The 144,179-nt window shown below is 45.2% G+C and overlaps 2 protein-coding genes and 2 long non-coding RNA genes across 5 annotated transcripts; 2 read left to right on the top strand and 2 right to left on the bottom strand.

Moving 5' to 3' along the window:
- The first annotated feature begins 4,942 nt into the window (after window positions 1–4,942).
- UBE2M (ubiquitin conjugating enzyme E2 M) lies at window positions 4,943–26,238 on the top strand. Its single transcript, XM_073566547.1, has 6 exons — window positions 4,943–5,395; window positions 14,851–14,945; window positions 19,413–19,451; window positions 22,867–22,970; window positions 24,464–24,527; window positions 24,680–26,238. Exons 1-6 carry the CDS (start codon window positions 5,287–5,289, stop codon window positions 24,818–24,820), a joined length of 552 nt encoding a protein of 183 aa, XP_073422648.1. The 5' UTR covers window positions 4,943–5,286; the 3' UTR covers window positions 24,821–26,238.
- An 8,820-nt stretch (window positions 26,239–35,058) lies between these two features.
- Window positions 35,059–48,363, top strand: CHMP2A (charged multivesicular body protein 2A). 2 transcript variants are annotated; one of them, XM_073566545.1, is made up of 6 exons: window positions 35,059–35,333; window positions 36,024–36,206; window positions 36,292–36,471; window positions 36,597–36,727; window positions 37,238–37,299; window positions 46,976–47,448. In XM_073566545.1, the coding sequence occupies exons 2-6, from the start codon at window positions 36,039–36,041 to the stop codon at window positions 47,095–47,097; spliced, it is 663 nt and encodes a 220-aa protein (XP_073422646.1). In that variant the 5' UTR covers window positions 35,059–35,333; window positions 36,024–36,038; the 3' UTR covers window positions 47,098–47,448. The 2 variants fall into 2 exon arrangements, with proteins under 2 accessions (XP_073422646.1, XP_073422647.1); XM_073566546.1 differs by having other exon boundaries at window positions 35,324–35,463; window positions 46,976–48,363.
- On the bottom strand, window positions 37,264–38,650 carry LOC141082574 (uncharacterized). The gene is made up of 3 exons (XR_012230539.1): window positions 38,542–38,650; window positions 37,505–37,839; window positions 37,264–37,399 (listed from the first exon to the last, which is right to left on the bottom strand). It is a non-coding gene; the product is annotated as an uncharacterized lncRNA (long non-coding RNA).
- Window positions 48,364–55,533: 7,170 nt separating the features above from the next.
- LOC141082572 (uncharacterized) lies at window positions 55,534–113,419 on the bottom strand. Its single transcript, XR_012230538.1, has 3 exons — window positions 113,176–113,419; window positions 75,798–75,893; window positions 55,534–56,141 (listed from the first exon to the last, which is right to left on the bottom strand). It is a non-coding gene; the product is annotated as an uncharacterized lncRNA (long non-coding RNA).
- Window positions 113,420–144,179: the final 30,760 nt, after the last annotated feature.

The raw sequence follows: 144,179 nt of genomic DNA, 5'->3' as shown, positions 1-144,179 counted from the left end.
TACATAAAGTGCAGCACAGATTCATCTCAGCTAAAAGTCCAGATCCTTAGATCAGGAACAGGACAGACATTTATAGGACATTTCATAACTCTGACCCCACAGCACTGGTCACTACTGAGCCTGTACATAAAGTGCAGCACAGATTCATCTCAACTAAAAGTCCAGATCCTTAGATCAGGAACAGAACAGACATTTATAGGACATTTCATAACTCCACAGCACTGGTCACTACTGAGCCTGTACATAAAGTGCAGCACAGATTCATCTCAGCTAAAAGTCCAGATCCTTAGATCAGGAACAGGACAGACATTTATAGGACATTTCATAACTCTGACCCCACAGCACTGGTCACTACTGAGCCTGTACATAAAGTGCAGCACAGATTCATCTCCACTAAAAGCCCAGATCCTTAGATCAGGAACAGAACAGACATTTATAGGACATTTCATAACTCCACAGCACTGGTCACTACTGAGCCTGTACATAAAGTGCAGCACAGATTCATCTCAACTAAAAGCCCAGATCCTTAGATCAGGACTAGAACCAATATTTATAGGACATTTCATAACTCCGACCCCACAGCACTGGTCACTACTGAGCCTGTACATAAAGTGCAGCACAGATTCATCTCCACTAAAAGTCCAGATCCTTCGATCAGGAACAGAACAGACATTTATAGGACATTTCATAACTCCACAGCACTGGTCACTACTGAGCCTGTACATAAAGAGCAGCACAGATTCATCTCCACTAAAAGTCCAGATCCTTAGATCAGGAACAGAACAGACATTTATAGGACATTTCATAACTCCGACCCCACAGCACTGGTCACTACTGAGCCTGTACATAAAGAGCAGCACAGATTCATCTCCACTAAAAGCCCAGATCCTTAGATCAGGAACAGAACAGACATTTATAGGACATTTCATAACTCTGACCCCACAGCACTGGTCCCTACTACTGAGCCTGTTCATAAAGTGCAGCACAGATTCATCTCCACTAAAAGCCCAGATCCTTAGATCAGGACTAGAACCAACATTTATAGGACATTTCATAACTCCGACCCCACAGCACTGGTCACTACTGAGCCTGTACATAAAGTGCAGCACAGATTCATCTCCACTAAAAGCCCAGATCCTTAGGTCAGGAACAGAACAGACATTTATAGGACATTTTATAACTCCGACCCCACAGCACTGGTCACTACTAAGCCTGTACATAAAGTGCAGCATAGATTCATCTCCACTAAATGCTCAGATCCTTAGATCAGGAACAGAACAGACATTTATAGGACATTTCATAACTCCGACCCCACAGCACTGGTCACTACTGAGCCTGTACATAAAGTGCAGCATAGATTCATCTCCACTAAAAGCCCAGATCCTTAGATCAGGAACAGAACAGACATTTATAGGACATTTCATAACTCCGACCCCACAGCACTGGTCACTACTGAGCCTGTACATAAAGTGCAGCACAGATTCATCTCCACTAAAAGCCCAGATCCTTAGATCAGGAACAGAACAGACATTTATAGGACATTTCATAACTCCAACCCCACAGCACTGGTCACTACTGAGCCTGTACATAAAGTGCAGCACAGATTCATCTCCACTAAAAGCCCAGATCCTTAGATCAGGAACAGAACAGACATTTATTTGACATTTCATAACTCTGACCCCACAGCACTGGTCACTACTACTGAGCCTGTTCATAAAGTGCAGCACAGATTCATCTCCACTAAAAGCCCAGATCCTTAGATCAGGAACAGAACAGACATTTATAGGAAATTTTATAACTCCGACCCCACAGCACTGGTCACTACTGAGCCTGTACATAAAGTGCAGAATAGATTCATCTCCACTAAATGCTCAGATCCTTAGATCAGGAACAGAACAGACATTTATAGGACATTTCATAACTCCGACTCCAGAGCACTGGTCACTACTGAGCCTGTACATAAAGTGCAGCACAGATTCATCTCCACTAAAAGCCCAGATCCTTAGATCAGGAACAAGACAGACATTTATAGGACATTTCATAACTCCGACCCCACAGCACTGGTCACTACTGAGCCTGTACATAAAGTGCAGCACAGATTCATCTCCACTAAAAGCCCAGATCTTTAGATCAGGAACAAGACAGACATTTATAGGACATTTCATAACTCCAACCCCACAGCATTGGTCACTACTGAACCTGTACATAAAGTGCAGCACAGATTCATCTCCACTAAAAGCCCAGATCCTTAGATCAGGAACAGAACAGACATTTATAGGACATTTCATAACTCCGACCCCACAGCACTGGTCACTACTAAGCCTGTACATAAAGTGCAGCACAGATTCATCTCCACTAAAAGCCCAGATCCTTAGATCAGGAACAGGACAGACATTTATAGGACATTTCATAACCCCACAGCACTGGTCACTACTGAGCCTGTACATAAAGAGCAGCACAGATTCATCTCCACTAAAAGCCCGGATCCTTAGATCAGGAACAGAACAGACATTTATAGGACATTTCATAACCCCACAGCACTGGTCACTACTGAGAATGTACATAAAGTGCAGCACAGATTCATCTCCACTAAAAGCCCAGATCCTTAGATCAGGAACAGAACAGACATTTATAGGACATTTCATAACCCCACAGCACTGGTCACTACTGAGCCTGTACATAAAGTGCAGCACAGATTCATCTCCACTAAAAGCCCAGATCCTTAGATCAGGAACAGAACAGACATTTATAGGACATTTCATAACTCCACAGCACTGGTCACTACTGAGCCTGTACATAAAGTGCTGCACAGATTCATCTCCACTAAAAGCCCAGATGCTTAGATCAGGAACAGAACAGACATGTCAATTCTTTCTGCGGATTCCGCTGCGGTTTGCTATCTCCTCCATTGTGGAGATGAAAAACCGCAGGCCAATCCGCAGGTCTTTTGACCTGCAGATTTACCTGCGGATTTTACAAAATCCACACGGCCAAATCCGCACCCCATTCCGCAGCATGTGCACGTAGCCTAAGAAGTTGCCTAGCAGTCTGAAAATGAAATGGTGGATGCCCACAGAGCACGACGAGACTACAAGAAGATAGCAGAGCGCTTTCAAATTGCCCTTTCTTCAGTTTGAAAAGTAATTAAGAAATGGCAGTTAACAGGGACATTGGAGGTCAAGATAAGGTGTGGAAGATCAAGCAAAATTTCAGAGAGCTGATCTTAGGATTGCTAGAGAGGCAAATCAGAATCCCCACTTGACTGCAAAAGACCTTCAGAAAGATTTAGTAGCCTCTGGAGTTGTGGCACATTGTTCTGCTGTTCTGTCACCTGCACAAATATGGCCTTCATGGAAGAGTAATTAGAAGAAAACCTCTCCTGTGTCCTCAACATAAAATTCAGTGTCATAAGTATGTAAAAGAACATATAAACAAGTTTGATGTATTTTGGTAACAAGTTCTGTGCACTCATGAGGTTAAGGGGAGCCTGTCACCACCCCCAGGGCGTTTTTCAGTTAAAGAGCCACATTCAGCAGCACTAAGGCTGCATTCTGTGAAGGTGGCTCTTCTTTTTCTGACCCCTAGTAACGCTGAAATATCGACTTTTATAAATAGCTCCTCATACCTGTAATGTGTCCCATAGGTATGTTGTGTCCCCCTGTATAAGCCACCTACCATCCGTCCATCATGTCTATCCTGTGTCTCGGCGGTGCCCAACATCCGTCCATCATGATGCTCCTGTGCGCCACCTCCTCCTCTTTTGAATGAGGGCGCCTGCGCTGTGACAAGAGTCCTCGGGCATGCGCAGTGCGTGCTGCCAGAGAACCGACATCAGGCTAATGCGCCTGCGTGTTGTGAAGGCCCCATATCCCGTCCTGCAGTGTGTTATGATGACAGTAGGGCTGGCCTCCCCGTGTGCTGCCGAGCGCTCGGCCCTGACAGTAGGGCTGGCCTCCCCGTGTGCTGGCGAGCGCTCGGCCCTGACAGTAGGGCTGGCTTCCCCGTGTGCTGGCGAGCGCTCGGCCCTGACAGTAGGGATGGCCTCCCCGTGTGCTGCCGAGCGCTCGGCCCTGACAGTAGGGATGGCCTCCCCGTGTGCTGCCGAGCGCTCGGCCCTGACAGTAGGGCTGGCCTCCCTGTGTGCTGCCGAACGCTCGGCCCTGACAGTAGGGCTGGCCTCCCGGTGTGCTGCCGAGCGCTTGGCCCTGACAGTAGGGCTGGCCTCCCCGTGTGCTGGCGAGCGCTCGGCCCTGACAGTAGGGATGGCTTCCCCGTGTGCTGGCGAGCGCTCAGCCCGTACCGCATAGTGCTTTCGGCAGCACAATCACCGTTGACACCGAGCAATGTGTAACCACGGTTTATTCGTTAGCGCGGCCGATCTCGTCACCTGATCATTGTGTAGGGACACGGCTGGGAATGAGCGCTCTCCTTCATCGTCTTTGATCACATACAGCAGGAAATCATCAGGTAGCATCTGCACAGTAATCAGTAATTTGTTCTCTAATAAGGGTGTGAGCAGACGGTGAGGTTTTGCTGCGGTTTCAAAACCGCAGAAAGAATTGACATGTCAATTCTTTCTGCGGATTCCGCTGCGGTTTACCATATCCTCCATTGAGATGAAAAACCACAGGGCAGAACCGCAGGTAAAACCGCAGGTCTTTTGACCTTCAGATTTACCTGCGGATTTTACAAAATCCTCACCCCATTCCGCATCGTGTGCACGTTCCCTAAAGTGTTTGGGCTGACGTTTCCATCAGTATCAGGCGGCCCCTGTCGTCTTCGGTGTGACCTCACTCTGAAATATTGGAAGATAAACTACGCACCGTCTGACCATACGCACACGATGCGTCATTTCCGCGCCTTCGGCGCTTTCCTGCAGGATCGTTTCGGTGACTTTCTCCGAACGTTTCCGGAGTTAGCCGAAGGAGCGAACGAGAGTTTCCGAAAGCCAAGCCTTCTGTTTCCGGAACTTGCCGAGTGCCGGGGCCAGCGTTTCCGAAGCTGCGCAGTAGGAGCAGCAGAGTGAAGCGCCCGCAGAGCACAGTGTTTCCGTTGCCGGGCTCGGGGTAGAGCCGGCCTAGTGTCTGCTGCGCTCCTGACTCCTGACTAGCGCCCTCCTACCTAGCTGACAGCGGTGGAGACATCACCGGCTGCGGCCTGGCTTGTACGTGAGGCGAGGGAGGAAAGGACGGAGGGAGGCCGGGAGCTTCCCCCGGTGCGGGACACAGGGAGAGGCGGAGGTACCGGGTGAGAGACCGAGGGAGGCCCGCGGGAGAATCCAGCACCATGATCAAACTCTTCTCCCTGAAGCAGCAGAAGAAGGAGGAGGAATCAGCCGGCGGCACCAAGGGCAGCAGCAAGAAGGCGTCCGCCGCACAGCTCCGCATCCAGAAAGGTGAGAGGGCCCGAGCGTGTGGCCGGCCTCTGGGGGGCGCTGCCCTGACACTCTGCTACCCGGCCTCTGGGGGGCGCTGCCCTGACACTCTGCTACCCGGCCTCTGGGGGGCGCTGCCCGGACACTCTGCTACCCGGCCTCTGGGGGACGCTGCCCTGACACTCTGCTGCCCGTCCTCTGGGGGACGCTGCCCTGACACTCTGCTGCCCGTCCTCTGGGGGACGCTGCCCTGACACTCTGCTGCCCGTCCTCTGGGGGACGCTGCCCTGACACTCTGCTGCCCGTCCTCTGGGGGACGCTGCCCTGACACTCTGCTGCCCGTCCTCTGGGGGACGCTGCCCTGACACTCTGCTGCCCGTCCTCTGGGGGACGCTGCCCTGACACTCTGGTGTCCGTCCTCTGGGGGACGCTGCCCTGACACTCTGGTGTCCGGCCTCTGGGGGACGCTGCCCTGACACTCTGCTCTCCGGCCTCTGGGGGACGCTGCCCTGACACTCTGCTCTCCGGCCTCTGGGGGACGCTGCCCTGACACTCTGCTCTCCGGCCTCTGGGGGACGCTACCCTGACACTCTGCTCTCCGGCCTCTGGGGGACTCTCCCCTGACACTCTGCTCTCCGGCCTCTGGGGGACTCTCCCCTGACACTCTGCTCTCCGGCCTCTGGGGGACGCTCCCCTGACACTCTGCTCTCCGGCCTCTGGGGGACGCTCACCTGACACTCTGCTCTCCGGCCTCTGGGGGACGCTCCCCTGACACTCTGCTCTCCGGCCTCTGGGGGACGCTCCCCTGACACTCTGCTGCCCGGCCTCTGGGGGACGCTCCCCTGACACTCTGCTGCCCGGCCTCTGGGGGACGCTCCCCTGACACTCTGCTGCCCGGCCTCTGGGGGACGCTCCCCTGACACTCTGCTGCCCGGCCTCTGGGGGACGCTCCCCTGACACTCTGCTGCCCGGCCTCTGGGGGACGCTCCCCTGACACTCTGCTGCCCGGCCTCTGGGGGACGCTCCCCTGACACTCTGCTGCCCGGCCTCTGGGGGACGCTCCCCTGACACTCTGCTGCCCGGCCTCTGGGGGACGCTCCCCTGACACTCTGCTGCCCGGCCTCTGGGGGACGCTCCCCTGACACTCTGCTGCCCGGCCTCTGGGGGACGCTCCCCTGACACTCTGCTGCCCGGCCTCTGGGGGACGCTCCCCTGACACTCTGCTGCCCGGCCTCTGGGGGACGCTCCCCTGACACTCTGCTGCCCGGCCTCTGGGGGACGCTCCCCTGACACTCTGCTGCCCGGCCTCTGGGGGACGCTCCCCTGACACTCTGCTGCCCGGCCTCTGGGGGACGCTCCCCTGACACTCTGCTGCCCGGCCTCTGGGGGACGCTCCCCTGACACTCTGCTGCCCGGCCTCTGGGGGACGCTCCCCTGACACTCTGCTGCCCGGCCTCTGGGGGACGCTCCCCTGACACTCTGCTGCCCGGCCTCTGGGAGACGCTCCCCTGACACTCTGCTGCCCTGACACTCTGCTGCCCGGCCTCTGGGGGGCCGCTGCCCTGACACTCTGCTGCCCGGCCTTTGGGGGGAACACTGCCCTGACACTCTGCTGCCCGGCCTTTGGGGGGAACACTGCCCTGACACTCTGCTGCCCGGCCTTTGGGGGGAACACTGCCCTGACACTCTGCTGCCCGGCCTTTGGGGGGAACACTGCCCTGACACTCTGCTGCCCGGCCTTTGGGGGGAACACTGCCCTGACACTCTGCTGCCCGGCCACTGGGGGGAACACTGCCCTGACACTCTGCTGCCTGGCCACTGAGGGGAACACTGCCCTGACACTCTGCTGCCCGGCCACTGGGGGGAACACTGCCCTGACACTCTGCTGCCCGGCCACTGAGGGGAACACTGCCCTGACACTCTGCTGCCCGGCCTCTGGGGGACGCTGCCCTGACACTCTGCTGCCCTGACACTCTGCTGCCCGGCCTCTGGGGGGCCGCTGCCCTGACACTCTGCTGCCCGGCCTTTGGGGGGAACACTGCCCTGACACTCTGCTGCCCGGCCTTTGGGGGGAACACTGCCCTGACACTCTGCTGCCCGGCCTTTGGGGGGAACACTGCCCTGACACTCTGCTGCCCGGCCACTGGGGGGAACACTGCCCTGACACTCTGCTGCCCGGCCACTGAGGGGAACACTGCCCTGACACTCTGCTGCCCGGCCTTTGGGGGGAACACTGCCCTAACACTCTGCTGCCCGGCCTCTGGGGGGAACACTGCCCTAACACTCTGCTGCCCGGCCTCTGGGGGGAACACTGCCCTGACACTCTGCTGCCCGGCCTCTGGGGGGAACACTGCCCTGACACTCTGCTGCCCGGCCTCTGGGGGGAACACTGCCCTGACACTCTGCTGCCCGGCCTCTGGGGGGAACACTGCCCTGACACTCTGCTGCCCGGCCTCTGGGGGGAACACTGCCCTGACACTCTGCTGCCCGGCCTCTGGGGGGAACACTGCCCTGACACTCTGCTGCCCGGCCTCTGGGGGGAACACTGCCCTGACACTCTGCTGCCCGGCCTCTGGGGGGAACACTGCCCTGACACTCTGCTGCCCGGCCTCTGGGGGGAACACTGCCCTGACACTCTGCTGCCCGGCCTCTGGGGGGAACACTGCCCTGACACTCTGCTGCCCGGCCTCTGGGGGGAACACTGCCCTGACACTCTGCTGCCCGGCCTCTGGGGGGAACACTGCCCTGACACTCTGCTGCCCGGCCTCTGGGGGGAACACTGCCCTGACACTCTGCTGCCCGGCCTCTGGGGGGAACACTGCCCTGACACTCTGCTGCCCGGCCTCTGGGGGGAACACTGCCCTGACACTCTGCTGCCCGGCCTCTGGGGGGAACACTGCCCTGACACTCTGCTGCCCGGCCTCTGGGGGGAACACTGCCCTGACACTCTGCTGCCCGGCCTCTGGGGGGAACACTGCCCTGACACTCTGCTGCCCGGCCTCTGGGGGGAACACTGCCCTGACACTCTGCTGCCCGGCCTCTGGGGGGGAACACTGCCCTGACTCTGCTGCCCGGCCTCTGGGGGGGAACACTGCCCTGACTCTGCTGCCCGGCCTCTGGGGGGAACACTGCCCTGACACTCTGCTGCCCGGCCTCTGGGGGGAACACTGCCCTGACACTCTGCTGCCCGGCCTCTGGGGGGAACACTGCCCTGACACTCTGCTGCCGGTCTCCGTACCCTGTGGGGGTTATGGCCCCTCCAATCTCCACACTTTCTATGCGCAGAGTATAGAGAAGATGTTCTGTGCAATTGCGGCTTCGCCTTTACCTTGTAGCCATAGTGTGACGTCCCATTGGGGTATTTTGCGGTATTGGAGGGGCTCTCATCTGGCTGTCTGGGAGGACTAATGGTCGTCATTGAACTCTTTTACTATATAGTGGATTGTCTACATCAAGGACACTATTAGGTGGGGGGATCACATCTATTAGGGAGAGCATAGTCACTGAGCTCTCTTGTGAACTGAGATGTGGGCAGCGTCCATTCTTGCTTCCATTGATCCGATGTCTCACTTGATAATAATAATAATCTTTATTTATATAGCGCCAACATATTCCGCAGCGCTTTACAGTTGAACAGTTTCAAACACAACAGTCATAAGTAACGTTAACAATACAATAATTAAAGCGAAATATGATATGTTATTATTAGATAACACTTCAATTTTTGTTTCCTTCGGCAGCTGATCATGGAGCTCCTACAAGCAGCTGATAGCAGAAAACAATAGATTCAACTGAATAGTGTCATATGAACACTAGAGAAGTGTTGGCAGGTGACACTAATGGGTATGGCAACTGATTCCCCCCCCCCCCCCCCTCTGAAAAAAAAAATGTAATTAATAAACTCTAATGTCAGACCCCCTAAAAAATAACACTGTGGATAAGGATTCATCCTCGGCATGGCTGGTCCTCTTGTCCCAGGACTTCGGACTCCCTGTTCCTGTGCCCACATCCTGCCCAAAATGATGGGTTTGTCCAACACGTGACATGTACAGGAGATGAACCGGTTCAGGATTGATCTCTGCTTGATCTGCTGCACATCTTCCACCACAAGAAGCCGCCTGTTATTCATAGACTGGTAGTTCACAGTTGACCTGTTGATTTCGGCACCTACAGCCGCCCCGTGCTGCCGGCCCCTCACATTCCTCAGCATGAACAGTCTACACACACAGTAACATCCATTGCAGACTCTAAGCATTTACTGAGAAAAATCACTATACCAAGACCCATATTATTACCATTTGGGCATTTCATCCTAATCCTTGTCTGGGGGGCTTCTCAGTGGTAGTATTCAGTTAAGGAGATTTGCTGTGGTCCGCCAGTGAGATTCCTTGATGTAAGCAGTCCCTCACCTGACTGGGTATGTGTAGTAATGCAGCTAAGCTCCATTGGCATTATCGGGGGCTGAGATACAATCGCACGCACCTACAGACAGGTGTGGGGCTGTTTTTGGAGGACAGTCGTTCTTTTACTTTATTTACAGACCTCCAGTAGTGCCCCCTCCCTGCTGCCGAGTCTCCGTAGTCGGTGCCCCCCTCCCTGCTGCCGAGTCTCCGTAGTCGGTGCCCCCCTCCCTGCTGCCGAGTCTCCGTAGTCGGTGCCCCCCTCCCTGCTGCCGAGTCTCCGTAGTCGGTGCCCCCCTCCCTGCTGCCGAGTCTCCGTAGTCGGTGCCCCCCTCCCTGCTGCCGAGTCTCCGTAGTCGGTGCCCCCCTCCCTGCTGCCGAGTCTCCGTAGTCGGTGCCCCACATTTAGAAATGAACGTTCTGTAGGGTTTCTGGACTTGAAGACGATCACCTTCTAGTCGGGATTACCCTTCTTCATGAGGTTTTTTAGCTGACGTCTGAGTCAGGTGCTCACTAGCAACTTACATGTTGCATCAGTCGCACCCTGTAATGTGATTTTGTGAAAATGGATAACATAATAGGACTTTGCCTTTTGTCAAATAGGGTTTACAGCAAATGCATTTATGATTTATCCACAGGTTATAGAATGGTAGAGTTGGAAGGGACCTCCTGAGTCATCTGGTCCAACCCCCTGCTCAAAGCAGGATTCGCTAAATCATCCCAGACAGATGTCTGTCCAACCTCAGTTTGAAGACTTCAATGGAAGGAGAACTCACCACCTCTCGTAGCAGCCTGTTCCTCTCATTCATCACCCTCACTGTCAAAAAGTTTTTACTAATATCTAATGTGTCTCCTCCCATTCAGTTTCATCCCATTGCTTCTAGTCTTTCCTTGTGCAAATGAGAATAAAGATGATCCTTCTACAGTGTGACAGCCCTTGAGATATTTGTAGACATCTATTAAGTCTCCTCTCAGTCTTCTCTTCTGCAAGCTAAACATTCCCAAATCTTGCAACCTTTCCTCATAAGACAGGGTTTCAAGACCGGTCACCTTTCTGGTCGCTCTTCTCTGAACTTGCTCCAGTTTGTTGATGTCTTTTTTTAAAATGTGGTGCCCAAAACTGGACACAGTATTCCAGATGAGGTCTGACCAAAGAGGAGTAGAGGGCAATAATGACTTCACATGATCTAGACTGTATGCTTCTGTTAATACATCCCAGAATTGCATTTGTCTTTTTTTGCTGCTGCATCAAACTGTTGATCACGGTTAATTGATGTATCATTCATTGGGGTCCAACCACTGTGACTCCACCAAACTGGAGTCTGGAAGCCTTGTGTATGAATCTGTGTCCGACCGGCGGGAACCATGAGAACAGTCCTACCTGGCAGTATCAGCACCTATTCAGGTTCATCAATTCGCACCAGTGCTGTGATACCAGGCCGGCTAATTGACCAGAGAAGCCACAGATTCTGCTGGGCAGCAAAAGGTTCCTAGGGCCCTCGGCCACAGATTAGTGGCATGGCCGCTGAAATGAATCCTATGGATTGATTTGCACATTTGATTTGCACAATCTTTAGTAGCTAAGGGTTCAGCACAGATGAAGGGAACAAGACACGTCTGTGAGGACCCCCAAACTGAGTAACGCTGCCAGTCCTCCGACTCCTCAATTTCTCTGACTCCCTTATACACGGCTCATGTTTAAGTGATACATTTATTGTAGTACAATGGTAACATCAGGTTTTTAATCACCATTGATACAATAATCAAGCTGATAGAAAATAAATATATTTATTGGAATACAATTTTAGAACACAAACAACTTTAATAAATTGTAAATATGCAATACCATATGCAGTTAGTGGGAAAAACAGTTTGCACAAATATTATTCAGTATGTTGTTGAAATCTATGGCACAGGATCCAGGTGAAGTGTCAGTGGATGTGATGCTGATGAATATTTTCAAGATAGTCGATAATATTTTCAAAAGCTTTATTGGCCAGGTTTCAGCTCAATGCATTTCGAAGTCATGCACAGGACCTCTTCATCAGGACAAAACCTGATGTCCTGATGAAGAGGTCCTGTGTATGTGTTCGAAACGCGTTGAGCTGAAACCTGTCCAATAAAGATTTTGAAATATTATCGACTATCTTGAATATATTCATCAGCAGTGCATCCACTGCCACTCTTTCCTTATGGACCTGTGTCTTGCAGCGGCTTATATGTGCTAAGCATGTTGCTTAGGTGCAACTTCATCAGGTGAGCAGATTCCTTTATTCTCTGCAACTTATTGTGTTATCAGCTAAGATCCTATTGCGCTCTGTTCTTCCTAGTTTCCCTGTTGAAATCTGGTCTAATTATTTTAAGTCTAGAGAACAACCTCTCTACCCTAACTTGGGTTGGTGGCAAAGCAATAACCACATGGGTACATCTCTAACAATGTTAGGGTGTAAAGGAATTGCCTCATGCACAGTCAGTTTTGATGAACGGTTGAACTCTTCTACTTCTTTGAGAGTAAGTGAAAAATTTTGTTGAAATCTGATCAATTTGTTTGCTATGGGAGTAGAATCTTGTTCCCTGCAGCAACGCTTTGCCTGCTCCGTGTCATCCAAATACTTTTCAGCATTAAACTCCTCATCTTACGAGGATGAAGAAACTGCAGCAGCAGCAAAGGCAGGACCCGAGTCCTATTGCTCTTGGCCATCCTTTAGGCCACTCATCCCTAACTGCTACCTCAATCAGAGCTTCTTTTCCTTTAGTAAGCTGTTGATCATCCAGCAACATACGATGACGTGGGTCCACATAAAAAGCTGCCAGAAGAACTGTGTTTTCCAATAGCAGAGTCTCTCTCCGTTTCATTGAAGCAGCAATGTCATCTGCAATTAAACCTCCTCTTTGAGACAAGCAAAACAACAAGTTCTTCCACTGCTTTATGAAAATGCCAGGAGTTAAATCCTCAGCTTCTAATTTTTTAGTCACTGTAAATGGGTGATGAAGCAATTCCTTCAATTCAGCCACATGTGTCCATTTACCTTCATGTAGTGTTACCTGAGGGTTGGCCATATCTACAAGAAAGAGTTTCAGCTCAACAATCGCTTAGTCATTAAATAGGTGCAGTTCCACTGAGTGGCTTGATCCACAATTGCCCTTTTTCCAGCATGTCTCTTTAATTTAGAATCAATTTTAGGGTTTCTGGCAGAAATAACCAATTTCCTCACTTTGCCAATCTGAGTTCTAGCACATCCCTCTTGGCAACCCTCTCTTCTTTCCCCACTGCAGCGTGTGCACAACACAGCGCATGTGATGACTATGAGAAAGCTTTGAAGCAACTTCAACAAGATCATCTGTTTGTAAAGAATCATTTTGCTGTTCTTCTGTAGTAATATCTGTTCCTCAGTTACAGGACTGTGGCCTTTCATCTCAAACACACTGAATCTGACGTTTTCTTCTAGCTGCTGTTCACCTTCGTTATTCTCATTCATCAGTGTAATTGTACTTATGTTTGAAGCATTATCAGGTACAATAACGAGAACCTGTTCTTTTTTTGAGTTCATAATCTTGCAGAACTTTTTCCACTAAGGCCTGGAGAAACTGGCAGCTGTGATGAGCTTTAGTATCTTTTACTGCCAGTGTCTTGGTAACAATTTTCTTGTTGCAAACGAATCAAACTTTGAAAACAAAGTAGTTCACTCTGTGACGTGTGCAGGCATCTGTTTTAAGAAATACAAAGCGTCTCTTGAGTCTTTTTAAGACCCTCCTTTTGGTTAAGGGCTTCTTCAATCACTAATTTTCTAATACTTTCTCTTTCCAGACAGTCCCAAATTTGCGGGCCATTTCTCCATTAAGAGCTGTAATAGCTGGGCGTACAAATAATGATAATGGTACACCGTCCTTCACCACAAGCTCTGAGCTGTATTTTAAACATACCTGCTGTCGTTGTTACAGTAACTTTGACACTTACAAAATAACTTGGAACTGATGTTTGAGACGCTCTTTCCTCCTCCTTTGCATGGCGGGAAGTGCTGGGCTCTGGTTTCTTGGTGCTGCTGTGATCTTTCTCAGTCACAGCTTTGAAAACTTTCTGGGTGTAAGCGTTGTAAATATCTTTTTAGATTGGAAGCTCTCGTAGGAACATTTTTATCACTGCCTGAGGATGCACTGATTTTCAGCTCACAACATATGTTTTCATCTCTCATACACTGACACACAATATTTTTATTTTGAGTTAATGTGAAATGTTCAAATGCAGCTGACTTCATAGGAAGCTTCTTAGGCATTTTATAATTATGTAAATTCGCTCTCAAAATAATTTTGTCCTATTAAAAAAAAAGGTATATTGTAATTCCTGAAAAACAAAACAAATAAGGTCTGATAGGTATAAAACTAAAGGAAGAAACAGAACCTCTAAAACATAGTTTTTATTTATAAACTCAAAAAAGCTCTATATGTATCTGAGAGGATCAGATAAAGGTCAGCTAAAATTCACATATCTTGTCTTAATTGCAGATATTTATGATGAGAAATAGTTCTAGGGGAGAGAGCATGATTCTCTGTTTCCCTACCTACCAGCGGAGGTTGGCACACTTTTGGGGAAACGCAGTGGTTCCCTCGCTCCACGTTGGCTCGCCCTAACTGACCCTGATGGGGACCCTTCAACAAACCACCACCAACACCCTTAAAAGTGTTAATGTGCAATACAAATTTTATGAAACCTGACGCTATCTCCCCTTTTGGTAATAACTGTGTGCGTGCCCGTTATTTAATACATGTAGGTCACTATGTGCTCACTTCCTAAGTATGTTATCAGAAAAATGAATCCCTCTAATAGTCATAAAGATTGTTCCATATATTTACTGTAGTCCAACTAACTATTAGGTCCTAAGACCTATAAGTAGTATTTTGGTGGTGGCTTGTTGAGTAAGGTCTAAACCACCGAAGCAGTAAGTCTCGAAACATTTCGCTATGACTGTAGACTGAAAAGTAATGCTGATGTATATTTATAATATTTCATGTTGGTCATCCGGTCGCTTCATCTATATAGCATTGGGTTCAGCATTCACAAGGCTGTTTGTATTTCAGATATTAATGAACTAAATTTGCCGAAGACGTGTGAAATAGAATTCTCCGACCACGACGACCTTCTTAATTTCAAACTAGTCATCTGCCCCGATGAGGTAAGTGTCTGCTTGTGTCATATGAAGCCCCCCAGGACTTGCTGGCCATAGTCCCTGTTAGAGCGTTCTGAGTGTAGGTATGCCTGGGTTGCAGCCAATGTACTACTGGGACACAGTAATGTACTAGCATCTATGTACTGAGTGGCCACATTATTAGGGACACCCATCTAGTAGTGCATTTCATCTTCTTTGCCTTTCATCACTAGTAATTCATTGTTGCATTAACTCCATTGGGTGATACAAGCATTTTGCAGGAATATTGGTCTATGCGGACAGACCGCTTCTGGATCTTTAAAATTCAGAGTAGCCCTTACAATCAGACCCCCACACGGCCCAGCAATAGTCTGTGCTCCCTCCCGTGTGATGGACATTGGGCACAGCTGAGGTTGCAGGGGGCACTGTGATATTTGGCTGTTGTGCAGTAGCGGTTTCATTATAGGTATTTGTATTGTAGAGCAGCCTGCGCTTGTGATAAGATGGGCGGCTGCTACTCTGCAATACATAGCATTTATTAGTTTTAATTTTCTGGATCAGCAATCTGTTAACTGGCAAGGGAACGATAATTTAGTGCATGAATAAGAAGCATCCATGCAACTTTCACTGGGTCTTATCTTGGATGCCAGATGCTGAATACTGACTTACAGGAGACACTCTTTAGTAGTCAGTGATGGAAATGTTTCATTTTTTCCCTATATGTCTGTTATTAGGTCAGTTGTAAGAGTGATGGTGCCGCAAGTCACAATAATGGCGCAGTTTTATCACAGTTCATGGATTAGTACTTGTCTCTGTGTAGCTTTGACCACAGTTTATCGCTATCTACACTGTATGGGTAAAAGTATCAAGCCAAATTTATATTACACCTACAGGAGCTTTCATGACATTCCAATGTACGTCCATAGGCATTAATATGACCTCTTCCCCCTCCATTGCTGCTAAAACAGGAACCTTCTACAAGACTTTGGAGGTGTCTAGGGGATGGGCGAACACGAACAGTAACGTTCAAGGTCCATACCGAACACCTACTATTCTGGCACGGACTCATATGTCCATATTACTGTTCGGGTTTGGCCATTGGAATAGCGGGTGTTTCTCGCGCTGTCATCTGCTTGACAACACGCGAAACATCGGTGGCTCTGATTGGCAATAATATCATTACCACCGGTCAGAGCACTGTGGCTTCCACACTGCTGTGACCGAAGGTAAAAAGTTTACCTCCGGACACAGGCGTCGGCTGATGGGACTACTCTGATCAACCTGCTGCCGTTATTAATAGCGAGAGCAGGTGACGGCTGATGGAAAGATTCATCAGCTGGCTACTGTACTATAAATAATAATAAAAAAATATGGTGTGGGTTCTCCTGGGAGTTGCGGGCTTCAACCCTCAGCTGTCATCATAACCAAGGCTGGTTATCAAGAATAGAGGGGTCCCCACACTGTTTTATAAATTTTTTTAAAATATTAAAAAAAAAAGTATGGGGTTCCCCACCATTTTTGACAACTGCCTTGCTAAAGCTGACAGCTGGGGGCTGGTATTCTCAGGCTGGTAAGGGGCCATGGGTATTGACCCGCCCAGCCTAAAAATAGCAGCCCTCAGCTGCCCAGAAAAGGCACATCTATTAGATGTGCCAATTCTGGCACTTTCCCCAGCTCTTCCCACTTGCCCTGTAGCGGCAGCAAGTGGGGTTCATATTTGTGGGGTTGATGTCACCTTTATTGTTATTGATGAGGCTGAGTTTGGGCTCTGAGCTGCCAGTCATGTTCTTCCACACCAAACTTTCTCAGCCATTTCTTATGGGCATTGCTTTGGGCAAAGTAATGTCAGAAAGTGGCATTCACGCAACTGTCCAAAATATCTTGCTATACTGAAGCATTGAGTCCCCATCACAGGAGTTAAGGAACCGCTGACTGCTCCTGAAAAACAATCCAAAGCATTATCTGTGTCCCAACAAGCTGTACATCGGGTACTGTGCAGTCAGGCAGTCTGGAATTCACCAAGTTCAGACTCATTCTTCAGACCCCAGATAGAAAAGTGTGATCCATCACTGCACAGAACGCGTTTCCACTGCTCCAGAGTCCAGTGCTGGCAGCTTTACGCCACTCCATCTGACTCTCGGCATTGTGGTTGGTGATGTAAGGTTTGCATGCAGCTGCTCAGCCTTGGAGTTCTTTGCGGGGGCGCAGTGTTTTTGCTTTTGCTAGGGGTTGTCTAGTCCAAATCGATAAGTCTGCAGTCTGTGTGTCTGCAGACTTATGACCCCCACCCAGTGCACAGACTAAACTGCGGGGATTGGTTGGGACTGGAGGGAATGTATGAGTTGTATATACTACTGACAAGGGCCCATCTAGTGGGCGCGGCCTCGCTCCATACACTTATATATAGTGAGGCATGCCAGACCAGGGACAACGGCATGCCGAGGGGCCGGACGTTCTCCACTGGGGCGGACTGCTTGCCGAGGGGCCGGACGTTCTCTACCGGGGCCGACGGCATGCCGAGGGGCCGGACGTTGTATATCCGGGCCGAGGGGCTGGGTGCTGATACTTTTCTCCATATAGTGTATATACAATTGTCATAAATCGGCAACTGGAATGGCCAGATTTAGTAAATGCTATTAATACTTATTAATACTTTGACATGGCGCAATCTAGTTTGTCATTGGACTTACCAACCTAACCTGCAGCGTAATCAGTCAGCACCAGGAAAGCTTTGGAAATATTGTCATTGTTTCAGATACAGGTCTGTAAGGAATAAAACTGAGTCATTTAAGAAACTGATCACTTTAATCTATTCTCCTGGAGAGCCTTATCATGATATGAGGGGCTGCTAAAGGGGGTTTTAGACATAGCGATATCACTAGGAATATCGCTAAAACGTCACTGATTTTGTGACGTTATAGCGGTATTGCTAAAGATATCGCTAAGTGTGATACTTACCTCCGACTGGCTCCCCCGCTGTCTGTCGCTCATCGCGCGAGAATGTCCGGCTCCATTTCTCGTTGTCAGCTTCCTGCTGTGTGAGATGAGCGACGCGTGGAGGCGGGCGGGAGGACGTCAGGATCGCTGTGTGTGAAAGGTGAGTATCGTCCGCTGCTGCATCGCTGTGAGATCTGTCTGTGTGACAGCTCACTAGCGATCATTTAGCGATGCACCAGCGATCCTGACCGGGTCGGATCGCTGGTGCATCGCTAAATGTAAAAAGGCCTTAAGTCTTTGGCTTTACCCAGAAAGAAACGAGATAGGAAGATCAAACTTTGCGTTTATTCCACAAACACACTTCTTATATCGGTATTCCAAGTTCTGTAAGCCTTGCAAAAATATGGACTTTGCTTGTGCCTCAAACCAGGCATCTGTAACAGCCCTGGCATCAGAAATGGTGTGAAATTTTGTCCCCTTGAGGTGTTTCTTCAGGTTTAGAAACAGATGATAGTCGGGGGGAGCTAGATCTGGTGGGTGGTCAACCAGCTGGAAGCCCAGCTCCGCCAGTTTTGCCTTGGTCGCTTGTGCAGTGTGAGCGGAGGCGTTTCTTGCAGGAACAAGATTCCTTTGGACAGCTTGCTGCTCCTTTTAGACTTCAAAGTTGCCTTCAATTGGTCCAAAGTTCAGTGTAATACCTTGCATTGATGGTGGAACCTTTCTGAAGGTAGTCCACTAGCAGCACTATCACCTTAGTGGCTGATTTTTGCACCCTGAACTTCTTTGGATGAGGAGAACCACTGTGACTCCAATCTTTTGACTTCTCTTTGGTTTCAGGGTCATACAAATAAATCCAGGTCTCGTCAAAAGTGACCAGTCGATCCAGGGAGTTCTTATCAGTCTGGAAATGCTGACAAATGGACCAGGAAGTTTTCACTCGCATGCTTTTCTGATCTGTTGTCAAAACATTTGGGGACCCACTTTGCAGATAGCTTCTTCATGTCCAAATGTTCTTGGATAATTTCACAAATACATTCACGGGAAATCCCCATGATGTCTGCTATTGCTTTAGCTGAAATTCACCGATTCTCCAGTACGAGGTTGTGCACAGCATCGGCGATCTCCAGAATAACAACCACTCTCGGTCGTCCAGGATGATCCTCATCGTTGGTGCTGAAGTGGCCCGTTTTAAATTTGGCAACCCAGTAACTGTAGAATATGAAGGGCATTGATCCCCCAATGTCTGCGACATATCACCATGAATATCCTTTGCAGTCTTCCCTTGCAGAAAAAAGAATTTTATCACTCCTCTGCTCTCATTCCGCTATGAATATCACATTAGACTCCGCCATTTTGTAGAAAACTGTTGCCATAAGCTAAATCACAAAATTTTGAAAACATATAGTAGACACAAAAGGCTTTCTTGTGATGTAACATTCGTTACCATAGAAACAAAAAAAGATCACAAAGCCAAAAACTTATCAGCAGCCGCCCGTAGGATTGTTATAAATCTGTTCAGTAGTGTGTAGCTAATTGTTGCTCTTTTTCTTGCTTTAGGGCTTTTACAAAGGTGGAAAATTTGTTTTCAGTTTTAAGGTAAGTTCTAAGTTATCTGAAGAAGCCCACATCTTTCCAGAACAGGAACAGAGACATAATATATGTATCACCAGATTCTGATGAATTAATAGTATCTGTTGACCACGTCTCTGGAAGAAGTCCCCAAACTGTGCCTCTGGTTGTGAGTGCCTCCTGACTTCTGCTGCGCAGCTTGTCCTGAGCTATGACCATATGGAGTGACATTACTGGAGGTAGTGATGAACAGCCGTGGTAGAAGAAGACACCAGATAGCAAAACCCCAAAATGCCATCACATGTAACGAGTGTAACAGTATAGTCGCACCAAAGTGACACACAAGATCCTGCTTGGTGACGAGCCTAGACCGCGTTCACATGAGCGTATAAAAAATTGTCCGTTTCATCCAATAGGTGACAATAGAGTTCTAGTGCTCCTCCTCTCAGAAGAGGCAATTTGCATATTTAATTTCCCAGAGGAGCATTGCATGGCTTACAATTCTCCTCACATTGGCATGCCAGGCTAGGCATGTCACTCTCCACAAGGAGAAACGATACCCCTTACATCTTGCTTTGATACAGAATATTATTCTTTTTCTCACTTGTCTCTGCATACAATTTTTTTCAGCGGTTATTAAAATGTATAAACCCATTCACAGTTCCCTATGTTACAGAATTACAATGTATCCGTAAATAAACGATTTGCTGTATGACGCGGTTATCTGTTTTTTGTTTTTCTTCACTTGAATGGACAAGTCTGACCCGACAGACTGGTAAATGCTACCTTTTTTATATGCAGATTCTTTAGTGAAAAAAAAGTCATCTGAAAGCCCAGTTGAATAACTTGGTCTCTGTGCTTTCCGTGTGCAGTTCGTTTTTTTTTTCCCCGGACAGGACTTGCATTAAAAATACGATCACGTGAAACCGGCTGTAGGAAAAGTGAGACCTGTCCACAAGTGACTCCAGTAAAACATTCTAACCAAACACTGTAAAGAGTGTTGAACAGAAAATTGGAAAAATAACAATTGCAATGTAGAAAAATGAAGACAAAAAGTTTGAGGGTTTTTTTTTTCTCTCCTTGCCTTTATTTCATTCTGTTTGCTACGTGAAACAATGGGTAAATGTTGGAATATTGGGTATATTTTGATATTCGAACTTATTGATCCAGTACACGTTTGCATATAATTAATTCTAGCAATGTCACTGTGGGGGGAGCGTTAATGGTTTTAAATGAGGGAGGGATATGATACGATTAAGGCTGCTAAAAGCGAAACGCGTCAACACCAGAACACTATCCTCTTTGTGATCTGTGTTAATTGGATATTTAGTTTACTCATTTATATAGCGCCCTTAATTCCACAGCGCTTTAAGGTACTGTCACACTAAAGGTACTGTCACACTTAGCGATGCACCACCGATCCCGACCATGATATGACGCGGTCAGGATCGCTGGTGCATCGCTAAGTGGTCGCTAGTGAGCTGCCACACACGCAGATCTCACCAGCGACATCGCAGGGGTCGGGGATCGCTACTTACCTGTCAGACGAGGCGATGAAGACATCCGCCCGCGTCCGCTCGTCGCCACAGCAGGAAGCTGACGACGAGAAACGGTCCAGGACGATCTCGCGCAATCAGCGATAACCAGCGGGGGAGCCGGTCGGAGGTAAGTATCACGTAGCGATATTGCTTAGTGTGACGGGCCCTTTACAGACATGATCATCGCTGTCCCCATTGGGACTCACAATATAGAATCCCTATCAGTACATGTGCCAAGATTTTATTGGAGACGCCAGTTTTTGTTTTTTTTTTTTCTTATATTGAAAATGTAAAATACACAATGATTGAAACCAAAAATACACCAGGTTCGTGCGTATGGCAGCTATAAGCTCCTGACCTCTGGGATCTCCCACATGCAGCACATATCATCACAAGTAATATAGAAAGTACAGTCTTGCGCTTCTGTGTTCTCTACCACACTCTATTTTTTTTTTTTTTCTACCGTCACTCCATCTTTCCAGCAAAGTGTAAGATCCTCAGCTTAGCTCCCACACAGGGAATTGCTTGTAAACTCCCAGCTACGTCGACATAGCGGGCAGAGAGCGATGTCTGATTGTCTGTCCGTTATCTATTCCACGACTTAATAGAAGCCCTTTGGCCCACACACTCCGATAGATGTGCGTGCTGGCCAACGTGCACTCCGCGGTGGCGATTTGTGGTCAGACATTTAGCATCTTTCCTTGGGCTTTGCAGGCTCATGTGTGTCTGCCTGGCTTGATGCATGTCAGGATGTTATAGAGCAGGGGGATCACACTGATATATCGTACATGTTTGTGGGAAAAGTTTCAGCAATACTTGCATGTTATTCAGTGTAATCCCTTGTCTTTGTAGTGTATGAGTCCAGTGGGTGGTCCTACTATCTCTGCATGCACAGTCATACATGGAGGCAGCCAATTATTGAATAGGACCGCCCACTGGACTCCTACACATACAGATGACAGGGATATCGATGAATAAATTACAGGAGTCGCACGTCTTCTGTGTTTTGGGGCCACTCCTGTTTTTTGGCTTACGAATACTGATGTGACAATTAGGTCTTCTATGAAGCAATTCTAGTGCCTGGGAGGGAGCACGAGGCCTTTATACACTGGATTTGCAGATACTGATGTTCCTGCAGCCAGGGCTGTGGAGTCGGAGTCGGTGCTCATTTTGGTGGAGTCGGAGTTGGAGTCGGTATAAAATGGACCGACTCCGACTCCTAAAATATATAATAAATTGGGTACAGTAATTCAATGCAGGATGTGCTGAATATTTTTTCATAGGAGTTTGGGAAAGTTATGAAATGTCCTATAAATGGCTGTTATATTCCTGATCTAAGGCTACATTCACACACAGCGTTTTTCCTGTGTTTTTTGAGGATACGTTTTTCAGCTGCAAAAGCTGATCATCTTTTTAAAAAACCGCATCACCTGAAAGGTTTTTGAGCTCATAGATAATGTTTTCAATAGCCAAAGCAGATTAGAAATCTGCTCTATCTATCCATTTATCCATATCTGTCTATCCATATCGTATCTGTACCAAAAAGAATGAAAACCGGGTAGTACACCAATATATATTCTGTTCTATCTAAATATCTTGATTATTGGATCATAAAAATGATTAAATGTCTGAGGTTCACATTGTACTACAATAAATTTTTCACTTAAATATAAGCAATATGTGTGGGAGTCGGAGTTGGAGTCGGAGTCGGTGTAAGGGAAATTGAGGAGTCGGAGTCGCAGGTTTGGCTTACCGACTCCACAGCCCTGCCTGCAGCACTGCCGCTCCCATACGGGGGGATTGTTTGCGGTGACAGATCATAGGGTTATATGTGGGAATGATGGCTGCTTTGGTCGTTCGTTCGTTGCATGAGTTTGACTCTCACGGTTCTTGTTCTTCTGCAGGTTGGACAGGGCTACCCTCACGATCCGCCAAAAGTGAAGTGTGAGACAATGCTATATCATCCAAACATAGACCTAGAGGGTAACGTCTGCCTAAATATTCTAAGGTATGCCTTCTCATAAGCCTTGTAATGGGAAATCCTGGTGCCCCCATATGAGGGTGATTGGTGTGTGCCCTTCCTGCCACCCTTGGGCTGCGTTCACATCTAGCAGATGGATGAAGACCGGTATTATCGCATTCGTGCACTGGGCAGGCTTGGCTCATCCATAAAGGCTAATGCCGAGATCCTGAAACCATATTGAACCATTTATTTTGTGGTTTCCGTGGCTTTCTAAACGTTCAAAAATGCAGTGACATTACGGGGATAGGGCTGATCACCATCATTGTATTCCTACTACAGTCGCCTCTTATCACCACTCGCCATGCATTTGATTGTTCCCTGTTACAGGCCTATGCTCTTTTCTATGGATGCGGTGAGTCCAGTAAGTTTATGGATCCCCAAAATTTTGTCTATTGAGTCTGTGGTTCAAAGGGTTGGCCCACAATTATAACTTAAAGGGAACCTGTCAGGCGGACAAACTGCGGGCAGCATGGACCAGAGCCTGGCGGCATTATTGTAGACAGGTATATTGTACTTCTGGACAGGTCTCTACCTAATATACACGTGAGAGATAGAGGCCTGTCACCTGCAGCAGCGTTGGGAAGAGCCAGCTGGAGGCCGGATCTTCAAATTGTATTTTGTCTAAAACACCGGAGCAATTTGGAGAATAATATACCTGGCTGTAATCATGCAGACAGGCGGCAATTCTTTTGTCAGCTGTTTAAATTGCTATTTAAAGAGAATGTGTCACCAGGTTTTTGCCACCTAATCTGAGTGCAGCATAGTGTAGTGCCAGAGGCCCTGATTCCTAAGATATTTCACTTACTGGGCTGCTTGCTGTAGTTTCAATAACATTACTATTTTATCAACATATTATCACTGGAAGACTAGTAAACCTGCTGCCATGTACTCCTCCATATTCATGAGCCCCCACCGATTGGCAGCTTTCTGCGTACACTGTGCATAGGCAGAAAGCTGCCAATTGGTGGTGTGGGTGGGGTTATACAGAGCTCAGCATTCAGAGACCTGGAAGATCCACAGCAAATGTAAGTGACTTTATCTAAACTACAGCAAGCTGCTTAGGAATTGACACTGCTGGAATCGGGGTCTCTGCCCCCTACATCATGCTGCTCTCAGATGGGGTAGGGAAATTCTGCTGTCATGTTCCTTTCATTGATGAGACCAGTAGTGTGGTTGAGCCGCTGGTCCAAACAGTTCAGTCTTCCATACTACAAGCGAAGGGGCGCAGCGGGACTGGAGCTGGTCAGATCAGCGGTCCGGACAGCTTTCCTCCTAATATAGGGGACTTGGCCACCTTTTGACGGATTGCAGAGGTGGCCTATGTAATGAGCAGTACAGGAAAATAATTACAAATCCTCACAGAGAGGATTGTTAATAACAATTTGCCATGTTGATTGTTTTTACAAGCACTGTGCATTATATCAGTTTAACAAATGCTGAACAAATCCCTTTAACACTTTGTTTTTCTGTTTACACAGGGAGGACTGGAAGCCTGTACTCACAATAAACTCTATAATATATGGCCTGCAGTATCTGTTCTTGGTAAGGAAACTAATAGTTTCCAGAATGTGCTTTTTGAACAGAATTCTACATTGAGTATGTTAATTTTGTTGCATTGATCATGTAATGCCATTTGCTGCCTGCAGGTGTCGCTGTTGCCATTACAAGCATTCATTCTGCTTTTTACCCTGTAGGAGCCAAATCCCGAAGACCCTTTAAATAAAGAAGCTGCTGAAGTTCTTCAGAATAACAGACGGCTGTTTGAACAGAACGTGCAGCGGTCAATGCGGGGGGGTTACATAGGATCCACCTACTTTGAACGCTGCCTGAAATAGAACTACGCAGCTTTTGAGTGCGATACCCGCCATCCATCTGACCCACCTCTTTCTACCCCTCCATCCTTTGCCATATTTCCTCTCTTCGCTCATTTATTCAAGAGTCCCCCCCCCCCCCCAAAATTTACATTCGGCCACCCCTCTTCCACCACCACCACAAAAATAATAAAAGAAAATGATCCAAGCTGAGCTCCCGATGTGAAAAGAGCTATGCAAGGCCCTGCACCTCCGGGCCCTGCGCCTCCCGGCCCTGCTGCTGCTGTCCCTTTCGCCTCCGGGAGGGAGCACCCATGTGCACACATAACGTAGTACTTATTGTGCCGCCACCTGGCTCTGCGATACCTCACCGTGCTCTTACGTCCTTCTATAATGGAGCGGCTGTTATTTCCTTAGGATAATAATTGTTCCTGCTCTTTTTGTTTTCTCGTTTTTTATGCCATCAAATATAATTCTGAGTTTGTACCAGGGAGATAATTTGTTTTTTTGCCCCCCCCAGCCTATTTCCTAGTTTTGACCCACCGTGAGTCAGTTCATCATTTTTTGGTGGCCTTACGATTTTTTTATTTGCCTCATTAACTGATTTTTGACATTATAAGTCCTTCAGAAGGAAAAAAAAAATGATGGAACTGAACCCAAAAGACAATTTTTAATTTATTTGTAGCATCCATTCTATGAGGAACCTCGTACTTTGAGACGCTCACGTTTGAAGCTCTTCTCCATTGTCTGGGAAGGGGGGGGATATTACGTACAACAAATCGCATATGGACCCCTACACTGTTTACTTGAGGCCTTTTTATTTTTATTTTTTCTGGGGTCAAATGGCATATACTTCCACAAGCTCAGCTGAGAGGTCTCTGTTAGTGGGATGGGGGGATCGGTGTGTAGGAGACACTGTCCTCCTCCCACCCTGTTTTGTCTTGGTCCATATAACAGCCCTCATCTGCCCATTCCCTCCCTTCCTCTGTGCGGGATCAAGGCTTTTTAAGTGCACGTATTTATTAATGAATGGCGTCAGACGGGTTGAATAGACGAGCGGGGGGGTATAAAAGGCTCCGTTCTGGACCGGATCTAAAAACCTGACTGGCATTTTCACCTTCCACGTGAGGAAGCTTTTTTTCTTTTTTTTGGTGGTCCTTGGGTGGCGATGGGCTCTGTACTCATCAGTTTAAACAGGTTTTAAGGCCAACATAATGGTGCCCCTCTCCCACCTCCTTTAGGACAGCCATGCCTGCGCCCTGATCTGTGCGTCAGCGTGCCAGAGGGTGCCCTTCAGATAGTCTCATTCTCAAAACTTGGATTACTGTACAGTAATGGGTACGTCAGGTTTTGATAAAGGGGCTCTTGGAGTCCACTTATTGATGTGTATGGTTTTAAATAATAAAACAAAAAGACAAAAAATAAATAAAATGTAAACCTAATCCGAGTGGCGTCCAGTGATTCAAGGGGGGACACGAGGCATCCACGGTGCCCGAGAGAAACCACAGGAGCATTTATTGAGGTGGGCGAGTGGTGGTTGTTCCTTTGGGGGTTTTTTATTTATTTTGGAGGATTCATCATGGTGTTTCCCAATTTTAGAATGTCATAAAATTATACCGATGAAAGGGCTAGCACCCCTCCTATGTCCTGATAGACTTCCTGACCCCCCTTTGTGGCACTGATCAGCCTGTATACTACAGTGGTCCAGCAATACGAGATACTGCTCCATTGACATCGGTGGGAATTAACAAAAACTGTACAATTTTATTACATAGCTGTTAGACCTGCTAAGTCTGGTGACTTACTTTGAAAATCCAGGTCAAAATGGCTGTATAATCCATATATTATGATGAACATTTCACGAGTTCAGCTAGAGAGTCAAAAGAGCTCATGAGACCAAGACCCTGATTCATCAGTTTTTGGCAGAAGTCTGGAATAAACTGAAATGAAATCTGGCATAACTGTAGCTATGCAAAAATATAGAGACTTATGGCATTTTTACACCATTTTTTTTCCGGGCACACCCAAAAAATTAATGAAATGTTACCCCAGTTCCTGACTACAGTACACTTATACTGGGGCACCTGAATCACATCTATTAATGAATTTCACATCTTACTCCAGGAAGACCTTTCATCAAGACTGGATTCTAAAATACCAGTCTATTCAATCTCTGCCCACCCAGCCTGACTGACAGCTGCCAGTGTGAGATCTCAGCAGCAGCTTGGATTATCATAGAAACTACACCAGTCTCATCAGGTCTAAGATTGATTTAATAATGCCTGCAGTTCATATTGGGAAATCTGGTGACAGTGCCACTTTACAGTCGATCTTCACCTAATTATTTAATTTTGAAGGAAATAATGCATATAACTTTAGGGGTATGTTCACATAATGGAAATTTCACCTGGATTTAGAAGCGTGTTATGTGGGGAAATGTTAGTTCTATTGATTTCAAGGGGAAATCTGCATCTCTATTGAGTGGGGATTTCTTCAGAAATGGTGACTGTTTAGCCTCATACAGATTAACCATGAAATGTCTCACATATAAGAGTCTTATGTGAACGCAGCCCAGGTCTGAATTGGTGATCAAATTCAGTGTCCTGTTAACCCCTTCACCCCCAAGGGTGGTTTGCACGTTCATGACCGGGCCAATTTTTGCAATTCTGACCACTGTCCCTTTATGAGGTCATAACTCCGGAACGCTTCTATGGATCCCGGTGATTCTGACATTGTTTTCTCGTGACATATTGTACTTCATGATAGTGGTAAAATTTCATTCAAATAACTTGAGTTTATTTGTGAAAAAAATGGAAATTTGGCGAAAATTTTGAAAATTTCGCAATTTTCCAACTTTGAATTTTTATGCCCTTAAATCACAGAGATACGGCACACAAAAAACTTGATAAGTAACATTTCCCACATGTTTACTTTACATCAGCACAATTTTGGAACCAAATTTTTTTTTGTTAGGAAGTTATAAGGGTTAAAAATTGACCAGCGATTTCTCATTTTTGCAACACCATTTTATTTTTACGGACCACATCACATTTGAAGCCACTTTGAGGGGTCTATATGATAGAAAATACCCAAAAGTGACACCATTCTAAAAACTGCACCGCTTAAGGTGCTCAAAACCACATTCAAGAAGTTTATTAACCCTTTAGGTGCGTCACAGGAATTTTTTGAATATTTAAAAAAAAAAAAATGAATATCTAACTTTTTTCACAAAAAAAATACTTCAGGTTCAATTTTTTTTATTTTACCAAGGGTAACAGGAGAAATTGGACTGCAAAAGTTATTGTGCAATTTGTCCTGAGTACGCTGATACCTGATATGTTGGGGGGAACCACTGTTTCGGCGCATGGCAGAGCTCAGAAGGGAAGGAGCGCCGTTTGACTTTTTCAATGCAAAATTGGCTGGAATTCAGATCGGATGCCATGTCATGTTTGGAGAGCCCCTGATGTACCTAAACAGTGGAAACCCCCCACTAGTGACCCCATTTTGGAAACTAGACCCCCTAAGGAACTTATCTAGATATGTGCTGAGAACTTTGAACCCCCAAGTGCTTCACAGAAGTTTATAACGCCCGAGCGTGAAAATAAAAAAAATCATATTTTTTCCACAAAAATGATCTTTTCACCCCCAATTTTTATTTTCCCAAGGGTAACAGGACCCTAAAAGTTATTGTGCCATTTGTCCTGAGTACGCTGATACCCCACATGTGGGGGTAAACCACTATTTGGGCGCATGGCAGAGCTCGGAAGGGAAGCAACGCCATTTGACGTTTTTGGCTGGAATTGAGATCTGACACCATGTCGCGTTTGGAAAGCCCCTAATGTACCTAAACAGTGGAAACCCCCCACAAATGACCCCATTTTGGAAACTAGACCCCCTAAGGAACTTATCTAGATGTGTGGTGAGCACTTTGACCCCTCCAGTGCTTCACAGAAGTTTATAGTGCCCGGGCAATTTCTCCTGTTACCTTTGGGAAAATAAAAAAATTGGGGACTAATTGATCATGTTTGTGGAAAAAATACGATTTTTTTTATTTTCCCAAGGGTAACAGGAGAAATTGGACCCCAAAAGTTGTCCAATTTGTCCTGAGTACGCTGACACCCCATTTGTGGGAGAAAACTACTGTATGGGCACACGTCGGGGCTCGGAATGGAAGTAGTGATGTTTTGGAATGCAGACTTTGATGGAATGGTCTGCGGGTGTCATGTGCGTTTGGAGAGCCCCTAATCTACCTAAACTATTGAAACTCCCCACAAGTGACCCCATTTTCGACACTAGACCCCCCCACGGAACTTATCTAGATATGTGGTGAGCACTTTGAACCCCCAAGTGCTTCACAGAAGTTTATAACGCCCGGGCGTGAAAATAAAAAAAAATCATTTTTTTCCACAAAAATGATATTTTTGCCCGCAATTTTTTATTTTCCTAACGGTAACAGGAGAAATTGGACCCCAAAAGTTGTTTTGCAATTTGTCCTGAGTAGGCTGATACCCTACATGTGGGGGTAAAACACTGTTTGGGCGCATGGCAGAGCTTGGAAGGGAAGGAGCACCATTTGACTTTTTCAACTCAGAATTGGCTGGAATTGAGATCAGACGCCATGTTGCATTTGGAGATCACCTGATGTGCCCAAACAGTGGAAACCCCCAATTCTAACTCCAACCCTAACCCCAACACACCCCTAACCCTAATCTCAGCCCTAACCCTAGCCCTAACCCTGGCCCCAACCCTAACCCTAATGGGAAAATGGAAATAAATACATTTTCTTTTAATTTGATTATTTTTCCCTTACTAAGGGGGTGATAACGAGGGTTTGATTTACTATTTATTGCGGTATTTATTTTTGGCGGCTGTCGCACGCTAAAGGACGCTTTTTATTGTAAAAATAGTTTTTGCATCACCACATATTGAGAGCTATAATTTTTCCGTATTTTGACTCACTGAGTCATATGAGGTCTTATTTTTTGCGGAACGAATTGACGTTTTTATTGGTACCATTTTCGGGCACGTGACATTTTTTGATCGCTTTTTATTCCGATTTTTGGGACGCAGAATGAACAAAAAGCAGCGTTTCATGAATTTCTTTTGGGGGGGGTGCGTTTACACCGTTCCGCGTGCGGTAAAATTGATAAAGCGGTTTTATTCTTCGGGTCAGTACGGTTACAGCGATACCTCATTTAGGTCGTTTTTATATGTTTTGTCGGTTTTATGCAATGAAAACTATTTTATATAAAAAATAATTATTTTTGTATCGCTTTATTCTGCAAGCTATAACTTTTTCATTTTTTCGCTGATGATGCTGTATTGCGGCTCGTTTTTTGCGGGACAAGATGACATTTTCAGCGGTACCATGGCTATTTATATGCGTCTTTTTGATCGCGCGTTATTGCACTTTTTGTTTGGCGGTATGATAATAAATCATTATTTTTTGCTTCGTTTTTTATTTTTATTTTTTAAGGGGTTCGCTAAAGGGGTTAACTAATGGGATAGTTTTATAGGGCAGGTCGTTATGGACGCGGCGATACCTAATATGTGTACTTTTATTGTCTTTTTATTTAAAAAAAAATGGATTTATTGGGGGGAATATTTTTTTTTTTTTCTAATTTGGCGATTTTTTTTTTTTTTTTTTTTTTTTTTTAATTAACCTTTTTTTTTTTTTTTTTAACTTTATTACATAGTCCCAGGTGGGACATCACTGTCCTGTGACAGATCGCTGATCTGTCACATCACAGCCCCCTCCCTGCCGATGCTTCCCTTTAACCCCCAGTACACTGCGAACATGTTTGATCGCGGTGTGCAAGGGGTTAACGTGTCGGGGGCGGTCCGTGACCTCCCCTGACACACAGTGCCGGGTGTCAGCTGTGATAATCAGCTGACACCCGGCCGCGATCAGCGGCGCTCACCACATGGGCGTCGCTGATCGCGGTAGACGTGCTATCCCGTCCATGGGCATAGGGGCCCTGGTCACATGGACGGGATAGTACGTCTGATGTCAGGAAGGGGTTACTAATTACAATGTATCTGCAAAAATCTGATGCAACAAGATGATCCGTAGGAGATCTCATTATATTTTGCGCATTCACAGGCTTGAAAGGACAATTCTTTTTCCTTTCACATGGATAGTCATCAATAGCGGATCGCGGGGGTCCGACACTCAGGGTCTGACACTGATCAGAAGATTTTTGCTCTGGCTAATGTGGCAAAGAATAGGAGTTGTGCTACAGTTGCCAGCAGCTGCTGTGACAGTGGTACAGCGCGCTGCAATTATTGGCATAGTATATCTGTGCCAGTAATTGCAGCACAGCCCCAGTCAAGTGATATGGTGGAAAGTCCTTTAGGCTAGGGCTACTTTGCCCGCAACGTCTCACCTGACCGTAGTTTGCTAGGTGATGCTTCTAGAAGTGAATAGTTTGCGTTGCGACAAGGAGATGACCATTTTAACCTGCTGCGCAGAGCTCCCTGCTGAGTTGGGCTTCAAGGCAAGAAATAATTTACAATTATTCTTAAAATTCAAAAATTTAGACCGATCCCCTGAAAACATATCAGGAGTAGGGATTTTTGGTTCAAGAGCAGGTGATTGAGCGAGATAGGCGGAAATTCCCCGCACTTCAGCAGCGAGCTGCTCAGCACGATCGGATAATTTCTTAGTCTCCATTAAAGAAAAAAAAAATCCTCCTACGGCCCCAGAGGAAAAAAAATATATATAAAAAATCTGACCCTTTTTTTTTCTTTTTTACAATTCTTTCCTGCTTTTGAGTACCCTAGAATCTGCGGCCTAGGCTGGTGATTCTGTTATGATTGGGTCACCGAGGAGGAAAGCAAGACCAAGCTAAGCCACAGAAAACCAGAGAGGTTGGTAACTAAGCGGATTGCAGACCCCTGATCCTGTCCACACAACTAGCAGTAGCCGTGGAGCGTGCCTACAATGATCCTAGACGCTTCGACACAGCCGGAGAACTAAATAAGCCTAAGGCTTGTTTCACATTTCCGTTTTTTGGCGTCCGCCAAAGTGTGAAAAAACGGATCCGTTTTTTGCCACAAACGGATGCTACCGGATCCGTTTTTTTGGACGGATCCGCTAAAATTCCCTGGGAAAAAAACGGATCCGCCGAAAGAATGGAAGTGTGATCCACCTGTAAAGCAAGAAAGGGGAAATCTAAACTGCCCCAGAGCAGACCGCCAAGGAATAGATAGCCCCCAAACATATATTGTCGGTGAGACAAGATGAAAACACAAACAGGTAGGAAAATAGGCTGAGCAAACGATGGGGCCCACACTGACTAGACAGGAAAGGAAAGACACTGTCTGCAATCATGCCAAAAAGTCCAACACGTCTGATAGAAAAATACTGAAATCACTAGACTTCGCCCACTACATCAGCACTCTGGCCTATTTTTGCTCTGCTTTTAAAAATAAAGAAAAAAAAGTAGCATACTCCAGCATACCTGCTATATGGGGAATATATCATAATAAAGGCAATATAGCAACAAAATACCCCATAATACAGTGCTGTGGACTGTAAACAGACCAATTGTCAAACTGACATGAGAGGAGAGGGAAGATAAAAACCTTCCAAACGACAATAAAGGTCAAAGTATATAAAATTGCTTTATTGGACACAGGGCAAGGAACAATACAGATTTAAAATGATAGCTGATAGCTTGTCACAAAAAGGCACCGTAGTCTCTTGCCTGCGTACACTTGCACATACTTGGTATGTAGGACGTACTCATAGCCATGTAATAGGCAATCTTCAGTGTATCTATGTGCTATCACTGTTCAATTGAGTACGCTATGTTCTTTCACTGTATATGGAATGATGGTTATATTTTTCTGTCCCCCTTATATGGGTTATATTGAAGCAGCATGTGTAGACTACGGTGACTTTTTGTGACAAGCTATCAGCTATCATTTTAAATCTGTATTGTTCCTTGCCCTGTGTCCAATAAAGCAATTTTATATACTTTGACCTTTATTGTCGTTTGGAAGGTTTTTATCTTCCCTCTTTTGCTCTGCTTTTAGACTATACCAATCTAATAAGGGACAAAAACAAACTGGCACAAGCAGTAACATGTATGGTGATTCAGCACAGCCCCAGCCGGAGCTAGCTGACCCACACATAACTGAGATAGACAAAACCAGATCAAATGTGAACAGAATAGCAAAAGAGCACTTAGCTGAGCATGCAGGGACTGAGCTGGAAACTAAGACCTCAGGAGGCAGGAAAAAATCACCAGCACGGATAGAGGGAGTCGGCTGTCTTAAATCCAGTCAGAAACTCCAGATCTCCAGTCATCCTCCTCATTATCAGGTGGCAGGCGTCTGTTAATTAGATCAGCTCCATTACCTCCAGTAACCACCAGAGGGAGCCCGGAAAGAGAACTCACGACCCCTCTGTCAATACAACCAGCTTCACTAGTAACCAGAGGGAGGCCAGAAAGCGAATTCACAACAGGTGCCTTTAGATGTCTCATCCGTATTGGAGCGCCTGCAAAATTTGTGCCTGGACCCCAACTATCGCAAGTCATTGACATGGAGCACATGGCACTTTTTGGACCATCCCAAGCTCCGGCCTGGGTACGACCTCAACTCCTGCACCCGTGCCTACCTCAGACCCCCTGTTTGAGGACCAGTAAAGGCAGGATGACTTTTTTTTTTTGGGGGGGGGGAATTTCAGCCAATTGCTCCTGCTAAATTAAAGACAAAATGAGAAAAGTCAGTGGAATCGGCAGAAGGCAATACCTTCTAAGATAGGAGTAGATCTTTAATTCATGGTTAAACGTTATTCTCTGCCCATAGGACCTGATACAGTGATGACGCGTGGGGCTGCAACCCCTGGGACCAGCACTGTTCACAATAGTATTGGCTGAGATAAAGGGTTACTACCATCTACAGGGTGGGCCATTTATATGGATACACCGGGGTGGGCCATTTATAAAGTTGGATTCAAAATGGCCAACTTCAAAATGGCCGCCATAGTCCCCTCAAATCTTGAGAAGTTTCTCCCCTCCCATATACTAATGTGCCACAAACAGGAAGTTGACATCACCAACCATTCCCAATTTATTTAGGTGTATCTATATAAATGACCCACCCTGTATTATCCATAGGACAGGTGACCGCACGCTGACTGCTGGGAGCCCCCCTGAATCCATCGGTGGCGGGGGTGAGACCCTCCACTCTCTATGTGACTGCTAGAGACAGCAGAGCCCAGCGCCCAGCTTTATCTGGCAGTCCCATAGACCATTAATAGAGCTGAGGTGCTCACCCCAGCCACAGCTCTATTTAGGGCAGCTCTCGGAGCAATGAGGCCTAAGCGGTCAGATCCCCGTATCGGTCCCCGTATCGTACCTAGCCAAATCAGATCTCATACTTTGCACTGACAAGAGCCAATAGCCTGAAACACCGTGTCTGCAAATTGAGATTCTGATTTGGCTTGTATCCTAAGTCATATTACAAGACTCGTTAAAGGGTTGATTGTGACTTGTAGGATCGCTACTACCAATAGGTGGCGCTGTAGAGTAGAAGTCCTCTTTCTTTCTGAAGAGGCAATTTGCATATTATTTTCCCAGAGGAGCATTGCACGGCGAATAAGCCTCCTTACCTTGACAAGCCACAGCTGGCATGTCACTCTCCGCAAGGAGAAACATTACCTCTTAGACCCTAGTCCAGAGCCTCTCACCTAGCCAAATCCGTTCCGTTCTCATACTTTGCACTGACGAGGGCCCATAGCCTGAAACACCGTGTCTGCAAATTGAGATTCTGATTTGGCTTGTATCCTAAGTCATATTACAAGACTCGTTAAAGGGTTGATTGTGACTTGTAGGATCGCTACTACCAATAGGTGGCGCTGTAGAGTAGAAGTCCTCTTTCTTTCTGAAGAGGCAATTTGCGTATCGGTCAGCACATTATTAGATGTCCCGTGGATAACAGATGGGAAAAACCCTTTAATGTATCCAATGTGACCTACGGTGATGGGGCTCAAGTCCTCTTAAACTTGGGGTACAGCACAAACCAGCACTGTCGCCCACAGCAACCACTCCTTTCCATTGCTAACTTATACGTATAGCATGAGAGCTGGGCACTGATTGGTTGCCTGCCCCGGGGTCCTTGCACATAGGAGCCCCAATAGCACAGACCGCGCCTGCACCAATCAGGACCGTGCGAGTCGGGACCCAGCTGGGAATCGTTACTGCATTCCAAACACTAGAGGACAAGATATAGACGCTCGCAGATAGCGCTTCTCGGGCGGCCGCCATTTTCTTGAAGACCATTTAACAACTGAAGCACACGGACAGCAGTGGCGTCACACGCGCCTACACTGAGGACACCTCCTAGAACACACGTTATTGTATACACTCACTGCACAAGTCGCTCACCGACCGCTCGTCACCGGTGACGAAGCGGCGCTCCCACGTAAAAAAAAAAATCCTTGTGACCGGTGACGTCACGGACCGGACAAACAGGAAGAGAGTGAGGAGAGGAGCCCAGAACAAGCTGCAGTCAGACCCGGGAGGCGGTGAGTGACGGCAGCGCTTCCTACCACGGGCTGGGCACCTCACAGCCTGGGGGGGACGCTGAGCTTTGGGGTCCCCTAGCATTGCAGGACTACAGGTCTCAGCACTTCCTGTACTACCTCTCCTGCCTGGGTAATTCTGGAACTTGTGTTCGTCCTGTCCTATAAAGCCTGGAGATTGGCGGACATGAGTGTCCGATATATGTTAGCTAATGCAGAGCTGTAGTACCAGAGAGGGCGTGTGGCCCTATGACAACTCTTCCTGTCCTGGGATCCTTCTTGGTGATGATGGTAAGGGGGACGGAGAGCTTCCTGTAAGCTGTTGTCCTGGTGTGACCTCCCCTTACATTCATCATTCTCAGACTGTCTGACACCCACCGGCCAGATGTAAACACTGACTCAGCGCTGCCCCATGTGTAGTGGCCGCTGCCAGGTACTGCAGATCAGCTCATAATCCAGAGAGCAGGGGCTGGTCCGCAGTACCTGGCAGTGGCCACTACACATGGGGCGGAGCTGTGCAGCGCCAGTCAGGGTTTCCAGCGCTGCTGGATGACCATTGGGTTGTTGGACCCCCACCTCTCCACTGTTGATGGCCTGTCCTACAGCTACGTCATCAGTGCTATGAGCCCACAGAGCCCTTTTCATTACCTTAGTGTCTTTGACTGAGAAAAGTTTGATGCTTCATCCCATCAGATCTAAGAAGCAAAGATGGATTTTTTATTTGGCCGCCGAAAAACCCCAGAGGAGATGCTGAGGCAGAATCAGAGGGCCCTGACGCGCGCCATGAGAGAGCTCGACCGCGAGAGGCAGAAACTGGAGCAACAAGAGAAGAAAATCATAGCTGACATCAAAAAGATGGCCAAGCAGGGGCAGATGGTGAGTGGCGGAGCAGTAGGGCTCGTCCAGCTCGTATTGCATCCATGTGTTGGTCCGTTATACATGCCGCTTCTGTTTCTTTCAGGATGCTGTGAAAATTATGGCCAAGGATTTGGTTCGCACTCGGCGATATGTGAAGAAGTTCATACTGATGCGGGCAAACATCCAGGCCGTGTCTTTAAAGATCCAGACCTTGAAGTCGAACAACTCCATGGCTCAGGCAATGAAAGGCGTGACTAAAGCCATGGCCACCATGAACAGACAGGTACAGCCTGACTCCACCATGGCGTCACTAAGGAGATACAAATGTATACATTACTAGACTAAGTATTGGAGAGTTCGTCCTGGTTCTCTGACTTCATGTCTTTAATGTTACTCCTTTTCTTGTAGTTGAAGCTTCCTCAGATCCAGAAAATAATGATGGAATTTGAGAAACAGTCAGAAATCATGGACATGAAGGAGGAGATGATGAATGACGCCATTGACGATGCCATGGGTGACGAGGACGATGAAGAGGAGACGTATGTACACCTTGTCTTAAAATGTGTCCTTTTAGTATGGCACGTCAACTAATCCTGTAGACATAGCAACGTTTGTGTTCAAAGGGAAAGTCCACCTAAAAGTGACCTCCTGCTTTTGCATAGACATGCCAGATTACAACTGTGAAGTCTATGATTACTAGCCTCAGCTGGTTTTTAAAACTATACAGAGCCCTTTGGCACGGCACAGAACTGTGCATCAGTAGAGTTAGACACTGTATCCTAAAGGGCCGCTACAGTTATTGGAGCTTTATTATAATGTTGTCATAGATTTTTCATAGCTAAAGCTGCCATAGTTCCTTCTATAAAGGGCCATTGGCCTCTTTGGCCTTAAAATGATTAGTGGTCCCAGCTAGGTGTTTATACTACTATATCAAAGGGTCACTTTTGGGTGGCGTTCCCATTATCATTTTTGGAATTGAGGTTTTTCTTGGGGGTAGGTGCTGTCACGTTTTCTAGTACTGTAATTCATTAGTGCGCTTCCCTCTGCAGCGACGCTGTAGTCTCACAAGTACTGGATGAACTGGGCCTGACCCTGACTGATGAGCTGTCCAGTGAGTACTATTACCTTGTTGTCCTTATACCGTTGGTCAATTAAAGTACATACTCTTTCTGCTAGTCCAAAGCAGCAGCACCAATGGGAATTTCGTCCTCCTGAAAGACAGGACAGGTGATAGCAGTTAATTTAGGTCGACTGTTGGGCTATATATCCTTCCTAGTACCATGTTTTTAATCACGTGTAATTATTACGCTTCACACCTGGTCTGCTGAACACAGTTTTATTGGGTGGGGAAAGTCCATCCTTCTTTGGAAGGGTACTTTGAACAGTAAATCCGTTCTGCCAAAGTCTGATTTCCTCAGATGTTTGGAAGTTCAGCATGTAGAGCTTTACATAGGTATGAACATCTGACCTCCGAGAAGCCATCCTGTAGATGTGCTTAGTTGGTATGCAGTTCCTCTTCACCCATTGGAAATAATTTTAGTCAAATTGGTCTTTATAGTTTGAGGGACCTGAAGATCGTCCTTATAGAAGCAGATGGTAGTTGTCTTCCTTATCCATCGGAATAGGGAAGTTTTAGATACCTTTTGTTTATCTATAAAAAAGAAAGGAGGAATGTTCTGATTTCTTATATTCTGTGATACGATCCACATAGAGGTGTTTCTCACTAAATTTGAATATCATCAAAAAGTTTAATTTATTTCAATTCTTCAATACGAAAAGTGAAACTCTTTATAAAGTCATTACAAACAGAGTGATCTATTTCAAGTGTTTATTTCTGTTAATGTTGATGATTATGGCTTACAGCCAATGAAAACCCAAAAGTCATTATCTCAGTAAATTAGAATAACAAAAAACACCTGCTAAGGCTTCCTTAGCATTTAAAAAGGTCCCTTAGTCTGTTTTAGTAGGCTCCACAATCATGGGGAAGACTGCTGACTTGACAGATGTCCAGAAGGCAATCATTGATACACTCCACAAGGGGAGGGTAAGCCACAAAAGGTCATTGCTAAAGAAGCCAGCAATTCAGAATGCTGTGTCCAAGCATATTAATGGAAAGTTGATTGGAAGGAAAAAATGTGGTAGAAAAAGGTGCACAAGCAACCGGGATAACCGCAGCCTTGAAAGGATTAAGAAGAAACCATTCAAACATTTGGGGGAGATTCACAAAGAGTGAACTGCTGCTGGAGTCATTGCTTCAAGATCCACACACACATATCCAGGACATAGGCTACAAGTGTCACATTCCTTGTGTCAAGCCACTCATGACCAATAGACAACGCCAGAAGAGTCTTACCTGGGCCAAGGAGAAAAACAACTGGACTGTTGCTCAGTGGTCCAAGGTGTTGTTTTCAGATGAAAGTAAATTTTGCAATTCATTCGGAAATGAAGGTCCCAGAGTCTCGAGGAAGAGTGGAGAGGCCACAATCCAAGCTGCTTGAGGTCTAGTGTGAAGTATCCACAATCAGTGATGGTTTGGGGAGCTGGTGAAGGTCCACTGTGTTTTATCAAGACCAAAGTCAGCGCAGCTGTCTACCAGGAAATTGTAGAGCACTTCTTGCTTCCCTCTGCCGACAAGCTTTTTCCCTTCCCCCATGACAGCACACCTGAGAGAAGGGATCCACCCAGCCAGGACAGGAACCCTACTGAAAATAAAAGGGTGGTACCTCCCTTCAGTTGGGTTTCCTGTCCTGACAGGGACCCTCATGCTGAAGACAGCGGTCACAAGCTTTCTACTTACCCACTCCCGTCCCGGTGTGGAAGAACAGGCAGGGCGTGTGCGCTGGTCTTCGGGTGATAGAGGCGCTGTCCGCGGGTCTGGTGGCCTCAGCAAGCGGGTGTGGATATTGCACGGTCAGGAGTCTAGGGGCTCTTCCGTGACTGCCGCGCCCCCCCCCCCCCCCCCTGCCGCTGTCCAGGAGTTCCAGAAGGGGCGGCTGCTTCCGGGTCGCGCGTGTCTGACGTCACACGCAAGGCACGCTGGCAATGGGCGTGTGACGTCGGGGCGGGCACCAGATCCATGATGGCAGCGCCAATGGAGAAGACGCCGGCTAAATCTATCCCGACGACGTGGCGGGGGGGGAGGGACAATCGATGTGCACCGGTGGAGGCGGGGAGTGCAGTGGATCCCTCATAAATAGGGGTGACCACAGCAGACGCGCTCATGACCTGAGCTTCGTCATGGAAGTGGGGCAGTAGGATCCGTTACAGCAGGAGCTCTCACCAGATGCCTTGCCTAGTCACCAGCATACCAGGAGGAGTAGCCGCTCGAGTGGTAGGAGCAACAGTCGTCCTGACCGGCAAGACCCCCTCGACGTCCAGAAGTTACGTTGTATGTGCATCTGATCAGCCTCCGAATCTGGGGTTGAGGAAGGCTAGCGCCAAAACAAAGAACAGAAAATGTGCCCTACATACACAAGTTTTCGAGGACAGAGTATTTCTAAGACCAGATCCGACCTATCTCTCCAATGTAGTCCTTAAGTTCCATAGGAGTCAGGAGATCACCTTGCCATTATTCTGCAATAATTTTAGGAACCCGGGAGAGCAAAAATTTCCATGCGTTAGACGGGGGGGGGGGGGGGGGTCCAAGCTACAATACGTGTCCATGACTAGTCAGTGGAGGAAAGATCAGTCCATATTTGTAGCCTTCCAGGGTAGCAGAAAAGGGTACAGGGTAGCTAAAAGTACCATTGCCAGATGGATCAGGGAGGCCATTAGTTTATCCTACTCTGCAAGTGGCGCCCCGGTTCCAGATGGCATCAAGGCTCACTCCACCAAAGCCATGGCTACCTCCTAGGCAGAAAAGGCTGAGGGTATCGATTGATCAGATTTGTAGGGCCGCTACCTGATCCTCACTGTCGACCTTTTTCATACACTACCGGCTAGATCTATCCTCCTCTGCTGACCTTTGGTAGAAGGGTGCTGCAAGTGGTCGTCCCTCCCTAAGGTGTTTCATTCTACAAAAGTCTCTCAGGTGTGCTGTCATGGGGGGAAGGGAAAACACCAAGGTTACTTACCGGTAGCTGTTTTTTCCAGAACCCATGTCAGCACCCGTATATTCCCCCCTTCCCCCCCTTATCACTCCTTTGATGTGCACTATAGGTTGGGTGTTTTTTGATAGTTTTGCCATGTGTAACTAACCAGGGGGGCCTCTCGTGCTCTGTAAACCAACTGAAGCGAGGGAGAGGTACCGCCCTTTTATTTTCAGTAGGGTTCCTGTCCTGACCGGACGGATCCCCTCAGGTGTGCTGTCATGGGTTCCTGAAAAAACTGCTACTGGTAAGTAACTTAGATGTTTTGGAGATGGAAATTTCATTCTCCAGCATGACTTGGCACCTGTCCATACTGCCAAAAGCACCAATACCTGGTTTAAAAACAACAGTATCACTGTACTTGATTGACCAGCAAACTCTCCTGACCTTTATCCCCATAGATAATCTAGGGGGTATTGTCAAGAGGAAGATGAGGCACACCGGACCCAACAATGCAGACGAGCTGAAGGCTGCTATAAAAGCAACCTGGGCTTCCATAACACCTCAGCAGTGCCACAGGCTGATCACCTCCATGCCACGCCGCATTGATGCAGTAATTGATGCAGGAAGAGCCCTGACCAAGTATTGAGTGCATTTACTGAACATACATTTCAGTAGGACAACATTTTGGATTTCAAAATCATTTTTTCAAGCAGTATTCTAATTTACTGAGATAATGACTTTTGGGTTTTCATTGACTGTAAGCCATAATCATCAACATTAACAGAAAGAAACACTTGATATAGATCACTCTGTAATGACTTGTATATGAGTTTCACTTTTTGTATTGAACTGAAATTAATTTTTTGATATTCTAATTTAGTGAGAAGCACTTGTATATCCTTAGAGCTTTTCCTACACTGAGGGAGTGTAGCCTCCTTTCTTCCTAAGCTAGAGAGGTCAGGATAGAAAAATGCAGCGCTCTCTGCTGATAAACAGCTCTGGCAAAAATTAAGAGACCACTGCACAGTTTTATAAATGTCAGCTTCTCTACATGTCTGACTTCCATTCCAGTGTCAGTTGAATTCCAACCAGAGTACACCTCATTCTACTTCATGTGCTTATGGTTCAGGTGATCACCTGAACCATATCTTATTTAATGAAGGAAAGTATAAAAAAACCTGCTGTGGTGTTCACAATCCTCTCGCAATAGGACAAGCTGGATGGCAAAACAAGTAGTAATATCCCAAAAGTAATAGGAATGAAAAAATAACTTTTAACCATGCCAAAGGAGTTGAAAAGCCTTGAGTGAGGAAAAGAAGGGCTCAATTCTGGCTTTACTAGCATAGGGATACAGTGAGCGTTATGTTGCCTCCATTCTTAAAATTTCTAAGACGGCAGTCCATTACAACAAGGACAAACAGCAGATATTGGGGACAACAAAGCTACAGACCGGCAGAGGGTGAAAACGACTCTCCACTGACCGGGATGACCATTATCTTATTCGAATGTCATTCAGCAACCGCAGCATGACATCAAGTGACCTACAAAAGGAATGGCAAATGGCAGCTGGGGTGAAGTGCATGGCAAGAACAGTTCGTAACAGGCTCTTAGAGGCAGGCAGGGCTCAAGTCAGGTAAAGCTAGAGAAAAAGCCTTTCATCAATGAAAAACAAAGGAAAGCCAGGCTGAAGTTTGCCAATGACCACAAGGATTGGACCATAGAGGACTGGAGTAAGGTAATCTTCTCTGATGAGTCTAATTTTCAGCTTTTCCCAACACCTGGTCGTCTAATGGTTAGACGAAGACCTGGAGAGGCGTGCAAGGCACAGTGTCTTGCACCCACTGTGAAATTTGGTGGAGGATCGGTGATGATTTGGGGATGCTTCACAAGGCTGGTATTGGGCAGCTTAATCTTTGCAAAGGATGTATGAATTAAGACGCATACAAAGTTATCCTGGAAAAACAGTTGATTCCTTGTGCTCAGGCGATGTTCCCCAACTCTGAGGACTGGTTTATCCAGCAGGACAATGCGCCATGCTACACAGCTAGGTCAATCAATGTGTGATTGAAGGACCACCACATCAAATGCCTGTCATGGCCAGCCCAATCTCCAGACCTGAACCCCCATTGAAAACCTCTAGAATGTAATCAAGAGGAAGATGGATAGTCACAAGCCATCAAACAAAGAACTGCTTAAATTTTTGTACCAGGAGTGGCATAAGGTCACCCAAAAGCAGTGTGAAAGACTGGTGGCAAACATGCCAAGACGCATGAAAGCTGTGATTAAAAATCATGGTTATTCCACAAAATATTGATTTTTAACTCAGGAAGAGTTCAGAACATTAGTATTGCTGTTTATAAATGATTATGAACTTGTTTTCTTATCATTATTTGAGGTCTGCAAGCACTGCATTTTTTTTTACATTTTTTTTATTTTGCCCATTTCGCATTTTCTGCAAATAAATACAAAATTTAGTGCTTGTAAATTCGGAGACATGTCAGTAGTTTATAGAATAAAAGAGCAATTTACATTTTGCCCAAAAATATCCCTATAAAGAGAAATCAGACAAAAATGAAAATTTTGCCGTGGTCTCTTAATTTTTGCCAGAGCTATATATTGTAGAAGGATGGCACCTTGGGGATAAAGGACGTCAATGTCCTAAGGAGGAGGGCCAGGTCCTTCAGGACTATTAATTAAAAGTCGAAAGAAGCTAGGGCTTTTTTGCTTAACTTTCTAGATAGTTTTGTGGCCACCAGAAAACAGGTTTTAAAGAACAGCATTTTTGTCAATTTTCATGATGATCGAAAAGCGGTTAGCAGAGATCCCATCTGGGAACTGGGTCTGACAAAGTTATATGAATATTCTAGGTTGCCTTGATAAATTTCTGGATGAGTGGCACCCTTTTGAGCTAATACAGGCATGAGTCTTCTTGGGAATGATGCAAGAAGTTTTTCACACCTGGATTTGGGGATCCTTTGCCATTTTTCCTTGCAGATCCTCTCTTGTTCTGTCAGGTTGGATGGTGAATGTTGGTGGACAGCCATTTTCAGGTCTCTCCAGAGATGCTCAATTGGGTTAGGTCAGTGTTCTGGCTGGGCCAGTTAAGAATGGTCACAGAGTTGTTCTGAAGCCACTCCTTTGTTATTTTAGCTGTGTGCTTATTGTCATTGTCTTGTTGGAAGGTAACCCTTCTGCCAAGTCTGAGGTACAGAGCACTCTGGAAGAGGTTTTCATCCAGGATATCTCTGTACTTGGTTGCATTTTTGTTTCCTTCAATGGCAACAAGTCTTCCTGTCTCTGCAACTGAAAACTGCACCCATAGCGTGTTGCTGCCACCACCATGTTTCACTGTTGGGATTGTGTTGGGTAAGTGATGAGCAGTGCCTGGTTTTCGCCACACATACCGATTAAAGGCCCCACTGGTGGAGGGTTGCAGTGATAGTTGACTTTGTGGAACTTTCTCCCATCTCCCTACTGCATCTCTGAAGCTCAGCCACAGTGATCTTGGGGTTCTTCTTTACCTCTCCCACCAAAGCTCTTCTCCCACGATTACGCAGTTTGGCTGGACGGCCAGGTCTAGGAAGACTTCTGGTAGTCCCAAACGTCTTCCATTTAAGGATTATGGAGGCCACTGTGCTCTTACGAACCTTGTGTACTGCAGAAATTCTTTTGTAACCTTGGCCAGATCTGTGCCTTACCACAATTCAGTCTCTGAGCTCCTTGGTCAGTTCCTTTCGACCTCATGATTGTCATTTGGTCTGACATGCACTGTGAGCTGTGAGGTCTTATATACACAGGTGTGTGCGTTTACAAATCAAGTCCTATCAGTTTTATTAAACACAGCTGGACTCCAATGAAGGAGTAGAACCATCTCAGGGAGGATCAAAAGGAAATTGACAGCATATGACTTTAATATGAGTGTCCGAGCAAAGGGTCTGAATACTTATGACCATTTGATATTTCGTTTTTTCTCTTTTAATAAATTTGCATAAAATCTACATTTTTTTTTTCCGTTAAGATGGGGTGCAGAGTGTACATTTAATGAGCGAAAAAATGAACTTTTTTGACTTTACCAAATGGCTGCAATGAAACGAGTGAAAAATGTAAAGGGGTCTGAATACTTAACATTCCCACTGTACTTCTCTAAGCCCACCAATAGTTGCAACAACATATGTGAAAGTGTGAGGGGCAGATGAAATTAGGAATGGAAGTGAGGTGAACTTGGAAATATTAAGCTGTCTTTCAACCAGACTGCAATGTGGAGACATCTATATTGATCTAGATGGAAATATGCAGGAATGCTTCCTTGAGATCTATTGTAGCCATATAATTCCTTCCTGGTTGATTCGATGTGGAACTTCTTCCTGACGAACTGGTTTAGAAACCTCAGATCTACACTGGTTTTCCACCTGCCTTGGGTATTGGGAACAAGGAAAACCGTATGCTTCGATTCCCCTTGTGTACAGGAATCTCTTCTAGGACTTTCATCTTGATAAATTCTAAGATTCCTCAGAAGGTACTGGTTTGCAAAAGATGCTCTTGAGATAGTGAGAAATCTTTGAGGAGGAAGCGACAACAATTCTATATGATAACTATCCCTTATGAAATCTATAACCTAGAGATTTACCAATCTTTGACATTGGTGGTAGAAGAGGGGCAAACGCCAACACCCCTTCTCACTGTGGCATCTGAAGTCCTTCTTCCTATTGGATAACGAGGGGTCCTGGCCACGTCCACTGATGCATACTGGAAAATCCTTTGGAAGTTCCAACCTATTTTTGATGGAGAGCTTACTCTCCAGCTTATTGGTGGCTCCACCTGGCTCTTCTGTTTGGGCCACACACCTATGCCTCATGTCTTTTGGAGGAACTTCTCCTTAATATCAGACAGATTTTTCATTGGTGCGTCTAGCTGTCCCCATTAAAACGACCCAGATGATATTCCACAGTGAAGAGGGCATCCTTAGAAGGAACATCTGCACCCCGTGGTTTAATCTACTCTACCCTTCTTCCTTCGGTAGACAATGCCATGGAGCGAGTGGCAATCACAACCATTGGACAGCAGCGTTATATAGAAAATTAGATGCCACCTGTTTGTAACACTTCAAATATCATTCTCTGTGTACTCCTTTATCGGGGTCTTCCATCTTGAGACCTAAGGTCTTTTGCTACTGTGCATGATGCTTTGGCTTTTGCAGAGGCAGACAAATGGCATCTGTGTAAGGCACTGCCAATTCTTCCAGCCATAGGATCAGGAAAATTAGCGCTGTCCTCACAAAGTATTACTGTATGTTTAAAGAATTGTTACCTCTGTAACTATGTTAGGGGTTCCCTCCCCCCATTCTCTTTGTTTTCTGCATCCGCAACATGCATTGTATTGAATCTGTTGTTCAGGAAAGGGCCTTTGTCTGGGCCCTTCTTCTATTCATTCATAATTAGCTTTTTAATCATGTGGTTTACTTTAAATACATGTTTTCTTAGAAACACCGTATTTCCCTGGGATTTCAGAATTTATATGACCTTATTGGGGTCCAGATACTTTAATAATTTGACATCCTCTCTAGTGGAAAAAGATTGTCTTTAGTCACACTCTTTTTGAAAGGGAGGAATAAAGCTCCTCTTTTACCCTGAAGTGACCAATATCCTCCATCTCTGAGGAAAAACTTCATGGGCCATAGCCTGGGTAACCTGAACACAGGAGACCTCAGCAGATCTACCTCCATCCTGGGAGGAAGAATCCTTTAAAGGGATGGTTCAAAATGAAGGGTGAACTTCATTCTAAATGTCTGTTTTACTTAATGATATAATTACTTTTCTAATTTACTTCAATTAAGAATTCCCCACTCTACACTTGCGTTTAATAATAATAATAATAATTTATTATTATTGTTGTTATAATTTATTATTGTTATTATTATTAATTTTGTTTGACTGTACCAGCATGCTCATTTCGCTATAATCTCTTCAATGTGCAGTGAGGGTGTGCTCCCTCTACTGTTCTACAGAGACGTGCCAGGAAGAAAGCGCACTGTCACTGCACATTGGAAAGGAGAGAACAGAGACCAGCCCAGACCCTGGAATGGGACGTAAATATAGAATCTATGGTGGTAATCGTATAGCTATAAAAGTAATAATCAAATAACTTATAGACTGCAACTTACAAAAAAGTAAATAAAAATAAAAGAAAGCTACTGCCCAACACTGACACCTGATCTCTAGGAAGGACAGAAAAAGCACAAGTGGGAAGAGTTACTAGTACTGCTATATAGCTCTAACAACCAAGCTAAACTCATTTCTATTGCCTGGCCTCCTGTTTTCTAGAAAGTGGTTGTTGCTGTTGAAGGATATCAAAAAAATGGGTTATTTTCAGATTGAGTTGCCTTCATGTGACTCTGGTATTTGCATCTACATGGATTGTCTGGTTTAAAAGGGTTTTCTGGGACAAACCTTGACACACTTGACTGATTGGTGGGTTATTGGGGGTAAGACATAAATGGTGTCTAATGGCTTTCCCCAGAAAACCTCTTCTAATTATGCTCCTGAAATGATGCATTATCATTGTTATTGAATTGTACTTTGGTGTCATGTCACAGCTCTGAGGGGTCTTCCTGGGGTCTCAGGTTCTATACAGCTATTTTTACAATACTTAAGTATTTTAGAAGTTTATCTCTGACTAACCCCACCCCCTTGTACTCCATCCCTATAGAATTGTGCATGCTTTATTCTATAGACACTTACAATTCTTTCCATCTTGCAGACCTTCCCTCCACCGGAGGTTCCCTCAGCGTAGCTGGAGCCAAGAAAGGAGAGCCCACAGCCGCTCTAGCCGACGCTGATGCAGATCTGGAGGAGCGGTTGAATAATCTGCGACGAGATTAACACGTCCGACCCTGCACTACAGACTCTGGGTTTTATCTTTTATTTTATTTTCTGCATTCTACATGGGGGTGTAGGTTAATGGCTTGGAGCCTCGTATACTGAGCGCTTTAGAATGGCTGGATCGCAGACAGCGTGTGTCTGGAGCAGAGTCTCTCCAGTCCCTGGCCATTAGCTGTTCCTGATTCTGCTCCCGTCCGTGCAGTAGTAACCGGACAAGGAAGACTGTTCTGATTTTATATTATTCCCTTTTGTGTTGCCGAGTTCTCATTCTCTTGTTCCTGTCTCTATTCCGCCGTCATACAGGGCAGCCGATGTCGATTTCTGTAAATAAAACTTATCTGGAGAACCACAGCGTTTTCTAACACTCCCTCTCTGTCCCTCCAGCGCAAAATGTAGAATTACCATTTTGATGGATGGGAATAAGATTATACACATTTGGGCTTTGCATCAAAGTAGTCTGGAGAAATGTTAGCAGCCAATCCACAGCTGATTTTTCGATGGTAGTTTAGAACATACACACAGAATCAAAATAATCGTTTATACACAGAGTTAAAGGAAGTTGCACGGGACTTTTATATTGATGACTTATCTTATGGATAGGTCATCAATATCTGATCATTTGGCACATGACTTCCCGCCGATCAGCTGTTCCCGAAGACGGCGGTGGCTGGGTGTGATGAGTTGCGGAGCTGCATCAGTGGGTTATTAGCTGCAGCTGGGTGCTGTAGATAACCCCCCCCCCATTGGAATCAGTAGGGGCTGATGTGTGCTGTATCTGGCCGCGGACAATATGCGGTGGTTGGTGCTTTGCTGTACAGCTCCACAACTATGCACATCCGGCCGCCAGCAGCATCGGGAACAGCTGACCAGTGGTGTTCTAGATCTCAGATATTGACCTATCCTTAAGGTACGTCATCACTATAAAAGTCCTGGACCACCCCTTTAATTCTGTGTGTAAGTGTCTATATACAAACAATACGCATAGGAGGAGAGGACACATGAAAGGAAATTCCAAACACAGAAAAGTCTATCATTTTTCCAAGGCAGCATATAGAACCTTTAACCAGATGTCTCCGCAGTCCGTCTTCTTCTCTCTCCCTCTTAATATTCCCACATGAAGCCGGTACCTGAATCTCTTGATAATTATTGCTCAACCTGGTATCCATCAGCCTTGCAGGTTCTTATAAAGATTGTAATTTTTGCTATTTTTATGATTATCGGTTTGCTTTGTCTAATAAAGGCTAATTATTGCGGCTGATGGGTAAATTTGGAGTGGTGAAGACTGTATCTGTGCCCAAGCTTTATACGGACCTCTGTTAATGATGACCATAGTCCTATAAACACCCACACCGATGTAGGTCAATGGATAGATTTTGTTAGGGCATATTCACATGCGACAAATTAGTTGCAGAATTTTTTTTCAACGGAAAAATTGGTTTCGGGGTGGTTTAGGAAAGTTGATGGATTTTTGTTGGCCTCCTTTAGATGAATGTAACAGACATTTCTGCCATCTGTAACTTTTAAAGGGGTTTTCCTTGGTGTAAAATTGCAATGGGAATAACCCTTTTAAATTTAAAGTGCTTGTAAAAACCAGCAAATTTGCAGTTTACTTATTCCAACGCCTGTTCTTCCTAAAGTTTTACTTCTCATTGCCAAGGAGCCTTGCCGCTGCGCAGTGCTTACAAGCTCTTTGATCTTGAGTTTACTATTCTCGGGGCAGTGCTTTCAATCTATAGATGACATGTGTCATATATGCTAGCTTTGCCAACAATCACCTAGACTCTGGATTAGAGTGTTTTTTCTCTTTCTCTGTTATAGGTCATAGTTTATCGAAAACCCCTTGGGAGGCTATAATAAACACATCCACAATATAGGGCTGTACCCTTATTTCTTTCATGTCCATTGATGCCAAATTATCGCTTCAGCCTGGAGAAAATCAGGGCTTGACTTCTTGGAAGTAAAGAAATGAATCTCTCGGTATATGATTAATGAGAAAATCTCAGCTATATCATCCAATTAGGGAGATAAAGTAAAGTGAATGTGGTCAGTGTGTGCAGAATAAAGTAACCATACTCCTCTCCCTGCACACCCCCCTAAACACCGAGAAGCAGCACCACACTCCTTTAAAAGTTCCATCCATTATATAGGGTCTGGCACCCTCTCCCTAAATGACAGCAAGCCGCCCAGTAAGTGACACATCGCTGGCATCAGGGTCTCTGCCCCTACATCATGCTGCTCTCAAATTACATGGCAAACAATCTGCTCATGGATTCCCTTTATACAGAGAGGCCTGTTCGGGCAGCAGGATCCTCTCCCCCCCTAACCAGTTTGACTATTATGAAGGCTTTCTCCAGTCCATCTGGGAGGACTGTGTCAACATCTTGTGTGTGGATATAATAGAAGCTGCTTCCTTTATGACTCATGGACTCGTGACTACTGTGAGGTGTGCAGTGGTTGCGTCACCTGGAGGGTACAGGCTCTGTCATTACCTGGGTCAGGTGTCTGGTGGAAATGAGGTCATGAGCCTGAAGGTTTCGAGTGATAAATTACAGGAAATGCATAAATCTAATTCTACAGACCTCCTAGTAATGTGATTCAGCCTCTGTGCTACTAAGCGGTGTAACTGATGAGTGGCCAGTCAGGCAGGGCTGCAGTCCGTTATCTCACAGTATAATGTCTCATACTATGGTATTTACTACCCCATATACGTGCTATGCAAAGATGAGCTTACTGCGCTTATTTCTCACTTTGCTATTTAGAGAAAAGTGAGCGGTCCTACATTGCCCAGCATGTATCTTATTTATTTTTTTTAGATCGAGAAACTACACTTCCCAGAATCCTTGTGCTCCCTGCTGCTGTTTCCACACCTCTTGCACCCTGTGTCCTACCTCTCCTACCCACTGCTGATTCCACACCTCTTTCCCGCTGCTGTTTCCACACTTCCTGCACCATGTGTCCCACCTCTCTCCTCTCCTGTTTCCACACCTCCCGCTCCCCGTGTCCCACCTCTCTCCTCTCCTGTTTCTACACCTCCCGCACCTTGTGTGGCAGTGGGAGCTGGTCACAGAGCAGTGACAATACACTTTATACAGTAAAGTGCTTCCCTAATATTCTGATTGGATAGAAAACACACACGTACCAGGATCTATTACAGTGGATCTTTCTCCCTGTGCAGAGTGGGGGGATATCCCTGCAGATGTTCAACCATTCGCAAGAGAACTACTGTGGACTTAACATGTAGTTACCATCTGCCGACTAAGGCCGGGGTCACACTTGCAAGAAACTCACTCGAGTCTCGCGTCTCAATACCCGGCACTGCCACCGGCACTCGGACCTGAGAGCTCAGCTGCGTAGAAATACATTCACCCGCACACTCCTGTCCCGAGTGCCGGCGGCAGTGCTGGGTATTGAGATGCGAGACTCATGCAAGTTTTTCTCGCAAATGTGACGCCGGCTTAATGGTGAGGCTGGAGTGCTATGTTCCCACATTGCGTTTTTGTAACTTTTTTTTTTAATGCAATTTTTCAGCTGCATTTCACAGTACCAGCAAAGTCAATAAGATTTCAGAAATCTCATGCACACACATTGGGGGTTTTTCCTGACTGTTTTGCCAAAGAGCTTGACATACTGCATTTTGCAAAGTTTCAGCTTGTTTTTCACCCATGGAAAGCAATGGGTAGTGCAAAAACTAAGCAAAAAACACAGGTATTAGGTTTTACTGCCTTTTTGGTGCCAAAATCTGATGAAGCTGAATATTTTTTTTTGTATGCAGTAAACTTCATCAGTGTGCACAAGAGACAAATGTACCATGACAAAACCGCAGGGTTTATGGAATGTATTTGGGCATGTTAAGAAATGTGGTAATATAAAACAATTAGCATTGCTTTAGAACAGGGACCCCCAGCCTGTGGCTTTCAGGACCATAATGTGAGGATCACGGCGGTCTGCCAGCGTGGTGCACTTGCACCAGGTCCATCAAACCGCTATGAAGAACCAGTTTACAGATGGTGACTTTTCTGAGTAGCCCCAACATAAAAGCAGAGCTCTGGATGTGCGCTTACCACCTATGGGGCAGAGAGATACAGCTGCTTCTCACAAAATTAGAATATCATCAAAAAGTTTATTTCAGTTCTTCAATACAAAAAGTGAAAAATCATATCTTAGATCACTGTTTGTAATGACTCTATTTCAAGTGTTTATTTCTGTTAATGTTGATGATTATGGCTTACAGCCAATGAAAGCCCAAAAGTCATTATCTTAGTAAATTAGAATACTTTATAACACCAGCTTGAGAAATGATTTTAAAATCCGAAATGTTGGCCTACTGAATGTATGTTCAGTAAATGCACTCAATACTTGGTCAGGGCTCCTTTTGCATCAATTACTGCATCAATGCGGGGTGACATGGAGGCGATCAGCCTGTGGCACTGCTGAGGTGTTATGGATGCCCAGGTTTCTTTGATAGCAGCCTTCAGCTCATCTGCATCATTGGGTCTGGTGTGCCTCATCTTCCTCTTGACAATACTCCATAGATTCTCTATGGGGTTAAAGTCAGGTGAGTCTGCTGGCCAATCAAGCACAGTGATACTGTTGTATGTAAACCAGGTATTGGTACTTTTGACAGTGTGGACAGGGGCCAAGTCCTGCTGGAGAATGAAATTTCCATCTCCAAAAAGCTTGTCGGCAGAGAGAAGCATGGAGTGCTCTAAAGTTTCCTGGTAGATGGCTGTGCTGACTTTGGTCTTGATAAAACACAGTGGACCTACACGAGCAGATGACCTGATTCTCCAAACATCACTGATTGGGGAAACGTCTCACTAGACCTCAAGCAGCTTGGATTGTGGCCTCTCCACTCTTCCTCCAGACTCTGGGACCTGGATTTCCAATTGAAATGCAAAATTTACTTTCATCTGAAACCAACACCTTGGACCACAGTTCTTTTTCTGCTTTGCCCGGGTAAGACACTTCTGGCGTTGTCTATTGGTCATGAATGACTTGACACAAGGAATGTGATACTTGTAGCCCATGTCCTGGATACGTCTGTGTGTGTTGGCTCTTGATGCAATGACTGCAGCAGCAGTCCACTCCTTGTGAATCTCCACAAAATTTTTGAATGGCCTTTTCTTAACAATCCTTTCAAGGCTGTGGTTATCCCGTTTTTTTGTGCACCTTTTTTTACCACACTTTTTCCTTCCACTCAGCTTTTGATTATTATGCTTGGATACAGCACTCTGTGAACAGCCAGCTTCTTTAACAATGGCCTTTTGAGGCTTATCCTGCTTGTGGGCTGTGTCACTGACGGCCTTCTGGACATCTGTCAAGTCAGCAGTCTTCCCCATGATTGTGGAGACTACTGAAACAGACTTTGGGAGCTTTTTAAACGCTTAGGAAGCCTTTTCAGGTGTTTTTTGTTAATTATTCGAATTTACTGAGCTAATGACTTTTGGATTTTCATAGGCTGTAAGCCATAATCATCAACATTAGCTGAAATAAGCACGTGAAATAGATCACTCTCTGTAATGAATCTATATAATGAGTTTCACTTTTTGTATTGAAGAACTAAAATAAATTAACTTTTTGATGATATTCTAATTTAGTGAGAAGCACCTGTATGTGCGAAGCTGCACATAAGATGATACTGCCAGGTAGAGGGGCTGCTTGAAGCTGGATACCACAATGTGATGTGAGTACTTGATGCTAGAATAAAGAATGAGGGTAAGGTGGGAATCCCTTAATGTGATTTCTGTGAAGGAACCAATGCTGTCATTGTACAGATAATGGCGGCTCTACTGGGATGTCATTAATATATTATCCACCTAACAACGCACAATACTATACTATAAAGTGTCTGGGACCCCTAAAAAACCTATATAGGGAATTACTCAACTAGTAATAATTATACTCATTTACTCCACCAGCAGAAGAATATGGAGTGCAGCTCTGGAGTATAAGCTGCTCTGATTATCCCAGCTGATTCTTTAATTACATGTAACATTCAGGCTCAAAGTAAATGTGTGTAAAAAGGTATCCTCAGTGCTGTGCTGAATAGAGGCTCTTCAACAGTAATGTGGTCTTTTTAACCAATTTTGTAGTCAAAATTGAAAAAATAATTTTGAAACAGTCTGGTTAAATTTACTATTTTGCCTGTACAGCTTCTACACAGATCGTTCAGTGGCTTGTAAGAATATTCACCCCCCCTTGACATTTTTTGTGTTTTGATGCCTCAAAAACAAATAGGAAAAAATAACTGAAAGCTTCAGTTTGCATAACTATTCATCCCCGTAAAGTCTGTACTTTGTAGAGCCTTCCTTTGCTGCAATCACAGCTACAAGTCACTTTGGATAAGTCTGTGTGAGCTTTACACATCTTGCCACTGAGATTTTTGCCCATTGTTCAAAGTAAAACTTCTCGAGCTCCTTCAAGTTAAATAGATTCCTCTGGAGAATAGCAATCTTCAAGTCTGACCACAGATTCTCAATGGGATTAAGGTCTGGGCTTTGACTAGGCCACTCCAAAACATTTATACGTTTCCCCTTAAACCACTGTAGCAGTATGCTTTGGGTCATTGCCTTGTTGGAATGTGAACCTCTATCCCATTCTCAAATCACTGACAGACTGAATCAGGTTTTTGCTCATGAATACCCTTGTTTTTGGCACCACCCATCTTCCCCTCTACTCAGACCATTTTTTGTGTCCCTGCTTCCAAAAATCATCAGCACAGCATGATGCTGCTGCCACCACCATGTTTCACTGTGGGGATGGTGTCCTTCGGGGGGATGAGCTGTCTTGGTTTGGCTCCAGACATAGCGTTTACGTTGGTGGCCAATTTGGTCTCATCTAACCACAGCACCTTCCTTGATATGTTTGGGGAGTCTCCCATTTGTGTTTTGGCAAACTCAAAATTTTTGTGTGCAAGTAAAGTCTTATCTGGTCACTCTTCCATAAATGCCACCTCTATGGAGTGTATGGCTTATTGTGGTTGTATGGACAGATAAACCAGTTTTTGCTTGGGTACTCTGCAGCTTCTTCATGATTACCTTTGGTCTCTGTGCTGCCTCTCTGATTAATACCCTCCTTTCCCAGGCTGAGAGTTTTGGTTGGTGGCCCTCTTTTGGCAGGTTTGTTGTGGTACCATGTACTCTCCATTTGATGATAATGGATTTGATGGTGCTTCCGGTGGATCATCAGAGATTGGAATATATTTATAACCCAACCCTGACTTGTACTTCTCGACAATTTTATCCCTGACTTGTGTGGAGATCTCCTTGGTCTTCATGGTATTTGGTTAGTGGTGCCTCTTGTTAAAGGGAATCTGTCACCTATTTTTTGCCTATCGGCTGCCGGCACCGACATCAGTGGGTTATCTACAGCATTCTGTAATGCTGTAAATAAGCCCCTGATGTAACCTGAAAGATAAGAAAAAAGAGTTAGATTATACTCACCCTGGCGTTCGGTCCGGTCTGATGGGTGTCGCCGTCTGTTCCGGCGCCTCCCGTCTTCGAACTGTGACATCCTCTTCCTTGCTGCCTGTCGTGGCTCTGGTGCAGGCGCACTGCTCTGTCCTGTTGAGGGCAGAGCAGAGTCCTGCAGTGCGCAGGTGCCAGGGGAGGTCCGTCGCCTGCACACTACAGTATTCTGCTGTGCCCTCAACAGAGCAGTGCAGTGTGCCGGTGCCACGACAGGCAGCAAAGAAGAGGATGTCACAGTTAGAAGACGGGAGGCGCCGGACTGCAACACCCATCGGACCAAGACCGGACCGCCCCCCCGGTGAGTATAATCTAACTCCTTTTTATCTTTCAGGTTACATCGGGGGGGGGAGGGGGCTTATCTACAGCATTACAGAATGCTGTAGATAACCCACTGATGTCGGTGCCGGCAGCTCAGTCGAAAAGTGGGGTGACAGATTCCCTTTAATGGTGTTGCAGCCTCTGTGGCCTTTCAGAGATGGTAAAGTGTATATACTGACAGACATGTGACACTTAGTGTCTCCCTGTGTGTAATCTAAGCATGTAACTTATGAAGGAAATTGCTTGCACCAGAAATCTTTTATCGGCTTCATAGCAAAAGGGTGAATACATATGCACATGCCAGTTTTTAGTTATTTGATTCCATAAATGTAATTTTTGCCTTTATTTTTCTCACTTCACCAACTTAGACTTTTTAGTGCTGATGCATCACACACAAATCAGATTACAAAAATATTTATCACATGTAACAAAATAGGTAAAAGCCAAGGGGGGGTGAATACTTTTTCAAGCCACTGTATGTGACTCCATAGTTAGACGGCAAGCAAATGCTGTAGTCTGATCCTACAGTGAAGTGTTATACTGCTCTCTGCCCCCTCTATGGGATGGTGAAGTGGAGCACTGTATAGGACCTGGGGTGGGGACTGCGAGGAGACTTTATTATAAAGATTACAAGTGATAACTCTCCATCCAACAGGTAAAATGTTACTTTTATTGATAATCCCAATATTAGCAAGTGTTTCCATGTTTTTACAAGTTACTGGGGCTGAGAGGGCACATGCCACTGCGACAGAAAAAACTTCCACTGTGCCTGAGTTTCCCTTTCATGGTAAGTGGGCACTCAAGTATTGATGAACAGCACTGACCCACAATCGAAATCCCATAAATCAGTGGTTATATTTTTGACAAATATCCGACTTTTTTTTTTTTTAATATAATCCCGTCCTGATATTATTTTCCCTGTTGAACTTTAATGATGGGTTCTCCTAATGCACCTGATACAATCATACATAAGAAATAAGATAACTTCTAGACATATATAGTTTTATGGTGGTTATTGAGGTTCCGAGGTTTCTGGCAGCCTCGTCAGAGTCTGTTTTAGCCCATTGATAGGAGGAATTGTACAAAGTGGATTAACAGGTGACCAGCAGCTCGGACACAATTGAACAGCTTGTCATCTCATGGAGCAAGGCCCTCCCATCGAATGTTCAAAGAGAATGGTCAAATTTGAAGAGGACAGGTGGATGATGGGAAAGTAGAGGACTTGGAACTCACAGACCCTCTTAGGAATGACGGAAGCTGTTGAGAAGATAAGGAAAAACAAAAATGTTAAACAAGAACCTTAAAACGTGTTGCTGTTGTTACCAGAATCCGTACTATTTCCCTTACTTAATGCACAATTCCACCTGCTTTGGAGGTGGCAGAGGGCTCATTACCTCTTGGGCCCCTGATGATGTTCTCCACAGAAAACTTTACGTTTCTTTTCAGAATAATGGCATTTAACCCCTTTCCAACATATGATGTTCAGCTTCGTCATAGGTCGGGTCCTGACTTTGATGCAGACTCGTATTCAGCCATCATCTGCCTCTAATAGCTGCGAGTGGAGAGGAGGTGTTAACATGTTAAATGCTGCTGTCAATCTCTGACAGTGACATTTGACACGCGGCGGGAGCGCATCATTCCATGTGTCGTGATCGTGGGGCGCAGATGGGTTCAATGGAAGATTAGTTCAGCTCACCCTTCATGTGCCAGTGTATCTTCACAGCAGGGACCTTGTTTCTGTCAGACGGTAAGTAATGCAATTCTTGGGAAAAAAAGATCCAGCTCAGAAGGATAAAATCCAAAACTTTATTCCGATCCATAAGACAGACATGCTTAACACACCCGACCGGAATGCATTCCGGTTGGGTGCGTTAAGCATGTCTGTCTTATGGATCTGAATAAAGTTTTGGATTTTATCCTTCTGAGCTGGATCGTTTTTTTTCCCAAGAATGGCGCCAATGGGTTGTCATGTCAGCTGGGGCTTTGCTGAATACATCCGGACTTGTCGCAAAAATTCTCCGGAGAAAGCCGTCATTTTGCTGACATTCATAGGAGACTGTGGTTTTTGCTATACAGGGCAGGGCTGATGCACTGCTGTGTACAGTACAAGCAATCAGACGATCGCAGCTTCAAGTCTTCTAAGGGTGAGTGCACACAGTGCAGATTTTTCCACGAGGATTTGCAGCTAAATCCCCAGGTAAAATGACCTGTGGTTTACCTGCGAAATCCCCCTGCGTTTTGACACCTGGTCAATGGAACAGGTGTCAAACCGCAGCGGAATCCGCAGAAAGAATTGACATGCTGTGGATTTAAAACCGCAGCAAATCCGTGCGGAAAAAACTGCAGCATGTGCACTGCGGTTTTTAAAAGCCATTGGATAACATTGTACCGCAGAGGCAAATCCGCACTGTGCGCACATACCCTAAGAGGACTAACAAATACAGTAAAAAGTGAACAAAAAAGTTTTTAAAATTTATGAAAAAATACAAAACTCAAATCACACCCCCCTTTTGCCCCATTTAAAAACTCATATATTGGATTTTACACCTTTCGTAAAAGTCATGTATCAAAATATACATTAACATAATCTGAATGGTAAATGGCGTAACGAGAAAGAATTGAATTGCCAGAATTAGTTTTTCGGCTGCTGCATCAGCAGGAATTTTTTTTTTTTTTTAATAAAAGGCAATCAACACATTGTATCTACCCCAAAATGGTATTAGTAAAAATGTCCGCTCAGGGCGTATAAGCCTTAACCATATCCACACTATTAAAATCTGTACAGGTCTTGGAATATGGCAACACAAGCAAATATTTTTTTTTTTTCCCACAAACTTGCAAAAAAAAATGTTGCCACTTAAATAAAAACAAACTCTACATGTTTGGTAACTGCGTACTCTTACTGACCTGGAGAATCATATTGCCAGGTCAGTTTTACCATCAAGTGAACATGGTAAATTAAAAAAAAAATATTTGTGGAATTGCAGGTTTTTTTTATAGCAATTTCAGCGCAGTTGGAATCTTCTTCCCACTCGCCAGTGCATCACATGATAAAAATAAATGGTGTCATTCATAAGTAAAAGCAAAAAACAAGCCCTTATACAGTTATGTGGATGGAAAGATTAAAAAAGTTATAGCTCTTGGAATAAGGGGAGGCAAAACGTAAGATGGCCCAGTAATGAAGGGGTTGCCCGTCCCTTGCGGCTATATTTATGCCTTTTTCTCTGTTAGGGCTTGCTCGTTAACATGGCCAAGTGCTATGTAATGTTTTATCGGACAGCACTCAGTGTTATACTGAGGGCCAGTGCAGATCTGCGATTCCTTTTCTCATGCCCGATCTGACTGAGATTGAGCGAGTGTCCTTTGCATCATCGGCCCTGATTCTCTCGCAAGAGAACATATGCTCGTGTGACCCCGGCCTCACACTGCCATAAGCAGGTCAGCCATATTTGCTGGGCCACTACTGCAAAGGCCATTGTGGTGTGGGACCCTTGATCACATGTTACTTATTCAGCCTTTTGCTCTTTTTCCCAAACTCCCGTTTTCTTAGTAAGCTGTTGTTCTCTGCTACCACCTAAGAGGTGGCAATATTAGAGAGCACTGTGTTGTGACTAATTTTCCAAGTAAATAGTTTTCTGGCCCTTTGCTTGAAAAAATTGCTTGACGTCAAAAAGCATTTTAGACTTATTAATGAATAAACCTATCCTATTTGGTGAGAAAATATTGAGTCTCTAATTGACTGTGCTTTCTAATATAGTAAAAACTTTGACTCGGCTGAAAATAACGTAGGCCTGCTTGTCACCATAGGAGTGATGCACTATTAGAGAAGCATTCCAGTAAAAGGAGGTGCCAGTACTCCTGAAAACGCCTGGCACTGTTATTGGTGCTAGAAGGCTGCCATCTACCGTTCAAACTGGAGCATGTGCAACTAACTGGAAGAGGAAGAGTTGCAGGGAGGAGGAGTTTTGATGTGACACCTAGTCAGGTGGCATTCATGATGGAGTTCCGCAGGATAAAAGCCAGAGCCAGTTTTGGCGCCTGAAGGGAGGTCGGACCAGAGGTGTGCAGAAGAAGACACTGCAATCAAGGTGACAGGCCACAGTAAGGAGCATGAGCTCTGGCGCGGTCACAGACGGGACCTGCACGGCACCAGAACCAAAGTCCTTACTACGCCAGTCAAGACCTGAGGACCCGATCTACGTCGGTCAAGGCGCAAATCCCAGACCTGCGCCAGTCAAGGCCCAGAGCCCAGATGACTCCCATCTGGAGCCAGAGCCCAGCCCTCATCCCCTAGGTTCTGGGGGACACCCATCAATGGTCAAGAACTGAAGTTCCGTGAGGAGAATTTGCCTGAGAGAGGGCACCTGTAGTGGTGGACAGATAACACGAGTGAGCCGGGCCGTCATTTCCAATACTGACGTACGGTACAGGGATTGACCTGGACTGGGACAGTAGGTAGGTTGGGGGTAAATTGAAGTGAAGGAAGTCCATCGTGCTTTGATAGAGTTCGTGCGAAGGAACTGCAGCCTAGCGGGAAGAGCCGGAGACCCCTGCTAGAGCCATTACTGTAGGAGGAGATGGCGCAGTGGTTCTCATGTGAACGGGTTTGTCATCCATGTTATAGGGATATACATAATCATTATCCCTGAGAGACTTCCTTAACGTGTAAAGTGAACTCTGAGACTCGTCACACATACTGTATTGCAAGATTTAATTGTGAAAATGATTTCATTCTTTTTAACGGTTTTCATAAGTTACACAAACCCCCTCCATATCGGAGGAAATAAATTGTTCATTCACGTTGACTGTTCCTGCCTCGTGTTCAACTGCGTGTTGCATCTGACCACCTGCATTGCTCCCATCAAAATGCAATCATCATATTATATAGCACTGTGTACTTACAATTGCTCATATTGAATTTTTACCCAGCTAATTCCTCTTTTTCTCTGCTCTATGTAGAATCGGGAGGTCTCTTGTCCCTGCATTTATCATTCTCCTCTTCATCTCCTGACCCAGCGCTCCCTCCTCCCCTTGTCAGGAACTTTTGCAGCGACTGATGACTCATATAAAGAGACTTCCTGCTTCTATATAGCGCATAGAAGGATTCAGCTAGTCAGTTTTTAATCACGTGATATCATAGACCTAATGGAAAAGAGAAGAATTAACTGGTAAGAAAGGTAAAATGAGCAATTGTAAGTGCACAGTGCTGTATAATATGATGACTGCAACATACTAAGAGGGTACAAATTTTTGAAGGGAGGATGAGTGCTCCTGTGTATATTTGCACTAATGGTAAATTTGTTTTTTGTTTTTTTTATTAATGTCAATGTTGTAACATTCAGTCACCATCTGGTAGTAATATATGGTCTAGTCACGGTATGGCGTTACAGTATTTGTTCTTGGTATGTGGTATTATTCGTTCACTGTATGTGAACAGTGACTCTACCAGCAGAATAGTGAGTGCAGCTCTGTAGTATAATACAGGACATAACTCAGGATCAGTATAGGATAAGTAATGTATGTACAGTTGTGGCCAAAAGTATTGACACTCCTGCAATTCTGTCAGATAATACTCAGTTTCTTCCTGAAAATGATTGCAAACACAAATTCTTTGGTATTATTATCTTCATTTAATTTGTCTTAAATGAAAAAACACAAAAGAGAATGAAGCAAAAAGCACAACATTGATCATTTCACACAAAACTCCAAAAATGGGCCAGACAAAAGTATTGGCACCCTCAGCCTAATACTTGGTTGCACAACCCTTAGCCAAAATAACTGCGACCAACCGCTTCCGGTAACCATCAATGAGTTTCTTACAATGCTCTGCTGGAATTTTAGACCATTCTTCTTTGGCAAACTACTCCAGGTCCCTGATATTTGAAGGGTGCCTTCTCCAAACTGCCATTTTTAGATCTCTCCACAGGTGTTCTATGGGATTCAGGTCTGGACTCATTGCTGGCCACCTTAGAAGTCTCCAGTGCTTTCTCTCAAACCATTTTCTAGTGCTTTTTGAAGTGTGTTTTGGGTCATTGTCCTGCTGGAAGACCCATGACCTCTGAGGGAGACCCAGCTTTCTCACACTGGGCCCTACATTATGCTGCAAAATTTGTTGGTAGTCTTCAGACTTCATAATGCCATGCACACGGTCAAGCAGTCCAGTGCCAGAGGCAGCAAAGCAACCCCAAAACATCAGGGAACATCCGCCATGTTTGACTGTAGGGACCATGTTTTTTTCTTTGAATGCCTCTTTTTTTTTTTTTCTCCTGTAAACTCTATGTTGATGCCTTAGCCCAAAAAGCTCTACTTTTGTCTCATCTGACCAGAGAACATTCTTCCAAAACGTTTTAGGCTTTTTCAGGTACGTTTTGGCAAACTCCAGCCTGGCTTTTTTATGTCTCGGGGTAAGAAGTGGGGTCTTCCTGGGTCTCCTACCATACAGTCCCTTTTCATTCAGATGACGACGGATAGTACGGGTTGACACTGTTGTACCCTTGGACTGCAGGGCAGCTTGAACTTGTTTGGATGTTAGTCGAGGTTCTTTATCCAACATCCGCACAATCTTGCGTTGAAATCTCTTGTCACTTTTTCTTTTCCGTCCACATCTAGGGAGGTTAGCCACAGTGCCATGGGCTTTAAACTTCTTGATGACACTGCGCACGGTAGACACAGGAACATTCAGGTCTTTGGAGATGGACTTGTAGCCTTGAGATTGCTCATGCTTCCTCACAATTTGGTTTCTCAAGTCCTCAGACAGTTCTTTGGTCTTCTTTCTTTTCTCCATGCTCAATGTGGTACACACAAGGACACAGGACAGAGGTTGAGTCAACTTTAATCCATGTCAACTGGCTGCAAGTGTGATTTAGTTATTGCCAACACCTGTTAGGTGCCACAGGTAAGTTACAGGTGCTGTTAATTACACAAATTAGAGAAGCATCACATGATTTTTCGAACAGTGCCAATACTTTTGTCCACCCTCTTTTTTATGTTTGGTGTGGAATTATATCCAGTTTGGCTTTAGGACAATTCTTTTTGTGTTTTTGCATTTAAGACAAATTAAATGAAGATAATACCAAAGAATTTGTGTTTGCAATCATTTTCAGGAAGAAACTGAGTATTACCTGACAGAATTGCAGGGGTGTCAATACTTTTGGCCACAACTGTATACAGTGACTGCACCAGCCGAATAGTGAGTGCAGCTCTGGAGTATAAGACAGGATGTAACTCAGGATCAGTATAGGATAAGTAATGTAATTTATGTACACAATGAATCTATCAGCAGAATAGGGAGTGCAGCTCTGGAGTAGAATACAGGATGTAACTCAGGATCAGTAATGTAATGTATGTACAAAGTAACTGCACCAGCAGAATAGTGCGTGCAGCTCTGGAGTATAATACAGGATGTAACTCAGCATCAGTACAGGATCAGTAATGTAATGTATGTAAACAGTAACTGCACCAACAGAATAGTGAGTGCAGCTCTGTAGAATAAAGAGGGAGTCACACATAGCGACTCACCAGCAATCCCGACAACGATATCAACGTGTCAGGATCGCTGGTGAATCACTACATGATCGCTGGTGAGCTGTCAAACAGACAGCTTCACAAGCGATCAGCACAGCGACGCCGAGCGCGCGGCGTCACTGTGTTCGTTAGTTACCAGTGCGCTGATGCAGGAATATAATACAGGATGTAACTTAGGCTCTGTCCAGGATCAGTAATGTATGTACACAGTGACTGCACCAGCAGAATAGTGCGTGCAGCTCTGGAGTATAATACAGGATGTAACTCAGCATCAGTACAGGATCAGTAATGTAATGTATGTAAACAGTAACTGCACCAACAGAATAGTGAGTGCAGCTCTGTAGAATAAAGAGGGAGTCACACATAGCGACTCACCAGCAATCCCGACAACGATATCAACGTGTCAGGATCGCTGGTGAATCACTACATGATCGCTGGTGAGCTGTCAAACAGACAGCTTCACAAGCGATCAGCACAGCGACGCCGAGCGCGCGGCGTCACTGTGTTCGTTAGTTACCAGTGCGCTGATGCAGGGAGCTGGTAACTAACGTACACATCGGGTATCCAAGGGACATGCGTCCCTTGCATACCCGATGTGTACGTTAGTTACCAGCAGATCGCTGGTCTCCCGCCTGACACACGCAGCGATGCGTGCTGGCCAGCGGGAGACCAGCGACAAAAGAAATGTCCAGCGGTTTCCTACAGCGATCAGCGATACGGGCAGGGGGGCCGGTCGCTGATCGCTGTCACACACAGCGATCTCGCTGGTGAGATCGCTGTTGTGTCACAAAACTTGTGACTCAGCAGCGATCTCTGTGTGACGGGGCCCTAATACAGGATATAACTCTGGATCGCTACAGGGTAAATAATGTAATGTATGTACACAGTGACTGCACCAGCAGAATAGTGAGTGCAGCTCTGGAGTTTAATACAGGATGTAACTCCGCATCAGTACAGGATCAGTAATGTAATGTATGTAAACAGTAACTGCAAGAACAGAATAGTGAGTGCAGCTCTGGAATATAATACAGGATGTAACTCAGGCTCTGTCCAGGATCAGTAATGTATGTACACAGTGACTGCACCAGCAGAATAGTGAGTGCAGATCTGGAATATAATACAGGATGTAACTCATGCTCTGTCCAGGATAAGTAATGTTTGTACACAGTGATTGCACCAGCAGAATAGTGAGTGCAGATCTGGAGTATAATACAGGATGTAACTCAGCATCAGTACAGGATCAGTAATGTAATGTAATGTATGTAAACAGTAACTGCACCAACAGAATAGTGAGTGCAGCTCTGGAATATAATACAGGATGTAACTCAGGATTAGTAATGTGATGTATGTACACAGTGACTGCACCAGCAGAATAGTGAGTGCAGCTCTGGAATATAATACAGGATGTAACTCAGGATCAGTAATGTATGTGCACAGTGACTACACCAGGGGAATAGTGAGTGCAGCTCTGGAGTATAATACTGGATGTAACTAAGGATCAGTAATGTAATGTATGTACACAGTGACTACACCAGCAGAATAGTGAGTGCAGCTCTGGAGTATAATACAGGATAAGTAATGTAACGTATGTACATAGTGACTGCATCAGCAGAATAGTGAGTGCAGCTCTGGAGTATAATACAGGATAAGTAATGTAACGTATGTACACAGTGACTGCATCAGCAGAATAGTGAGTGCAGCTCTGGAGCATAATAGAGGATGTATAGTAGAGTGACTGCAGCAACAGAATAGCCATATGACAAGTTAAAGGGGTTGTTAGACCTTAACTACAAGTCTGCAATCACTTTATGACTACGCGCTGTGAGGATTCTTTGGTGGGCGGCCATGTGAAAACAAGTATGTGATTTACACTGAGTGAGGCCACACACGTCTACATATCTAGTGGGCATGTAACCCGATGTAATTAAATCGCATACTTTCTGTCATCATGTACCTCTACTCTCGGCAGCAGAGAATTCTATTGTGTGCGATTTGAGGATTCACAAATCTGCAGTCACAGAGTCTGCGTACTTGTAGCCTAACGCCGGACAACTCCTTTTAAGTGAACCAGCTGGCACATGCTGCCTAATCCAAGGGTATCATGTATCAGGCACTGTCTGTATGATGTCAGCCACGTATTGTGTGACTCTGAAATGCTGCGGCCATTTAGAGGAAAACTTACTTTAATAGTCTCTGGGGTCCGAGCTGCGCTTTAGGGTACCGTTACACATAGCGATGCACCAGCGATCCCGACAACGATATGGATCGCTGGAGCATCGCTAAGTGGTCGCTAGTGAGCTGCCACACAGGCAGATCTCACCAGCGGCATAGCAGGGGTCGGGGGTCGCTACTTACCTGTCAGACACGGCGATCCTGACGTCCTCCCGCCCGCGGCCACGCGTCGCTCGTCGTCACAGCAGGAAGCGCTGCAGGAAGCTGACGACGAGAAACGGCCCAGGACGTTCTCGCGCGACCAGCGATGAGCAGCGGGGGAGCCGGTCGGAGGTAAGTATCACATGTAGCGATATCGCTAGCAATATCGCTGCTACGTCACAAAATCGGTGACTTTACAGCGATATTGCTAGCGATATAGCAGTGTGTAACGGGGGCTTAAGAATAGTCAGACTGGCGGGAGTCCCCTGCGGTTTCTCCCTGCCAAGGAGACAGGTCTCCATCTACATGCGCGTATACCGTATATAGGTGGTTATTCACGCAGTGATCCAGGTCGCTCCCCCTTCCCGCCCCAGCTTTGCCCATTTAAACGGAGGTGAAAGAAACAGACGTGAAGACTAGAGTTGAGCGACTTTTGGTTTTTTAGGGTCGAGTTTCGTTTCGTGAAACCCGACTTTTCCAAAAGTCGGGTCGAGCAAGATCGGCCGATTATAGGGAAAAGTCGGGGTCGTCCCGAAACACAAAACCCAATGTAAGTCAATGGGGAATAAAAGTCGGCAGTGAGAGGAGGACAGGAAACACACCTACAGTGCCCATTTGAATGGCAAAAGCATCAATTCTTCTTACTTAAGCTTGTCAACCTTAATTAACTTCATAATACAAGTTACGCACTGAAAAATGGGGGTTATTTGGCTAAAGTTGTGGGGGGGTAGGGCTGGCTCCAGGTTTTCATGTGCCCTGGGCGAAAGAGCGCCCCTTTAACACATACCACAACTCATCATGCTCCGATACGGCAGAGAAATAGCGGTATAGTACAATGAAAAATACTTCACTTTCTACATCTCATGACGAGGCCCATCTATTTCTCCATACAGAATCATTGGTCCCATATAATGTTTGAAACAGTATATGATGAGCTCCACATAATGCTACAGTATATGTTGGTCCCCATGGATGAAGCTCCACTGTCTTATGGGCCCAAATAATGCTCCAAACATAATGGGCCCCATTTCTAATGCTCTAGTGTATAATGGGCCCTGTAAATGCTGCTCCAGTGTCTGATGTCCACCTTTGGAATGTTCCAGTGTATGGTGGGCCCCATCTATCATTCTCCAGAGTATAGTGCTCCCCAAAAATTGCTGTCCCAACATTGAAAACAATCAAATAAGTCTCCTCGCTAGGGAATCCCTGTACTAGTCTGGACTCCTCGTCGTCCCCATCTTCCATCTCACTGCACAGTATTTCAACCTTGCAAGTGCTGTGATCCTGAGCAAGCAGGGGGGCCCACTCGTTGGCGACGGCACTGGCACAGGGCCCCTGATAGTACGGTGGTGTGTCTGATGGCGGGTGGGCCGAACCTGCACTTGCATCTGCAGCTTCCTCTTTGTCACCGTGTAAGATGGAACTGTATATGGGAAGGGTAACCTGAGTTTCATCAGGGTCAGATTCAGGCCGTGTAGCGTGCGAGGGGAATGTAGTGGTCTGGGTCAATGTACCAGCAGATTCATCGAGCAGTGGCTGGGCATCAGTGCACTTGTGTCGCCCCCAGGAGTACGGTCGCCACAGTGACATTACCTTCCTCCTAGGGAGTGTGATGTCATGCTTGGGAGAAACGAAGGATCTCTCTAGCAGGTTAACTGATTGGGCGGCGTTATTCCCACGAGTCATGACCCTCCAAACAGCATTCATGAAGGCAAAGTGTTTGTTTTACGTGGGCAGTATGGTTGCAAAGCTGAACCTTAAAGGAATGTCCAGAAGGGCACCACCAGAAGTGGAGCCTACGGCGTAATTTGACTCTACACGGGCAACCTCAACAATGCCAGCTACAGAACAGATGCACACATTGCAAGCTTAATTCTGTTAACGAACGAGACTCCGTCATGCCATGCGGTCCGAGTCCGGCTTACTAGAGGGACACGTGAGGCACTGGCACATGAGATTGGCCAATAACTGGTGTGTCATGCCCTTACATGTCCGTGGCTGAGGTATGTGGCCGTGGCAAGGTATGTGGCTGAGTTTTGAAAGGGCTATGGCTGCCACAAAATTACGGCCGTTATCACTAACTACCTTGCCTGCCTCAAGATGTCACTGCCCAGCCATGACTCAGTTTGTCGCTTCAAGTACTCGGCCAGCACCTCGGCGGTGTGTCTGTCGCCCAAACACATCATCTGCAACACAGCCTGCTGACGCTTTCCACTAACTGCTCGATAGGGGGACACCTCGTGTGCAACAGTGGCAGCTGCAGATGGAGTGCTCGTACGACTGCGCTCTGTGGACGAGCTTTCGCTTCTGGAGGAGGAGGGTGGAACGCCTACAGCCTACTGTTTCCTATACCGTGGGCTAGGCAGCACTGTCCCACCACCGCTGTCCCCTGTGGACCCTGCATCCACCACATTAACCCAGTGCGCAGTGATGGACACGTAACGGCCCTGGCCATGCCGACTGGACCATGCATCAGTTGTGAGGTGCACCTTTCCACTCACTGACTGCTTGAGTGCATGGACAATGCGGTCTTTCACATGATGGTGGAGGGCTGGGATGGCTTTGCGAGAGAAGAAGTGGCGACTGGGTAGGTCATAGCGTGGTACTGCATAGGCCATGAGTTCGCGGAAAGCTGCGCTTTCCACCAACCGATAGGGCATCATCTCAAACGAGATTAGTTTGGCAATGTGGGCGTTCAAACCCAGTGTACGCGGATGAGAGACTGAGTATTTTCTTGACCTACTCATAGTGTCTGGGAGGGTGAGCTGGACTTGAGAGCTGCATATGGTGGAAGTAGCGGTGGACAGGGCGGACTGAGAGAGGGTTGATGATGGTGATGGAGTTGGTGTTCTTTCTGATGGCCTAGATTCAGTATTTCGTTGATGTAACAGTGGGATTCCCTGACTGCTGTGGCCTTGCAACGACACCTCAACATTTGCTGCTGTGCTAACCGGTGGGCTTACAGTGGGGGAAACAATGTAGCGTTGCTGACTACCTTCTTTGTGATCAGTTGCACATGTGGCACTTGAGGTTTGGTGTTGTGTCCACGCTTGCAAGTGCATGCTGGTTAAATGTCTAAGCATGCAACTGGTATTCAAATTTTTCAGATTTTTCCCTCGGCTAAAGGTCTTTGCGCACTTCTTACAGATAACCTTGGCCTGATCATGAGGATTTTGTTCAAAAAAGTGCCACACTGCACTCTTCCTACTTTGGCAGACATTTTACGGCCTAGCACGCTGTGATCTTTTGACCCTCTGGACAAGCTGTCCAGCAACTCTTTTGATTTTTGGAACCTGTCTTTGGAGTGCTCCGGGCCTGCCAGATAACAGCTGTTGCGATGTCGATGTCTGCTGTGGATGCTCCTCATCTGAGCTATTGGAAGCAGCACCCTCTTCCCCAATGGATGCCAATCTGGGTCAACAACTGGGTCATCCATCATCTCCTCTTCAATGTCATGTGCACCTTCCTCTGTGTCACCGTGTATGGTAGTATAGTGTGCGGGAAGGGGCACCTGAGTCTCATCAGGGTCAGAATCTGGCTCTGTACACTGCGAGGACAATGTAGTGCTCTGAGTGAATGTACCAGCAGAATCATCTATCAGCGGCTGTGCATCAGTGCACTCAATGTCAGATTCATCTTGGCCTGGGTAATTCACCATTTCACTTGATAATCCAGGCATGGTATGTGAAAACAGCTCCATGGAGTAATCAGTAGTATGGCCTGCGTCATCCTTCAATCTTGGTTGGGGTGAAGGACACAAGGAAAGGTGTGGTTCATGAACATGAGCCTCCAATGACGACTCAGTGCTTTTACTTTTTACAACTTCAGAAGAGGAGGCGATAGAGCTGGAGGCTGAGTCAGCAATGTAAGACAAAACTTTTTCCTGATGCTCTGGCGTTAAAAGCGGTTTGCCAACTCCTAGAAAACTAAGCCTTCGAAGCCTTATGGAGCCAGACGATGACGCAGGCTCAACACCTCCTGCATTCGGTCCTATTTTGCTTTTGCCACTACCATCAGATCCACCACCAACACCATCATTACCAGCTGCCAACCCTCGCCCAATTCCACGGCCTCTTCCACCAGCCTTCCTCATTTTTGGTAGAAATGTAGACAAAATCCAACAAACTATATAGTAATGTAAAACAAGGTACAAGGTGTTTATAGGACAGGGGAGATTTAGATTTTCTGCAGACACTTGTGGACACTGGACACTTGGATTGTGTGAGGCCCACTGAATATCAGAGCGCTATGTCACAGGCTCGATGCAGCAGGTGTGAAAAAAGTGACTACAGGATAAGGGAGATTTTGAATTTCTGCAGACACTGGACACTTGGATTGTGTGAGGCCCACTGAATATCAGAGCGCTATGTCACAGGCTCGATGCAGTAGGTGTGAAAAAAGTGACTACAGGATAACGGAGATTTTGAATTTCTGCAGACACTTGTGAACACTGGACACTTGGATTGTGTGAGGCCCACTGAATATCAGAGCGCTATGTCACAGGCTCGATGCAGCAGGTGTGAAAAAAGTGACTACAGGATAAGGGAGATTTTGAATTTCTGCAGACACTTGTGGACACTGGACACTTTTGGATTGTGTGAGGCCCACTGAATATCAGAGCACTATGTCACAGGCTCGATGCAGTAGGTGTGAAAAAAGTGACTACAGGATAAGGGAGATTTTGAATTTCTGTAGACACTTGTGGACACTGAACACTTTTGGATTGTGTGAGGCCCACTGAATATCAGAACGCTATGTCACAGGCTCGATGGCACAGGTGTGAAAAAAGTGACTACAGGATAAGGGAGATTTTGAATTTCTGCAGACACTTGTGGACACTGGACACTTGGATTGTGTGAGGCTCACTGAATATCAGAGCGCTATGTCACAGGCTCGATGCAGCAGGTGTGAAAAAAGTGACTACAGGATAAGGGAGATTTTGAATTTCTGCAGACACTTGTGGACACTGGACACTTTTGGATTGTGTGAGGCCCACTGAATATCAGAGCACTATGTCACAGGCTCGATGCAGCAGGTGTGAAAAAAGTGACCACAGGATAAGGGAGATTTTGAATTTCTGCAGACACTTGTGGACACTGGACACTTGGATTGTGTGAGGCCCACTGAATATCAGAGCGCTATGTCACAGGCTCGATGCAGCAGGTGTGAAAAAAGTGACTACAGGATAAGGGAGATTTTGAATTTCTGCAGACACTTGTGGACACTGGACACTTTTGGATTGTGTGAGGCCCACTGAATATCAGAGCGCTATGTCACAGGCTCGATGCAGCAGGTGTGAAAAAAGTGACCACAGGATAAGGGAGATTTTGAATTTCTGCAGACACTTGTGGACACTGGACACTTGGATTGTGTGAGGCCCACTGAATATCAGAGCGCTATGTCACAGGCTCGATGCAGCAGGAGTGAAAAAAGTGACTACAGGATAAGGGAGATTTTGAATTTCTGCAGACACTTGTGGACACTGGACACTTGGATTGTGTGAGGCCCACTGAATATCAGAGCGCTATGTCACAGGCTCGATGCAGCAGGAGTGAAAAAAGTGACTACAGGATAAGGGAGATTTTGAATTTCTGCAGACACTTGTGGACACTGGACACTTGGATTGTGTGAGGCCCACTGAATATCAGAGCGCTATGTCACAGGCTCGATGGCACAGGTGTGAAAAAAGTGACTACAGGATAAGGGAGATTTTGAATTTCTGCAGACACTTGTGGACACTGGACACTTGGATTGTGTGAGGCCCACTGAATATCAGAGCGCTATGTCACAGGCTCGATGCAGCAGGAGTGAAAAAAGTGACTACAGGATAAGGGAGATTTTGAATTTCTGCAGACACTTGTGGACACTGGACACTTGGATTGTGTGAGGCCCACTGAATATCAGAGCGCTATGTCACAGGCTCGATGGCACAGGTGTGAAAAAAGTGACTACAGGATAAGGGAGATTTTGAATTTCTGCAGACACTTGTGGACACTGGACACTTGGATTGTGTGAGGCCCACTGAATATCAGAGCGCTATGTCACAGGCTCGATGGCACAGGTGTGAAAAAAGTGACTACAGGATAAGGGAGATTTTGAATTTCTGCAGACACTTGTGGACACTGGACACTTTTGGATTGTGTGAGGCCCACTGAATATCAGAGCGCTATGTCACAGGCTCGATGGCACAGGTGTGAAAAAAGTGACTACAGGATAAGGGAGATTTTGAATTTCTGCAGACACTTGTGGACACTGGACACTTGGATTGTGTGAGGCCCACTGAATATCAGAGCGCTATGTCACAGGCTCGATGCAGCAGGAGTGAAAAAAGTGACTACAGGATAAGGGAGATTTTGAATTTCTGCAGACACTTGTGGACACTGGACACTTGGATTGTGTGAGGCCCACTGAATATCAGAGCGCTATGTCACAGGCTCGATGGCACAGGTGTGAAAAAAGTGACTACAGGATAAGGGAGATTTTGAATTTCTGCAGACACTTGTGGACACTGGACACTTGGATTGTGTGAGGCCCACTGAATATCAGAGCGCTATGTCACAGGCTCGATGGCACAGGTGTGAAAAAAGTGACTACAGGATAAGGGAGATTTTGAATTTCTGCAGACACTTGTGGACACTGGACACTTTTTGATTGTGTGAGGCCCACTGAATATCAGAGCGCTATGTCACAGGCTCGATGGCACAGGTGTGAAAAAAGTGACTACAGGATAAGGGAGATTTTGAATTTCTGCAGACACTTGTGGACACTGGACACTTGGATTGTGTGAGGCCCACTGAATATCAGAGCGCTATGTCACAGGCTCGATGGCACAGGTGTGAAAAAAGTGACTACAGGATAAGGGAGATTTTGAATTTCTGCAGACACTTGTGGACACTGGACACTTTTGGATTGTGTGAGGCCCACTGAATATCAGAGCGCTATGTCACAGGCTCGATGGCACAGGTGTGAAAAAAGTGACTACAGGATAAGGGAGATTTTGAATTTCTGCAGACACTTGTGGACACTGGACACTTTTGGATTGTGTGAGGCCCACTGAATATCAGAGCGCTATGTCACAGGCTCGATGGCACAGGTGTGAAAAAAGTGAATTGTAGAATTGGGCAGAATAGGAATCTCCCTAGAGTGTAGGTCTGTAAGAACGGAACAAGTCCTCAACTTATCCTTCCACAGTGACACACAGATAGCTTCACTGTGGCTGTGATAACAGCCGTTACACGGTACTGTGTGAGGAGCGTACACCACTGTATGGTGTGAATAAATGCACGCTCAGTACCTCAGCAGGACAAAAAAAAAAATTGGGATTGCTTTTAAAAAAGCAGTTTGCAGAGCAGTGGGGAAACAGCAATGCAGCTGTCAGGAAGCCTTAGAAGGCAGCCTAACAACCAACACCGCTGATCCACCACAATATAGCCTCCCCTTGCACTGCACACACAGTGACTGGTGTGTTGCACAGGCAAAATCGCTAGCAGCAGAAGCAGTTTTTTTTTCTTCTTCCCTGCCTAACGCTCGCTCTACAGAATCAGCAACCTCTCCCTATGCTAAGATCGGCAGAAGTAAGATGGCGGTCGGCGTGCACGCCCTTTTATAACCCCTGTGACGCCCACCAAAGCAAGCCAATCACGTGCATGCCCTTCTGAAAGATGGTGGTGACCCCTGCCTATGTCATCACGTTGCCCACAGTGCCCGTGGATCCTGATTGGCTGAAAAAGAGCGCTAAACAAACTTTTGAAACGCGACTTTGGCGCGTAAGTCGCCGACCTCGTGGCCGACCTCATCCTAGGGTCGGGTTTCGTTTCATGAAACCCGACTTTGCCAAAAGTCGGCTACTTTTGAAATTGTTTGACCCGTTTCGCTCAACTCTAGTGAAGACTCCAAAAGTCACACAATTTATGCACAGGTTTTGAGTTGTGCCTTAATTTTGGGATTTTTTTTTTTTTTTTTAAAGCTTTCACTTGTGGAAGCGTATGGGGCTTCAAGTCATCACAAAGCCCAAGATAATTCCTGTTCACTGCTAAAAGCACATCCAATGGGCTCGCGAGAGCCAGGACACCATGGAGCTACAGTGGATGTATAAGGGGAGTAACAAAGTCACATGAAGCTCCATTCGCTTTTATTATATTGTTTGTATATTGTGTATATATATAATGCACCTAATGCTGATATATATATATATATATATATATATATATATAACGTGCAGCTAGGGAAAGTGATGTTGTAGGCTCAGCCACTAGAGGGAGAGCATAGTAGGGTAAAAATAAGAACTTAGTATAACAACAAGTTAAATTAGGAGGGGACAACTGTGGGTAAGGCAGGAGTATTTCATGAATGTAGTTAGTAGGGCCAGGGAGCTCAGATAGTCCTGTAGGGCCTTAGAGCTCGGGGCAATGCAGTGGACCCTGTAATGTTTCACGATCGGAGCCCGGTTGTCCAGGGCTTGGGAACTGAAGGACACAGCAGCAGAGGAATGCAACACAGCACCAAGATGTGGCAGCTGGCTACTTGGGCAGATGCCCTTATGTTAAGGGGGGGACGGACAGGGGAACTCTTGAAGGTAGCTAAGCTGGACAGAAGGAACGTTGCAGTGCCAGATGAATCGGTACAAACTGGGAGCATTCTAGAAGGAGTGAGGGAAAGCACAGGAATAAACAAGGTTGTATACTGTGATGTTGCTCTAACTGAGCTGGACGTACTGTGAAAGGAATCAAGTAAAGTTGATGGTTACAAGTAGAAACTGGACAGTCTCTCTTTGTGTAAAACCAATATGAGTGAACCCACAGCAGATCAGACGGGACCCTGATGGTACCGAAGGCGATAAAGAAGGTAAGCTGCAAAGGAGACATTGTATGTATGTGGCGGGTGGCCAAGGTGCGCCTGAGCAGCTATCCTTATGGGCCACGACTACAGCCCTGCCACCCCTCACAGGTACAGAAAGTATTCAAACCCCTTTAAATTTTTTACTCTTTGTCTCATTGCAGCCATTTGGTAAATTCAAAAAAGTTCATTTTTTTCTCATTAATGTACACTCTGCACCCCATCTTGACTGGAAAAAACAGAAATGTAGAAATTTTTGCAAATTTATCAAAAAAGAAAAGCTGAAATATCACATTGTCATAAGTATTCAGACCTTTTGCTCAGTATTGAGTAGCACCCTTTTGAGCTAGTACAGCCATCAGTCTTGGGAATGATACAAGTTTTTCACAGCTGGATTTGGGGATCCTCTGCTATTCTTCCTTGCAGATCCTCTCCAGTTCCGTCAGGGTGGATGGCGAACATTGGTGGACAGCCATTTTCAGGTCTCTCCAGAGATGCTCAATTGGGTTTTGGTCAGGGCTCTGGTTGGGCCAGTGATGAATGGTCACGGAGTTGTTCTGAAGCCACTCCTTTGTTATTTTAGCTGTGTGCTTAGGGTCATTGTCTTGTTGGAAGGTGAACTTTTGGCCAAGTCTGAGGTCCAGAGCACTCTGGAAGAGGTTTTCATCCAGGATATCTCTGTACTTGGCCGCATTCATGTTTCCTTCAATTGCAACCAGTCGTCCTGTCCCTGCATCTGAAAAACACCCCGATAGCATGATGCTGCCACCACCGTGTTTCACTGTTGGGATTGTATTGGGCAGGTGATGAGCAGTGCCTGGTTTTCTCCACACATACCGCTTAGAATAATCACCAAAAAGTTCTATCTTCATCTCATCAGACCAGATAATCTTATTTCTCATAGTCTCGGAGACCTTCATGTGTTTTTTAGCAAACTCTATGCGGGCTTTCATATGTCTTGCACTGAGGAGAGACTTCCGTCAGGCTTCTCTGCCATAAAGGCCTGACTGGTGGAGGGCTGCAGTGATAGTTGACTGTGGAACTTTCTCCCTACTGCATCTCTGGAGCTCAGCCACAGTGATCTTGGGGTTCTTCTTTACCTCTCTCACCAAGGCTCTTCTCCCATGATTGCATAGTTTGGCTGGACGGCCAGGTCTAGGAAGACTTCTGGTGGTCCCAAACTTCTTCCATTTAAGGATTATGGAGGCCACTGTGCTCTTAGGAACCTTGAGTATTGCAGAAATTCTTTTGTAACCTTGGCCAGATGTGTGCCTTGCCACAATTCTGTCTCTGAGCTCCTTGGCCAGTTCCTTTGACCTCATGACTCTCATTTTGTCTGACATGCACTGTGAGGCCTGGGTCACACTTGCGAGTGTGATGCGAAAATCTCACGCATCAATACCTGGTATTGTCGCTGGCACTCGGACCGGAGTGTGTGGCTGCATGTATTTCTATAGAGCCGCACACTCCGATCCCAAGTGCTGATGGCAGTGTCAGATATTGATGAGCAAGTCTCTCACATCACACTCGCAAGTCTCTCACATCACACTCGCAAGTCTGACCCCGGCCTGAGCTGTGAGGTCTTATATACACAGGTGTGTGCCTTTCCAAATCAAGTCCTATCAGTTTAGTTAAACACAGCTGGACTCCAATGAAGGAGTAGAACCATCTCAAGGAGGATCACAAGGAAATAGACAGCATGTGACTTAAATATGAGTGTCTGAGCAAAAAGTCTGAATACTTATGACCATGCGATATTTCAGTTTTTCTTTTTTAATAAATTTGCAAAAATTTCTACATTTCTGTTTTTTTCAGTCAAGATGGGGTGCAGAGTGTACATTAATGAGAAAAAAAATGATCTTTTTTGAATCTACCAAATAGCTGCAATGAAACAGTGAAAAATGTAAAGCGGTCTGAATACTTTCCGTACCCACTGTATGGAAAAAGATGCCTGGTCTGATAAATAACTAAATCCAGTGCATGGAGAAGAGATGGCACCAGGAGGCTTTATGGGATTGAGCCAGCACAGGCAATATGATGCCTTGAGTTCTGGCTTTGGTGTAGATGTTACTTGGATACGCATCATCCACCTAAACCCTGGTATAGACCCCATGTAGCATTCCCTAATGGCAGTGGCTTCCACCTTACCATCCTCCATGTCACCATGTACATTGCTCTCACCTTGTCAGATGTTAGATTTGCAGTCCCAGAGATTTCATACATTCTTTATAGGCTTTGATTAGATCCTGGCACTTCTCTTCTCCTTTGTCCGCTGCGCTGCAGTAACAAGAGAGCAAGCAACACGTTACTGTCACACTTCTGCCTGCATATGGAATGTGGGTATATTCAGGCCTTACTTTAATTACTTTTATTGTCACTTTATTGTCATTCAACGTTATCAGAAACAGATATTCCTATCTGCCATTGCTGCACGCTCCTACCCTGGAGTCCTAGAGGACAATGCAGGGATTTGACTATTCTGCCAACATTTGAGAGTCAAGGACGGACTTATTGGTGCAACATGTGCCGCAAATGTCCGAGATTTGAAGAAGCTGCAAAATATGTTGCAAATGTTTTCCCCCATTCTTTAGTGACTTTATGTACGCCAAGTTTTTAGGCGTAAATGTTGCAAAACCTTGTCCAAAAAGTTGCAAAGAAGGCTAAAGGCAAACATAAAGACCATTTTTGACTTTGCACAAAATTCTTGAACTGCGTGCGCCATTTTGAAGAATTAGGTGCACAAAAATTAAGAAATATCATAAGACAAAAAAAGTGACTTAAAAAAACAAACCCTCACATAATGAGGTGGGGGTGAGCGGCATCTCCGTGTTTTATTTCCTTATTTCCATGTAAATTGTCTCTTCAGAGAGTAAGAAGACTAGAACTCTAGTGATTAACGAGAAGAGAGAGAGCAAAAAAAAAAAAGGAGAGGTAAGCCTTAGCCTCCTATATATTCAGACATAGCTTGGGGAAGGCATTTATGCAGGGGGCATTTATGCACATTTTATCGAAGTACATTTAATAAAAGTATGAGGCAGTTACAACATGGCCGTTAGACAGGGCAGGAGACAGGTAAGACATTTATATACATCTATTCCCTGTACATTTGGATTACAACAAATATATACCATATGAATTTGTGTAATTTATATCCTGGCCGCTGCATTCACACACATCCACCGCCCTGGCATTAACTCTCTACACTCCATCCATATTGGCCCCTCACTTCTTTCCTCTCCTATGTATAGCACTCACGCTCTTTTCACATTGCTAAACAGCACAGATCCATTCAGTCCCACCATTCAACATCAGAGACGCTCTCACAAATCACTTAACCATCTGCTCACTCTTTCTATCCTCCTTCTACTAGTCGCAGGAGACATTGCTCCCAACCCTGGTCCCCCATGTTATAGAAAGTAAAACCCCCCAACTGCTACACTCAGAAACCCCTCTAAGCTTATTAATATTCCCTGCATGCAATCTGTCTCTCTTAATTGTGCCCTTTGGAATTCTCGCTCAGTGTGTAACAAACTCTCCTTCATTCATGACTTTTTCCTTTCTAATTCTCTTAACCTTCTGGCTCTTACTGAAACCTGGATCCAGCAGTCAGACACTACCGCTGCTGCTGCTCTTTCATATGGTGGACTACACTTCCCTCATACCCCAAGATCAGACAATAGAGCAGGTCGAAGCGTTGGTCTGCTCCTATCACCAAAATGTACCTTTCAGGTTATCCCTTAACTACCCTCACTTGTCTTCCACTATTACTCCCCAGCAACATGCCCGCTGTCTTGGGGTCATACATGACTCCGAGCTTTCCTTTGCCCCCACATCCGATCACTGGCTCGCTCTTGTTATCTGCACCTCAAAAACATTTCTAGAATTCGACCTTTTCTTACTTTCGACTCCGCAAAAACTCTTACTGTTTCTCTTATTCATTCTCGTCTCGACTATTGTAACTCCCTTCTAATCGGTCTCCCTCTTACCAAACTCTCCCCCCTCCAATCTGTCTTGAATGCTGCAGCCATCCACTCCAGAATCCAGTACAAACTTATTACCCACACCCACAAAGCTCTCCATGGCTCAGCAACACCCTACATCTCCTCCCTTGTTTCAGTATACCACGTTACCCGCGCTCTCCGTTCTGCTGATGACCTGAGGTTAACATCCTCAATAATCAGAACCTCCCACTCCCGTCTCCAAGACTTTACACGTGCTGCGCCAATTCTTTGGAATGCACTTCCCAGGTCAATACGATTAGTCCCCAATCCCCACAATTTTAAGCGTGCCCTGAAAACGCATTTATTCAGACTGGTCTATCGCCTCAACACATTAACCTAATCTATCCCTGTGTGGCACAGCCAAAAGTTTTACCATAACCAGGTTCCCCGCATCATGTTCCCACATGCTTTATGCATCCAATAGCCCTCTGTGTCTGTACTGTTACACACTTAACATTATGGCTGGTCCATACAATCAGGGCAATTGTTACCACCCACCTTTCGTGTCTACCTCTTTCCTCATAGACTGTAAGCTTGTGAGCAGGGCCCTCATTCCTCTTGGTATCTGTTATGATCTATGTGATTATTGTTATGCTGTAATGTCTATTGTCTGTACAAGTCCCCTCTGAAATGTAAAGTGCTGCGGAATGTGTCGGCGCTATAGAAATAAAATGTATTATTATTATTAGTGCCACCTATTGGAAGTAGCAATCCTAAAAGACAATGTCGATTCTTTAAGGAGGCTTATTACATGACTTAGGCCTCTTTCACACATCAGGTTTTCGCCGTCAGGCGCGATCCGGCGCTTTTGACAGAAACCGGATCCGGCGAAATGCAATGCCGGATCCGGTTTCCCCCCCATTGACTTGCATTTGCGCCGGATGGCCATGCGTTTCATCCGGTTTTCGCCGGATCCGGCAATGTGTCGCGATCCGGCATCTGGAAAAAACGGCTACTGTAACGTTTTTTGTCTCCGGCGAAAAAGCCGGACACGCCGGATCCGGCGCGTCCGGCTTTTTCACACAATGAAAGCCTATGAGCGCCGCAATGCTCCGGATCCGGCGAAAGCATGCTCAGTAGCTCTGCCCACAAGACATATATAAAAGCAAGACAGTGGGACCCACAGCCACACCCAACATGCCACCCAAGAAAGCAACCAAGCGCAGCAGGAGAAGGCAGGAGACCACTGCAGCACCATCAGCACCACCACCACCCCAAATGGAGCAGCAAATGGAACATGCTGAGGAGGGGAGGCCAGCAGCAGATGAGAGACGGTAATTATCAAATCCCCCATTCCTCCAAACTAGGGCTATTGAATATCAAGATATTCATTGGCCCTTTGTTTCTCTTTATTCAACAGCCGCCCAATAGATGCAGCAGCAGCAGCAGCAGCAATGGCAGCAGCTGGAACACCACCCACAGGCATGGAGTGTGGCCACCAGGAAGACAGCACATCATCTTCTGGGAGCCCTCCCTCGCATCGTCAGCGTTTGACGGTAAGTTTTTATTTCCAAAATCCATCTTCTCTGTAATATATGTCTATTCATTGCCTTTTATTTCAAAACAGGATTCACAAGATGAAGAGGAGCTCCCAGAAGAAGAAGGAAGGGATGGACAGACACCTGGAGTGGGCTCACAATTGGTAAGTTTTTTGCATCAAACGCAGAAACACAACATCACACTACACACAACACATAGAAAACAATGTTCTGCAGACCACACACAGCAAACAAATGCCTACATCCAAAGACATAACATTTTTTGTTTTCTTCTCTAGTCTTCCCAATCTGGTGCTCGGCCAAGAGGTCCTCGCAGTGCCTCCCAGGGTCGCGGCGGTCACCAGCGTGTAAGTATAAATATTTTTGCTTTGTTTTTTTGCACTTTTTATTTCATTTTTTATGTGGAGGCTAATTATGTTATTTTTGTCTTTTTCTTTAACAGCCTTCACAGCGTGCTCCCGACTCTGACGGTGAGGATGGAGGACTCGATGTGGACCACCTCATCGATCTCGTCAGAGAAAGGGAGCCGCTCTGGAATATGGCTGACCGCCGCCACGCTGACCTTATCGTTACCCGACGACTCTGGGAGGAAATCTGTTCGCTCCTTGTGGGCCGCTGGGAGGACCTCGATGTTCGGGCCCAGATTACAGAGCGTAAGTATATACAGTACCGGTTGCTTGATGTAAACCAGTGTTTCCCGAACTCCAGTCCTCGTGGTCCCCACGGATCATGTGTTCAGGATTTCTATTTACTATGGAAATCCTGAAAACATGACCCCTGGGGACCATGAGGACTGGAGTTTGGGAAACACTGTTGTTGTATACTAACCACTCCTTTCTCGTTTCAGGGAACAGAATTGTGAATCGGTGGCGGTCTGTGAGGGATCGTTTCAAGAAGGAGTTCAATAAAGAGATGCGGGCCCCGAGTGGATCTGGAGGACGCAGGAGCAAGTACAAGTACGCAGAAGCCCTGTCGTTCCTCCGGGAAACAATGGTCACCAGAAGGTAAATATTACACACCACATGTGAAAAAAAATGTTAGATGTAAATTTTTTTCTTCCAGGGCCATACCATGTCAGTATTTTAATTGTTTTTTTTTCTCTTTATTCCACAGCACGGTGAGCAGCACTCGGGAGCCTGCACGATTGGACCCTTCTGAGGCGATCCCTGAGGAGACCGGCACCGAGGGACACTTCGACCGCCCCGGTACATCTGCACCTTCCCAGCCTTCCCACACATTCGACCCATCTGTCCCATCCACCAGCACAGGAGCATCGTGGCCGCCTACATTACATGAAGCTGCTGGTGAGGAGATCGCTTTCCCTTTACCCCACCCTTCTGCCCCTGCCACCTCTAGTACACCTGCGGGTACTGGGCGGCAGCGGCAGAGGGGTCAGGAAAAGACTTCTTGCATCTGAATGCATCTTTCCAGAACTGTCTAAAAGTCTTGTCAGAGCAAATCTCCGCAGGCTATCAGCAGATCAACTCCAGCATTCTGGAGGTGAAGACACTTCTGCAAACCATGCATTCAGAAGCAAGATCTTCGCCAAACCACACCTTTTTCAGGTCTGTTGTGGAGCGAATGGAAACGCTCTCTCCTGCCCAGCAGATGCATGTAATGCATTCATGCCACGCTGCTCTCCAGCAAGTTACCTCCCAACCTCCTCCTCCCACCACAGTAGTTCCTCCACCTGCACCCCCTCCAGCCACTTTCCATCCTCCCCCTCCTATTACATCTACACCCCCTCCAGCCACTTTCCATCCTCCCCCTCCTATTACATACCATCCACCTCCAGCCACTTTCCATCCTCCCCCTCCTATTACATACCATCCACCTCCCCAGCACCATCCACCTCCCCAGCACCATCCACCTCCCCAGCACCAGCAACCTCCCCAGCACCAGCAACCTCCCCAGCACCAGCAACCTCCCCAGCACCAGCAACCTCCCCAGTACCAGCAACCTCCCCAGTACCTGCAAACTCCCCAGTACCAGCAACCTCCCCAGTACCAGACATCTCCCCACTTCCAGCAACCTGCCCCGTACCAGACATCTCCCCACTTCCAGCAACCTGCCCCGTTCCAGACATCTCCCCACTTCCAGCAACCTGCCCCGTACCAAACTCCTTCCCCATACAACTTACCATCAACATCATCTGCTCCTACAGTCCCTGCCCAACCCTCCACTCCACCACCCACCACCTCTTCTGCTTCCCACATGTCCACCCATTCTGTAGTTTTTTCCACACCTTCACCTCTAACTGTTCCTTCCCCACCACGATCCCAGTCCTCTCTCCACACTCCCAGTGTCGAAGTGTCCCGCAGCCCCTACAGCAGTATTTCCACCACACACTACACAGATTTATAATGTGTGTATTTAAATAAAAATGACCAGTTTTATGGTTTCAGTTTTATAGTTTCAAAGTTTTATTAAACAAGTTTATTAAAATTTTAAAAAAGTTTACTAAAAAAAACATTTTTCAATAAAAGTTAAATTATTTTACACTGGTTGTCTGTCATTTCTTTCTGCGGCGAAAAAGGTTAAATACAGGGTATTTAAAAGGTGAAATGGTATTCAAAACTAGGTATATAACTGTGGGTAAATTTTAGCTTTTTGCCACAGTTGTGTTCCTGGTTGTGTTTGAAGCAAAGTATTTCACCTAAAAAGTTGTGTTTATTGTTGGTGATTTCCTAACAATGTACACAACTTTTGTTAAAAGGTGAAATACTTTGCATAAAACACAACCAGGTACACACCTGTGGCCTAAAGCTAAAAATAGAGACCATGACAAGATAGCCAACTTTGGTTGGCAAAGGTATATACTGTTGGTACAGAAGGTACACAAGTTTGGTTGGGCACAAATCTTTCACACTCTGTCATCCTGCCAGTGTACTCTGCCTTGAGGTGACATAAAGTATAATGCAAAATTGTCCCTCATTACTGAAACCGTCACAGAACTTCTAGTGGTAATGTCATGGTAATCTTGCAAGGTGGTTTCTTCAGAGGTGTCCTCAATGGAAATGGGTTCCTTGCAGATAACAAAATTGTGGAGTACCACGCACGCTTTGATCACCTCGTCCACAGTTTCTGTCTTGAGGTTGATCGCAGTCAATAGGACCCGCCATTTGGCTGTCAGAATACCAAAGGTACATTCAACCATTCTTCTTGCTCTTGTGAGGCGGTAATTAAAAATGCGTTTTGGTCTTGTCAATCCTCTGCTAGAGTACGGTTTCAAAAGGTGTTCTGACAGCTGGAAGGCTTCATCCCCTACACAGACAAATGGCATAGGTGGACCAGATGTTTGCGGCAGCGGTCTAGGTGGTGGGAACTGGAAGGTGTTTCCATACAGTTTACGCCCCATGGCAGACCGTTTGAAAACTTGAGAGTCATTGGAGCGGCCATAGGCCCCAATATCAACCGCAATAAATTTGTATTCCGCGTCAGCGATGGCCATGAGGACAATTGAAAAATATTTCTTGTAATTTAAATATTCCGATCCCGATCCAGCTGGCTTTACAATGCGGATATGTTTCCCGTCCACAGCGCCCAAGCAGTTTGGAAACTGACATCTGTTGAAACTTGTCAGCAATTTCAATCCACCTCTCTGTTGTGGGCTCTGGTAAAAACTCTTCAGCTAAGGAGTCCCACAGTGCACGGCATGTGTACTTCACAATTCCAGATATGGTGGAAATCCCGAGTCTGTACTGGAAATGCAGTGACGAAAGGGATTCTCCAGTTGCAAGAAATCTGTGGGGAATTAAAAAACAATAAATTAGTTTTAAATCACAGCATTACATACCAAAACTGACCTATAACACTTGGAGATACAAACTACCACCAACAAGATTGCAGTGAAAGTGTGCTCTGATGCGAGCATATCCAATAAATGTGGCTTACCTTAAAGTCACCATCAGACGCTCTGCGGGTGAAACAGAGAAGCGGCAATAGGTGTCCGCTTTTCTTATGAGGTGTGCAATGCGCTCCACCAAGTAATCAAAATTCTCCATTTTCATCCTAACATATCCAAAAAATTTATCCGGGTTTCGTCGAAGGTCCATGCATAGTGTAGAATAGACCCCACGCGTCATTCTCTTGGCTGTGATGGGGTGGATCCACAAACGTCGTCTACGATGCCTGATGCGCTGCTGTCTTGCTCTCTCCTTCTCCAGAACAATCACCCTCAAACGATTCGCCTCCGCTGTAAAATCCGCCAAATTCTTCAAAATATTTCCAATGACAACATCCATCTTCGCCAATAACTTGCTCTTCTCTCCAACCTGCACTTTCTCCTCTACAACCTGTCAAAGAAGGGCTGTAGGAACATGCTATATATAGTTTTCCAGTAGCCAATCCCGTTCAGAAGGCCACAAGGGTCAATTTTAAAAACCGGATCCGGCGTAATCCGTCGAAAAACGGATAGAAAAACGGATGAACCGGATGAGACGGATCCGGTTTTGTCTGTCAAGAAAAAGACGATCCGGCAGAAAACCGGATCCGTCACATCCGGTTTTACGAAACATTTGCCGGATCCGGCGTTCCGGCACGACGCCGGATCGCGCCTGACGCCGAAAACCTGATGTGTGAAAGTAGCCTTAGGAATAAAGCCAAACCAGAATCTCAATTTCATTGTGTAATAGAATCAGTGTTATAGTACCCTCTTGTGGTGCAGTGCTGTAACATCACACTAAAATATGTCAAGTTCCTCTTCAGAGAGGAAAAGCGCTTGAATTCTAGCACTATTGGATTTAGCAATCCTAAAAGTCAATATTGACTCTTTAACCCCTTTACGACCAGAGGTATTTCTGTTTTTGCGTTTTCGTTTTTGCTCCCCTTCTTCCCAGAGCCATAACTTTTTTATTTTTCAGTCAATATGGCCATGTGAGGGCTTGTTTCTTGCAGGACAAGTTGTACTTTTGAAAGACACTATTGGTTTTAATATATTGTGTATTGGAAAATAGGAAAAAATTCTAAGTGTGGTGAAATTGGAAAAAAAAGTGCAATTCCACAGTTGTTGTTTTTTTTTTTAAACTATGTTAACTAGATGCTAAAACTGACCTGCCATTATGATTCTCCAGGTCATTACGAGTTCATAGACACCAAACATGTCTAAAAAACATATCCAAAGTTTTGGGGGAAAAAATGCGCCATTTTTCGAGACCCGTAGCGTCTCCATTTTTCGTGATCTTGGGTCAGGTGAGGGCTTATTTTTTGTGTGCTGACGTTTATATTGATACCATTTTTGTGTAGATACGATCTTTTAATCGCCCGTTATTGCATTTTATTGCAATGTAGCGGCGACCAAAAAAATTTAATTCTGGCATTTTGAATTTTTTTCTTGTTACGCCGTTTACCTATCCAATTCTTTTTTTATATTGATTGAGTGATTCTGAAATCGGCGATATCAAATATGTGTATGTTTGATTTTTTTTATTGTTTTATTCTGAATGGGGCAAAAAGGGGGTGATTTGAACTTTTAAAAAATATTTAAAAAAAATAAAAATAAAACTTTTTACTTTTTGCATGCTTCAATAGTCTCAATGGGAGACTAGAAGATGCACTACTTTGTTTGCCTCTGCTACACACAGGCAGATCGCCTGTGTGAGAAACAAAGAGAAACAGAAACTCGAGCACAGAACACATGATAAATGGCAAATTCCTAGTCTTCACTACCTAGGATTGGGTAAATACCCTATGGAGCTCCTCCTAACTAAGAAACACACGAAAACAAACAATGGAGCCTAAAGTCCATAATAAAAAGTCTGCATAATCTCATAAAGTATCCCGTTTTCTAGTCTGTATGTTCAAAATGGCACTGGCATTATATAGGATATGAACTTACCATGATGTACTTATACTGTAGGGTGGGGATTTTTTGCCCGTGCTGTGAGGCTATGTAACAGTATGCTTTGTTATTAACCGGTGCACCTTGATCTATACCATCTCATCTCTGTTTTGGTTCTTACATGAATTAAATAATTGTAGTCTGTTTATGTGTATTTATAGAATTAAAAAGATTTTTCATACTTTATGAGATTATGTAGACTCTTTATTATGGACTTTAGGCTCCATTGCTTGTTTTCGTGTGTTTCTCAGATCACCTGTGTGTAGCAGAAATGCTCACTTGCTATGATCGCCGACCACCGACATAGCATTCCGACAATGACAGCCACAGAGGTCTGGTTCAGACCTCTGGTTGTCATGCCAACCCATCGGTGATCTGCAATCACATGAAGGGGTCACCAATGGGCAAGATAAAGGATGTGCTTCCGGTAAGTGCGAGTTAAATACCGCTGTCAGAAATTAACAGCGGCATTTAACTAGATAACAGCCGCGGGTGGATCACGATTCGACCTGCGGTTGTTGCGAGCACATGTCAGCTGTATATATCAGCTGACATGTCTCTGGAAAGGTGCAGGCTCAGCGCCAGAGCCCACACCAAAATGGGAGCCAGACATTGACGTACTATTACACCCAATGTTGGAAAGGGGTTAATGACATTTGCCACGTGACTTATGATAAAAGCCAAACCTGACCCTATTTTTAGATACTTGTTTCGGGGAGCATTGCATGGCCTATAAATTTCCTTATGCTGGCTTGTCACTCCATAAGAGAGACGTTAGCCTTTAGACCCCCATCAGAAGACTCACCCAGTCAAATTGGAACTCCCGCTTTGCACTGAGGAGGGGCAAACATCCTGAAACAGCTATTTGCAAATAGAATGTCTAGCTGGCTTTTAATCCATTTTGTGTGACAAGGTTTGTTAAATAATAACTTCCAGGATTGATACCCCCAATAGATGGCACTAGAGTTCAAGTCCTCTTCCTCTGTAAAGGAGTATTGCATGGCCTATAAGTCTCCTTACACTTGGCACACTCCAGAAGGAAAAATGTTACCGGTTTGGACATCACACTGAAGGCATATGCCTCCTTATGACCTAGATTGGTGTTTATACCCTAAAAGAAACCATGACATAGCAGATCACAAATTATATTTCCTTAACTAATATAAAATTATGTAATGTCTGCCCAGAAACCCATTATCTTGTAAGATACTAAAAAACCCCTGTAAAACCACAAATTAGAATATTTTGTCTTTTCTATTCATAACCAGAGCTACATTCAGAATCCTTTTGGCAGCAGTGTGATGGCAAAGACAACTTACCCGGATCCCATATTGCACTGGTGTACCGCTGAAGCCAGTGATTGGCTGCAAACATTTCATGGCTGGAGCATTGTGAATAAAGACCATTATGGAGCAGGAACATGGGGGTTTATCAGGGGAGAATTGTGCCTCCTTGTTTTATGCCATATACCTCCTATGGACAAACAGTCTTTGAGTTTGGGAGACCTCTTTTAGGCAGGGAGTAACTTAGAAGCACAAACAGCCACTCAATGGACAGAGGCAGTAATGGGATATGACATTCTGCAGCCTGAGAGATAACAGGAACTCAGCAGAATTTTGAATGCAGCTCTGGATGTGACTGTAGCATAAGACATCATATAACTCAAGAGCAAAATAAAGGACAGAATAAATGTGAAATTCTGTATACTGAAAGATACTGGAAGAAAAAAAACTTTGAAAAATTCTGACTGCAACTCTGGGTGTGACCTGGTTTTTTTTTTTCCAGATTAGTGCAAGTTACCAAGTATGTAAATATTATCGGCATTCTATATAATGGATCAATCCTTGTGGTTCACATCTAGAGAGTAACAAGAGCAACGTCATTAGTTCCTACTAGATCCAGTAGAATATTAGGTCTCTGTGAATGAAAGGTGGTATAAGTGCTCAGAGACCCCCATCATGCACCAGGTCCGGAATGCAGAAACGTGTTCCAGAACATTCTCAGCCTGATACCCCGAGGCCGGACTGTGCTTTTCATTTCCTGCTCGGCGCACAAACCGAGAGGACATGGGTCATGGAGCAGATGGCACAATCACTTGAAGACACGAGAGCCCTGATCTACACATTTACAGAGTGTATAGGGTTAATCATGTAATTTCCATGCCACTATCAGTGAATTCGGGGCCCCTCCAGGTCTGGCTATAGGGCCCCTTAATAGCTAATTTTGTCTCTGCTAGGGGGTTTTCATTTTTTGACGGGTAGGTTAGGATTGTGCTGCGCGCCTCCTCCCTGTGTATGTCAGGCAGATAGGGAAATATGGGGGACTTGTTACTGTAGATAAGGAGATGACTACGCCTGTAGTCAGAGGATAGGAGTAGCAGAAGATGGCTAATCTTGGAAAGGGTTAAAGAAAAAAAGCCTATTCATCATATTATTTTCTAGCATGCTTTGTGTTCCGATTCCTCACTATTTTCAAGATCTCTGCTTGCTGTCTATGAATGTGAACACTTTTCAGTGGTTGGCCCCTTTACAGATTCAATACTTCCCTCACCTGAAAATTTGCTATGATTGTACTCAGTCTAGACCAATGTTTTTTGGTCCAGGGGCCACACTGTCATACTGAACCAATCAGGGGGTCGCACTAAAAATTATAGGGGTATCACCCTCTCTGACATTTGTGGCATAGTGGAAGTATATACCATAATTGTCTGATCAGTACAAATTCTACTTACAGGACTCCCACCTCCAAAAATCAGCACTCTGAGGCTGTGTGCTCACGATGAGCTTTTAGTGAGTTTTTGACGTAGCGTATTTTTGTTGCACCAAAAATACGTCTTAAGCGCCTTTTACACATAGCGATATCGCTAAAGCGTCACCGATTTTGTGACGCAGCAGCGATATCGCTGCATGTGACACTTACCTCCGACCGGCTCCCCGCTGGATATCGCTGATCACGTGAGATCGTCCTGGTCCATTTCTCGTTGTCGGCTTCCTGCTGGCGCCAACGAGCGACTCCATGGACGCGGGCGGAAGACGGTCATCATCGCTGCGTCTGACAGGTGAGTAACGGCCGACGAGCATCACTGCATCGCTGGTGAGATCTTCCTGTGTGGCAGCTCACTAGCGACCATTTAGCGATGCACCAGCGATCCTGACCGGGTCATACCGTTGTCGGGATCGCTGGTGCATCGCGAAATGTAACGGGGTTCTTTACAGTTCTAGCAGAGCAGATGGATTTATAGAGATCTCAGGCCCCGTGTGCTTTATGTTACTCAGTGTAAACTGACCTGCGGTGCGGGTTTCAAATCCACCACATGTCAGTATCTCTAAGGCTGTGTGCCCACGTTGCATTTTTGTAAGCGTTTTTGAAGCTTTTGTGCCGGATCAGACGCTTAAGAAACGCTTAAAATAAGCATCCCATTAATTTTAATGCATTTTGGCCTTTTTGTGCCAATTGATGCGTTTTTTTTCTGCATAGGAAACACTTAGCGGCTAAAAACGCAGCATGCTCATTATTTTCCGCTTCAGTCTGCATTTTTAGCTGTTTCCTATGAGTCCAGAAGACGCGCGGTTTTTGTGCAAAAAACACGGAAAAAAAGCGAGTTTTCTGGGAAGAAGTCCGGTTTTATATCAGTTTTTAAACGCTAACGTGGGCAGATAGCCTTACAGATACGCAGAGTTTTCTGGGCATAATTTACTCATAGACCTGTATTAGATGCAGAAAATTCATGGGTTTTAAAACGGCACCAGTGTTTTTAGTGCATTTCCATGGCGGAAATGCAACAGAAGCGCATGAAATCCACACCTAAGTATGTCAATAAAGATTTGTCACAGCCAAATACGAGGAAGTATTAAAAAAAGCAGCTTTATTTAAAACATGTCATGCAAAATAGAGACAAAAAAAGCAGCGTCAAAATACACAAAAGAACACATGTTAAAAAAATGCACACAAATGCAATGAAAAATGCAAGCAAACTAATTTAAATAATAGATGCAAAACTCACCAAAAGCTCATTGTGGGAACGTTGCCTAATGGTACATTCACACTGAGTTTTTTTTTCACGAGGATAATGATCTATGTGGGGGCTCATACTGTATATAGAGAGGCAATATGCAAGCATATGTAATTCTGCCTAACCTTTTTACCCCCCCCAAGGCACTTTGCATGTTAATGACCAGGCTTATTTTTACAATTCTGGCCAGTGTCTCTTTATGAGGTAATAACTCTGGAACGATATGTCACACAAAATAGTTAATAAATAACATTTCCCACACATCTACTTTACATCAGAATAATTTTTTAAAGCAAGTTTATTAGCAAGTTATAAGGATTAAAAGTTGACAAGTGAGTTCTCATTTTTTCAACAAAATTTACAAAAACATTTTTTAGGGACCATATCATGCTTGAAATTACCTTGAGAGGTCTATATGACAGAAAATACTCAAAAGTGATACCATTCTAAAAACTGCACCCCTTGAGGTGCTCAAAATCACTTTCAAGAAGTTTATTAATCCTTCAGGTGCTTCACAGAAATTTTTGGAATGTGGAAAAAAAAAAATGAACACTTACATTTTTCTCTTAAAAATTTAACTTGAGACCTAAATTTTTTTTATTTTTTCAAGAAAAAATGCCCCCCAAAATTTGTTGTGCACTTTTTCTTGAGCATTCCAATATCCCATATGTGTCTGCCAACCACTCTTTGGGCACATGACAGAGCTTAGAAGGGAAAGATCGCCATTTGACTTTTTTAATGCAAAATTTCCCGGAACAATTAGCGAACACCATGCCATGTTTGGAGAGCCCCTGATGTAACTAAACAGTGAAAATCCTAACAAGTGAGATTATTTTGAAAACTAGACCTCTCAGGGAACTTAGCTAGATACAGTTGTGGCCAAAAGTATTGACACCCCTGCAATTTTGTTAGATAATACTCCGTTTCTTCCTGAAAATGATTGCAATCACAAATTCTTTGGCATTATTATCTTCATTTAATTTGTCTTAAATGAAAAAACACAAAAGAGAATGAAGCAAAAAGCACAACATTGATCATTTCACACAAAACTCCAAAAATGGGCCAGACAAAAGTATTGGCACCCTCAGCCTAATACTTGGTTGCACAACCTTTAGCCAAAATAACTGCGACCAACCGCTTCCGGTAACCATCAATGAGTTTCTTACAATGCTCTGCTGGAATTTTAGACCATTCTTCTTTGGCAAACTGTTCCAGGTCCCTGATATTAGAAGGGTGCCTTCTCCAAACTGCCATTTTTAGATCTCTCCACAGGTGTTCTATGGGATTCAGGTCTGGACTCATTGCTGGCCACCTTAGAAGTCTCCAGTGCTTTCTCTCAAACCATTTTCTAGTGCTTTTTGAAGTGTGTATTGGGTCATTGTCCTGCTGGAAGACCCATGACCTCTGAGGGAGACCCAGCTTTCTCACACTGGGCCCTACATTATGCTGCAAAATTTGTTGGTAGTCTTCTGACTTCATAATGCCATGCACACGGTCAAGCAGTCCAGTGCCAGAGGCAGCAAAGCAACCCCAAAACATCAGGGAACCTCCACCATGTTTGACTGTAGGGACCGTGTTTTTTTCTTTGAATGCCTCTTTCTTTCTCCTGTAAACTCTATGTTGATGCCTTTGCCCAAAAAGCTCTACTTTTGTCTCATCTGACCAGAGAACATTCTTCCAAAACGTTTTAGGCTTTTTCAGGTAAGTGTTGGCAAACTCCAGCCTGGCTTTTTTATGTCTCGGGGTAAGAAGTGGGGTCTTACTAGGTCTCCTACCATACAGTCCCTTTTCATTCAGATGCTGATGGATAGTACGGGTTGACACTGTTGTACCCTCGGACTGCAGGGCAGCTTGAACTTGTTCAGATGTTAGTCGAGGTTCTTTATCCAATATCCGCACAATCTTGCGTTGAAATCTCTTGTCAATTTTTCTTTTCCGTCCACATCTAGGGAGGTTAGCCACAGTGCCATGGGCTTTAAACTTCTTGATGACACTGCACACGGTAGACACAGGAGCATTCAGGTCTTTGGAGATGGACTTGTAGCCTTGAGATTGCTCATGCTTCCTCACAATTTGGTTTCTCAAGTCCTCAGACAGTTCTTTGGTCTTCTTTCTTTTCTCCATGCTCAATGTGGTACACACAAGGACACAGGACAGAGGTTGAGTCAACTTTAATCCATGTCAACTGGCTGCAAGTGTGATTTAGTTATTGCCAACACCTGTTAGGTGCCACAGGTAAGTTACAGGTGCTGTTAATTACACAAATTAGAGAAGCATCACATGATTTTTCGAACAGTGCCAATACTTTTGTCCACCCCCTTTTTTATGTTTGGTGTGGAATTATATCCAATTTGGCTTTAGGACAATTCTTTTTGTGTTTTTTCAATTAAGACAAATTAAATGAAAATAATAACAAAGAATTTGTGTTTGCAATAATTTTCAGGAAGAAACTGAGTATTATCTGACAAAATTGCAGGGGTGTCAATACTTTTGGCCACAACTGTTTATGGTGCGCACATTGAACCCCGAGGTGCTTCACAGAAGTTTAAAACGTTAAGCTGTGAAAATAAAAAAAATCACATTTTCCCCACAAAAATTTATTTTTGCCCCAAATTTTGCATTTTGATATGGGTAACAGGAGAAATTGCACCGGACAGTTTGTTGTGCAATTTCTCCTGCCGATACCACATACTGTATGGCCACCTTAGAAGTCTCCAGTGCTTTCTCTCAAACCATTTTCTAGTGCTTTTTGAAGTGTGTATTGGGTCATTGTCCTGCTGGAAGACCCATGACCTCTGAGGGAGACCCAGCTTTCTCACACTGGGCCCTACATTATGCTGCAAAATTTGTTGGTAGTCTTCTGACTTCATAATGCCATGCACACGGTCAAGCAGTCCAGTGCCAGAGGCAGCAAAGCAACCCCAAAACATCAGGGAACCTCCACCATGTTTGACTGTAGGGACCGTGTTTTTTTCTTTGAATGCCTCTTTCTTTCTCCTGTAAACTCTATGTTGATGCCTTTGCCCAAAAAGCTCTACTTTTGTCTCATCTGACCAGAGAACATTCTTCCAAAACGTTTTAGGCTTTTTCAGGTAAGTTTTGGCAAACTCCAGCCTGGCTTTTTTATGTCTCGGGGTAAGAAGTGGGGTCTTACTGGGTCTCCTACCATACAGTCCCTTTTCATTCAGATGCTGATGGATAGTACGGGTTGACACTGTTGTACCCTCGGACTGCAGGGCAGCTTGAACTTGTTCAGATGTTAGTCGAGGTTCTTTATCCAATATCCGCACAATCTTGCGTTGAAATCTCTTATCAATTTTTCTTTTCCGTCCACATCTAGGGAGGTTAGCCACAGTGCCATGGGCTTTAAACTTCTTGATGACACTGCACACGGTAGACACAGGAGCATTCAGGTCTTTGGAGATGGACTTGTAGCCTTGAGATTGCTCATGCTTCCTCACAATTTGGTTTCTCAAGTCCTCAGACAGTTCTTTGGTCTTCTTTCTTTTCTCCATGCTCAATGTGGTACACACAAGGACACAGGACAGAGGTTGAGTCAACTTTAATCCATGTCAACTGGCTGCAAGTGTGATTTAGTTATTGCCAACACCTGTTAGGTGCCACAGGTAAGTTACAGGTGCTGTTAATTACACAAATTAGAGAAGCATCACATGATTTTTCGAACAGTGCCAATACTTTTGTCCACCCCCTTTTTTATGTTTGGTGTGGAATTATATCCAATTTGGCTTTAGGACAATTCTTTTTGTGTTTTTTCAATTAAGACAAATTAAATGAAAATAATAACAAAGAATTTGTGTTTGCAATAATTTTCAGGAAGAAACTGAGTATTATCTGACAAAATTGCAGGGGTGTCAATACTTTTGGCCACAACTGTTTATGGTGCGCACATTGAACCCCGAGGTGCTTCACAGAAGTTTAAAACGTTAAGCTGTGAAAATAAAAAAAATCACATTTTCCCCACAAAAATTTATTTTTGCCCCAAATTTTGCATTTTGATATGGGTAACAGGAGAAATTGCACCGGACAGTTTGTTGTGCAATTTCTCCTGCCGATACCACATACTGTATGGCCACCTTAGAAGTCTCCAGTGCTTTCTCTCAAACCATTTTCTAGTGCTTTTTGAAGTGTGTATTGGGTCATTGTCCTGCTGGAAGACCCATGACCTCTGAGGGAGACCCAGCTTTCTCACACTGGGCCCTACATTATGCTGCAAAATTTGTTGGTAGTCTTCTGACTTCATAATGCCATGCACACGGTCAAGCAGTCCAGTGCCAGAGGCAGCAAAGCAACCCCAAAACATCAGGGAACCTCCACCATGTTTGACTGTAGGGACCGTGTTTTTTTCTTTGAATGCCTCTTTCTTTCTCCTGTAAACTCTATGTTGATGCCTTTGCCCAAAAAGCTCTACTTTTGTCTCATCTGACCAGAGAACATTCTTCCAAAACGTTTTAGGCTTTTTCAGGTAAGTTTTGGCAAACTCCAGCCTGGCTTTTTTATGTCTCGGGGTAAGAAGTGGGGTCTTACTGGGTCTCCTACCATACAGTCCCTTTTCATTCAGATGCTGATGGATAGTACGGGTTGACACTGTTGTACCCTCGGACTGCAGGGCAGCTTGAACTTGTTCAGATGTTAGTCGAGGTTCTTTATCCAATATCCGCACAATCTTGCGTTGAAATCTCTTGTCAATTTTTCTTTTCCGTCCACATCTAGGGAGGTTAGCCACAGTGCCATGGGCTTTAAACTTCTTGATGACACTGCACACGGTAGACACAGGAGCATTCAGGTCTTTGGAGATGGACTTGTAGCCTTGAGATTGCTCATGCTTCCTCACAATTTGGTTTCTCAAGTCCTCAGACAGTTCTTTGGTCTTCTTTCTTTTCTCCATGCTCAATGTGGTACACACAAGGACACAGGACAGAGGTTGAGTCAACTTTAATCCATGTCAACTGGCTGCAAGTGTGATTTAGTTATTGCCAACACCTGTTAGGTGCCACAGGTAAGTTACAGGTGCTGTTAATTACACAAATTAGAGAAGCATCACATGATTTTTCGAACAGTGCCAATACTTTTGTCCACCCCCTTTTTTATGTTTGGTGTGGAATTATATCCAATTTGGCTTTAGGACAATTCTTTTTGTGTTTTTTCAATTAAGACAAATTAAATGAAAATAATAACAAAGAATTTGTGTTTGCAATAATTTTCAGGAAGAAACTGAGTATTATCTGACAAAATTGCAGGGGTGTCAATACTTTTGGCCACAACTGTTTATGGTGCGCACATTGAACCCCGAGGTGCTTCACAGAAGTTTAAAACGTTAAGCTGTGAAAATAAAAAAAATCACATTTTCCCCACAAAAATTTATTTTTGCCCCAAATTTTGCATTTTGATATGGGTAACAGGAGAAATTGCACCGGACAGTTTGTTGTGCAATTTCTCCTGCCGATACCACATACTGTATGGCCACCTTAGAAGTCTCCAGTGCTTTCTCTCAAACCATTTTCTAGTGCTTTTTGAAGTGTGTATTGGGTCATTGTCCTGCTGGAAGACCCATGACCTCTGAGGGAGACCCAGCTTTCTCACACTGGGCCCTACATTATGCTGCAAAATTTGTTGGTAGTCTTCTGACTTCATAATGCCATGCACACGGTCAAGCAGTCCAGTGCCAGAGGCAGCAAAGCAACCCCAAAACATCAGGGAACCTCCACCATGTTTGACTGTAGGGACCGTGTTTTTTTCTTTGAATGCCTCTTTCTTTCTCCTGTAAACTCTATGTTGATGCCTTTGCCCAAAAAGCTCTACTTTTGTCTCATCTGACCAGAGAACATTCTTCCAAAACGTTTTAGGCTTTTTCAGGTAAGTTTTGGCAAACTCCAGCCTGGCTTTTTTATGTCTCGGGGTAAGAAGTGGGGTCTTACTGGGTCTCCTACCATACAGTCCCTTTTCATTCAGATGCTGATGGATAGTACGGGTTGACACTGTTGTACCCTCGGACTGCAGGGCAGCTTGAACTTGTTCAGATGTTAGTCGAGGTTCTTTATCCAATATCCGCACAATCTTGCGTTGAAATCTCTTGTCAATTTTTCTTTTCCGTCCACATCTAGGGAGGTTAGCCACAGTGCCATGGGCTTTAAACTTCTTGATGACACTGCACACGGTAGACACAGGAGCATTCAGGTCTTTGGAGATGGACTTGTAGCCTTGAGATTGCTCATGCTTCCTCACAATTTGGTTTCTCAAGTCCTCAGACAGTTCTTTGGTCTTCTTTCTTTTCTCCATGCTCAATGTGGTACACACAAGGACACAGGACAGAGGTTGAGTCAACTTTAATCCATGTCAACTGGCTGCAAGTGTGATTTAGTTATTGCCAACACCTGTTAGGTGCCACAGGTAAGTTACAGGTGCTGTTAATTACACAAATTAGAGAAGCATCACATGATTTTTCGAACAGTGCCAATACTTTTGTCCACCCCCTTTTTTTTGTTTGGTGTGGAATTATATCCAATTTGGCTTTAGGACAATTCTTTTTGTGTTTTTTCAATTAAGACAAATTAAATTAAAATAATAACAAAGAATTTGTGTTTGCAATAATTTTCAGGAAGAAACTGAGTATTATCTGACAAAATTGCAGGGGTGTCAATACTTTTGGCCACAACTGTTTATGGTGCGCACATTGAACCCCGAGGTGCTTCACAGAAGTTTAAAACGTTAAGCTGTGAAAATAAAAAAAATCACATTTTCCCCACAAAAATTTATTTTTGCCCCAAATTTTGCATTTTGATATGGGTAACAGGAGAAATTGCACCGGACAGTTTGTTGTGCAATTTCTCCTGCCGATACCACATACTGTATGTGAGGGAATACTACTTTTGACGCACAGTGCAAAGGTCAGAAGGGAAGAAGCTCCGTATTGGATTTCTGATTTTGCTGGATTGTTTTGAGGGTGCCATGTCACATTAGCACAGTTCCTGAGGTGCAAAAACAGCAGAAACCCCCTATATTTGAACTCATTTTACAAACTACACTTCCCAATGACTTCATGTAGGGGTGCAGTGATCATATTGCCACCATATGTTCCTCACAGAGTTTTATACTATTGAGCAGTGAAGAAAGAATAAATTACATTTTTACCACTAAAATGTTGTTTTAGCCCCAAGCTTTTCATTTTTTTAAGGACCAATAGGAGAAATTTTGACAACAAACTGAGGTCCATTTTTTCCTGAGTGTGCCAATACCCTACATGTAATCAGGAAATATATTCATGCACAGTGCAAAGCTCAGAAGGGAAGTAGCGCCATATTGTAGTGAAGATTTTACTGTTCTGGTTTGCGGGTGCCATGAACCACTGGGAGAGCCCATGAGGTGCCAGAACAACAGAAACCCCCATAAGTGACACCATTTTACAAACTACACCTCTCAACAAATTCATCTAGGGGTGCAGTGATCATATTGACACCACGGATGTCACAGAATTTTATACCATTGGGCTGTGAAGAAAAAATAATTACACTTTACCACCAAAATTTTGTTTTAGCCCCAGGTTTTACATTTTCACACAAGAAGTGAGTAAAAATGGCATCAAATTTTGTCCCACAATTTCTACTGAATGTGGCAATACACCGTATGTGGCTGTACAGTACTGCTTAGCCACATGGCGAGACTTGGGAGGGACGGAGCTCTATTTGATTTTCTTAGAATAGTTTGTGCACTCCATATAAAGAGCCCTAAGTGCTAGAAGAGCAGAATCCCTCCCTCTGAAGCTTTAACTTCTGCATCATTTTAATATAATTTGCATTTCAAGTCCTCATAATTTTTTAAATAGATCTGCGTGCTGTCAATAAATAGGCATATGCTTTAGGCCTCCTTCACACTACCGTATAAAACACATACGTGAAAAACGGAACCTGATGTCCTCAGTGTTCGCTATCAGTGTTCTCCATCAGTGTGCCATCAGTGTTTTCCATCAATGTTTACGATCAGTGTTCTCCATCACTGTCCTCCGTGAGTGTCCTCAATCAGTGTTTTCTATCAGTGTACCCCATCAGTGTTAGCCATCAGTGTTTTCTGCACCAGTGTTCTCCATCATTGTCCTCCGTCAGTGTTCTCCATCACTGTCCTCCGTCAGTGTCCTCCATCAGTGTTTTCGATCAGTGTTTTAGATAAATATTCCCCATCAGTGTTCTCCATCAGTGTTTTCGATCAGTGTTCTCCATCAGTGTCCTCCATCACTGTTCTCCATCACTGTCCTCCATCAATGTTCTCCATCAGTGTTTTCGATCAGTGTTTTCGATCAGTGTGCCATCAGTGTCCTCCATCAGTGTTTTCGGTCAGTGTCCTCCATCAGTGTTTTCGATCAGTGTCCTCCATCAGTGTTTTCGATCACTGTCCTCCATCAGTGTTCTCCATCAGTGTCCTCCAACACTGCTCTCCATCAGTGTCCTCCATCAGTGCTCTCCATCAGTGTCTTCCATCACTGTCCTCCATCACTGTTCTCTATCAGTGTCGTCCATCACTGTTCTCCATCAGTATCCTTCTTCACTGCACTCCATCAGTGTCCTCCATCACTCTTCTCCCTAAGTGTCCTCCATCAGTATGCCCTTTTTTACCATCAGTGTTTTTCCAGTATTGATAAAGAAATAAATAAATTACAAAGTTTCTCTTATACTTTGCAATGTTATACACGTACAGCCCACAGATGGTACACTACTTCCATCTGTGTGCTATACATGTTTTTCACGGACCCTCAGTCTTGCATTGGCTCTTGTAATTTGTGTTGATGGAAAAAAACAGACATTTGCATAGCCGCATAGGTTATAATGGGTATGTGGGGTAGCCGTGAGAAAATCGGATAGAACAAGTGCTGGAAATGTGGCGCCCCTGAGGCTCAGTCGCCACAGAGGCTCAGTCGCCACAGAGGTACTGCACCTCCTCCTGAGGTGTGGTGCCCCACCATGCAGGTAAGGTGGAAACACCTGACCACACTCCAACACCTGCACCCCACACCACAAAGTAGTGTAGCAAAACACCTTCGGCGGCTCCCTGCTTGGAGTGTAGCATAGCACCCCTTGGTGGCTCCCTGCTTGGAACACGAAACGTGCTGGGAGGTGGGTGGAGTTTAGTTCGCACAAAAGAGCAGGAAGAGTTGAGTCAGTCAGTCAGTCTTTCACTCAGTCATTGAGTGAGGATATAGAAGGACAGAGTGTGAGACAGAGAAGATCCCCGGGAGAGGGATGGAAGAAGGAAGTACTGCAGCAGGCCACAGTGATATGGGTCTGCTGGCACAGGAAAGAGACAGAGAAAGGAAGCTTGATTCTCCATTGGGAAGAAGGATTAGCACGGAACGTGAGGAGAATAAGAGAACAAGGACTAGGGTTAGAAGAGAACCCTTTTCAAGTTCTAAGCGCAAGGCCGGGGTCCGGTCCCCGAGGTTGTACGGATACTAATGGTCCTGCAGCAGACATCGGAGGAATAGAAGTAGTGACCGCTTTATTCCCACACAAGACTTGGGACCACAACAGCAACATATTAGTGAGCTGGGACTTAATAGCAAGGAGTCCCCGAAGCAGGCTACAGCTGTCTGCCATACAAGTAGAGTTCATAGGAACATCTGACAGGAGGAACTCCAGTGTAACTCAGTACTAGGAGTACTTGAGCCTTCACTCAAAGGCGCTATAAGAGGAGACGTTCAGAAAAGGCACATATGTTGGCGGAGTGTTGGAAAGGAGTATTCCATCTGGCCTGGAGGTTGACTGAGTCCCTAACCTGAAGGACATGGCACGGAAGCACAGTGGCAGATTATAATGAGGTCAATCTGGGTGGTAGCCCAGGGCCCAGTGGTGTGGGGGGGCCCAGGAGCCCAGGGAAAATTGCCTCATTATAATCCGCCACCATAGCGCCACGCCCCCCCATGTACTGACCCTTTCCTCCCCCTCTCAGACCCACCGGCCACCGCAGCACCAGCCCCTCACTGATAAATCCCTGCTCTGTGCGCACAGGACCTGTGATGAGGTCACAGGAGGGGAGGAGTCAGGGGGTTACATGATCAGGGGTTTCAGTCGGAGGCCCCTGATCATGTGACCCCTGACTCCTCCCCTCCTGTGACCTCATCACAGGTCCTGTGCACACAGCCATCAATGTATTGTATGCGGGACTCTGCTGTACTCGTTGTAATGGTGCTGGATGAGGGAAGTATGTGTGGGGTCAGGAGGGGTTTACAGGATGGATGTAGCTGCGTGTGTGTGCGAGGTGTACGGAGCAGAGCTGCGAATGTGTGAGGTGTATGGAGTGGAGCCGTGTGTGTACGAGGTGTACGGAGCGGAGCTGCGAATGTGCGAAGTGTACGGACCGGAGCCGCGAATGTGCGAGGTGTACAGAGCGGAGCCGCGAATGTGCGAGGTGTACGGAGTGGAGCCATGTGTGTACGAGGTGTGTGGAGCGGAGCCGTGCACACGAGAGGTGTACGGAGCGGAGCCGCATGCACGAGGTTTACGAGTTGTACGGAGCGGAGCCCTGTGTGTACAGAGCTGAGCTGTGCGTGTGCGAGGTGTACGCAGTGGAGCTGCGTGTGTGTATGGAGCGAAGCCGCGTGTGTGTACGAGGTGTATGGAACGGAGCCCTGTGTGTACAGAGCTGAGCTGCACGTGTGCGAGGTGTACGGAGCGGGGCTGCACGTGTGCGAGGTGTACGGAGCGGAGCCGCGTGTGTGTACGAGGTGTAAGGAGTGGAGCCGTGTGTGTACGATGTGTACGGAGCGGAGCCGCGAGTGTGTACGAGGTGTACGGAGCGAAGCCGCGTGTGTGTACGAGGTGTACAGAATGGAGCACTGTGTACAGAGCAGAGCTGCATGTGTGCGAGGTGTACTGAGCGGAGCCGCGTGTGTGTACGAGGTGCACGGAGGGGAGCCGCGTGTGTACGAGGTGTACGGAGCGAAGCCGCGTGTGTGTACGAGGTGTATGGAGCGAAGCCGCGTGTGTGTACGAGGTGTACGGAATGGAGCCCTGTGTGTACAGAGCTGAGCTGCACGTGTGCAAGGTGTACGGAGCGGGGCTGCGTGTGTGTGAGGTGTACGGAGCGGAGACACGTGTGTGTATGAGGTGTACGGAGCGGAGCCGCGTGTGTATGAGGTTTTCGGAGCGGAGCCACGTTTGTACGGAGCGGAGCCACGTGTGTGTACGAGGGGTACGGAGCGAAGCTGCGTGTGAGTACGGAGTGGAGCCGCATACGTACGAGGTGTACTGAACAGAGCCCTGTGTGTACATAGTGTACAAAGCTGAGCCATGAGTTTACGGAGCGGAGCCGCGTGTGTACGAGGTGTATGGAGCAAAGCCGCATGTGTACAAGGTTTACAGAGCAGAGCCATGTGTGTACAAGGTGTACAGAGCGTGGCCGCGTGTGTATAAGGTGCACGGAGCAGAGCCGCATGTGTACTGAGTGGAGCCGTATGTGTGCGAGGTGTACGGAGCGGAGCCGCATGTGTGTACAGAGCGAAGCCGCATGTGTGTACGGAGCGAAGCCGCGTGTGTGTATGAGGTGTATGGAGCGAAGCCGCGTGTGTGTACGAGGTGTACGGAATGGAGCCCTGTGTGTACAGAGCTGAGCTGCACGTGTGCAAGGTGTACGGAGCGGGGCTGCGCGTGTGTGAGGTGTACGGAGCGGAGCCACGTGTGTGTATGAGGTGTACGGAGCGGAGCCGCGTGTGTATGAGGTTTTCGGAGCGGAGCCACGTTTGTACGGAGCGGAGCCACGTGTGTGTACGAGGGGTACGGAGCGAAGCTGCGTGTGAGTACGGAGTGGAGCCGCATATGTACAAGGTGTACTGAACAGAGCCCTGTGTGTACAAAGTGTACAAAGCAGAGGCATGAGTTTACGGAGCAGAGACGCGTGTGTACGAGGTGTATGGAGCAAAGCCGCATGTGTACAAGGTTTACAGAGCAGAGCCATGTGTGTACAAGGTGTACAGAGCGTGGCCGCGTGTGTATAAGGTGTACGGAGCAGAGCCGCATGTGTACTGAGTGGAGCCGTATGTGTGCGAGGTGTACGGAGCGAAGCCGTGTGTACGAGGCATACAAAGCGGAACAGTGTGTGAATGAGGTGTGCGGAGCCATACGTGTACAAGGTGTATGATGGGGAGCATTCATATCTCCCAACTGTCCCAGATTTTGAGTGTCTGCCCCACTGCCCCGACCGGGAGCTTACTTTTCCCGCGGACACAGGAGTATACGGCGGAGCCCCGAGGAGCACTAGAAAACTCGCACGTGACATTCCATCGGAAGTGACGTGCTGGAAACTGACCAGAGGAGATTGTTATGGAACCATGGAGGCACTTCAGGGAATGCTTCAGATCATCACCATATCCTCCTCCGACAGCGCAGACAGCGGGATCGCCTTGGACTCGGGGATGTCGGCCATGTGAGTGGATCATAATATGTCCTGCACCAGGAGGCTCAGGTGGGCACTACAATGTGAGTCGGGCTGGTATAGTATCTTTATAGAATCTTTCTTTCCCCTCTTTCCTTGTCTTTCTTTCTTTCTTTCTTTCTTTCTTTCTTCCTTTCCCCTCTTTGTTTCTCTCTCCCTTTCTATTCTTTCTTTCCCATTTCTTTCTTTTTTTTCTCTCTTTGTTCTTTCTTTCACCTCTTTCTCTTTCTTTCTCTTTGTTCCTTCTTTCCCCTCTTTCTTTCTCTCTCCCTCGCTGTTCTTTCTTTCTTTCCTTCTTTCTTTTTCTCTCTCTGTTCTTTCTTTCCCTTTCTTTCTCTCTCTGCTCTTTCTTTCCCCTCTTTCTTTCTCTCTCCCTCTCTGCTCTTTCTTTCTTTCTTCTCTTTCTTTTTTTCTCCCTCTGTTCTTTTTTCTGTCCCCTCTTTCTTGCTCTCTGTTCTTTTTTCCTTTCTCTCTCTGTTTCTTCTTTCTTTCTCTGTTCTTTCTTTCTCTCTCCTTTTTTCTCTCTCTTTCTTTTTTCTCTCTCTCTGTTGTTTCTTTCTTTTCCTCAGTACCAGTCAATGTGCCCACAGTACCAGCGACTGTGCCCATAATGCCAGCCACTGTGCCCTCAGTACCAGTCAGTGTGATCAGCAGTGCTAAATGGGTGTGGTTGGGGCATGAACATGGGTGTGACTAGTTGTGAAATGGGTGTGGTCGGGCGGCCGGTAACCAATCATCATAGTGTCTGTCATCTGTTTCCTGTTGTTATATGTGGGCAGTGGGCACCTCTAGTAAGGTGGGCCCGAGATGGCGGGTCTTGTCGCCTCTGCCTCACACATAAGTTACTATGAGGTGTACTTTATTCCTGCCACATTTCTTTCTTGGCCTACTGAGAGAAATGTTTTGACCAGTTGAAAGTTATACAACCTAAGGATTGTGCATGTGTACGCTGCCCGCATGTAGTAATATGTGTCTGTGTATATATATACACACTTACTCCGATCCCTATATAAACCCTTCCCCTCCGACCGCCATCCACTTTCCCATGCTCCTGTTCCAATCCTGGGGTCTTTTTTGTCCCCCCTTGGTCCTCCACATGCTGAACTTCTGGGACATGACTAACATTGCGCATTGTGCGCTTGTTCGTCGCCAGATGCAGCGTCGTGTCCAGTGTGTGAGGAGATGGCGACTTGTCTGTGGCGTTAACCTCTCTGCTGCCATGTTGGGCACAGCCTGTGACGAGGACCATCTCTTCCTGTGTATCCGGCCACAGGCTGCACATTGGAGGCTGCTTCTTCTATCTGGGGAAGTTCATGAAGCAGAAGCCTCTGTGTGACTCATGTGAAGTAACTTGTCTGACAGGTCATGGGTCCAGGTCAGCAGGTGATTGCAGACGATTAGCTGGTTTCGATGTTAGGTACAGGTGAGTCAGGACTAGATGTTGGGTGGAAGCCTTCCAGTATTTGTAAGGCCTCATGCACACGCTGAGTATTTGGTGAGTTTTTACTTCAGTATTTATAAGGCCTTGTGCACATGCCGAGTATTTGGTGAGGTTTTACCTCAGTAATTATAAGGCCTCGTGCACACACTGAGTATTTGGTGAGTTTTTACCTCAGTATTTGTGAGGCCTCGTGCACACGTTGCGTATTTGCAGAGTTTTTTTTTACCTCAGCATTTAACCCCTTCCCGCCCCTTGACGCACCGTATGCGTCATGAAAACTAGTGACTTCCCGACCCCGTCACATGATCGGGGGCCCACAGAGTCTGAACAGCCCGGGGCCCTGACTACCCTTAATCCACCCCTGCGGAAGCAGGCACCTGTTTGTACAACAGACTGTGAGTAAAGCTTTGGAACTACATGCCCTGGTGTCCTCCACTTATTCCTGTGCCAACCTGCCCAGCACTGCTACATCTCTGACACTACACCATCTAAGTCTCACTTCACCTACACTGCCCTGGGACTACAGCCCTGCCTGTGGAGGGCTATAACATCACTGCTGCACCACACCATCTGTCCCAGAGGATCTGTCTGCAGCGTCGGCTTAACACCTCCTTTGCCGAACACCACAGGTGGCGTCACGAATCACTTATAAACTTTCACTACCATAAGCACACTGAACATTCTCCTTTTTCAATGGGCACCCAGGGCCACGGGGCGGATCCTAGCTGCCGTGACATCTCCCATTAAAGCTCATCGGGCCCGGTACCGAGTACCCCACAGCCCTGGATGTGAGGGCGTCCCAGAAACACGGATGTGCGCAGGATGTCTTACATCAAGGAGGAATAACTAAACCCGTACAGATTTAATGCTCCTACCAACTGACTGCTACCCCTGCACCTCCTATACCTATATCCCTGTACGGCCTTGATGCAAACTATAATGGATGCTGGAAGTTGAGGCTTAACCAGGTTACAGAAATGCTGACCGCCTTCCTCTGATGCTGAAATCCCTCAGCGTGCAGCCATGTGCTGGGGACAGAACTTGACTCGCCAGATTATCCCTGCATAACTGCACCCTGGCTATCCTGCCTGCTTTATCTGCAGCTAATGAGGCCCAGGCTGACTCAGCAAAACCCCTGCTTTCTACAGGTTGCGGGAAGGGAGCGTCAGCCCCTGGGGGGTGTGCTGTCAGATAAGCAGCCAGCTATCTGTCAATTTGCATCAGCAGCCATGCATGTGAACAGCGCATATGTGCCAAGTAATCACCTACATCGTGAGAGGGGTGGAAAATGGCCCACATGTTCCCTTAACCGAATGCAGGGTGCACATACTTTTGCTGTAAATCAATTTCTGAAACAGAAATGTCATTACTTTTTTACATTTGTGTTACATGGGGTATTTGTACAACACATGCAAATCTTCTCATTGGGATTACTAAAAATACTGGTTGAGAAAACATTATAACTATTGTGTACCACTGGAAGAATTTATATTACAATTTCATAGAGCTGGTCATTTTTGGCCCCTCTTACACAGACATTGAAGTCTCACAGTATACGTGTTATAATACTGCAAAATATTAGTGCTATACAGTGCCAACATAAGACTGCAGGACAATATCCACATAGTAGTGCTGCACTGCGCGGCGCCTACATAACATATACAGCACTAGATGCCACAACTATGTGGTGCCACACAATACTTCAATTATTGTGTATGTCATTGTGCCCCTTGGCAGGGATGTAGCTTTACTAGATGCAATGGTTGTAATCCCATCCAAGTCCTGGGGCCAAAAGATCTCAAAGGGTCTCCTTGTCCCAGGCTTGGACTGGCCCACAGGAGAATAGGCAAATCCTCCTGTAGGCCCCTGTGAAAGACTGCTAATGGGTAGTGTAATTGCTCTTGATTTACAGTTTGCAGAAAAGATGTAAACTAATAATTTATTAAGCTAGCCAAATAAATATTACGGTATATAGAAGCAAAAATAAATTTATGTTCCAGGGTCAGGTTATTTTTGCATGAAGATGAACAGCCCAAAAAATCAATGTTACTGTTGAGCCTTTGCCAACCCAGTCCAACACTGCTTTGGCCCAAATGAGAAAACTAATACTATTGAAGACCCAGGATGGTTTGGCAGTCTGTTACAGATTTTACACTCGGGTCCATAAGCTTCAAGTTATATACCACTGCCACATGGTGCCAAAATAAGATCACTATTTGATTCCTATTTCATACTCAATATTGTTTTGCAATGCTAAAAGATTACAATCATTCAGTGATTAAATGGTAGCACCGTAATACCACCTAAAAAATGCAATACAATACCTACACAGTGTTCCCATAAATTTCCCTGATAATAGTGACAAATTGTAACTAAATAATACACTTCTATAAAGCCCTAGTGCTATAATAGTGACCTGCTGTATCTAAATACTACATCACTATACAGCACCAGCACAATGATAGTGACATACTGTACCTAAATAATACATCTCTATACATCAGTACTATAATAGTGACATACTATACCTAAAAAATACACCTCTATACAGCACCAGTACTATAATAGTGACCTACTGTACCTAAATAATACACCGCCTTGCAGCTCCAGTACAGTGACATACTATACCTAAATAATACATACCATAATTATACAGCACCAGTACTATAATAGTGACATAGTAGACCTAAAAATACATCTCTATACAGCACCAGTACTATAATAGTGACATACTGTACCTAAATAATACATCTCTATACAGCACCAGTACTAAAAATAGTGACATACTGTACCTAAATAATGCATCTCTATACATCAGTACTATAATACTGACATACTATATCTAAATAATACAGCATTATACAGCACCAGTACTATAATAGTGACATACCGTACCTAAATAATGCATCTCTATACATCAGTACTATAATACTGACATACTATATCTAAATAATACAGCATTATACAGCACCAGTACTATAATAGTGACATACTGTACCTAAATAATGCATCTCTATACATCAGTACTATAATACTGACATACTATATCTAAATTATACAGCATTATACAGCACCAGTACTATAATAGTGACATACTGTACCTAAATAGTACAACATTGTACAACACCAGTACTATAATAGTGTCATATTGTACATAAATAATACACCACTATACAGCTCCAGTACAATAATAGTGACATACTGTACCTAAATAGTGCACTGCTACATAGCATCAATACTATAACACTGACATACTGTACCTAAATAGTATTCCTGCGATGCAGCTCCAGTATAATAATAGTGACATACTATACCTAAATAATACATACCATAATTATACAGCACCAGTATTATAATAGTGACATAGTACACCTAAAAATACACCTCTATACAGCACCAGTACTATAATAGTGACATAATTTACCTAAATAATTCACCTCTATACAGCACCAGTACAATGTACAATAATAGTGACATTCTGTACCCAAATAATACCGCTATACTGTATGTACATAATACTGTTATATAATGTCCAAATAATATAGCCGTACAGGAACTAAACTATACCAGCAGCAATGTGAACATTTCTGGATTATCAGATGCCATCAAGACACAATCCTGTGTATGATGCCAGGCACACTCTATGCCGTCTTCCTGTGGCCTTTATGCGTGGCTGGCAGTGCCCAGTTGTTCCACAGAAAAAGGCCAAGTTATTTCATGAGCGGATAACTGTAACCATGGCAATATGCCAGGCAAAATGTGGGTCACTTGCAGCTCGGACGGAGAGATAAAAGCTGCACCGGCAGAACCTGACATTGTGGTTATAATAAGGTTGCTTGTGGATAGCAAAATGTATTAAAAGCCGCAGCAACAGATGCTCCGGAGGGTCCGGCACTTATACAGAGTCCTCTCCATGTAAGCTTCCTGTGGTTGTGGGTAGGTCACATCTATTTGGGCTACAGGGTCAGATTTGTGCTACTTCCATGTTTAGTCACCAATGCCAGTCATAAAGTCTTACGCTGCCTGAGTCAGATGTGCCAAACAATAATTCATCATGAAATGCGCCTCTTCATGAATTTTGTCAAACCAGGCATGTAACTAAAACTGTACTACTTATGTCAGCCAGAAAAATGGCAGAAACTGCTTGATGGAAATTGGAGAAAATTTCATGATAGGAGAACGGTCAGATCAGGCGGTCGGAGTGGCCTTTGCACCTGTAGCTTGTGATAAGAAGAGGTCATTGACCGAAACTTTAATACAGAGATAACATTTACATGGTACAGTAAAGGAGTCTGTAATACTGATACTGTCCTTATTTCTTTCTATAGAATAAGTTGTCCTGTAGATCTATCTATCTGTCTGTCTGTCAGATAGATAGATAGATGGTCGGTCGATCTATCTATCTATCTATCTATCTATCTATCTATCTATCTATCGATCTATCGATCTATCTATCGATCTATCTATCGATCTATCTATTCAGCCTTGGACTGGCCCACAGGAAAAAAGGAGAATCCTCCAGTTGGCCCCCATGCAAGAGTGGAACACCACCCTCCTATATGAGCAATACTTGGCACAATATACAGTGGGTACGGAAAGTATTCAGACCCCTTTATATTTTTCACTCTTTGCTTCATTGCAGGCATTTGGTAAATTCAAAAAAGTTCATTTTTTTCTCATTAAGGGGAATCTGTCACCTCATTTTTCGTATATAAGATGTGGCCACTGCCATCAGGGGCTTCTCTACAGCATCCTGTAATGCTGTAGATAAGCCTCCGAAGTAACCTGAAAGAGAAGAAAAACGAGTTATATTATACTCACCCAGGGGTGGACCGGGTTCGATGGGTGTCGTGGTCCGGTCCGGCGCCTCCCATCTTCTAGCGATGAAGTCCTCTTCTTTGCTTCCCGTCGCAGCAGTGCGCAAGTGCTGGGAAATGTCAGAGAGGTCCGGCGCCTGCGCACTGCAGTACTCTGCTCTGCCCTCAACAGGGAAGAGCAGTGCACCTGCGCTGAAGTTGCAACGGGAAGCAAAGAAGAGAACGTCATCGTTAGAATATGGGAGGCGCCGGACTGGACCCGGACCGCCCCCGGGTGAGTATAATATAACTCGTTTTTCTTCTCTTTCAGGTTACATCGGGGGCTTATCTACAGCATAACAGAAGGCTGTAGATAAGCCCCTGATGGCAGTGGCCGCATCTTATATGCGAAAAAATAGGTGACAGATTCCCTTTAATGTACACTCTGCACCCCATCTTGACTGAAAAAAAAATCAGAAATGTAAACATTTTTGCAAATTTATTAAAAAAGAAAAACTGAAATATCACATGGTCATAAGTATTCAGCCCCTTTGCTCAGTATTGAGTAGAAGCACCCTTTGGAGCTAGTACAGCCATGAGTCTTCTTTGGAATGATACAAGTTTTTCACACCTGGATTTGGGGATCCTCTGCCATTCTTCCTTGCAGATCCTCTCCAGTTCCGTCAGGTTGGATGGTGAACGTTGGTGGACAGCCATTTTCAGGTCTCTCCAGAGATGCTCAATTGGGTTTAGATCAGGGCTTTGGCTGGGCCAGTCAAGAATAGTCGCAGAGTTGTTCCGAAGCTACTCATTTGTTATTTTAGCTGTGTGCTTAGTGTCATTGTCTTGTTGGAAGGTGAACTTTCGGCCAAGTCTGAGGTCCAGAGCACTCTGGAAAAGGTTTTCATACAGGATATCTCTGTACTTGGCCGCATTCATGTTTCCTTCAATTGCAACCAATCATCCTGTCTCTGCAGCTGAAAAACATCCCCATAGCATGATGCTGCCACCACTATATTTCACTGTTGGGATTGTATTGGGCATGTGATGAGCAGTGCCTGGTTTTCGCCACACATACCGCTTAGAATTATCACCAAAAAGTTTTATCTTCATCTCATCAGACCAGAGAATCTTATTTCTCATACTCTGGGAGTCCTTCATGTGTTTTTTAGCAAACGCTGTGTGGGCTTTCATATGTCTGGCACTGAGGAGAGACTTCCATCTGACCACTCTGCCATAAAGGCCCGACTGCTGGAGGGATGCAGTGATAGTTGACTTTGTGGAACTTTCTCCTATCTCCCTACTGCATCTGTGGAGCTCAGCCACAGTGATCTTGGGGTTCTTCTTTACCTCTCTCACCAAGGCTCTTCTCCCACAATTGCTCAGTTTGGCTGGACGGTCAGGTCTAGGAAGACTTCTGGTTGTCCCAAACTATTTAGGCTAAGTTCACACGTAGCGGAATTCCCGCGGAAGTTACCGCGAGAATTCCAGAATTCCATTCCGCGGGAAAATCGCATTTTAAATTCCCGCTGAAAAACTAGCGATTTGCAAGCGTAATTAGCTTGCAGAATGCTAGCGTATTCCAAGCGATCTGTAGCATCACTTGGAGAACTGATTGACAGGTTGGTCACACTCGTCAAACATAGTGTGTGATCAACTTTTTACTATTGAGGCCGCCTATGCAGCATCAGTAGTAAAAAGATCTAATGGTAAAAATAATAAAAAAAATTAAAAATCGTGTTATATTCACCTTCCGACGTCCCGCGCAGCGTCCCCAGGCCTCCTCGATGCTACGGCAGGTCCCGTTCCCAGTGATGCATTGCGGCAATGACCTTTGATGATATCGCGATCTCGTGAGACCACTACAGCATCGCGAGACGCGGTGTCAGCAAAGGTCATCGCAATGCATTACTGGGAGCGGGAGCTGTCGCGTGTATCGCTGAAGCCTGGGGACGCTGCGCGGAACGTCTGAAGGTGAATATAACCCGATTTTTTAATTTTAATTCTATTTTTTACAGGGATATGGTACCCAGAGCCCGGAGGACAGTCTCCTCTCCTCCGGACCGTGGTTACCATCCGCAAATGTTCTGCTTACTTTTCGCATGGTGGGCACAGCCACATGCGGAAAGTAAGCAGAACAATGCATTCCTACGTGGGAGGAATTGCCGCGATTCCGCAAATTAATGAGCATGCTGATGATTTTTCCGTGATGCGATTCCGCCGCGGGAAAATCCGCAACATTAGCACAGCTTTGCGGAATCCCATAGGATTGCATGGGATGCTGTTTTTTTTCGTTTTCGCAGCAAAATCGCACGGTAAAAAATGCCGCAAAAAAACCTGAACGTGTGAACGCAGCCTTAAGGATTATGGAGGCCACTGTGCTGTTAGGAACCTTGACTACTGCAGAAATTCTTTTGTAACCTTGGCCAGATCTGTGCCTTGCCACAATTCTGTCTCTGAGCTCCTTGGCCAGTTCCTTTGAGCTCATGATTCTCATTTGGTCTGACATGCACTGTGAGCTGTGAGGTCTTATATAGACAGCTGTGTGCCTTTCCAAATCAAGTCCTATCAGTTTAATTAAAAACAGCTGGACTCCAATGAAGGAGTACAACCATCTCAAGGAGGATCACAAGGAAATGGACAGCATGTGACTTAAATATGAGTGTCTGAGCAAAGGGTCTGAATACTTATGACCATGTGATATTTCAGTTTTTCTTTTTTAGTAAATTTATAAAAATTTCTACATTTTTTTTTTTGGTCAAGATGGGGTGCAGAGTGTACATTAATGAGAAAAAAATAACTTTTTTGAATTTACCAAATGGCTGCAATGAAACAAAGAGTGAAAAATTTAAAGGGGTCTGAATACTTTCCGTACCCACTGTACTTGAATCACTATGTACAAAGGCGGCATCTTCTGCATGTAACAATCTACCCAATTCATTGTTATATACGGTAAATTTGTGATCGAGAATAATGTGACATTTGCATGTTGTTAGAAGTGGGGCCCTTGGCACCGCAGTCCGACACAGTCTATCTATCTATCTATCTATCTATCTATCTATCTATCTATCTGTGTCATATCTGTCTGGGAGGGCACTGATAGCAAAAGTCATCCTTTTGTCTTTCCCCACCAACATATACACACACATTTACATACATATTCACATATAGTCACACATATACACACATAGATACACATCAACCAATATATTACACTGAAATGTACACATTACAATACATATGAATATGTGTTTGTGTGTATATGAACTGTATCTGTACATTTATATATATATGTAAGTATTTTTGTGTGTGCATGTATAGATGTTTGTATATGTACAGTATGTATGTGTATACATGTTTGCATGTATATGTATATAAGTGTGTGTATATATTGTGACAGAGTCACCTCCATAGAGCAGGTGGGAGGGGTTCCACCATATCTCCACATGCAGAGTCCTGACAGGACCTGTGTGATGTCAGGATCATGTGATCAGTCACATGATGGAGGAGTCACAAGGTCTGGGCTTAAATGGCTGGCGGCCAGAGCTTTCAGTGTTCAGTGTGAGTCTGGAGAGAGTGAGCACAAGAGCACTCCAGGAAAGTGTGTGCTAAACCTGAACCGTGGGTATTGCTGCCTGTGAGCAGTTGGATTCCCACTAGGAAAAGGACTGTTTCTTTGTTTTGCTGTTTTGCCCAGAGGGCTGTGTTTACTTTCCCAAGCTTGGTTTATGCTGTCTACAAGAAACCAAGCTTTTCTTAAAGAGAGAGTGTTTTTTCTATTATACCTCTGTTCAGCCGAGTGAGCCGCTTTACCACAATATATATGTAAATACACACAGTATGTGTGTGATTACTGTATATATAATCACAATTACATTGATATATATAATTTTTGCTTTCCCCTTTCCACATTCACAGTGTAACCTAAGAACATGTGTGGTCTATATATCCACGGTATCGCTGCCGTTTCCAGTCTCCAGCCCAGCGGCTGTGCACTTTGAGGTGTTGGATGTGGGCAGTGAGCGGCTCCATAAATATAACTGCTGTGTGTGTAGTTTCCTGATACTTATATTACTTGTTTACTCCTGTGACTCCGCCAGTGAGTTCTAGGGAGAGTAAAAACTCTCAGACTCTTTCCATTTATATATTTTATACTTTGGACATACAGCATTGGACTGGGGTGTCAAGGGCCCAGCGGTAACATTGACTCTGGGGGCCCACTGTTTCGCTACATGCAAATATTACATTACCCCCATTCACAAATTACCTATCTTGCTATATAATAATAAAATAATAAAAAAGTAGTTTGTTAAATAAATGAAAAGGTGCTGCATTTGTCTGCACATAGTGAATCAAGTGTATTGTGTATTATGCCAACTACTGGTCATATGAGGGGTGTGGGGCACAGTTCTGCACTGCGGCCCTCCGGGGGATTCACCTGTTCCCCAGTTGGCCAGTGCACACACATCCAACATGAATTGCCCATTATGTTTCCTGACCTCTGGGATCTACTCATAGAAACACAAAGGTCACAGGACCAACAATTTTATACTATAAATATTTAACACTGGGATTTTTATTTTTTTTTTAACTACTTTAGGTACTGTCCCTTTATGTGTATTCCTCTTCTTCATGTTTCATCATGTGGCCTGTATATATTATATTATCCACGAGACTTTTCTCTGCCTATACTGTATAACAGAGAAATCGTAATAAATCGTGTCACAGGCTGAAAGTCAGTGTGTTCGTAAAGGTCACCAAATATCCAAGAAGTCAACAGAATATTTTAGTCAAATGTTAGATAACCATGATTACTCAGAATAATCCAGATTAGGTTAGAAATCTGCAGCCGTATTACTAAATAAACCGAATAATCTAAAACTGTCTTACATAGCTCTACGGCCCTATCTATCTATCTATCTATCTATCTATCTATCTATCTATCTATCTATCATCTATCTATCTGTCTATCAATCTATCTATTATCTATCAATCATCTATCTATCTTTCTATTATCTATCTATCTATCTATCTGTCTATCAATCAATCTATCTATCTATCTATTTATCTATCTATTATCTCTCTATTTATAGATCTATCTATCTATATCCTTTTATCTACATAATTTTCACTGACTCATCAGACAAGAAGTCATGTAGTTAGACAGAATCACAAAAAAATGAGCAGACATAAAGTGACGGCCTCTGGAGTCAAGGACATTAAGTTCAAGGCTGCGTGACAGACATTTTATTTTCTTCACATCTGGCTGTTGTAACCTATGCAATATTAAATAAAATTGCTGACACTTATTACGGATCATATGGGTGGACTGTTAAATAATTATAATAGTATATATTGTAATTTGCTATAAAATTCATCAAACTGGTAACACAGTATATAATAGCGCAATAATATAAAGTAACATCTAATATATAAGATAACAAACAACATAGAATGTAACATATACTGTATAATTAATAAAATATGTTGGCGGATTGTTAACCTTTCAGTCTTAGATTATATGAGGGTCACTCACCATTTTTCCATGGCGGCTTTGAGTTCAGTGCAGGGGTTCTCTACTGGCGCCGTACTGACCTCCTCTACGATCGACGCTGAGTCTTCGGATGGAGCGTCGGACATATTGGCTGCTGGATCTTATCGGTGCACAGCTCAGAGAACACTTGACACAGGCTGTACTTGTAGGAGATCTCTAGCTACGTTACTGGTCTAACTCCCCCTTCGATCCCTATCTATGTCTGGTAGGCAGTGGACTAGAAGAATTTTGTCACACTGACAGGAGGTAGAGCAAGGCCAGCCCATCAGCAGGGAGGAGTGATAAGAGGACAGAGGTCTAGGAGAGGAGTTGTCTGCTTTCTAACTTGGGTGTAATTCACAAAAACAGAAAAGGATTTGACGTTCAGTAGCAAAAGTAATAATCATTATCGGGTCAGGTGGTGAAGCCACATTGTGGGGTCAAGTGGTGTAGCCACACTGAATGTGGGATTATGCGGTGCAGTCATGCTAATTTTGGGGTCAGGCGATACAGTTATGCTGATGGGTCAGTGGGTTCAGGCACGCTGAATAGTGGTCAGACCGTGCCAATATCCTAATTGCAGGGTCAAGTTGTGCTGTCATGCTGATTGTTGGGTCAGACCATGCCATCACGAAGATCATGGGGTTAGGGCATACTGTCATGCCGAACATGGTGTCAGGCCATGTGGTCACTTTGATCATGTATTCAGGCCATGCAATCACGCTGATCATGGGATCAGGCCGTGCCATCACATTAATCATGTGGTCAGGCCTTGCTGCCACGCTGCTGAGGGGGTCAGGCCTTGCTACCACACTGCTCATGGGGTCAGGGCATGCCTCCGGCTGATCGCGGGGTCAGGCTATGCGGTCACTTTGATCATGGGGTCAGGCCATGCCGTCACACTGATCGTGGGGTCAACCTGTACAGTCAGTCTAAAGGCTCATTAAATCATAAGTCACATACTTAGTGAATACCACCAAAAAACGAGCAACTCCAACAACCTCTTTGCTAGAGACACACTCTAAAGCAAATCAGCAGACCAACATGAGAAAACCGAGTGCAAAATAGGTGTCATAAAAAATAGATTTTTATTTCAATATTTTTAAACGAATAATATGAATGAACAAACATAAATAAGACACAAACAGAACACTCCGGAAAGAGGTGATGCCAGCATGCATGTAAAAAAAACTTAGCTGAGAATTATTTCATATATGTATTTTACAGCAGGGCCTATCAACATTATGGCCTGTAACCAAATACCCCTAGTCAAAGAAAAAAGGAAACAATGATTATTGCTCCATAATTTTTAGCTAGAAGATAGTTCCAAGTCTAATACTTACATCAAAGATGGTGTGTGAATGTACCAGGGTAGAGTGTACATGTGCTGGCCCACCAGTCCCAACGCACGTTTCACCCAAGCTTCAACAAGGGGGCGTGTATCAGTGACAGGAAGTCCAGCTGTACAATCTAAGTGTCATTTGTCTGTCAGTATATACACTTTACCTTTTCTGAAATGACACAGAGGCTGCAACACCATTAACAAAAGCCACCACTAAACAATCAACACCATGAAGACCAAGGAGATCTCCAAACAATGACAAAGTGTTGAGAAGTAAAAGTCAGGGACAAAGTGATTGAGAAGTAAAAGTCAGGGTTAGGTAATAAAAAAAAATTCCAATCTCTGATCTCTGATGATCCCCCAGAGCACCATCAAATCCATTATCATCAAATAGAAAGAATATGGTACTTCAACAAACCTGCCAAGAGAGGACAGCTCACCAAAACTTTCATCCCTGGCAAGGGGAGCATTAATCAGAGAGGCAGCACAGTGACCAAAGGTAACCCTGAAGGAGCTGCAGAGTTCCCAAGCAGAGACTGGAGTATCTGTCCATATGACCACAATAAGTCGTACAGTCCATACAGGTGACCTTTATGGAATAGTGGGCAGAAAAAGGCCTTTAATTACACACAAAAATTGTAAGGCTCATTTTGGGCTTGTTAAAAGACATGTGGGAGACTCCCCAAATGTATGGAGTAAGGTGCTGTGGTCAGATGAGACCAAAATTGAATTTTTTGGCCTTGAAGGTAAACGCTATGTCTGCCGCCAAACCAACACAGCTCATCTCCCCAAGAATACCATTCACACAGTGAAACGTGGTGGCAGAATCATGCCGTTGGAATGTTTTTCAGCAGCAGGTGCAAGGAAAATGGTCTGAGTCGCGAGTCAATGGGAAGCTGGATGGTTCAAAATACAGGGATTTTTTTTAGCAAAACCTATTTCAGTTTGTCTGTGATTTGAGACTGGGATAGAGGTTCACTTTCCACAAGACAATTAAACAAAACATACTGCTATAACAACACTCAAGTGGTTTATGGGGAAACATGTAAATGTTTTTGAGTGGCCTAGTCAAAGTCCAGACCTTAATCCAATTGAGAATCTATGGTCGACTTGAAGATTGGTGTTCACCAGAGGAAACCATCTAACTTGAAGAAGATGGAGCAGTTTTGCTTTGAGGAATGTGCAAAAATCCGAGTGGCCAGATGTGGAAAACTCATAGATACATATCCAAAGCGACTTGCAGCAGTAATTACTGCAAAAGGAGACTCTACAAAGTACTGACTTTCAGGGAGTGAATAATTATGCACACTGAAGTTTTCAGTAATTTTGTTCTAATTGCTGTTCGCTTCACATTAAAAAAAATATATATATTCAGTTGTAGGTATGTTCTTTACATAAACTCATGCAAAGCCTAAAAAAACAGTGGAATTCCAGGTTTTGAGGTAACAAAACACAAAATATGCCAAGGAGGTGAATACTTTTGCAATCGACTGTTAATGACTGAAGTTAGAACACTGTAGGACAGTGTAGCTTTATGGATTTATGGCATTTTGTCATGATGTGAACTGATTTTCTAACTGAAAAAATGTCCGATGGTAGGATTGCTGGCTTCATACTATAGCGCCAGTCTGACTTTATAAGAGGAGGCCGTATAATATTTTCCAAATGACCGGCTTTTGTAGCAGCCACACATTATGGCAGAAAATATATGATGACAACTAATTTTGCTACATCTAACTTTAACCCCTTTCTGCCAGATGACGTACTATCCCGTCCATGTGCCCTGGGACTTAATTCCCATGGACGGGATAGTACCTCATATGCGATCAGCCGCGCTCACGGGGGGAAGCGTGGCTGATCACGGCCGGGTGTCAGCTGATTCTCACAGCTGACGCCCGGCACTAAGTGCCAGAAGCAGTCACGGACCGCTCCCAGCACTTTAACCCCCGGAACTCTATGATCAAACATGATTGCAGCATTCTGGGAGCAGGGAGAGGGGCTGTCAGAGCTGCCTTTGGATCAGAGACCCTGAGGTGTGACGCGGGGTCCTGATCACTGCCATGGAGACCTGATGTCGTCATGACTACATCCGGGTCCCCAGGCCTGAGAGACTTCCTGTCATGCGCAGTGCATGTCAGGAAGTAGAAAAAGGAAAAGAAAAATCACCACTGCAATATAAGCGCACACTGCACCAACTAAAGTGATGACTGAAATAAGTAATTTTTATTGATACAAAAGAGTTATACTCAATAAAAACATGATAAAATCACAAAACTATCACTGATGTTGCTATCATGCACAGCTGAGTGCGCCCACAATTGTATCTTGTATTGTGCATGTCAGGAAGTCTCACAGGTCAGTGTAAAATGCATGCAGCGCTTCTATAGCATGCAGATCTGCATACTATAGAGGTGATCAGCCTGCACAAATTGAGTGTCCCATAGTGGGACAAAGTGTAAAAGTAAGAATTAAATTAAAAAAAAATGTAAAAATAGTTGTAAAAGTATGTAAACAAATAATAATATATTTATTTCAGCAATAAATATTCGAATAAAAAAATCTAAACAATAAAAGTACACATATTTGGTATCACCGCATCCATAATGACCCGACCTATAAAACTGTCCCACTAGTTGACCCCTTTAGTGAAAACCATTAAAAAACAAAAAACAATGCTTTATCTTCATACCACCGAACAAACAGTGGAATAACACATGATCAAATGACGGATACAAATAAGCATAGTACCGCTGAAAACGCCATCTTGTTACACAAAAAACAAGCCCCCAATACAGCGTCATCAGCGAAAAAATAAAAAGTTATATCTCCCAGAATAAAGTGATGAAAAAATAATTATTTTTTATATAAAATAGTTTTTATTGTATAAAAGCGCCAAAACATAAAAAAATTTAAATGAGGTATCGCTGTAATCGTACTAACCCGAAGAATAAAACTGCTTTATCAATTTTACCACACACGTAACGGTATAAACGCCCACTCAAAAAAGAAATTAATGAATTGCTGGTTTTTGTTCATTCTGCCTCCCGAAAATCAAAAAGCGATCACAAAATGTCATGTGCCCGAAAATGGTACCAATAAAAATGTCAACTCATCCCGCAAAAAACAAGCCCTCACATGACTCTGTGGTCCAAAATATGGAAAAATTATAGCTCTCAAAAATGTGGTGATGCAAAAACTATTTTTTTGCAATAAAAAGCGTCTTTTAGTGTGTGACAGCTGCCAAACATAAAAATCTGCTATAAAAACCCACTATAAATAGTAAATCAAACCCCCTTTATCACTCCCTTAGTTAGGGAAAAATAAGAAAATAAAAAAATGCATTTATTTCCATTTTCCCATTAGGGTTGGGGTTAGGGTTGGGGTTAGGATTAGGGTTGGGGCTAAAGTTAAGGTTAGGGTTGGGATTAGGGTTACGATTGGGATTAGGGTTAGGGGTGTGTTGGGGTTAGGGTTGGAGTTAGAATTGAAATTTTTCCACTGTTTAGGAACTTCAGGGGCTCTCCAAATGCAACATGGCGCCTGATCTCAATTCCAGCCCATTCTGCATTGAAAAAGTCAAACGGTGCTTCCTCCCTTCCAAGCTCTGCCATGCGCCCAAACAGTGGTTTACCCCTACATATGGGGTATCAGCCTACTCAGAACAAATTGCACAACAACTTGTGGGGTCCAATTTTTCCTGTTACCCTTGGGAAAATAAAAAATTGGGGGCAAAAAGATCATTTTTGTGAAAAAAATATGATTTTTTATTTTATTTTTAATGCTCTACATTATAAACTTCTGTGACGCACTTGGGGTTTCAAAGTGCTCACCAAACATCTAGATAAGTTCCTTAGGGGGTCTTCTTTCCAAATGGTGTCACTTGTGAGGGGGTTTCCACTGTTTAGGCACATCAGGGGCTCTCCAAATGCGACATGCCATCTGATCTCAATTCCAGCCAAATCTGCATTGAAAAGTCAAACGGTGCTCCTTCCCTTCCGAGCTCTGTCATGCACCCTAACAGTGGTTTACCTGCATACCTGAAATATCAGCATACTCAGGAAAAATTGTATAACAACTTTTGGGGTTCAATTTCTCCTGTTACCCTTGGTAAAATAAAACAAATTGGATCTGAAATAATTTTTTTGTGAAAAAAGTTAAATGTTCATTTTTTTAAAACATTCCAAAAATTCCTGTGAAGCACCTGAAGGGTTAATAAACTTCTTGAATGTGGTTTTGAGCACCTTGAGGGGTGCAGTTTTGATAATGTTGTCACTTTTGGGTATTTTCTATCATATACACCCCCTCAAAGTGAATTCAAATGTGATTTGGTCCCTAAAAAAAAATGTTGTAAAAATGAGAAATCGCTGGTCAACTTTTAACACTTATAACTTCATAACAAAAAAAAAAATTTTGGTTCCAAAATTGTGCTGATGTAAAGTAGACATGTGGAAAATGTTACTTATTATGTATTAGTATGTATTTTATGTGACATATCTCTGTGATCTAAAGGCATGAAAATTCAGTTGTAAAATTGTGAAATTTTCAAAATTTTCGCCAAATTTCATTTTTTTTCACAAATAAATGCAAGTGAGATCAATGAAATTTTACCACTAACGTGAAGTACAATATGTCATGAGAAAACAATGTCAGAATCACCAGGATCCATGCAAGCGTTCCAGAGTTATTACCTCATAAAGGGACAGTGGTCAGAATTGTAAAAACTGGCCTGGTCATTAACCTGCAAACCACCCTTAGGGGTTAATTTTGCCAGCAAAAATAAATAAGTTTCTCCAAGCTTAACATCAGCATGTTTCAGTAAATCTTTCAAATTCACCATTGACCTGTAATGACATTTCTGGCTGGGTGGTAACTCGTGCATGACGGGAGGATGGACACAGGTAGAGGGGACTGAGTAAATCAGTGATATTCTGTGAGCTTCAGCTTTTTATATACTCAATTTCACAAGTTCCTTGCCGTCGAGTGGTAAACAATAAAACCTCTACATTTATCGCACCTTTCTTTCCTTTCAGCTAAGGTCGATTCAGTTATATCCACTTCCAAGGTCGCGGAGAAGTTAGCTCCTTCCACCTTCTCTCAATGTCACCATTGAACTTTTCAGCTTTTCTTGTTCATCATTTGGGTAAGAAATACAACAAATCCTTATAGCATTATGGAGGTGAAAGCTCTTTTTTAACAGACCATGACTGTCCTGGGATAGGGATGTCTGTGTTTTTGGTGGGTGTTTGTGGAGGGATTAGTTCTGGCTTTTAAAGAGTAAGTAAACTTTGAATATGATTTTTCATATCTGGGATTTTGAAGATGATATACCTCCTTGTACACCTAAAGATATTTTTACAGCTGCATAACTTCTTAAAATCAATTTATCTTTTAAATAATTTTTAGCATTATTATCTACAAAAACAATACACTCCAAGTACATGGACCTGAGACTTATTAATTAGTGATTAGCAAGCACTAAAATGCTCGGGTTCTCGTTGCTCGGGTCGAGCAAATTGGAATACTCGGGTACTCGGACAGAACAAAGAGCCCAATGTAAGTCTATGGGAGATATGAGCATTTATACCGCGATCAGGACTTGCCACTAGGAATTTCAGGGTCCCATACTGGCAAAATTTTCAGGGCCCCCTTGAGACTCCACCCAGGCTCCACCATAGCCCCGCCTCCACCCCTTGAACTGTCCATAGTCCCACTGTTCTCTCTTGGAAAAACTCCACTTCTCACCAATCACACATTAAGGCTATGTGCCCACAGTAGCATTCTTAAACGCTCAGGAAATGGGTCTCCTTCCCAGAAAATGCTTGTTTTTTTCTGAGATTTTTGCGCAAAAACCGCACGTTTTTGATGCATTTTTTCCGCTTGTCTTTTGGACTATAGGAAATAGCCAAAAACGCGGACCTAAGCGGAAATTAATGAAAATGCTGCGTTTTTTACCGCTAAGTGTTTCCATAGTGGTAAAAAACGCATCCATTGGCACAAAAAGGCCAAAATGCATTAAAATGCATGGGATGCTTCTTTTAAGCGTTTTTGATGTGGTTTGACCCCGAAAAACGCATCAAAAACGCTTAAAAAAGCGCAACATGGGCACACAGCCTAACAGTTCCCATCTCCAGATCACACACATAGCCAGCAACTCTTGTTTTGGCCAAAAGATTTTTTTAAATCTGCCACCATGACAGGGTAGACTCTTTTGGCCAGGCCCTTCTCTACTCCAACCTATTAAACATTTGTTAAAATATCAATACAATTTAAGTATATTTTTTGTTTATTTTTCAATTTTTAAAATGACCAATAATATCACATCCAAAGGGACAAATACCATATACAAGGAACAAATACAGCCACACCATGACCAGACCACATATTACCACCACAGTGACAGAATAATAGCACATACAAGGGATAAATACCACCACACCATGCCCAGACCACATATTACCACCACATGGTGACTGAATACTACAATACTGATCATTATTAAAAAAACATAATACTATCACCATAAGTGCCATTATACACAGGAGATCTGTACTTAGTATGCATTGTCTGTGTACAGGTAATACAGTGATCACCAGTGACATTATACACAGGAGCTCTGTATATAGTGTCGGTGTATAGGTAATACAGTGAACACCGGTGACATTATGCACAGGACCTCTGTATATAGTGCCAGTGTACAGGTAATACAGTGATCACCGGTGACATTGTACACAGGCACTCTGTATATAGTGTATAGTGTCAGTGTACAGGTAATACACTGACTCACCAGTGACGTCTCTAGGTGAAGTCCTTCAGCTTCGCTTTCCATCTTTCATCCAACACAGACTGCCATCACGTGTTCCAGCCAGGGCTCGTCTCTGCAGGAAATAACACAGTTATCTAGAGCACTGCTTGCAGAACACATTACTTAAATTTTTCCCAACTTCTACACTACACCAGATGAAGAAAAAAAGGCGACATAGTGTCGCTCTGCACAGTAACAGGACCTCCCCCCATTTAAAACAGTATCCTCAAAAAATAAAATAAATACATCACTGCAGTATTAATATCCCTTAATTAGCCCCTATGGTAATAATATCCCCCATCCTGGCCCCTGTGTGTCTCATTCCTGGCTCCAGCCATATGTTCTCTCATACTGCCCTCATGAGTATCCATTTTGCCCCCATATGATCTCCCGATCCTGCTCCATCTGTCTACATCATTTCCATCCTGCCCATTGATCATGTGTGCCATCCTGCCCCCTGTGTCTTGCATCCTTCCCCCTCCTGTGTCTCACTGTCACTTTCTGCTCCTCCTGTGTCTCACATTCTACCCCGTGTCCATTCTGCCCCCTCCTTTGTCTTACTCTCACATTCTGCCCCCGTATCTCACATTCTGCCCCCGTGTCTTACATTCTGCCCCCGTGTCTCACAATCTGCCCCATGTCCATTCTGCCCCTGTCTCACATTCTGCCCCATGTCTCACATTCTGCCCCCGTGTCTCACAATCTGCCCTGTGTCTCACATTCTGCCCCATGTCCATTCTGCCCCATGTCTCACAATCTGCCCCGTGTCTCACATTCTGTCCCTGTGTCTCACATTCTCCCCCATGTCTCACATTCTGCACCCCATGTCCTTTCTGCCTCCATGTCTCACATTCTGCCCCCATGTCCATTCTGCACCCGTGTCTCACATTCTTCCCCCATGTCTCACATTCTTCCCCCGTGTCTCACATTCTGCCCCCGGCTTGCTGGCGCCACTTTCAATAAAATAATATTAAAAAAAACACCTTACCTTGCTGCGCTCCAGCAGCGAAGCTCCCTCCACGCTGCTGAAGCACGCACTCGCCGGCGAATAACAATGACATCAGACGCCGACGATGTGCGCGCTGCAGCTGACATCAGCTGTCAGCCTCTGATCTCGGGCCCGCACGTCAATAGAGTTGAACTGCCGCTATGGCCCGGTTTAGCCTGCCGGTAGGGGCTGGTGAGCAGATGAGTCGGGGCCCGATGGGGGCCCCCTGTGCCCACCGGGCCCCATACGCCAGTCAGGGCAGTATTGCCTTCATGGCGGCCCTTTAACATTGCTTTCAACCAATACAAATGCATTCACTGGGAAATGTCATTGTAACATTTAACAACCCTAGCTGGCCATGTGGTGTGTGACACACCTAAGCAGACATATCTTGTTTCATTTATGAAGGAGGGACTCTTAAAGTCACAGGGCCTATTTTTACCGGGGCATCAGGTGGCATTAATCTTCTTAAAGGGCCATTATTAAACAGTGGGTCTCCTAAACTGTTCTTGCTTATGCAGTGAGTGGATGGGCTGCCAAGAATTACGACACACCACAATACCCCTTTCACGAGAGGTACAGGAGGGCTTCCAGAAAAAATGTTGCATTGAATGCAAAGCCTGGCCTGCCCCAAAGTTACATGCACCCCAATAAGCTTTTCAAGCCAGCCACGTACTGGAAGGGCACCGGAAAATCCACTTCACATTATTCATGTTGTACTCCCATACTCTTTTCTTATGCATTGACTGCAAGGCCTGCTCTGCTACCAAGTCATCTGCACCCCAATAAGCCTTTGAACCCAGGTACTGGATGGGCACAGGAAAATCCACTTCACATTATTCATTTTGTACTCCCATTCTGTTTTCTTATGCATTCACTGCAAGGTCTGCCCTGCTGCATACTTAGATGCACCCTAATAAGCCTTTGAACCCACATACTGAATGGGCCCAGGAAAAGCCACTTCACATTATTCATTTTGTACTCCCATTCTGTTTTCTTATGTATTGACTGCAAGACCTGCCCTGCTACCAAGTGATATGCACCCCAATAAGCATTTGAACCCACATACTGGATGGGCCCAGGAAAATCCACTTCACACTATTCATTTTGTACTCCCATACTCTTTTCTTATGCATTGACAGCAAGGCCTGCCCTGCAACCAAGTCATATGAACCCCAATAATCCCAGTCTCCCCCTTGGAAGAAACATGGAGGAGGGCCTCTTAACCAAAAATGTCACATTAAAAAGGAGTGTGTCTTCTAGAGTTGTAATACCCATACACAAAGTGTATGGGCTGGCAAACATTTCCCCTGTGGAGTACACCTCAACCTTTTTCAGAACAAGTATTTTACGCACAGCATAACCACCGACCCTTGTTAATAATTCGACACTGGCTGTAGCTGCACGGAACACGTTAACCCTTTTGATCTAGTGGCGGTGAATGATGAGACGTGGAGCAAGGCCTGATTAAAAAATAGGCCCAATTTCTAGGCGCGGGTCTCATAGACTTGTAATGTCCATACACTTAGTGTATGGGCTGTCAAACATTTCCCCTGTGGGGTACATCTCAACATTTTTCAGAACAAGTATTTTGTACACAGCATAACCACCGACCCTTGTTAATAATTCGACACTGGCTGTAGCTGCACGGAACACGTTAAGGCCTCTTTCACACATCAGGTTTTCGCCGTCAGGCGCGATCCGGCGCTTTTGACAGAAACCGGATCCGGCGAAATGCAATGCCGGATCCGGTTTCCCCACCATTGACTTGCATTTGCGCCGGATCGCGCCGGATGGCCATGCGTTTCATCCGGTTTTCGCCGGATCCGGCAATGTGTCGCGATCCGGCGTCTGGAAAAAACGGCTACTGTAACGTTTTTTGTCTCCGGCGAAAAAGCCGGACACGCCGGATCCGGCGCGTCCGGCTTTTTCACACAATGAAAGCCTATGAGCGCCGCAATGCGCCTGATCCGGCGAAAGCCGGATCCGGTGGCCGGATCCGTTTTTTTTGGTCTGAGCATGCTCAGTAGCTCTGCCCACAAGACATATATAAAAGCAAGACAGTGGGACCCACAGCCACACCCAACATGCCACCCAAGAAAGCAACCAAGCGCAGCAGGAGAAGGCAGGAGACCACTGCAGCACCATCAGCACCACCACCACCCCAAATGGAGCAGCAAATGGAACATGCTGAGGAGGGGAGGCCAGCAGCAGATGAGAGACGGTAATTATCAAATCCCCCATTCCTCCAAACTAGGGCTATTGAATATCAAGATATTCATTGGCCCTTTGTTTCTCTTTATTCAACAGCCGCCCAATAGATGCAGCAGCAGCAGCAGCAGCAATGGCAGCAGCTGGAACACCACCCACAGGCATGGAGTGTGGCCACCAGGAAGACAGCACATCATCTTCTGGGAGCCCTCCCTCGCATCGTCAGCGTTTGACGGTAAGTTTTTATTTCCAAAATCCATCATCTCTGTAATATATGTCTATTCATTGCCTTTTATTTCAAAACAGGATTCACAAGATGAAGAGGAGCTCCCAGAAGAAGAAGGAAGTGGTGGACAGACACTTGGAGTGGGCTCACAAGTGGTAAGTTTTTTGCATCAAACGCAGAAACACAACATCACACTACACACAACACATAGAAAACAATGTTCTGCAGACCACACACAGCAAACAAATGCCTACATCCAAAGACATAACATTTTTTGTTTTCTTCTCTAGTCTTCCCAGTCTGGAGCTCGGCCAAGAGGTCCTCGCAGTGCCTCCCAGGGTCGTCGGCGACAGCAACGCGGCGGTCACCAGCGTGTAAGTATAAATATTTTTGCTTTGTTTTTTTGCACTTTTTATTTCATTTCTTTTGTGGAGGCTAATTATGTTATTTTTGTCTTTTTCTTTAACAGCCTTCACAGCGTGCTCCCGACTCTGACGGTGAGGATGGAGGACTCGATGTGGACCACCTCATCGATCTCGTCAGAGAAAGGGAGCCGCTCTGGAATATGGCTGACCGCCGCCACGCTGACCTTATCGTTACCCGACGACTCTGGGAGGAAATCTGTTCGCTCCTTGTGGGCCGCTGGGAGGACCTCGATGTTCGGGCCCAGATTAAAGAGCGTAAGTATATACAGTACCGGTTGCTTGATGTAAACCAGTGTTTCCCGAACTCCAGTCCTCGTGGTCCCCACGGATCATGTGTTCAGGATTTCTATTTACTATGGAAATCCTGAAAACATGACCCCTGGGGACCATGAGGACTGGAGTTTGTGAAACACTGATGTTGTATACTAACCACTCCTTTCTTGTTTCAGGGAACAGAATTGTGAATCGGTGGCGGTCTGTGAGGGATCGTTTCAAGAAGGAGTTCAATAAAGAGATGCGGGCCCCGAGTGGATCTGGAGGACGCAGGAGCAAGTACAAGTACGCACAAGCCCTGTCGTTCCTCCGGGAAACAATGGTCACTAGAAGGTAAATATTACACACCACATGTGAAAAAAAATGTTAGATGTAACTTTTTTTTTTCAGCCAGGGCCATACCATGTCAGTATTTTAATTGTTTTTTTTTCTCTTTATTCCACAGCACGGTGAGCAGCACTCGGGAGCCTGCACGATTGGACCCTTCTGAGGCGATCCCTGAAGAGACCGGCACCGAGGGACACTTCAACCGCCCCGGTACATCTGCACCTTCCCAGCCTTCCCACACATTCGACCCATCTGTCCCATCCACCAGCACAGGAGCATCGTGGCCGCCTACATTACATGAAGCTGCTGGTGAGGAGATCGCTTTCCCTTTACCCCACCCTTCTGCCCCTGCCACCTCTAGTACACCTGCGGGTACTGGGCGGCAGCGGCAGAGGGGTCAGGAAAAGAGTTATGCGCCAGAGTTCTTGCATCTGAATGCATCTTTCCGGAACTGTCTAAAAGTCTTGTCAGAGCAAATCTCCGCAGGCTTTCAGCAGATCAACTCCAGCATTCTGGAGGTGAAGACACTTCTGCAAACCATGCATTCAGAAGCAAGATCTTCACCAAACCACACCTTTTTCAGGTCTGTTGTGGAGCGCATGGCAACACTATCTCCTACCCAGCAGATGCATGTAATGCATTCGTGCCACGGTGCTCTACAGCAGGTTACCTCCCAACCTCCACCTCCCACCACTGTAGTTCCTCCACCTGCACCCCCTCCAGCCACTTTCCATCCTCCCCCTCCTATTACATCTGCACCCCCTCCAGCCACTTTCCATCCTCCCCCTCCTATTACATACCAGCAACCTCACCAGTACCAGCAACCTTCCCAGTACCAGCAACCTCCCCAGTACAAGACATCTCCCCACTTCCAGCAACCTGCCCCGTACCAAACTCCTTCCCCGTACCAAACTCCTTCCCCGTACCAAACTCCTTCCCCATACAACTTTCCATCAACATCATCTGCTCCTACAGTCCCTGCCCAACCCTCCACTCCACCGCCCACCACCTCTTCTGCCTCCCACATGTCCACCCATTCTGTAGCTTTTTCCACACCATCACCTCTAACTGTTCCTTCCCCACCACGATCCCAGTCCTCTCTCCACACTCCCATTGTCGAAGTGTCCCGCAGCCCCTCCAGCAGTATTTCCACCCCACACTACACCGAGTTATTTTTTTTTTTTTGTAATAAAAATGCCCATTTGGTTGGTTTCAAACCTTTATTAAAAAAGTTTTTTTAACTTTAAAAACAGTTTACACAAAAAAAAATATTTTAAATAAAAGTTAAATTATTGTTTACACTGGTTGTCTGTCATTTCTTTCTGCGGCGAAATATGTTTAAAAAAAAGGTTAAATGCAGGGTATTTAAAAGGTAAAAAGGTATTCAAAACCAGGTATATAACTGTGGGTAAATTTTAGCTTTTTGCCACAGTTGTGTTCCTGGTTGTGTTTGAAGCAAAGTATTTCACCTGAAAAGTTGTGTTTATTGTTGGTGATTTCCTAACAATGTACACAACTTTTGTTAAAAGGTGAAATACTTTGCATAAAACACAACCAGGTACACACCTGTGGCCTAAAGCTAAAAATAGTAAGACCATGACAAGATAGCCAACTTTGGTTGGCAAAGGTATATACTGTTGGTCCAGAAGGTACACAAGTTTGGTTAGGGCACAAATCTTTCACACTCTGTCATCCTGCCAGTGTACTCTGCCTTGAGGTGACATAAAGTATAGTGCAAAATTGTCCCTCATTACTGAAATCGTCACAGAACTTCTAGTGGTAATATTTCCAATGACAACATCCATCTTCGCCAGTAACTTGCTCTTCTCTCCAACCTGCACTTTCTCCTCTACAACCTGTCAAAGAAGGGCTGTAGGAACATGCTATATATAGTTTTCCAGTAGCCAATCCCGTTCGGAAGGCCACAAGGGTCAATTTTAAAAACCAGATCCGGCGTAATCCGTCGAAAAACGGATAGAAAAACGGATGAACCGGATGAGACGGATCCGGTTTTGTCTGTCAAGAACAAGACGGATCCGTCAGAAAACCGGATCCGGCACATCAGGTTTTACAAAACATTTGCCGGATCCGGCATTCCGGCACGACGCCGGATCGCGCCTGACGCCGAAAACCTAATGTGTGAAAGTAGCCTAACCCTTTTGATCTAGTGGCGGTGAATGATGAGACGTGGAGGAAGGCCTGATTAAAAAATAGGCCCAATTTCTAGGCGCGGGTCTCATAGACTTGTAATGCCCATACACTTAGTGTATGGGCTGTCAAACATTTCCCCTGTGGGGTACATCTCAACATTTTTCAGAACAAGTATTTTGTACACAGCATAACCACCGACCCTTGTTAATAATTCGACACTGGCTGTAGCTGCACGGAGCACGTTAACCCTTTTGATCTAGTGGTGGTGGATGATGAGACGTGGAGGAAGACTTGATTAAAAAATAGGCCCAATTTCTAGGAGCGGGTCTAGAGACTTGTAATGCCCATACACTTAGTGTATGGGCTGTCAAACATTTCCCCTGTGGGGTACACCTCAACCTTTTTCAGAACGAGTATTTTACGCCCAGCATAACCACCCACCCTTGATCGAAATTTAACACTGGCTGTAGCTGCACAGAACACGTTAACCCTGTTGATCTGGTGGCGGTTAATGATGAGACATGGAGGAAGGTCTGATTAAAAAATAGGCCCAATTTCTAGGAGCGGGTCTCATAGACTTGTAATGCACATACACTTAGTGTATGGGCTGTCAAACATTTTCCCTGTGGGGTACACCTCAACCTTTTTCAGAACAAGTATTTTACGCACAGCATAATCACCGACCCTTGTTAATAATTCAACACTGGCTGTAGCTGCACCGACCACATTAACCCTTTTGATCTAGTGGCGGTGAATGATGAGACTTGGAGGAAGACTTGATTAAAAAATAGGCCCAATTTCTAGGAGCGGGTCTAGAGACTTGAAATTCCCCCTTGAGGGTGTACATATTTTTTGTATTTTGGTGACCGGGATCATAACACCCTTGCCAAAAAATAGAGTGGCTGGAGCATGACAAAATACGTTCATCCTGGTGTTCGAGTGGTGAAGATGAGAAGGAGGAGGACACCAAATAATCAAAATCAGGAAGCGTATACCCATGTTTAGTTGTGAAGAGGTGCATGGGAATACACCTCCCAAAAAGACACTACATTGGAGTTTATGTTTCGCTGTCATCATTTGGTGGTGTCGAGAAGTCAGGCTCAATCCATCCCTTGTTCATCTTTATAAGAGTCAGCCTGTCTGCATTTTCTGTTGAAAGGCAAATGCGCTTATCTGTGATAATTTCACCAGCGGCACTAAAAACTCGCTCTGACAGAACGCTAACGGCAGGGCAGGCCAGTACCTCCAAGGCGTAAAGAACTAGTTCATGCCACATGGCCAGCTTGGATACCCAATCCATAAAAGGCACAGAGTAATCACGGAGGATGTTGGTACGGTCAGCAAGGAATTGCCTCAGCATCTTAGAAAACATTGCATTCCTTGTGAGATTACCCCGCGCCTCAGTGACAGGGCGATGGGAGGGTCTTAGAAAACTGTCCCAGAACTTTGCCAGTGTTCCCCTGCCTCTGCTGGAGTTGACTTGTGTCTCTCTCACCTGTCCTCCTTGGTTGGCCTACAAACTGTTATCTCTGCCGCCAGCATTTTGAGATGGGAATTTTTTTTAATAATTCTGCAACAATGGCCCTCTGGTACGGCACCATTTTTGTACACCTGTCTGCCTCTGGAACAAGAGATTGAAAGTTCTCCTTGTAGCGTGGGTCTAAAACTGTCACTAGCCATTAATGACCATTACCCAATATTTTGACAATGCGAGGGTCACAGGAAAGGCAGCGCAAAATAAACTCAGCCATGCATGCCAGACTGGTAACAGGCAAGCCTTCTGTGTCCTCACCAAGAGGACGACTGACCAAGGTGTCCTTCTCGTCCTCTTCCTCTTCTTCCCTGTCCTCAGGCCATCCACGCTGAACAGACGGTATGACTGTTGTCGTTGTAGTCCCGTCTATAGCGCATGAAAGTAGCTCCTGTTCTTCCTCCTCCTCCTCTTCCTCATTGTCAACCAATACACGTTGAGATGACATAAGGCTGGGCTGTTTGTAATCATCCTGGAGTCACGTGTGTATGGAGCGCGTGTAGGAGGTGTATGGAGCAGAGCCGCGTGTGTACGAGGTGTACGGAGCGGAGCCGTGTGTGTACGAAGTGTACGGAGCAGAGAGCTGTGGGCGTACGAGGTGTATGGAGCAGAGCCGCATGTGTGTACGAGGTGTACGGAGCGGAGCCGTGTGTGTACGAGGTGTACGGAGCGGAGCCGTTTGTGTACGAGGTGTACGGAGTGGAGCTGCGTGTGTACAAGGTTTACTGTTATGAACAGGTCACCGAGGAAGATGGCAGGAATAGGCTAGGCCACTAGGAAACCAGAAAGGTTGGTAACTTAGCGGATTGCAGACCCCTAATCCTAACAACACAATTAACAGTAGCCGTGGAGCGTACCTACGATGCCCTAGACGCCTCGACACAGCCGGAGAACTAACTAGGCCTAAAGCAAGAAAGGTGAAATCTAAACTGCCCCGGAGTAGAACCCCAAAGAAATAGATAGCCCCCAAACATATATTGTCGGTGAGACCAGATGAGGGACAAACACAGGCAGAAAATAGACTGAGCAAATGATGGTTCCCAAACTGTCTAGATAGGATAGGAAAGAAAATACACTGTCTGCAATCGCGCAAAAACCCTAAAAAATCCAGCACGTCTGATGTACAAAAAGCACTGAGGTCTCATGACCTCTCCCCCACTATATCAGCATTCTGGTGCAAACTGGCAGCAAAGGAAAAGAGACTAATATAACAGGGGACTGAACAAACTGACACAAGCTGTAACATATGGAGCAGGGTCCAGCACATCCCCAGCAGGGAGCATGCTAAACCCGCAAAGCAAAGCAGAAAGAGGCAAAACCAGATAAGAAGCAAAGGATTAGCAAATGAACAACTTAGCTGAAAAATGCAGGATCAGGCAGGAGACAGCAGACCTCAAGTTGCACAGGAAGAAGTAATCACCAGCAACAATTGAGGGAAGCCTGCTCACTTAAATACTCCCAATCAGTAACCCAGATCTCCAATAATCATCATCAGGTGGCAGACCTCTGTCAATCCGGCCAGCTCCACTACCCAGAGTAACCACCAGAGGGAGCCCCGACTCAGAAGTAAGAGAATTCACAACAGTTTACGGAGTGGAACCATGTGTGTACAAGGTGTACAAAGCGTGGCTGATTGTGTACAAGGTGTACAGAGCAGAGCTGCATGTGTACGAGGCTTACTGAGTGGAGCCATGTGTGTGCACGAAGTGTACGGAGTGGAGCCGTGTGTGTACGAGGCATACAAAGCGGAACCGTGTGTGTATGAGGTGTGCAGAGCCATGCGTGTACAAGGTGTATGGTGGGGAGCATTCATACCTCCCAACCGTTCCGGATCCAGCCAACCGTTCTGGATCCAGCAGGACAGTCCCGATTTTGAGTCTGCCCCACTGCCCCGGCCGGGAGGTTACTTTTCCAGCGGACACAGGAGTACACGGCAGAGCCCTGAGGAGCACTTTAAAATTCACGGAAGAGACGTGCTGGAAGCTGACTGGAAATTAGGTAATTTCGGGAGGAGATTGTGACGGAACCATGGAGACACTTCAGAGAATGCTTCTTTCTTTCTCTCTCTGTTCTTTCTTTCCTCTCTCTGTTCTTTCTCTCTCTCTGTTCTTTCTTTCTCTTTCTTTCGCTCTCTCTCTGCTTTCTTTCTTTCCCCTCTTTCTTTCTCTCTCTGTTCTTTCTTTATTTCCCCTCTTTCTATCTTTCTCTCTCTGTTCTTTATTTCTTTCCCCTCTTTCTTTCTCTCTCCCTCTATGTTCTTTCTTTCCCCTCTTTCTTTTTTCTCTCTCTCTGTTCTTTTTCGTTGTTTCTTTTTTCTTTCTCTCTGTTCATTCTTTCCCCTCTTTCTTTCTCTCTCTGTTCTTTTTTCTGTCCCCTCTTTCCTTCTTTCTGTTCTTTCTTTCTCTGTTTCTTTCTTTCCCCTCGTTGTTCCTTTCTCTTTCTTTCTCTCTCTGTTATTTCTTTCTTTCCCCTCTTTCTTTCTCTCTCTGTTCTTTCTTTCTTTTTCTTTCTTTCTTTCCTTCTTTCTTTCTTTCTCTGTTCTTTCTTTCCCCTCTTTCTTTCTCTCTCCTTTTCTGTTCTTTCTTTCTCTGTTCTTTATTTTCCCTCTTTCTTTCTTTCTCTCTCTAATCTAATTCTTTCTCTCTCTAATCTTTCTTTCTCTCTCTCTGTTCTTCCTTCCTTTCTCTGTTCTTTCTTTCTCTCTCTCTCTCTGTTCTCTTTCTTCCGCCCTTTCTTTCTCTCTGTTCTTTCTCTATCTCTCTGTTCTTTCTTTCTTTCTCTTTCTTTCTCTCTCTCTGTTCTTTTTTCTATCCCATCTTTCTTTCTCTCTCTGTTCTTTCTTTCTCTCTCTGTTTCTTTCTTTCTTCTTTCTTTCTTTCTTTCTTTCTTTCTTTCTTTCTTTCTTTCTTTCCCCTCTTTCTTTCTCTTTCTCTGTTCTCTTTCTTTCCCCTCTTTCTTTTTCTTTCTTTTTTCTCTCTCTGTTCTTTCTTTCCCTCTTTGTTCTTCCTTTCTTTCTTTCTTTCTTTCTTTCTTTCTTTCTCTCTCTGTTTTCTCTCTCTGTTCTTTCTTTTCCTCAGTACCAGTCAGTGTGCCAACAGTACCAGCCACTGTGCCCATAATGCCAGCCACTGTGCCCTCAGTACCAGTCAGTGTGATCAGCAGTGCTAAATGGGTGTGGTTGGGGCATGGACATGGATGTGGCTAGTTGTGAAATGGGTGTGGCCTAAAATTTGCCGCAACGTGCTGCATGCGCCGCAGCCCTTGTCCCTCTTTCCCTTCTTCAAAAGTTGGGAGGTATGTGTTTAATGAGGGTAAACTATAATGTTTAACAGGAATGAAGTATTGTTATTTTATAGGAAGGTTGTCATGATCTAGGTTGGCTATGACAGAGATAAAGCACAAAGTAACCTTTTTTTCCTTTGCCTGTGTGCCAAGGTTTGGTTTTGCCCCCGGTGGCCATTAGGGTAATTGCACTGTGGTGATTTCAGTTGTGGTTTTCCCCCCGGTGGCCATTAGGGTCATTGCACTCTGGTTACCTTAGTTTGTGCACGTCATTATGCAACAGATGTGATAGCTCTATAAGAGAGTATCAGGTGTGTTAATCACTGTTGGTGATAAGGTCTTCTTTTGCCAGCAAGCCTGGGTGAAGGATGGAGCTAAAGGAGAGTCACGGGCAGCTCAGTGATATTCCTGGAGTGTCAGCTATGGTGTCTGCAAGGAGGGCTGGCATGGCATGGTGGAGTTGCAGTTATGGTGTCAGCAAGGAGTGCCCGCATGGATTGGTGAGTGGCAGCTATGGTGTAGAGCTGCACTCAAAATGCTGGACGTTGTTGCTGAGAGCTGGACTCAAGCATGCTGGACTTTTTGGCAGAAAAGCTGGATTCATTTGCGGGACTCTGTTCCTGGACAGCTGCATGCAGGTGGTGGACTCTGGTTGCTCCGAGGCTGCACTATGGTGTTGGACCCGGTCGGAGGAAAAGATGCAAGCAGGTGGTGGGCTCTGTTGCTAGGAGCGTAAGCAACAGGGCAAAGCAAAGTGGTGTTTCCCCACTTTTCCTTATGTGTGTTTAGTGCAGTGGTGGGATTAGTTTCCGCACCGACCAATTCCCTAGCGAGGGTTTAGGTGCAGGGCGAGTCAGGGTTTTTAGGTTCCTGATCGTCGCCTGGTGCGGAACCGGCCTAGGGAACGTTAGGAGTGTAGAGACACTGACTCAGGGGAGTGCAGGAGGTCTCCACGTCCCCATTCCCTATCGCAGGGCCACCATTGTTATTGTTACCCAGGTTTCCCCTTTTCCCTTTGTCTTATTGTATTAGTTACAGGCCTGCGGGCCACGTCACATAGGACAATTACACGTGCCACATCCTGTTGTATCACTTACCGACCTGCTGGCCGTGTCACTCAGGACGGGGCACGTGACATTATCACCAACCTTACTTTTTTCTTTCTGGTTAGCCCCAGGCCATGTTCTGACCTGTGAGTATTTGCTGCTGGGCCTCACTGAGGTGAGTGAGGAGCTGCATGGTGTGTTGAAGCAGTTCAGCAGCAATTATCAGGGTCTGGGGCCTCCCGTTTAGCTCAACCAGGAAATCAAATAGTGGCTCCGGCAAAGAAGCCCCCTAGAGTCGCTGCTGGGGAGCAAGACTTGCTCATACAGGTGGATGTACCCAGACAGGTGGGTGGAGTTGGTCCCCATGGTGCTGTCAGGGGTTCCTGTTGTGAGTTCATTTTCCCCTCTGTCACTGAGGCCTGGTGAACTCCCTATTCTAGTGAAGGAAGGTAGTGAGCCTGATTATCAGGCACCTGGGACTAATGAAGACGATTGGCTGAGTGGAGTCACTGACTGGATTTAAAGCAGCCTACGCCCTTTCTGCCCTGCTGGTGATTTCTCTGTGGACTCTTGGACACCAGTCTGATTCCTGCTCTCCTAAAGCTAAGTTTTCTGTTTTGCCTTTTTGCATCTAAGATTTGTTTTTGTTTTTCTTGCTTTTTGGATTCTGCCACTCCCTGCTGGAGTGTGCAGTGTTCCTTGAGCTCTGTCTTCTGAAAGTACCAGAGTGCTGATTTAGTTTTTGAAGCTTAGTTGCTTCAGGGCCATTTTTATATCATCTTGTTGGCTTTTGTCTCTGATAGGGTTTTGGCAGATTGCAGACAGCAGCCTTCCTATCCGTTCCTATCTAGGTAGTTTTTGGGCCCCGTCTTTGCTCAGCCTGTCTTTCTGTCTGTGTGTTTTCATCTTGCTTCACCGTCATTATATGTGGGGGGCTCCCTATTGCTTTGGGGTCTGCTCTGGGGCAGTTAGATTTCCCCTTTCCTTCTTTAGGCCTATGTATCTCTCCGCCTGTGATCGAGGGGTCTATGTCATCGTAGGAACCCCCCACGGCTACTGCTAGTTGTGTTGATAGGTTCAGGGGTCTGCAATCTGATAGTTGCCAACTTCTCTGGTTTTCAGGACTTAGCTAGCATTTCTGTTTTTGCCTCCTACGGTGACTCAATCATAACAGGTTCCCCGAGGTGAAGGGGTGCGTCCCTGTAGTGAGCAGACTGGTGTGATAGTCCGTGGGGTTTATGCCAAATCTTCCATACCACCGAAGAAGCTGCCCCTCCTGGTCGTTCGGAGGAAGGTGACCAGAAAGTGTATTTTTCCTCCATATCCCAGTCCCCTCCCTCACCGGTGTGAGCAGCAGGTGTGCTACGGAGGTGTAGGGGCATGTCTCGGTCCTCGCCATTGGCCAACCCTGGAGGCGCAGACCTCGTGGTGAAAAGGGTTGGAGGATGGTGTTCCCTTGGTGAATAGCGGGGGTGTGAGTGTGGTGACACAGGGGAACGCCTCTGTTGTCGATCCTAGAATGAGTTCACCGAAATATGACAAACGAATGTGTGGCAATAAACATTCAGGTCCCGACCTGTGTGTGAACGAGCATGTGTGGGTGGCCACCAAAAAACAACTTGTGGAAGTGTGTTGCGGAGTCTTACCGGCTCATGCCGAACATACACATTCATAAGTCGTTCCCGAGGTTGACGCTTTGGAGATGAGTGGTGCCTCCAGAACATACTTTGCCAATACCAGCGGTGCATTTGTCATAAACCTGAAGTGCAGGCAGTGGTTGGGGTGAACTCTGGATCTAGGCGTCTCCGCTGTAGGTGGTGCCCTGATGAGGAGTGGTCTTGAGGGTCCAGAGGCCCCTCATTAAGGGGAGGGTACTGTCATGATCCAGGCTGGATATGACAGAGATAAAGCACAAAGTAACCTTTTTTTTCCTTTGTCTGTGTGCCAAGGTTTGGTTTTGCCCCCGGTGACCATTAGGGTCATTGCACTGTGGTGATTTCAGTTGTGGCTTTCCCCCCGGTGGCCATTAGGGTCATTGCACTCTGGTTACCTTAGCTTGTGCATGCCATTATTCAACAGGTGTGATAGCTCTATAAGAGAGTATCAGGTGTGTTAATCACTGTTGGTGATAAGGTCTTCTTTTGCAAGCAAGCCTGGGTGAAGGATGGAGCTAAAGGAGAGTCACGGGCAGCTCAGTGAAATTCCTGGAGTGTCAGCTATGGTGTCTGCAAGGAGGGCTGGCATGGCATGGTGGAGTTGCAGTTATTGTGTCAGCAAGGGGCGCCCGCATGGATTGGTGGAGAGGCAGCTATGGTGTAGAGCTGCACTCAAAATGCTGGACGTTGTTGCTGAGAGCTGGACTCAAGCATGCTGGACTTTTTGGCAGAAAAGCTGGACTCATTTGCGGGACTCTGTTTCTGGACAGCTGCACGCAGGTGGTGGACTCTGGTTGCTCTGAGGCTGCACTATGGTGTTGGACTCGGTCGGAGGAAAAGATGCACGCAGGTGGTGGGCTCTGTTGCTAGGAGCGTAAGCAACAGAGCAAAGCTAAGTGGTGTTTCCCCTGTTTTGTCACTTTTCCTTATGTGTGTTTAGTGCAGTGGTGGGATTATTTTCCGCACCAACCAGTTCCCTAGCGAGGGTTTAGGTGCAGGGCGAGTCAGGGTTTTTAGGTTCCTGATCATCGCACGGTGCGGAACCGGCCTAGGGAACGTTAGGTGTTGTGAGCTCATCTGTTCATTCACCTTTTGTGTCCGAGTATCTCCCTCTGCTGGTGAAGGAAGGTAGTGAGGCTGATTTGGATGAAAGAAACCAAACACCTGATCTGGTGCATTGTGACTGGGTAACAGGAACTTCAGACTGGATATAAGGCAGCTGACGCCCTTCTGAGTGGCTGGTGATTTCTCTGCTGGATTCTTGGAGACCAGTCTGATTTCTGCTTCCCAAAGATAAGTTTTTGCTCTGCTATTGAACTTATTAGTTTTAGTTTTGTTTACCTTGTTTTTTGGAGTTCAGCCATCCCCGGCTGGGGGTGTGCTGGATTCTTATTCCTTGATCAGTGTTCTCTTTTGCTCTGCCTTTAGAATATTCTGAGTGCTGATATAGGGTTTGAAGTCTAGTGACTTCAGGGTCCTTTTTGCTTATCAGTTGTGTTGGTAATATTTTTAGCAGGGTTTTCTCAGATTGCAGACAGCAGCTTTTCTGTCCTGTCCTTTTTAGTTAGCTTGGGCCCCATCGTTTGCTCAACCTATCTTTCTATCTGTGTTAGTGTTTTCATCTTGCTTCACCATCATTATATGTTAGGGGCTGCCTATTGCTTTGGGATCTGCTCTGGGGCAGTTTTTCCCTTTTCTGTCTTTGGGCTTATTTAGATCTCCGGCTGCGACGAGGTGTCTAGGATCACTGTAGGAACACTCCACAGCTACTGCTAGTTGTGTGATAGGATTTGGGGTCTGCAATCCGCTAGTTTCCAACCTCTCTGATTTTCTGGGCTGAGCTTGTGTTTTGTTTTTTCCTCCTTGGTGACTCAATCATAACAGAATCACCAGCCATACCGCAGATTCTAGGGTACTCAAAAGCAGGAAGGAATTGTTTAAAAAAAAAAAAAAGTGTCAATTTTTTTTTTTTGGTGTGTATATTTTTTCCTCTTTTTCTCTGAGGCCGCAGGAGGAATATTTTTTTCTGATGGAGTTTAAGCAATTGTCTGATCGTGTGGAGCAGCTTGCTGCTGAAGTGCAAGGAATTTCCGCCTATCTTGCTCATTCACACACTGCTGAACCAAAAATCCCCACTCCTGATGTGTTTTTTGGGGATCGGTCTAAATTTTTGAATTTTAAGAATAACTGTAAATTATTTCTTGCCTTGAAGCCTAACTCATCGGGGAACTCTGCGCAGCAGGTTAAAATTGTCATCTCCTTGCTGCGCGGCGATCCCCAGGATTGGGCGTTTTCTTTAGTACCAGATGATCCTATTCTATCAAATGTGGACGCATTTTTTCAGGCCTTGGGGTTGTTGTATGATGAACCTAATGCGATTGATCAAGCTGAAAAGACCCTGTTGGCATTGAGCCAGGGTCAAGATTCTGCAGAACTGTACTGTCAAAAATTCCGAAAGTGGGCGGTCCTCACCACTTGGAATGATGGTGCCTTGGCAGCTCTCTTTCAGAAGGGTTTGTCAGAAACCGTAAAAGATACTATGGTGGGATTTCCTGTTCCCTCTGGTCTTGACGATTCTATGTCATTAGCCATTCAGGTTGATCGGCGTTTACGTGAACGTAAAATTACACGGGAAATGCTGCCACCTGTTGAACAAATGTCTGAACCTATGCAATGTGATAGAGTTTTGTCTAGTATTTAAACAAAAAATATATAGGGCGCACTATCTGTGCTAATCACAACCTTATATATGAGAATAGGTGCTGCAACAATGGAATGACCATGACTATGAGAGAAGAAAAAAGCACCACTGCAAAAGCGCACTCTAGATTCAATGAAAATAGAAAATGTTCATTGATGCAAGAAGAATATTAAAAACACAATAAAAACATGATGAGCAACCCACAATGATGTAATGGTTGAATATAACATGTGTAACATATATAGCTGATATAATAATGCATATACAATCCAACCATAAGAGACATATCTCAGCAACCACCTTTAAGCTAGGCTCATGAGGACCACATAATCCTAATATAGTGTGGTGACTGCAAAAGTAATTCAGTCCACACAGTCATATACACTCTCCATTATACAACATATGGGCCACAATAGGCCACATAGAAAAATGGCCAGAGTCCACCACCAAGTGATCCAAACGCCACACTAAGCACAATAGGCGGTGAAGCTGTGAAAAGATAACAACAAGTGGGTACTCAACCCAAAGCCATACCCTACGCGTGTCGCCACAACCCGTGCGGCTTCATCAGGGGAAGTGATCTGGCTAAAGTCCAAATTGCTTAAGTACCTTATTGAGGCCAGGTGGAAGCACTTTTGCGCCCTGGGAGGGCCCCCTCCATCCAGAAAACTTATTCAAAGACCGGCGTCCCGGTCTCATAAAAAACATGGCCACCACGCATGCGCTGTGTAATCCTAATGAAACTGGTGAATAACAACCAGAGTTCTATTGCGCATGCGTCCAGTGGGACGCATAGACCTCTCCCATGAAACGCAAAACCGGCACAATGCAATGGTTGTGCCACAAATAAATCAATGTGCGGCACTATGAAACCATATATCCATAGGCTATATCAGGGAGCAAGGGAACACATAAGGCTCCCAGATGCGCAGTGCACACGGACAAGCATGAGACAATACAGTATAAACAGATACACAAGGGAAGGGGTACACAAACAAAAAATAGGAGAATTGAAGAAAATAATGATACACAGGATAAAAAATTGGACAGAGCAGTTGAATTGGGCATTATTAATAAGAAAGAGATGGAATTTTTGTGGGTGGAACATCCTATAACACCCACTTTTTACATGTTACCTAAGGTCTATAAAGATCTGGTGAGACCTCCGGGTCGACCGATAGTTGCTAGCATAGGCAGCCTATGTGAAAAGGCTTCCATCTATGTGGATTATTTTCTCCAACCCATAGTTAAGGCCTTGCCTTCTTATTTACAGGATACTTCCCACTTCATCAGGAAATACCGGGATGTAACTTTGCCCTCTGGGGCTTTCTTCGTTACCTGCGACGTGGAATCGCTCTATTCAAACATTGACCATTCTGATGGTATCACATCGGTATTATATTTTCTTGATCAGGTAGTCCAGTCAGATAGAATGCATGATTCGTTCATTGTGGATCTGCTGGGATTTATCATGAAACACAATTTTTTCCTTTTTGACAGATCTTATTATCTTCAGACTTCCGGTGTGGCCATGGGGGCCAGGTGTGCCCCGGTTTTGGCGAATCTTTTTCTCGGATGGTGGGAGGCTACTCAGGTATATGTTACAGGTCCATTCAGTGATAGGGTGTGACATTGGTCGCGCTTTAGCGACGATATATTTTTTATTTGGACTGGCACAGTGGAGGAATGTGATGTTTTTATGGGTTTATTAAACTCTAACCCATATAACATCGTGCTTACTTATACCGTGTCCTCTGTTTCCGTTACCTTTCTAGACCTTACGGTTTCCAATGTGAATGGGGGTATTTCCACAAGACTATTTAGGAAGCCTACTGCCACGAATAGTTTGTTGGACTACACAAGCTTTCATCCGGCCCATACTAGAAATGGAGTTCCCGTGGGGCAATTTTTAAGAGCACGGAGAAATTGCACATCGGATGAAGTGTTTCGGGAGGAAGCCTTAAATCTAACTAAGCGCTTTAAGAAGAGAAATTACCCCCGTGGTAGCATTTCACGAGCTTACCAACGAGCAAATGGATGTACACAGAATTCTCTTTTGGCCCCACATGATAAGATCCGAGATTCAATGCCTCGGTTCATTACAAAGTATAACAGCCAATGGTCACAGGTGAGAGAAGTGCTTGGGAGACATTGGGGTATACTTAGGACGGATCTACAGACATCTGCTCTTGTGTCGGAGCAGCCTTGCATCACAGCAAGAAGGGCTCCGAATCTCAGAGACATCTTAACTAAAAGCCATTATATGAGACCAACAATTGGGTTGGATAGGGGAATAAACTGAGGGGCTCATTTGCATGTGGCAATTGTACCATATGCTCCTATATGCCTCCCACCAGGGACTATTTTGTGAACCCAAGGAATGGAACTAAACATAAGTTGATGTTGTATATCAATTGTAAAATGAATTGTGTGGTTTATGCCTTAATCTGCCCGTGTCATCAGGTATACGTCGGTCAGACTTCACAGGAGTTACGCCGTAGGATACAGAAACATTTCTCTACAATCAATTTGGCATGTACTGATCAAGACCTTGACATCTTTGGCAGCTCATTTCCTGACTTACCATGCTGGTAAGGTTGCTGATATCAGGGTATTTGGATTGGAGAAAATATTACTATCTAATAGGGGTGGTTCACCTAGGAAACTATTACTACAAGTGGAGTCCAGGTGGATATTTAACTTGGACTCATTGAGCCCGAGTGGCTTAAATGAAGAGCTCCTATTTACAGGATTCCTAGGTTGACATTTTATTTATTATCTTTCATTCATGTTCCCCTTTTCTTTTCTTTTTTCCTTAGGCTTTTACCCTCCTTGGACATGACTATCAATGAGGAGACGATTATTTTATCATCGTGTTGAAGTCGCATCCAAGATTATTGCGCTCGGGCTCCCTATTTATATATGTATCAAACAATTGAATAAAAATTGGGATTATTGTTTATCATGCCTTTTTGGATATATGGAACTTGGTATAAAACCGGGATTCCTCCATTGTGTCAATATATTTGACCAATAGGGGTGCCCCTAGGGGATGTTATTGTCGGTCGTTTTAGGCCGGTGATATATAATTGGGCCTCTTTAACCCTTGATGGATCATCTAGTATACTTTCTATGTCATGGTTGATGGATGTGTCCTTGATATTGGGCTCATGGGGACCGTAACGTAGGGTTTTGGACCGATCCCTTGATTGTGGATGGGCCTTTTTGAATGGCCAGAGTATAGGTGGAATTCTGTGGCCTTTGGTCGATGTATCAACCCTAGTTGACCATTTTCTTTAGTACATCATTCCTTCTTTCATTATCCTTCTTGGGAGACTATGTTATCTGGGATACACTTATTACTTATGTAATCAGGTCTTGTTAATTAGGGCACTGTACACAACTATCTGTGGTCGTGACGGTATTTTGGGTATGGTCGGGGCTATTTTTAGCCCCCTGTTTGGGGAGGGGAGGGGGAGGGGAGGGAGGGGAGAGATAATATCTTCTCTCTTCTCTCTTTTCTTCTTTTCTTTTCCTCCCCCTCTTCCTCCAATTTTCGTAGTTTATTGTACTCTTCTCAATTCTGGTTGTGACATTTTTTATCCTGTGTATCATTATTTTCTTCAATTCTCCTATTTTTTGTTTGTGTGTCCCTTCCCTTGTGTATCTGTTTATACTGTATTGTCTCATGTTTGTCCGTGTACACTGCGCGTCAGGGAGCCTTATGTGTTCCCTTGCTCCCTGATATAGCCTATGGATATATGGTTTCATAGTGCCGCACATTGATTTATTTGTGGCACAACCATTGCATTGTGCCGGTTTTGCGTTTCATGGGAGAGGTCTATGCGTCCCACTGGACGCATGCGCAATAGAACTCTGGTTGTTATTCATCAGTTTCATTAGGATTACACAGCGCATGCGTGGTGGCCATGGTTTTTATGAGACCGGGACGCCGGTCTTTGAATAAGTTTTCTGGATGGAGGGGGCCCTCCCAGGGCGCACAAGTGCTTCCACCTGGCCTCAGTAAGGTACTTAAGCAATTTGGACTTTAGCCAGATCACTTCCCCTGATGAAGCCGCACGGGTTGTGGCGACACGCGTAGGGTATGGCTTTGGGTTGAGTACCCACTTGTTGTTATCTTTTCACAGCTTCACCGCCTATTGTGCTTAGTGTGGCGTTTGGATCACTTGGTGGTGGACTCTGGCCATTTTTCTATGTGGCCTATTGTGGCCCATATGTTGTATAATGGAGAGTGTATATGACTGTGTGGACTGAATTACTTTTGCAGTCACCACACTATATTAGGATTATGTGGTCCTCATGAGCCTAGCTTAAAGGTGGTTGCTGAGATATGTCTCTTATGGTTGGATTGTATATGCATTATTATATCAGCTATATATGTTACACATGTTATATTCAACCATTACATCATTGTGGGTTGCTCATCATGTTTTTATTGTGTTTTTAATATTCTTCTTGCATCAATAAACATTTTCTATTTTCATTGAGTCTAGTGTGCGCTTTTGCAGTGGTGCTTTTTTCTTCTCTCAGAGTTTTGTCTAGGGCGCAATGTCAGTAGTTTAGAAGACGTAATAAGCTGTGTTTTTTCTGTGGAGATGCCTCTCATATTATTTCTGTCTGCCCTAAACAAGAGAAACGTTTTGCACACACATTTTCTGTATGTGGTGTACAACCTAAATTTCTTCTGGCAATTACTCTGATCTGCTCCCTGTCCACATTTTCCGCTAAAGCCTTTGTGGATTCAGGAGCGGCCTTGAACCTAATGGATTTGGATTTTGCTAAACATTGTGGTTTCCCTATGACACCCCTGCGAACGCCTATTCCTTTGAGGGGTATTGATGCTACTCCGTTGACGAAGAATAAACCTCAGTTTTGGACCCAGGTGGTAATACGGGTCGCCCCAGACCATCACGAAAATTTCAGATTTTTGGTGTTGCATAATTTGCATGATACCATCGTTCTGGGGTTCCCCTGGTTGCAAATCCATAATCCAGTTTTGTATTGGAAATCTGTGTCTGTGGTGAGTTGGGGTTGTCGGTGTGCTCTTAGTGACACTCCTGTTTTCTCCACCTCTCCCCAGTCGCATGAGGTTCCTGACTTTTTGGCTGATTTTTATGATGTGTTTAGTGAGAGTAAGTCTGTGTCTTTGCCTCCTCATAGGAGTTATTCAGCTGAGTCCGGGGTGTAAATTTCCCAAGGGTCGACTTTTTAATTTATCTGTACCCGAACATGAGGCTATGCGTTCTTATATTAAGGAGTCGTTGGAGAAGGGTCATATTAGACCATCCTCTTCACCCTTGGGTGCTGTTTTTTTTGTGGCCAAGAAGGATGGTTCATTAAGGCCCTGTATTGACTATCGCTCCCTTAACAAAATTACTGTTAAATATCAGTATCCGTTACCCCTGATTTCTGACCTATTTTCTAGAGTTAAAGGTGCTTGCTGGTTTACCAACCTTGACTTCAGGGGGGCGTATAATCTTATTCGCATTAAGCATGGGGATGAATGGAAGACAGCGTTTAATACTCTGGAGGGACATTTTGAGTACCTGGTGATGCCTTTTGGGCTTATTTAGATCTCCGGCTGTGACGAGGTGTCTAGGATCACTGTAGGAACACTCCACGGCTACTGCTAGTTGTGTGATAGGATTAGGGGTCTGCAATCCGCTAGTTTCCAACCTCTCTGATTTTCTGGGCTGAGCTTGTTTTGTTTTTTCCTCCTCGGTGACTCAAGTTAGGAGTGTAGAGACACTGACTCAGGGGAGTGCAGGAGGTCTCCACGTCCTCATTCCCTATCGCAGGGCCACCATTGTTATTGTTACGCAGGTTTCCCCTTTTCCCTTTGTCTTATTGTATTAGTTACCGGCCTGCGGGCCGCGTCACATAGGACAATTGCACGGGCCGCATCCTGTTGTATCAGTTACCAGCCTGCTGGCCGTGCCACTCAGGACGGGGCACGTGACAAATGTATTATGATAGAATGATATGGTACCAGTTGGTGGCGAACCTGATGGTGATAACGGTTGTTG

The sequence above is a fragment of the Dendrobates tinctorius genome, unplaced genomic scaffold (assembly GCF_039654945.1).
Source record: "Dendrobates tinctorius isolate UK_male_01 unplaced genomic scaffold, ASM3965494v1 ptg000018l, whole genome shotgun sequence".
Lineage (NCBI taxonomy): Eukaryota > Metazoa > Chordata > Amphibia > Anura > Dendrobatidae > Dendrobates > Dendrobates tinctorius.
Note: the sequence above shows the minus strand (reverse complement) of the source record. Positions and strands in the feature narration are given on the sequence as shown.

Coding starts and splice junctions, on each gene's coding strand:
- CHMP2A (XM_073566546.1), top strand. CDS start 36,039: ATGGATTTTTTATTTGGCCGCCGAAAAACCCCAGAGGAGATGCTGAGG. Junction 36,207..36,291: donor TGGCCAAGCAGGGGCAGATG/GTGAGTGGCGGA, acceptor TGTTTCTTTCAG/GATGCTGTGAAAATTATGGC. Junction 37,300..46,975: donor CCTGACTGATGAGCTGTCCA/GTGAGTACTATT, acceptor TCCATCTTGCAG/ACCTTCCCTCCACCGGAGGT.
- UBE2M (XM_073566547.1), top strand. CDS start 5,287: ATGATCAAACTCTTCTCCCTGAAGCAGCAGAAGAAGGAGGAGGAATCA. Junction 22,971..24,463: donor GTCTGCCTAAATATTCTAAG/GTATGCCTTCTC, acceptor CTGTTTACACAG/GGAGGACTGGAAGCCTGTAC. Junction 24,528..24,679: donor GCCTGCAGTATCTGTTCTTG/GTAAGGAAACTA, acceptor TTTACCCTGTAG/GAGCCAAATCCCGAAGACCC.